Below are 144179 nucleotides of genomic sequence, written 5' to 3' on the forward strand. Positions count from 1 at the left end.
AATCTCATACTAACCCACTAATGACAATAAATGATTGTCAACAATCAACAACTACTAACAATGATAAACTGTCATTCTAAAGTTTATCGTGACGTGATATTATTGTCATCAATCGATTGAAAATAAGTTAGTTTTCGTAGCATTATGGTTATCGACGATAACTATAAAATGTCAAAAGATAATACATACTAACATTCTTTTCTTGTAAAAAGTATATGAATCGTCTTTTCAAACTTGTTATTATGCACATGGTTTTCATCATCAACGAATCCTATATTAACACAAGATTGGTATAAAAATAAACGTACGAACTTTTATATATAAGAGTAAGGTTGCCAACGTTTTTACAAAGAAACTAAATACAAGAAGATATTGTTCTAAATAATTACATTACAACAAGTTTTGTCACTAACCAAACGTCAATCACTTGCTTGATAGTTTCATCGCTTCAATGGAATAGTACAAGAACTCATAAAGACACAATATTCATTTTAAAATTCGTGCAAGACCTACTAATTATTTTAACACTAAAACAAAAAACAATAACTAAGTTATGACTACCGTAACTACAAGATAGTCAGAGCACTCAAATGCATATTCTAACACTCCATCACTTTATAATAAACTAAAGTTTTGAGAAGATGAATTAATTTTATCTTTTAAAAAGCATCTTATGAATCGAACTCCGTTTTGTGCTTCTAAAATATGGTGAAGTTTGGACTTGAACTCATTGATGTATGAGAACTCATTTGGCATAGAAGAAGAGATGAAAAATACTATAAACAACATTTGAACAATGAATAACATATACTTAAAAAAACATAAACAACCAAACTTGTCAAATTAACAACTAAACTAAACTCTTCAAAACTTTGCAATAACTACACTTCATGAACATATATATTAACCTCTTCAACCAATCTTTAAACATATGTAAAACCCACTCCAAGTTAATTTTTCCCCCTATTGGATTACAATGACGGAGCACGGAATTTAAAGAAAATCAATGTGCAAATCTAAGCTCACCAAATGCCATTTCACCCCTTAATTTCAATGCACATTACAAAGTTAACACAAAAGCACAAATAACATACACCAAATTAAATAAAATTCAATGCACATATAAGAACAAACTCAACACATTTATGTTATGAATAAACAAAAAACACCATGAACACGAATAATAATTTATCAACCCAAGTAACAAATGTGTAAACCCTAGTTATCTTTAGATTATCCAAGTGAGTTGTGGCTAAGTTAAGTTTGTGATTTCGAAGAGAGAAGTTTAAGAAGAAATTTGTTTTAAGTGTTAAAACATGAGGAGTCATGTTGGTGGCCAAAAGGAAAAAGAAAGAGGAAAAGAAAGTTAAAAGATTTGGATAAGTGCTAGACTAGGCACTTTGAACATGGGGCTAGGCGTTTTGTATAGTGCTAGGTGTCACAGTCATACTTGTCTAGAGTGTTGTTTGTCTATGATTGTATGTCTGAATACCCCCGATTTATCTTATCTATATTTCATATGTTTAGTTTAGCTAGTTGTTTTCCATTTCATGTAATAAATTTATAGTGTGACATTTCGGCTTTTTCATATACATGCCTACCAGAGCTGAAAAAGTCCAAAATATACTATAGGGGGAGGCATAGTAGTTGAATCCCTGCCCAAGCATTGTTGCACTCTTTTCAAGCAAACCATTTCCCTTGCAACTGACAATCTTCAAAGCATATTGTAACGTCGATTTCAATGTATTTCTTTTTTTTCCATATTTTATAAACAATTTTTTCAAGAACACGAAGGAAGGTTACATCATACGTCAACTTTGTCTGTGACTTTCACATTTTAATCGGCTGACTTGTCCATCGGGTTAGAACAAGTGTCGTACAATCGTATAAAATATGACAAAGTAATTTCACATATATTTGAGTAAAACCAACTGGACAAAGAATAAGCAAATAAATTATATACTCACAATTAATATGTGTCATAAAATAAAATATGACAAAGTAATTTCACATATATAGTGGCCTCTTTTACAAGATACCTAACACAACATTGATGTCCAACCTTTTGGTAGAGACATCAATTGTACTCTCAACGTAGTAATCAAAGTAATGACAGTAAACTTTGTCAAAAAACATTAACCTTTATTTGGACCGACTATTTTTTATATGAGCAATTCTGATAACTGTCACCTACTTATTACCACACGCATACTTATAATTTGGCCAAATAATTATCTTCCTTTGGACCGATAATTATTTGCATAAATCAATGAATATGCACATTCTATATTTTAGAATTAAACTAATCTAGATAACAGAGGCTACTTTGACAACATATTATTTTGACCAATTCAATCTAAAATATAAGACACAACAATAATAATTTTATTATCAGAAAATAATGATGGAGGAAGTGTTGGAATTTTTTGTCCTAAAACTCGTAGTTTGTAATCATATTATGTTCAATAAAGTTGTTGTTGAGAAATTAAATATTATAATCCTAAATCCAATAAATCAAGTTCCAATGCTATTTTTTTTTTAATAAACTTGAACTTTATGTGTAAACATAAAACGTTGATCAAGTTCGAGTATATATAGCCTAAATAGTCTATAGTATATGAATAAAGGTTGGGCGCCTTATTTAGAGAAACTATGGATGCGGCCCACTTTGTAGTACAAACGAGGTGATCCTGAATCGTTCATGTAGAGACATGAAAATGGGGGCATCCTATGTAAAGTGTTTACATAAGATTGAACCATGAATTAGTCTTGTTTTTACGTTATAACACCGTTTACTGTTTAAAACTGACTATCTCGATTATTGATGACCTAGGTAACTCAATTTTAATCCTGAGTTAACTATGAACTCCTGTTCACACGAGATTATCCTCAGATCTGCATAGGTGAGGGCAGCCCATCAGCGTTGGCCCAATAAGCCTCCCATTTCAGGGGTAAGATCGGGTGGATAGCTGGGAACATAGGGTACAAGATGGAATTCACTCCTACCCGCTTTAGGGTTAGTAGATAGGTTGTTCTCTTAAGCACTGAATCCAAGTCTTGAACAAGGGGCCCCACTCTCTCATTGGCCCGAGAGGGATTAAGTTTATAGGTTGAACCTTAAACCAATTGTTCATTAGTGGAGTAGTGGGACTTAAGGAGCAAGATGTAATCTTGGGGGTAAAACGGTATTTTGACCCAGCCAAGGTTACGAGCAACCTGTGAAGGATTAATTTACTGATTATGGCTTTATCAAATGGACACAAATATATCTATAGTGAGGGGAGTGCAACTACGAGACTTTAGTGGAATGACCCGTCAGTTAACGAATGTTGATTAACTCGGTCTAAAAGAGTTTAGCTAGTTAATCTTGAATCGTTGGAGCCCATGATCTATAGGTCCATTAGGTTCCCCTACTAGCTCATATGGATTAAACTTATAATAGTGTGATGAAATAAGTCGAATTGTTTGAATTGGGAGAAGAAAGAGAAATAGACAAATATAGTGATATAGTCGTCGGTCTTCTAATTAGAAATAGAGCTTTATGTTTTACATACTATAAGTATGAATGCAGCTTCTTGAAATTGGTCAAAAATAGTAAAAAGTGAAAATGTTGACTTTTGACTTTGAAAAGTCAAACTTTGACCGACCTTATATTCAAATGTGATTTAAATTTTGGAAAAATGAATGCAGATTCATGTTCGGGAGGTTGGAATTAGTCAAGACGGACAAAATGGTAAAAAGTCAAAATATTGACTTTTGATTAAAAAAGTCAAAGTTTGACTTTTGACTTAAAATATCTAATGACCATTTTACCCTTGGACTAAGTTAGTGGGAAAATCCAACATTTTGTTGAATAATCCCACTAACTCTTAGTGGGATATGTGGCTATATGAGATGTAGACACCTAGCCCACTAAGTTCCACTAATTGTTAGTGGAACATTAGGTGTTGAGATTTGGCAAATTAATTACATGCAAAAATGCATGTAATTAGGATATAAATAGGGGAGTTTTCAAATGGTTGAAAATTTTTGCCTTTTTTAATATACTCCAATATCTCAACCCAAAAAAAAAACTTCTACCTTCCAATTTCCTTTTATCTCCATTACTTTCTACATCAAATTGGATCTCACAACCCGGTTCTTTGTCCAGAGGATAGTAGTTGAGCACTAGTGGTGGTCTCGGTTTGAATTGCTAAGGAGGTATCAAAGTTTTTTGAAATCTTCAAAGGTAATATTTCCTAAAACCCTAATTTGATTAGTTTAGAGTTACTTGTTAATTGTGGCAATTATGGTAGAAATTCGATTCTTTTTTCGCTGTGCATGTCTTAGTTCTATTAGGAAGAACACCAAATAATCTCTATCAAAGTTCACGAAATAATTGACTACATTAAAATACAATTAATGCAACATAAACATGTGAATATCCCCAAAAGAAAATTATCATTCAAGTTTCATCCACAATCTATTAATCTTGAATGATCTATTAATCTCGATCAAATTAAACTTGAATTCACAACATGATTAATCAAATCTTGAATCAAGAACAATTAAACTTAAAATTGCGATATGATTAATCAATCTTTAATCTACAACATGATCAACTGAACTTGCATTCACAACTTGATTAATCAAATCTTGAATCTAGATCAATTAAACTTAAAACTTAAATATGATTAATCAAATCTTGAATCTAAATCAATTAAACTTCAAACCATAATATGATTAATCAAATCTTGAATCTAGAACAATTAAACTTTAAAACCACAATATATGATTAATCAAATCTTCAATCAAGAACCAATAAAATACAAACATATTCCAATAATTCAACATGAATTTCATGCTCTAATACCACTTGTTAAGATAAATACTTTAAATCTATATAATAGATTAATCCAAAATCATTTATGCCAAATTGTCAAGAATATGTTACATATCGAATTCCATCTCCAAGTAATTGATGATGGCTATAAAATTACTATTATCTTATGGCTATAAAATGACTATTGTCTTTCTCAACCAAAACCGTTGATACCTTTATTATGATTTTTCTCTTGATGGGATATAAGAAAAACCGAGTGCTTATTGTTTTGGTATATTGGGGACCATAGCCCTAATTCTCTCTTTATATACTAGTTCAATTAGGATCCCCATTAAATCCTAATCAATTTAGAAAGAGATAACCATGAAAATGGTAAAATATTAAATAACAAATTGAAAAATAGCAAATCTCCAAAATATTAAGATTTATAGCAAAGTCGTCAGGTAGAGACATTTTTTTTTACTTTTTATACCCGATTATACCCCTTTATATAGGACAATTTATTTATTAAAGATACACTGTATTTGTATAGTTAAAAGAATGAGACATAATATCACATGTTCACGGATACGGTCTATTTGTAAACAACATTCAGTTTGGAAAATCTTAACTAAATATGATATTTTCGGATTGGATAAGATTGCACAACATGCCTAAATATATGGCGTTAATTTATACCAGATTTTTGGATTATTAGGATTTAAATCAATTAATTAAAAATCTATTTATTAATTCATAATATATATGTTTAATAATAATTTGAATTCCAATTTTAGATAATAACCTTAAAATAATAGCAAAAATAAATTCAATAGGTTTGGATTCTTTATACTTTATACTATTTATCAAAATTTTGAATTCCAATTTTAGATAATAACCCTAAAATAATAGCAAAAATAAATTCAATAGGTTTGGATTCTTTATATTTTATACTATTTATCAAAAAATTTATTAAATACTATGTAATAAATAATTTTAATAATAAGTTGAATTTAGATTTTATATCATCTCGTCAACTTGAATTCAAATCTTACATAATATCCCTAAAATAATGACAAAGATGAATTTTTAATAACAATTTGAATTTAAAATTTAAAATTTAACAACTTATATTCCAAAATGTTTATAAAAAATTTGTCTATAATGCATATTTTTAATAACAATTTGAATTTTAATTTTTTTCATCCCCTGAAATCGTGCTAATTACGATTATCCACTTATTTTGGTTGATTTTTGTTTTAAAAAATTGTTTTTTACTTTTTTACCAATTGTATAGAATAATTATATTGAGACGTTAATATTCACGTTTGTTTTCATTAGACGTTTTCTTTTTTGTGTTACAATTTTTGTCGAAGGCTTAGTTTTCGACAAATCCTTTAGCATTATTTGTGATGGATTTACAACAAGTAAAGACTGTGTGGGATGGTAGATGGATTGAATTTTTCCGATATATTGATTATCGTGTCATTAATGTATATGTTCAGTTTGTCAATATCATAATTGAAATTCACAACAACAGGTTTAGTTTGTCAAATACATTATAATTTACATACACATTACTTATCTCATCAATAAAGTACTCAACCCATAGATTATATAGAATTCAAATACACAGTTACGTTATTATAAAGTACTAGTCACTAATGCTAATAAACAGATTCAATGTTTAAACAACAAAAATATATACATATCATTGATGATAACAAAATCTATTCCACGCAGTCAGATTTACAAATACCCCGTAATTGTAATCCTCAATTCTTAAAATCTAATATAGTCATTCATTATAACAAATATATTCAATAAAGTATTATATCATTTTCATCCGATCTTCTTCTTTTTTCTTCGTTTCATCATATATAACTTTTTCATTGATTGATCTTATCAACCTGTTTATTTCATCCTCGGTGTCCTTTGTGTCCTGTTACAATTATGTACACATGTTAATTCTCAAGATGTATTCTAAACATTTTGAACAAGTTGTAATCGATTTTTTTCTTTTACCTTGTACGGTGAGCGATCTCCATCTTGTCCTTGTACATACTATTTCTCAAGGATTAGTTACTAGTATTATAAGAACATTTGTTGATATTCACATCGTTATAAGAAATGGGTAGTCAAACTTCAAGTCCAACAAGCAAAATTATTCAATATCATAATGGAAATTCACATCAGTAGGTTCAGTACGTCATACAGTATAATTTACGTATGCATTACTTATCTCATTAAGAAAGTACTTAAACCATAAATTCTTTAGAATTCAAATACACGGTTCTTAGAAGTTTCGAGTCATTGATGATAATAAACAAATCCAATTTGTTCATAACAAAAATATATACGTCTCATTAATGACAACAAACCTGTTTCACATCGTTAGAGTTACAAATACCCTCTAATTGAAGGAATATTTAATTAATTATTACCTATTGCATGCTGTGTATGAATACAAATATACCATATTCATAAACAACATTAAACTTGGGTAAATCTTAACTAAATATGATATTTTTTATTGCTAGAGAAGATTGGACTGCACCCTAAAATATGGTTGTAATTTCTACCTGATTTTTGAATTTTTAGTATTTAAATCAATTAATTAATAATGTTCTATAATTCATAATAGATATGTTTAATAACGATTTAAATTCAAATTTTAGATAATAATCCTAAATAATAGCAAAGATAAATTCAATAGTTTTAGATTCTTTATATTTCATACTATTTATCAAAACTTTATTGAATAATACATAATACATATTTTTAATAACAACTTAAATTTAGATTTTATATCATCTCTAATATCGTCAATTTGAATTTAAATCTTACATAATGTCCGTGGAGTGAAAAGATAAATTCTTAATACCAACTTGAATTTAAAATTTAAAATTTAAATCTTTATAATTTAAAATTTAACTGCTTATATTCCAAAATATCTATAAGATATTTATTAAATAATACATGATATACCTATCTTGTAACATGTCATAATTTTTTAAAATAACAAAAGTAAATTTAAATATTTTATTTTATTTTTTTAATGTATAATTTTATTTGGAATCAAATATTTATTAGAAAAACAGTACCAAAAACGAATCTGTTTTTGACAAAAACTGAAAATTTGAAGGGAGATGGTTAAAACAACTTCAAATGTTGAGGAAAATTTAATAACAAAACGAAGGCACAATAATACATATATATTTAGTATTTCATCATGCTAAGCTTATTTTATTTCAATAATTACATGTTTAAACAAATTTTTAGAACACATGCTAGATAAATATTTAAGTCATTTATTATGTTGATTGTAAAATTGTAATTATGGTTCGATAGCGTTTTTGCAATTATTTGAATCTTCTTCTTTGAGGTATTATTTGAGAAAAGAAAAGAAGGAGATTGAGAGAGGAGGAGCAGCTGACGCAAGAAACAAACAAAGTGAGAGAGAGTTTTTCTTGCAAAAAGAGAGGAGAAAAGTGTGGTCGGTGAAGAGGAAAACGTTGGAGTTTCGACGTCGGCAGTGACAAACTTTTTCGAGCAGCATTTGACGGCGTCTGACATTGGTCGTGGGTTTGCAGTGAGTTCTAACATTCCAACGTTTTTGGAGTCGGGTTTAGTTGCGGACAGTAGGATAGAAGGGTCTAGTGGTGTTTTCGACGAGTTTAATATTGGTAAGTTTTTGTCGTGAGTGTTTTATTGTTCAGTCATAGTTCTTCTTGTAGTTTTCAGTGGGTTGTTCGACACATGAGTCTCCGGTCAGAGGAGCCGACAAGAAGAAAATCCAAGTATGAGGATTTTGAAGGGTTTGAAGGGGACAAAGCTAAAAGCTCCCATCGTTTCTGCAATTGATGGAAGAATTTGGTGTTAATTTTTGGATTTTGGGAGAAATTAGGATTTTGATAGGTGTTACTTGTGTGTTGGGAGTTGCAATTTTAATTATAGGGTCTTGTGGTTTATTGAATAATTGTATTTAGGATTCAATTTTTTCAGTTAAGTAGGGGCATTTAAGACATTGTTACCGTAATTATTTTTTCATATTTTTTATTTTGTTATTTTATCAATTTAAATAAAAATGTGTGGAAAATAAACATTTTATTTTGCTATTCTTCTTGTTTGCTCAATCTAGAAATAGACTTCTACCCATTTGATTCATATTCAATTAAAAATCTTGAACCTTAATTAAATAAATCACATAATAGACCTAATTTAAATTAGAATAACATAAGATGATAAATTATTAATTCACATACATAAATCATAGTTTAATTATACGTATTTTTAAATACGGCTAATGACTATTTCTTACCATAAGCTTCTAGCTAAAAGTTTATAAATACGGTTTGAGATTTGTAAATGATATTTTTTTGACTTATTTAATAAACGAATTGTCTCCACATTCACATTTAGGCCTTTTTATTTTTGGTATTGTTTTTTAACTTGCAATTATATCACAGCACCCAAACTTCAAATACATAATATTAAATCAATTTTATACTTTTCTAAAAGTACTTTAAGTTGGTTTTCGGCTTACAACTTCTAAATTTCAAATGTGTAATCTTAAATTAATTATAAACTTCTTTTAGGTAATTTAAGGTGATTTTGTCCAAGTTTGTACTTAAATTTTTTTGGTACGTTCTCTCGTTTTGTTGACATCTCGCAACGGTTTTGTAACTTTCATACATGAATGGTCTAATCTTAAAACAATTTCATAACTTGCTTGTAATTTCAAAACTTGAAACTTAACTTTAAATCTATTATCGACTTGTTTTAGGTGATTTATGATGATTTTAGGCATGTTATGAGATATTTCAAATTTGGACATTAAAAAATAGCTTTAGAAACTTTAAAAAAATGTTAAATCAATCTAAATGCGAGTTGTTTGGGTGAGATTAAAAAAAATAGCTAAATAAACTCCATCAAACATGTTAAATCACCAAAAACAAGCATATAATCAATTAATTTGGAGTTATGTATTTAAAATTTGAACATTGCTAGATGTTTGCAGGATTAAAATATCATTTTGATTTTGGTTTTTCTGTTATTAATTTTCCAATTTAGTGTTGTCCTTTTCATAAAGCTTGAAAGCAGTCCCTGTAATTAAATTAAAATTATTGTTTAAAGTAAAATTTGTTGACAAAGAAAATTAATAAAGAAATGCCAAGCAGGATGAAAATTGAAAAGTGAAAAGATTAGGTTAAAAAACCAATGGAATTCTTGGAAAATGAGATTGGATATAACTACCAAAAGTTATTCTAAGTTAAAGATCCGTTTCATCCGTTTTGATTGAATTAAGAACAAAATGTTTTACAATAATACATTTTCTTTTAAACACCTTTTTTTTTTTTAAATGTGTTTAAATTTAAATACTTAGGTGTGGGTGTTTGGGGAAGGGAAAAAATTATAGGGAAAAGGGTTATATAACTCTTTCCTTGTTTGGGGAAGGGTTATCAATCCCTTAAACCCTACTTCAATCCTTCATCCACATAAATATTATCATAATATTATCTATTATATTCATTTCTCCAAGCACATACTATCATAACACTATCATTCATAATTTTTCCTTCAAACACATATTATCATAATACTACCAATAATAAACCTTTCCCCAAACACATATTATCATAACATAGGATTATTATACACTACAACAAAATCTGTCTACTATGACAGTTGTGTATCTCACAAAATGAGAGGGAGAAGAAAAAACGGCCACAAATTGGAAAATTTCACGTTTTTGGCGGGAAAAGATAAAATTTTTCTGATAACACTTCCTACGACAGTTATTTGATGTCATAGAATGTTACCATTAAATAATTTATTATTTTATATTAAAAAAACAATAAATTAAAATTACAACTTTAAATTAAAAAATTGTAATGCCCCAAGAAGAGAGGAAGAAAAAGAGGAAAAGAAGGAAAGGTATATATATTATTTTTATTAATTTAAAAAATAAAAAATAATAATAATAATAATAATGAAATTTTTATTATTATTTTTTTCCTTTTTTCTTTATCTTTATCTTTTTCTTTTCTCTTCTCTTCTCCTCCCGTGCGCCCTTCCCCTTCTCCCGTTCGCAGCGCAGCAACCGCCATCCATTCCTCTTCTTCCGTTCGCAGCAGCCGTCGGCCGCCGCGTCTCCCCTACTGAAGCTGAGCGCCGCGACCTCCATTCCGTTCTTCATCTCCGTTCGCGAAGCAGTCTTGCAGCAGTCGCCGCGTAACCGTTCTTCATCTCCGTTCGCGAAGCAGCCGCCGCGTAACTGTCCGGTCCAGATCTGCGGCGCCGTTGCTCTTCCGCCGCTGCCCAGCCGTCTCAGCCGGTTCTGTCTCAGTCGAAGCCACGGTTCTGCAACCGTCTCCGCCGTTCTGTCTTCGTGAAGCCCTGCCGCGCAACCTCTGTTTCGAGCCGCCGCCCATTCCGTTCTCCTCTTGTTTTCTGCACTGCCGCGCGACTCTCCGACCGCGTCAGATCGTTGATCGATTTTGAGGCAGCCGCCACGTCTCCTTTGGCCGACAGCTGACCGACCCACACTTAGGATTTTTGCTGCGAGTCCGACAGTCGTGCGTTGAGGTGTGCTGCTGTCTCTGTTTTACAATTTTATCGAGGTTGCTTTGTTGGTAACAACTTAAGTATGAATGGTAATTGGTTTCAAAGTGGTTCAAGTGTTATGGTTGGAATGTTTAGCTAATTTGTTAATTGGTTCTTGAAGGTGTTGGGAGTAACGTTGGGCTCCCTTAAATTCACAACCAATTTGTGAATTGTTGAGGATTCAGTTCGCCAATATATCGGATTGTTTCGAGGACGTTAGTTGATTAAGGAGCTTCCCTAACTTTGAGGTAAGGGATTTTCTACTGGACTCACCTAAAGTTTTTGAGTTGTGTTGGACTGTATGGATGATGATTAAGATGTGCAATCAAATTGCAGACTAAATGTTTAGTGTATGTTGTGTTTGACTGGGAACATATATATATAAATTGATGTGTGAATTGATGTGGATTGTCGAAAGTAATCATGTGAATGACTGAAACTATGCCTATGTGTACATGATGATATTATTAGATTGTGCTGTATAAAGATTGGATGTGAACTAGTGAATTTGTTTCGGTTGGATGTGGATTATACTGAACTGTGGTTTGTGCTGGTAAACTGAGGGGTGTATTGACTTGACTATATAGTGGATTGACTGATGTATTAGCATTTTATTGACAGACATATGATTGTAGTAAAATAAGTTGACTGTTAGGATGTTGAAAGAAAGGACTTTGTGATTTGAAGTAACTGAAAGATGGGTTGAATGGAATGAGGGGATAAATTGTTAGGTTGTATTGGGATGTTTACCTTGTAGGTGTCCCACGGGATCACCAATTTATTTTGCACCTTCGGGAGCATTTGACTGATATGTGTTTCTGCAGAACACTTGACTGATATGTACGTCCCTCGGGGCGTCAGACTGATATGTACGTCCCTCGGGCGTTAGACTGAAATGTGTATCCTACGGGATCACAAGACTGCGACTGTACAGGGTGTCCCAATAGAACTTTAACAATTTATTTTCCCCTGACGAGACCAGTAGAGGGTCTCTTACTGAGTATTGTTATACTCACCTTTCTTATGTTTAATTTTCAGGCAAAGGAAATAAAGGTGGCAAACCGGCGAGGGGCAGGAAGGAAGCGTGATTGCCATAGGAAATGTGTTATTTTGCTTCCGCTTATGATTTCTTTTAAGGTTTAAGATGTACTAAAACTTAGTTTACAAACTTTTATTTGTAAATAGTGTTATTGTTAAGTTTTCTTGAATATTTGAAAATCAGGTCTGACATGTTTTGTTTTTAAATTGACTTATGTTTCAATTTGTATCAACCAAAGTCGTTACAAAAATACAATTTCCCCAAATTTAAACCCTTAATTTTCCCAATTCCTCATGTGCGCGTCTTCTCCCCAATCCGGCCATCTTCTGCCCCGTCACCACAACCTCCTCAGCCTTTTCAATTCGGGCTCTTCTCCAACCTTCCACAATCACTTCAAACTTCAAACTGTGGTTATCACCCCTTCGCCGGTAAGCTTCTCTTCCTTATCTCTTTTCCTCTCTCTATGAAGTTCTTCTCTCTAATTCGTTGAGCAACTCCATGGGATTGTTTTGTGAATTTGAGTTCTTCCCAATTTCTCTTTTCTAATTGTTGATTTTCTATTATATGGTCTCTAATTCGTTCCTGCGACTCCATGGAATTGTTTTGTGAGTTTGAATTCTTCCCATTTTCTCTTTTCTAATTGTTGATTTTCTATTATATGGGTAAATAAAATCCCTAAAGGAAACGGTGGATTTCTCTTGAAATTTAATTTATGGCAGTGTTGAGGAGCTTTAGATAGTATACATTGGATCATTAACTTAATTGTGTTTTGTCAAATGAAGGATAAAAGGTTCTTCCATACTCACTTCAAGGTGGGTCGTGATCTTCAATCTTCGGTGGTTTTATATGTTTTAACTGTTTAATCTCAATAACTTGTCATTTCTTTTCTCAATGAAGATTAGTTTTCAATAGATGATTTTTCTTTTTCTATCGACAAAATCTATGAGAATATTTAGTGGTTCCGAGTTGCACATTCCCATGCTACATAATAATATTTTTTATACAAATTAATTAATGTACTTTTAACCTTTTATAAGTCCCAAATGTTTCAAAACTATTCTGAATGTTTTGAAGAAAATCAAGAAGTGAAACGTGTCGCTGACTCGAAACAAATGTTGGAATTTGAACACTATAATGCTTCTCTAGGTTATTGCTATAATCATTTTATGTTGCAATTTTCATTTAAAGTTTAAAAAGGCTTCTACTGGGGTACTTTTAAGACTTCTATAGGTACTTATTAGACTCATCCTAGATGAGATGAGTCTTGTGATGCTTTTCAAAATGAAGCCTTAAAAGTATTTTGTAAAACATCAAAGTTCATGGTGTAATATGACTGACCATCATATTCCAAGAATTTCCATAATAATTCACAGTTTAAAAAAGTAATACTAATAGTTTGGTTTATACTAAGTTTATTAGTGTTTTACAAGTTGGATTCTCCATTCTGTTTGGCTTGGGAAAGTTCAAGCTAGGATTGGAGTTGGTTTATACTAGTTTGGATGTGAGTTTGAATCAGCTTACAAAATAGTGTCATGTATTGAGTAGTGCTAGTTAGGCTTAGACAAAAAAATGATGCAACCTAATTATACCAAGTTGATGACTATCGTTAAAAAAAGGGTCTTTAACTCATATAGCCTAAATTGCTATATGATATTACATGAAGGATCCAAATTACTAATAAATTTCACAAAAGTCCTAAGTGGGTTAGTATATTACATAAATGTAAGGCTCAAATTACTTTAATACTTATTTCTATTATTTAATTGATTTATAACAAATATATAAATGGAAAAAATCATGGGATATAGTTTTAAGAAGTGGACCCAAATTAATTTAATATCAATTTCTATTATTTAATTGATTTGTAACAAATATTTAATTGAAAAAAATCCTCGGATACGATTTTGGAAAGAAGTGGGCCCAAATTAGTTTAATACCAATTTCTATTATTTAATTGATTTATAACAAATATCTGAATGAAAAAAATCATGGGATATGGTTTTGAAAAGAACTGAAAAACCTTTCATGTTTACTCCTTCTAACGTGGATTACAGTTTTTCCTTCTAACGTGGATTACAGTTTTTACTTCGAAATTTTAGAGAGTTCGAAGGTGAAGAATAAGACATTCGATGGTCGACAAATACAAAACTTCTCGAACATAATCTAGTTAAAATTTCGAGATTAGTATTGTATATATTAACACATAGGAAACATTAGATATATTAGGTATATTTTAGATATTCAATTAAATAGGCAATCAAATGAAAATGTAGTTTTGAATGTGATACATTTTAGGATTTATTAAGATTTCAGCGGTGAAGAATAAAATTTTCGATGACCGACAAATACAAAACTTATCCAACAGAATCTAACTAGAAATTTCGTGCTTAATATTATATATATTCAAAACATATAACAAACGAAAATCTAGTTTTGAATGTGATACATTCTAGAGTTTATTAAGAATTCAACATTGAAGAAGAACAACATTTTGGCCATCCTATCAAAAAATAATAGAACTATATGTCAGTAGATAGTATTGTTGTATATAAAATGGGGTATACATATATTAAAACATAGAACATAACTATTATAGATTGCAGATATATTAAAGTATAATATAATCAAATACATTTATAAAGAAAAAATATGTATGTATGATCATGTCACTTACTACTGTTTTAGTAATATTTACTATATAAACAAAAAATTTAAACACAAATTCTATAGGAATTATGTATAAGATATTATTGTATATAATATGAGGTATATATACTAAATAATATATATAAATTCGATGTATATTGTATTAGTGAAAAGTTTTTATATCAATTTCTTTATGTATTTATATTCATATCTTACGTAGTAAACAATACGTTATGTTTGAAATTATATTGATTATGTATTAAAGTTGTTTATGTTTACAAGAACATGAATGAGAAATAATTATGATGATTATATGTAATATATGTAATTAAAACATTAGTTGTTTTCTAGTATATGTGTAACGACCAAACTCGTTAATTTTTTACAAAAGACCTTGATTGATACAAAATGAAATATAGAACATTTGCAAGCTCAATTCCATCACAATGTTTTAAACATAAAAAACATAAAGCGGAATAAAAAATAACATACTCCCTATGGCAATCACACTTCCTTCCTGCCCTCGTCGGTTTGCCATCCTTGTTACCTTTGCCTGAAAAAGTTAAACATAAAAGGGTGAGTATAAATATACTCAGTAAGAGACCTACTACTCGTTATGAGAAAAATGGAGTTACTTCTTATTGAGTATACCCGGATACACATAATCAGTCTAACACCCCGAGGGACGTACATATCAGTCTAGTATTCTGCAGAAACACATATCAGTCTAGTGCTCCCGAAGGATGCACAAATCAGTCGAGTGCTCCCGAAGGATGCACAAAAGGGTGGTGATCTCATAGGACACCGACAAGGTAACTACCCAATAGGAAAACTAATAATTTTCCCCTCATTCCATTCTAAACATCTTAACAGTCGTTCACAGTTCAGTTAAACATTCTCATCACATAAACTCCTCATTTAACCCCAAACAGTCTGTCTTACTCTAATTTAGCCCAAGGTCAGTCAAAAACATATCAGTACATCAGTTAACAAACTAAATAATCATAACCTCCTCCTCAGTCTACAAGGGCATAACCATGACGTCTCCTCCGTTCACAAGCACACAACCATAACAGTAGATCATACATTCAGTCTAAACAACAATCAACCTACTAGTTAAAATCCACACTTTATATAAGCAACATCTACGAGATTCAGTCGTTTCCATATCCTTATGTTTGTACATATACATAACCAGACAGTCACAACATACACTCAACCACAAGTCCACATCAATCCATGCACATATATATAAATTTCTCCCAGTCAAACACAATAAACATTAAACATTAAGTCCACATCCAAACCAACATCATAACCATCATCCCTACTCAGTTCAGATATAACATCCAAACCAACATCATAACCATCATCCCTACTCAGTTAAGATATAATATTATATGTCCATACAGTAATACATCTTAATTTTGTTTTGTTATTGACTCCAATAGAAAGTCTCTTACCTTAAGATTTTCTAAGTTTCTTGATCAACAAAATCCAACGCACCAATCCTAATTTAAATAGAGAATTTAACTCCAAACAAACTTGGGGAATTGACAAAAATAGGCTAAAAATGGAGTAGATAAAGACTTTTAGGATTGATTGTAAAAAAGTTGACATTTAGGACAAATTGAAGGTGAAATGACGAAAATACCCTTATTTCAGATTAAACATTTCAATTTAAGAACATGCGAGATGTCTGCGAGATGTTTGCAAGATGTCTACGAGATGTCTACCAGATGTTTGCGAGATAAAATAATAATAATAATAAATTGCTAACATCCTTTGAAACATCTCTAAAATAACCTTAAATCAACCATAAATCAACTTGATACATTTAAGATGCAAATATATATACATATAACACAATTCATATTAGGATTTTTTAAAAAAATAAAACAATTAAAACAATTTATTATTTTTATTATTTTATCTCGCAAACATCTGGTAGACATCTCGCAGGTTCTTAAATAGAAATGTTGAACATGAAATGAGGGTATTTTCGTCATTTTACCTCCAATTTGTCCTAAATGTCAACTTTTTTACAAATCAATCCTAAAATTCTTTATCTACCCCATTTTTGGCCTATTTTTGTCAATTACCCAACAAACTTGTAGCGATTTCATGAGGTCTAACTCCGCCTCAATTAACACCTTCAAAGAACAATATTAACCAAACGTTTAAATTTAACATTTCATCTCAACGAATCAATCATGCGGAATACATCAAATCCACAATTACGAACTTACACTAAAACCCAATAGTTCTTGTGGTCTGGCAGAAATTGCAACTTAGCACAGGTGAAATCGACCCACGCTAGAGAAAGATTTGGATGTGACCCATCCCGGTTGGAGAAGTGAAGCTGCGTTACACGAGCGATTTGGAAGACACGAACGCGCGCGACTTCAGATTTGCGAACGGAGGCAGACACAGCTTCACGACGCACCACTTCGCGAACGACTGACAACTTCACGAACAAAGTGGTTCGCGACGGTGAGATAGCGTGAACGGTCGGCGGCCTTGCGAATGGTGGATGATGTGGCTCGGTCAGTTTCAGCTTCAATGGAGATAGAGACAAAACGCTTGCGACGGAGAGACGGACTCTACAGATGGGGGCAAGCGAGATCGAACGGAGAGTCGCGTGACCGATGATTTCGCGGCCACTGCTTCGCAAACGACTGGCGATGGCGGCTACAACGGAGCTTCACAAATGGACACAGGCACGGATGGACGACACTCCGGCTTCAGCTCCGACGGAACGACGACGGCTCGGGACGAGTTTTGTTTGAGTAGTCGTTGGATGTAGAAAGACGTGCACGATGATGGCTTCACAAATGGTTAAACGACGCAGACCCACGGTGAACACCTCGGCTTGATTAATGGGCAACGACAACAAGTGGCGCACGAACTCGAACGACATCGATGAGGAGACGGTGGGCGGCGACTAGGGCACGTAGAGAAGAAGAGAAGAAGAAGAGTTGAGGAGGGGGAAACGCACGCGATTTCACTTTCTTTCCCTTTTTTTTTTTTTTTTTAAATAATACTAATACTAATAATACTAATAATATATTATTATACTTTTCCATTTCTTTTTTTTTTTTCCTCCTTCAATTCTTTTCTTTTTCATTAATTAAATCTTTTTCTTACCAATCTTAAATAAAAATAACACCAATTTTTTTTAAAAAAAAACTTAATAAAATTTGAAAATTTAAGTTAAGAGAAATGTCTAAGAGTTTGGGGTGTTACAATATGTAATGTTGAGGAAAGTTGAATATGATTGTAATGTAAGGACTTTGATGAAAAAATTGAAGATCTAGAAAAATTGTATGAAGAAAAAAAATGAATTATTCAGTAACATATATGTAAGAAATATAATTCATGTTAAATATAGTAAGAAAAAAAACACACAACTTAAAAAAATGTGTATGTATTATTGAATATATGCCGTGGTATATATATAAAAAATCACAAAACATAAATGAATTATTATGTAAGAAATATAAAAAATATAAGAAATGAATACATAATCTACGTATATATTGCAATATATACGCATTAAGAAAAATTACAGAATATGCAAATAATATAACAAATATAAGTTATTAAATAATATAATTGTGAATAAGATGTAGTGTATATATAATATAATAAGATGTAGTGTATATATAATATAACATCATATTGGAAAATTAAGCAACAATTATAATAGAAAGTTAGATGTGGTATATATGTAATAAATGAAATATATAACCTATTTCTATTTTGCAAGAATATTAAAAACTTAGTATAATTATAAATAAATATGTGGTATATATTTAATAATTCATGTCAAACAAAACAATGATACCTTACGGGTAAACAATGTTGTATTACAATAATGAAAATTTATAATAGACAAGTGTCAGAAAACATATTGTAATATATGTCTATATATGTGTTTTTGAAATATATGGAATAAAGAATAATGAAAATAATGGAGTTTATTTTTATTTTAAAAGATTTTTTTTATTCACCTTAAGAATATTAAGATATCAAAATTTGATATTTTAATCTCTATCATAGGTGTTTAATGAGAAATTTCATGTATCTAAGAATTAATAAATTCATGAAAAACACTACTCAGTCTCATTTAAAATATGAAATGTGTTTATTTAAAAACAATCTATTAATTAAATTTCAAACGGAAAAATTTTATGTATTCATGGAATTTAAATTATAAAATCCATAAAAAACAATATTTTTTCTCCCGATTAACATTTTTATATTTAAATTGAAAAATGAATAATAACAATGATAAATCATTATGAAATTTGAAAAATACTTGAAGGATAATATGGTGAGATAAAATAAATACATGGATAATATAAACAATATGCAAAATGGATGCAATATAATTAATTAATTTAAAATGATACAAAATAATTAATTAATGCAAAATGCGAAATAATTAATTAATGCAAAATGCGAAAATAATTAATTAATGCAGAATGCGAAATAATTAATTAATGCAGAATATGGAATAATTGACTAATGCATAAATATGCAAAATAATTAATTAATGCAGAAAGATGCAAAATAATTAATCAGACCAAGCCATGGATACAAGCAATTAACACATAATGTAAAATGAGTGCTTAAATAATTAAAAAGATAAATAATTAAATCAGCATGTCGATGTCAAATGAAGGTATTTTAACTTCTAAAGGTAGGACAGATTCCATACCATAAACCAAAGAAAATGGTGTTGCCCCTGTTGAAGTACGAACTGATGTGCGATATCCATGCAGTGCAAACGGTAAAATTTTATGCCAATCTTTGTATATTGTTGTCATCTTCTCAATGATTCTTTTGATATTTTTGTTGGCTGTCTCAACTGCCACATTCATCTTGGGTGATATGGAGTCAAATTTTTATGATTGATCTTGAATTTCTCACAAAGTTCGTCCATCATTTTGTTATTAAGGTTCTTGGTATTATCTGTAATAATAACCTCTGGGAGATCATAACGACATATCAATTATTTCTTGATAAACTTGAGCACCACCTCCTCTTGTAACATTGTAGTACGATGCTGCCTCTAATCATTTAGTGAAGTAATCAATAGCCATAAGAATAAAATGGTGATCATTTGAGGCTTTAGGATCAATGGGTCCAATAACATCCATTCCCCACAAAGAAAACGGCCAGGGTGCTGACAAGACATACAATGAAGATGCTGTTGCATAGATCTTATCCATATAAAATTGATATTTTTTACATTTATTTGCATATTTTATGCAATTTGATTTCATCGTTGTCCAATAATAACCAGATCTAAATATTTGTCTAGTCATCATATGTTCATTAGCATGTGTTCCACATATTCCTTCATGAATTTCTGTCATAATTTGTTTTGCTTCTTCCATATCAATACATCGAGGGAGCACCATAGCACGGTTTCTTTTATAAAGAACTTTACCACTTAAGAAAAAGTTCATGACCAACCTTCTTATTGTGTGCTTGTCATTCTCTAAAGCTCCATTTGGATATTCTCTACATTTTATGTATTGCTTGATGTCAAAATACCATGACTTATTATCAATACATGGTGGGCTCTGCAAATACTACTTAATTTTGTTGGCTTTTTGGCCCTTAATCTCAAATTAATTTATTTTAATTATTCAATTAATTTATGTTTTGATGATAACAAATTTGATTTTTTTATTGACAATTTTATTAATTTGAATAGACCATACCGTAGAGCTTGGAAAAATGATTCTAACGCCTCTTGAATCACCCAAATCGAAGTTCAAATGAAGAAAATATATGCTAAAAGAAGCTTAACGAAAAAATACCCGAGATGGTGACGTGGCGACCAAGCATTCAATTTGAACCAATTAGAGAAAGCCACTTGGAGCAATGAAGAAGTAACAAGTGTGGCTTTTTGTTATGTTTTATTGGCTTTTATAAAGAAAATGAATTTAAAAGGAAAATGATTTTAATATTATTATTTTTTCTTGTGGCTAACGACTAGTTTTTTTAAAAGATGGTGAAGTTGCTTTATTGATTTCTTTTTAAACAAAGTATTTTGAAAAGACATATTATTATATTATTATTTGTATTGTGTCTAACGGCTAATTAAGTTTAAATCTCAACCATTCATTTTTCTTTTACTTATATCTAATGACCCAAATGATTTTGAATTTATCTTTCCTCTCTTTTTAAATACTTCACATTTACACAAAATGACAACATCTTTACAATAATCCTCAAGCAAAAAGCCAACATTGTTATTCTCTCTAAAGCTTCCAATTTTTATTCTTTTCATCTTATTCTTGAGAGCTTCTTATTGTATTGTGAGGATTAAATTTGTGAGCTTCAAATTGTATACTCACTCTTTTAGAGAGTTTTCTTTTGTGTGATTTAAAAATTTCAACATATTGTAACGGTTGGATCCTAACCCGTGGAAAGGATCGGGTTTGCTCTTGAACCCGAAAAAGGAGCAAGAATCGGTTCGGCTCAAATCCGTGGAAAGAGTCCAAAGAAGATTTTCAATCAAAATCCCAAGGGGTGCTTGGGAAAGTGGATGTAGGTTGAGTTTAACCGAACCACTATAAAATTACGGTGTCTTCTTCTCTAACTCTTTTCTAATTATTTTTTAATTTAATTTTAGTTACATATTCTTATTGGTTGAGTTTGATTGCATACTTCCATTCATACATTTTTATCAATCTTGTTATTTAACAAAGTTTACAAAGTTCTTTATTTAAATTTTAGAAAATATCTAATTAGTTGATTTTACTTTTTATTTGTCAAAAAGTTTATTTAAACCCTATTCACCCCCCTCTAGGGTTGCCATACCGATCCAACAATTGGTATCAGAGCGAGGTTGCTCATCTTGAAATTTTAATTTCTTGATAAACTTTATTGTTAGAGCATTATGGCAAACCTATTGGCAAATGGTATTGTTGAAGGTCAATCTACTTCTAGACCTCCTTATTTTGATGGTTCAAATTATGCATATTGGAAAGCTAGAATGAAAATTTATTTGCAATCTATTGACTATAATTTGTGGTTAATTGTTGCTAAAGGTCCTTATGTACCCATGAAAAATGTTGATAATGTTGATACACCTAAATTAGAAGAAGAGTATGATGAAAATGAAATGAAAAAGTGTTCATTTAATGCTAAGGCTATTAACTGTTTGTATTGTGCCTTGAGTAAAGATGAATTTAATAGAATATCCATGTGTTCTTCCGCTCAAGAAATTTGGAATACTCTTGAAATTACTCATGAAGGAACAAATCAAGTTAAAGAGTCTAAAATTAGCATGTTTGTTCATAATTATGAATTGTTTAAGATGGATGCTAATGAGACTATTACCGATATGTTTACTAGATTTACTAACATCATAAATGCTTTGAAGGGTCTTGGTAAAGTTTATACAACTTCCGAAAATGTTAGAAAAATTCTAAGGTCTTTACCTAAGACTTGGGAAGCTAAGGTAACGGCGATTCAAGAAGCAAAGGATCTCACCAAACTTCCACTAGAGGAGCTTATTGGCTCACTCATGACTCATGAGATCATCATGAAGGAGCACTTGGAGGATGAGTCCAAAAAGAAGAAGAGCATTGCATTAAAGACTATCTCCTTGGAAGTTGATCCCGAAGATGAGGATGGCCTTGATGAAGATGACATTGCTTATTTCTCACGTAAGTACAAAAATTTCATAAAAAGAAAGAAATATTTCAAGAAACACCTATCAACCCAAAAAGAGTCAAAAGGTGAGAAAAGCAAAAAGGATGAGGTGATTTGTTATGAATGCAAAAGATCGGGTCATATAAGAACAGATTGTCCTCTCCTCAAATCATCTAAGAAATCCAAGAAGAAGGCAATGAAGGCTACATTGGATGATAGTAGTGAAAGTGAAAGTGAAGTTGAAGAAATGGCAAATCTTGGTCTCATGGCTCATAGTGACAAAGATGATGAACATGATGATAAGGTTTGTTTGAAAGCCTCCAAGAAAAACAAATGGTACTTGGATAGTGGTTGCTCAAGACACATGACGGGAGACCGATCCAAGCTTATCTCTTTCTCCAAAAAGAATGGAGGCATGGTAACCTTTGGTGACAACAAGAAAGGTAAAATAATTGGTAAGGGTAATATAGGAAATGATTCATCTACTTTGATTGAAAATGTTCATTTGGTTGATGGTTTAAAGCATGATTTGCTTAGTATTAGTCAATTGTGTGATAAAGGATTTAGAGTAATATTTGATAAAAGAAATTGCATAATTGAAAATGTTAGTGATAGAAAAGTTTTGTTTGTTGGAAATAGGGATGAAAATGTGTACACTCTTGATTTGAATGATTATCCTATTATTGATAAATGTCTTTCGGTTTTGCATAATGATTCTTGGTTATGGCATAGAAGACTAGGACATGCTAGCATGCACTTAATTTCAAATATTTCTAAAAATTGTTTGGTTAGAGGTCTTCCTAGTTTTAAATTTGAAAAAGACAAAGTTTGTGATGCTTGTCAAATGGGTAAGCAAACTAAGTCCTCTTTCAAATCTAAAAATGTGATCTCTACTACTAGACCCTTACAACTATTACACATGGACTTATTTGGCCCTTCTAGAATTGCTAGCTATGGAGGAAATTATTATGCTTTTGTGATAGTTGATGACTTTTCTAGATTTACTTGGGTTTTGATGATAAAACATAAGGATGATGCTTTGAAAAGTTTTATTAGTTTTGCAAAAAGAGTACAAAATGAAAAAGGATTTTTTATTTCCAAAATTAGGAGTGATCACGGAGGAGAATTTGATAATGATGCTTTTAAAGCTTTTTGTGAAGAAAATGGTTTTTCCCATAATTTTTCCTCTCCAAGAACTCCTCAACAAAATGGTGTAGTTGAAAGGAAAAATCGTACTTTGCAAGAATTTGCTAGATCAATGTTGAATGAGTATGGTTTACCTAAATATTTTTGGGCGGAATCCGTTAACACCGCTTGCTATGTTTCAAATAGAGTTTTAGTTAGACCATCTTTAGATAAAACTCCTTATGAACTTTGGCATGGAAAAATTCCAAATATTGGGTATTTCAAAGTTTTCGGTTGTAAATGTTTTATTTTGAATAACAAAGAAAAACTTGGAAAATTTGATTCTAAGACGGATGTTGGTATTTTTCTAGGATATTCCTCTACTAGTAAAGCTTATAGAGTTTTCAATAAGAAAACTTTAGTTATTGAGGAATCTATTCATGTTGTATTTGATGAATCTTGGAATAATGTTTCTAATGAGTCTATTTGTAGTGATGATTTAGAAAAAGATTTTGGAGATTTACTTGTTAATGACAAAGGCAAAGAAATTGTTCCAAGTATGCAAGATGTGAACATCATAGAGAAGAAAGAAGAGGGTTCTTCATCCTTGCCTAAAGAGTGGAGATATGCTCTATCCCATCCCAAGGATCTAATTCTTGGCAATCCCGAACAAGGTGTCAAAACTCGTTCTTCTCTTAATTTATTTAGTAATCTTGCTTTTGTGTCTCAAATTGAACCTAGAAGTTTTAAAGATGCCGAATGTGATGAGTTTTGGATTTTAGCTATGCAAGAAGAATTAAATCAATTTGAAAGAAACGAAGTTTGGAAATTAGTCCCTAGGCCTTCTAATGCATCTATAATCGGAACTAAATGGGTTTTTTAGAAATAAGATGGATGAAAATGGAAATATCATTAGAAATAAAGCTAGACTTGTAGCTCAAGGTTATTGTCAAGAAGAAGGTATAGATTATGAAGAAACTTTTGCACCGGTTGCTAGATTAGAAGCTATTAGAATGTTGCTTGCTTTTGCTTCTTATAAAAATTTCATTTTGTATCAAATGGATGTAAAAAGTGCTTTTTTAAACGGTTATATTGTGGAGGAAGTTTACGTAGAACAACCTCCGGGCTTTGAAAGTTTTGATTTACCTAATCATGTTTATAAGTTGAAAAAGGCTCTTTATGGCTTAAAACAAGCTCCAAGAGCTTGGTATGATAGACTTAGCAAGTTTTTACTTGAGAATGACTTTAAGATGGGAAAAATTGATAATACTCTATTTATTAAAGTTAAAAATAATGACATGCTTATAGTACAAATTTATGTGGATGATATTATATTTGGTTCTACTAATTCATCTTTGTGTGAAGAATTTTCCAAGTGTATGCATAATGAGTTTGAGATGAGTATGATGGGAGAACTTAGTTTCTTCCTTGGTCTTCAAATCAAACAACTCAAGGATGACATCTTCATAAGTCAAGAAAAATACACAAGGGATTTGCTCAAGAAATTCAAATTAAATGAAGGTAAAGTTGCAAAAACTCCTATGAGCACTACCACTAAGCTTGACAAAGATGAAAAAGGTAAGTGTGTGGATATAAAGACTTATCGAGGTATGATTGGATCTTTGCTTTATTTGACCGCTAGTAGACCCGATATCATGTTTAGTGTATGTCTTTGTGCTAGATTTCAATCTTGTCCTAAAGAATCACATTTCCATGCTGTTAAAAGGATACTTAAATATTTGCTTGGAACTATTGATGTTGGATTATGGTATCCTAGAAATGTTGAGTTTAATTTGGTAGGATATTCCGATGCGGACTTTGCCAGTAGTTTACTCGACCGTAAAAGTACTAGTGGGACTTGTCAATTTCTTGGTAGTTCCTTAGTATCTTGGTTTAGTAAAAAGCAAAATTCGGTTGCCTTATCCACTACCGAAGCGGAATATATTGCGGTTGCTAGTTGTTGTGCACAAATTCTTTGGATGAAACATGTTGATAATAGAATTACTTGTTGACCATGTGTGTTTCAAGTTATTTTTCTTCAATGATTTGTCATCATCAAAAAGGGGGAGATTGTTGGCTTTTTGGCCCTTAATCTCAAATTAATTTATTTTAATTATTCAATTAATTTATGTTTTGATGATAACAAATTTGATTTTTTTATTGACAATTTTATTAATTTGAATAGACCATACCGTAGAGCTTGGAAAAATGATTCTAACGCCTCTTGAATCACCCAAATCGAAGTTCAAATGAAGAAAATATTGCTAAAAGAAGCTTAACGAAAAAATACCCGAGATGGTGACGTGGCGACCAAGCATTCAATTTGAACCAATTAGAGAAAGCCACTTGGAGCAATGAAGAAGTAACAAGTGTGGCTTTTTGTTATGTTTTATTGGCTTTTATAAAGAAAATGAATTTAAAAGGAAAATGATTTTAATATTATTATTTTTTCTTGTGGCTAACGACTAGTTTTTTTAAAAGATGGTGAAGTTGCTTTATTGATTTCTTTTTAAACAAAGTATTTTGAAAAGACATATTATTATATTATTATTTGTATTGTGTCTAACGGCTAATTAAGTTTAAATCTCAACCATTCATTTTTCTTTTACTTATATCTAATGACCCAAATGATTTTGAATTTATCTTTCCTCTCTTTTTAAATACTTCACATTTACACAAAATGACAACATCTTTACAATAATCCTCAAGCAAAAAGCCAACATTGTTATTCTCTCTAAAGCTTCCAATTTTTATTCTTTTCATCTTATTCTTGAGAGCTTCTTATTGTATTGTGAGGATTAAATTTGTGAGCTTCAAATTGTATACTCACTCTTTTAGAGAGTTTTCTTTTGTGTGATTTAAAAATTTCAACATATTGTAACGGTTGGATCCTAACCCGTGGAAAGGATCGGGTTTGCTCTTGAACCCGAAAAAGGAGCAAGAATCGGTTCGGCTCAAATCCGTGGAAAGAGTCCAAAGAAGATTTTCAATCAAAATCCCAAGGGTGCTTGGGAAAGTGGATGTAGGTTGAGTTTAACCGAACCACTATAAAATTACGGTGTCTTCTTCTCTAACTCTTTTCTAATTATTTTTTAATTTAATTTTAGTTACATATTCTTATTGGTTGAGTTTGATTGCATACTTCCATTCATACATTTTTATCAATCTTGTTATTTAACAAAGTTTACAAAGTTCTTTATTTAAATTTTAGAAAATATCTAATTAGTTGATTTTACTTTTTATTTGTCAAAAAGTTTATTTAAACCCTATTCACCCCCCTCTAGGGTTGCCATACCGATCCAACAATTGGTATCAGAGCGAGGTTGCTCATCTTGAAATTTTAATTTCTTGATAAACTTTATTGTTAGAGCATTATGGCAAACCTATTGGCAAATGGTATTGTTGAAGGTCAATCTACTTCTAGACCTCCTTATTTTGATGGTTCAAATTATGCATATTGGAAAGCTAGAATGAAAATTTATTTGCAATCTATTGACTATAATTTGTGGTTAATTGTTGCTAAAGGTCCTTATGTACCCATGAAAAATGTTGATAATGTTGATACAGCCTAAATTAGAAGAAGAGTATGATGAAAATGAAATGAAAAAGTGTTCATTTAATGCTAAGGCTATTAACTGTTTGTATTGTGCCTTGAGTAAAGATGAATTTAATAGAATATCCATGTGTTCTTCCGCTCAAGAAATTTGGAATACTCTTGAAATTACTCATGAAGGAACAAATCAAGTTAAAGAGTCTAAAATTAGCATGTTTGTTCATAATTATGAATTGTTTAAGATGGATGCTAATGAGACTATTACCGATATGTTTACTAGATTTACTAACATCATAAATGCTTTGAAGGGTCTTGGTAAAGTTTATACAACTTCCGAAAATGTTAGAAAAATTCTAAGGTCTTTACCTAAGACTTGGGAAGCTAAGGTAACGGCGATTCAAGAAGCAAAGGATCTCACCAAACTTCCACTAGAGGAGCTTATTGGCTCACTCATGACTCATGAGATCATCATGAAGGAGCACTTGGAGGATGAGTCCAAAAAGAAGAAGAGCATTGCATTAAAGACTATCTCCTTGGAAGTTGATCCCGAAGATGAGGATGGCCTTGATGAAGATGACATTGCTTATTTCTCACGTAAGTACAAAAATTTCATAAAAAGAAAGAAATATTTCAAGAAACACCTATCAACCCAAAAAGAGTCAAAAGGTGAGAAAAGCAAAAAGGATGAGGTGATTTGTTATGAATGCAAAAGATCGGGTCATATAAGAACGGATTGTCCTCTCCTCAAATCATCTAAGAAATCCAAGAAGAAGGCAATGAAGGCTACATTGGATGATAGTAGTGAAAGTGAAAGTGAAGTTGAAGAAATGGCAAATCTTGGTCTCATGGCTCATAGTGACAAAGATGATGAACATGATGATAAGGTTTGTTTGAAAGCCTCCAAGAAAAACAAATGGTACTTGGATAGTGGTTGCTCAAGACACATGACGGGAGACCGATCCAAGCTTATCTCTTTCTCCAAAAAGAATGGAGGCATGGTAACCTTTGGTGACAACAAGAAAGGTAAAATAATTGGTAAGGGTAATATAGGAAATGATTCATCTACTTTGATTGAAAATGTTCATTTGGTTGATGGTTTAAAGCATGATTTGCTTAGTATTAGTCAATTGTGTGATAAAGGATTTAGAGTAATATTTGATAAAAGAAATTGCATAATTGAAAATGTTAGTGATAGAAAAGTTTTGTTTGTTGGAAATAGGGATGAAAATGTGTACACTCTTGATTTGAATGATTATCCTATTATTGATAAATGTCTTTCGGTTTTGCATAATGATTCTTGGTTATGGCATAGAAGACTAGGACATGCTAGCATGCACTTAATTTCAAATATTTCTAAAAATTGTTTGGTTAGAGGTCTTCCTAGTTTTAAATTTGAAAAAGACAAAGTTTGTGATGCTTGTCAAATGGGTAAGCAAACTAAGTCCTCTTTCAAATCTAAAAATGTGATCTCTACTACTAGACCCTTACAACTATTACACATGGACTTATTTGGCCCTTCTAGAATTGCTAGCTATGGAGGAAATTATTATGCTTTTGTGATAGTTGATGATTTTCTAGATTTACTTGGGTTTTGATGATAAAACATAAGGATGATGCTTTGAAAAGTTTTATTAGTTTTGCAAAAAGAGTACAAAATGAAAAAGGATTTTTTATTTCCAAAATTAGGAGTGATCACGGAGGAGAATTTGATAATGATGCTTTTAAAGCTTTTTGTGAAGAAAATGGTTTTTCCCATAATTTTTCCTCTCCAAGAACTCCTCAACAAAATGGTGTAGTTGAAAGGAAAAATCGTACTTTGCAAGAATTTGCTAGATCAATGTTGAATGAGTATGGTTTACCTAAATATTTTTGGGCGGAAGCCGTTAACACCGCTTGCTATGTTTCAAATAGAGTTTTAGTTAGACCATCTTTAGATAAAACTCCTTATGAACTTTGGCATGGAAAAATTCCAAATATTGGGTATTTCAAAGTTTTCGGTTGTAAATGTTTTATTTTGAATAACAAAGAAAAACTTGGAAAATTTGATTCTAAGACGGATGTTGGTATTTTTCTAGGATATTCCTCTACTAGTAAAGCTTATAGAGTTTTCAATAAGAAAACTTTAGTTATTGAGGAATCTATTCATGTTGTATTTGATGAATCTTGGAATAATGTTTCTAATGAGTCTATTTGTAGTGATGATTTAGAAAAAGATTTTGGAGATTTACTTGTTAATGACAAAGGCAAAGAAATTGTTCCAAGTATGCAAGATGTGAACATCATAGAGAAGAAAGAAGAGGGTTCTTCATCCTTGCCTAAAGAGTGGAGATATGCTCTATCCCATCCCAAGGATCTAATTCTTGGCAATCCCGAACAAGGTGTCAAAACTCGTTCTTCTCTTAATTTATTTAGTAATCTTGCTTTTGTGTCTCAAATTGAACCTAGAAGTTTTAAAGATGCCGAATGTGATGAGTTTTGGATTTTAGCTATGCAAGAAGAATTAAATCAATTTGAAAGAAACAAAGTTTGGAAATTAGTCCCTAGGCCTTCTAATGCATCTATAATCGGAACTAAATGGGTTTTTAGAAATAAGATGGATGAAAATGGAAATATCATTAGAAATAAAGCTAGACTTGTAGCTCAAGGTTATTGTCAAGAAGAAGGTATAGATTATGAAGAAACTTTTGCACCGGTTGCTAGATTAGAAGCTATTAGAATGTTGCTTGCTTTTGCTTCTTATAAAAATTTCATTTTGTATCAAATGGATGTAAAAAGTGCTTTTTTAAACGGTTATATTGTGGAGGAAGTTTACGTAGAACAACCTCCGGGCTTTGAAAGTTTTGATTTACCTAATCATGTTTATAAGTTGAAAAAGGCTCTTTATGGCTTAAAACAAGCTCCAAGAGCTTGGTATGATAGACTTAGCAAGTTTTTACTTGAGAATGACTTTAAGATGGGAAAAATTGATAATACTCTATTTATTAAAGTTAAAAATAATGACATGCTTATAGTACAAATTTATGTGGATGATATTATATTTGGTTCTACTAATTCATCTTTGTTGTGAAGAATTTTCCAAGTGTATGCATAATGAGTTTGAGATGAGTATGATGGGAGAACTTAGTTTCTTCCTTGGTCTTCAAATCAAACAACTCAAGGATGACATCTTCATAAGTCAAGAAAAAATACACAAGGGATTTGCTCAAGAAATTCAAATTAAATGAAGGTAAAGTTGCAAAAACTCCTATGAGCACTACCACTAAGCTTGACAAAGATGAAAAAGGTAAGTGTGTGGATATAAAGACTTATCGAGGTATGATTGGATCTTTGCTTTATTTGACCGCTAGTAGACCCGATATCATGTTTAGTGTATGTCTTTGTGCTAGATTTCAATCTTGTCCTAAAGAATCACATTTCCATGCTGTTAAAAGGATACTTAAATATTTGCTTGGAACTATTGATGTTGGATTATGGTATCCTAGAAATGTTGAGTTTAATTTGGTAGGATATTCCGATGCGGACTTTGCCAGTAGTTTACTCGACCGTAAAAGTACTAGTGGGACTTGTCAATTTCTTGGTAGTTCCTTAGTATCTTGGTTTAGTAAAAAGCAAAATTCGGTTGCCTTATCCACTACCGAAGCGGAATATATTGCGGCGGTTGCTAGTTGTTGTGCACAAAATTCTTTGGATGAAACATGTTGATAATAGAATTACTTGTTGACCATGTGTGTTTCAAGTTATTTTTCTTCAATGATTTGTCATCATCAAAAAGGGGGAGATTGTTGGCTTTTTGGCCCTTAATCTCAAATTAATTTATTTTAATTATTCAATTAATTTATGTTTTGATGATAACAAATTTGATTTTTTTATTGACAATTTTATTAATTTGAATAGACCATACCGTAGAGCTTGGAAAAATGATTCTAACGCCTCTTGAATCACCCAAATCGAAGTTCAAATGAAGAAAATATTGCTAAAAGAAGCTTAACGAAAAAATACCCGAGATGGTGACGTGGCGACCAAGCATTCAATTTGAACCAATTAGAGAAAGCCACTTGGAGCAATGAAGAAGTAACAAGTGTGGCTTTTTGTTATGTTTTATTGGCTTTTATAAAGAAAATGAATTTAAAAGGAAAATGATTTTAATATTATTATTTTTTCTTGTGGCTAACGACTAGTTTTTTTAAAAGATGGTGAAGTTGCTTTATTGATTTCTTTTTAAACAAAGTATTTTGAAAAGACATATTATTATATTATTATTTGTATTGTGTCTAACGGCTAATTAAGTTTAAATCTCAACCATTCATTTTTCTTTTACTTATATCTAATGACCCAAATGATTTTGAATTTATCTTTCCTCTCTTTTTAAATACTTCACATTTACACAAAATGACAACATCTTTACAATAATCCTCAAGCAAAAAGCCAACATTGTTATTCTCTCTAAAGCTTCCAATTTTTATTCTTTTCATCTTATTCTTGAGAGCTTCTTATTGTATTGTGAGGATTAAATTTGTGAGCTTCAAATTGTATACTCACTCTTTTAGAGAGTTTTCTTTTGTGTGATTTAAAAATTTCAACATATTGTAACGGTTGGATCCTAACCCGTGGAAAGGATCGGGTTTGCTCTTGAACCCGAAAAAGGAGCAAGAATCGGTTCGGCTCAAATCCGTGGAAAGAGTCCAAAGAAGATTTTCAATCAAAATCCCAAGGGGTGCTTGGGAAAGTGGATGTAGGTTGAGTTTAACCGAACCACTATAAAATTACGGTGTCTTCTTCTCTAACTCTTTTCTAATTATTTTTTAATTTAATTTTAGTTACATATTCTTATTGGTTGAGTTTGATTGCATACTTCCATTCATACATTTTTATCAATCTTGTTATTTAACAAAGTTTACAAAGTTCTTTATTTAAATTTTAGAAAATATCTAATTAGTTGATTTTACTTTTTATTTGTCAAAAAGTTTATTTAAACCCTATTCACCCCCCTCTAGGGTTGCCATACCGATCCAACAAATTTTGTTGAAAGCTTTCACACAATCCCCATTCTATTTTCCTGGATTGTTTTTACGTAAAAGCTTGAAGATTGGTTGACATGTTGGTGTCAATTGCGAGATAAATCTGGATATGTAGTTCAATCTTCCAATAAAACCTCAAACTTCTTTGTCTGTTTTAGGGGATGACATTTTCGTGATAGCCTTCAACTATATTTGGGTCTACTTTGATCCCTTCTTCACTGATAATGAATCCCAACAGCTTTCTCGAGGTTGCCCTAAATGTACATTTGGATGGATTTAATTTCAATTGATACTTTCTCAACCAATTAAATAATTTTTGGATTATAGTTGTATGATCTTCATTTTCCTTGGACTTTGCAATCATATCATCAACATACATCTCTATTTCCTTATGCATCATATCATGAAAAAGTGTAACTATTGCTTACTGATATGTTGCCCCAGCATTTTTTCAAACCAAAAGGCATTACTTTGTAGCAGAATGTTCTCCAAAGGTAATGAATGTTGTTTTTTTTTTTTATCTTCTTCAGTCATTTTAATTTGATTATATTCTGAAAAACCATCCATGAAGGAGAAAGTTGAGTATCCTGCAGTGTTATCCACCAACATGTCGATATGAGGTAAATGGAAGTTGTCTTTGGACTAGCTCGATTTAAATCTCTATCCATACACATTCTCACTTTTCTGTCTTTTTTTGTTTGTTTTTGGATACTGGAACAATGTTTTCCACTCGTTCAGGATATTTGGAGACTGTGAGGAACACTGTTTCGAATTGTTTAAGTACTTATCTTTTATTTTAAACAATATATCAAGCTTCATTTTACGTAGCTTTTGTCTTACTAGGTTGCATTCTGGCTTCAAAGGAACATGATGTACTACAATATCCGTATTTAACCCCGGCATATCCTGATAACTCCAAGCAAAATATCTGAGTACTCACGTAACAAATTGATTTTTTTTTTTCGAGTTTCACTGGTCATTGATGTGCCAATTTTTACCTCTTTTAATTCCTCCTGAGAACCCAAATTGATTACTTCAACTAGCTCTTGGTGAGGACCTAAGACCTTATCTTCTTCTTCTCTACTAATCTTAACAGTTTGAGGATATTCCTCTGCATCTTCATCGTTACGAAATTTGTGTATATTAAGGTATCAAGGGTAGAACTGGAATTACTAACATCTTCGTTCTTATGAATGTTGTCTATGAAAAAGTTTGGACTTTTGTGTTTAATTTGCAAGATGCAAGAAAGAAAGCAGAGAGAAGAAGTTGGAAAGAACGAAAGGAAAATGCGAAGATTTCATTAAATAACAAATAAAACAGTACATTCATATTGTAAAGCAAATAAAACATTGTGGCCTTGTGTAGAGCCACTATAAAATAAAAGGAATTTGACAAATAAAAGCTTAATCATTACTCTTGAAATTCTTTTGAAAATGTAGGTATATCTACAACATCCCAAGTATTAAGCTCGAAATCAGGTGGACATGCATAAACTGTTTCTCCTTCATTTTTGCACTTTTGAAACAAAGCAATCTACAATGTTCACTTTTGGATTTTCATGATTAGGCAGTGGATTGTTGTTGACATCCGGCTTCTCACCAACTTTTTTGAAGCTTAACCATCCATCATTAATCAAAGATTGCACATTCCTTTTTAAAGCCAAACAATTTTCAATTGAGTGTCCTGCTCCTTCGGCATAATAATCACATCGAGCATTTGAATCATATCATTTTGGATAAGGAGATTGTATAGGATTCATTGGGATAGGAGCTAACTGTCGATTTTGAATTAGATGAGGTAAAAGTTCTGTATATGTCATGGAAATTGGATCAAATTGTCATGTATCTGAGTTGGTCTCGCTACTTTGACCTTGTACAAATGGTTGAGAAGAGTTTGAATTAATAGGCTTTTGGGCTCTAGAGAAAGAGTGAGTTGGTACATAGTTGTTATGAGGGACATGAGAAACATTGCTTATATATGAAGGAAAACTTTGGTCATGTTTTCTTTGGCCAAAAGTTGATTTGTGGTTCCCTAAATTAGGAAAACCAAATGCATGAACCTCATCTTCTTTCTTCTTAGATGTTGTTCCTTTCTTTAATCCCTCATACTCAGCTGAAGCCTCTGCTAATCTCCCGTGCTTTATCGCATATTCAATTCTTTCACCAATAACAATAATGTCACAAAAATTGGTTGTAGCATTACCAATCATTCGATCATAGAATGGAGCCCGCAAAGTATTCATATACATAGACGTCATTTCTTTGTCTGTTAATGGTGGTTGAACCTCCGCGACCATATCTCTCCATCGTTGAGCATATTCTTTAAAGTTTTCTGAATTCTTCTTCTTCATACGTTGCAAGTCTAAACGATCTGGAGCCATATCAATATTATGTTTATATTGCTTTAGAAATGCATCAGCTAAATCCTTCCAAACATGAATATGTGTATTATCTAATTGAATATACCATCGAGTAGCTGGACCAGTCAAACTGTCCTGAAAGCAATGGATCAACAATTTATCATTACCAATATGCATTGTCATCTTTCTACCATACATTATAAGATGACTCCTTGGACACGATGATCCATCATATTTGTCAAATTCGGAACTTTAAACTTTGCTGGAATGATCAAGTCTGGCACTAAGCACAACTGTGTTGCTTCTATATTTCCATAAACATCCAATCCCTTCAATTGCTCGCAATCTTTCTTCCAAAACATCTAGTTTTTGCTTAGCCGAAGTGTTCTCATTTTGCCTATGTCTTGAATTTTAGCCTGAGCTTCTAATTGTTCTATATTTGGGACAGGAGGTGGAACATCAAAAATTGGATTCATAGCAACATAGTGTTGAGTTGTTTGGGACCGTGGAACATTCATGTGGCGTGACGTAAATCCCGAATGATAAATAGGACCATCGGTGTCTTGAACTGGATTGCTTGATTGTGTAGTTTCTACGACAACTTTCCCTTTTCCTGCTGAAAGCAATTCCAATATCAAGATTATTAATATTTTGTCTCATTTTATCCATGTTTTTATCTTGTTCTTCCATGATTTGACTTTTATGCCTCGCATTGTAAGGATGATGAATTGGAGTAGGGTGAGCTATGTTTTCCTTTGATTATTTTGAAAACTTGGAAGACTAAAGAGTAAGGGAAGAAAGAGAAAGAAAAATTAAAAATTAAAATTAAAAATTAAAAATTAAAAATTAAAAATTAAAAATCAAAAATCAAAAATAAAAATCAAAAAATCAAAATTAAAAAGAAAAAAAAAACAAGAAAAGAAAAGAAATAAGAATTTTATGACTTTAGCTTAATTGTTTTTTAATATTTAGTTAATTTTAGAAAATGTAAAGGTTTTCATGTACCTCTACAAGTAAATTACTTTCTTTAAAGTATGCATGAAGCCAAATGACTCAATTTCTAGGGAACTAAGATAAATAAAATTTAAATATCAAACTCAAAATAATAATAATATAGAAAATATTGTTATTGAAATTCTTTTTTATAAAAAAAAAAATGAAATATGTATTATTTAAAATTTTAGGAAAATGTGAAACTTTGTTAAAATAAATAAATAAAAATAATTTGAACGGTAGACTTTTGGATAAAATATGCTAAAAAGAAAATGACATGGTGTTGATATCATCTAAACTCTTAGAAGTTAAAGACCCTCATACTTATTCTAATGTTATTTAAGAAATAACAAAAGAATTAATCTGAGCGAGGATTTTTCATGTGCCTACACGGGAGTCGAAACCCCTCGAAGGTCAACACTACTTCATCCTCAATTCTAGTCCTATAAGGTTGTAGCCCGGGTAGAGGGCTTGTGAGTGTGTGTAAATGCATGCTGACATAAAAAAAAGTACCAATAACATAGTACAAAATATTACATATGAATCAATAAAAAAATAAATAATTAAATGAACCAACATATTATAATATAATAAGAATAAAAGATAAAAATGTACTGGCTTGACTCTCTTCCACATTACAATGTCCCTAGTGGAGTCGCCAAGCTGTCGTGACGTGATCGCTACGCGGAGCGGCCGACCTCCCCGTTTATTTAATTTTAATAAATAAATTTTTGGAGTCGCACCAACCATATTAGGGTGTGATTGGTCACCCAAAAAAAGAAAAAAAAATGGTTTGTGTAAATTCATGAGATTTAAGTTCGGGAGTCAGTTGTGTGTAGGGAAGGTGTTAGCACCCTACAACACCCTTAAAATGGTTACCCAATTTTATCTTTTAAACTAAATTATAGAGGTTCACATCAAAGAAAATAAAACCCAAACATGAATTGATAATATGGGCGGCATAGGAGCCATTAAAAAAATGGAGTTTATTTTTGTTTTAAAAGATTTTTTTTATTCACCTTAAGAATATTAAGATACCAAAATTTGATATTTTAATCTCTATCATAGGTGTTTAATGAGAAATTTCATGTATCTAAGAATTAATAAATTCATGAAAAGCACTACTCAGTTTCATTTAAAATATGAAATGTGTTTATTTAAAAACAATCTATTAATTAAATTTCAAACGGAAAAATTTTATGTATTCATGGAGTTTAAATTATAAAATCCATAAAAAAAACAATATTTTTTCTCCGTTTGACATTTTTATATTTAAATTGAAAAATGAATAATAACAATGATAAAACATTATGAAATTTGAAAAATATTTGAAGGATAATATGCTGAGATAAAATAAATACATGGATAATATAAGCAATATGCAAAATGTACAAGATGATTAATTAACGTAGGATGCAATATAATTAATTAACACAACACGTGCAAGATAATTAATTAATTTAAAATGATGCAAAATAATTAATTAATGCAGAATGCGAAATAATTAATTAATACAGAATGCGAAATAATTGACTAATGCATAAAGATGCAAAATAATTAATTAATGCAAAATAATGAATCAGACCAAGCCAGAGTAATGAATAATTAAAAGAGGATGCCAAATGGGTATCAAATAGAAATTAACAGTAGCCAAATGAATGTCAAATAATTAATTAATACATCATACAAATAATTAGAATGAGTGAGTGCCAAAATAATTAAAGATATGCACATAATTAGTTCAACTGAGAGTGCCAAAAATTAATGTGTTTTCAAATGCATAATTAACACATATGCCAAATAGATAATTATTAACGCAAGATACCACATGGATACAAGCAATTAACACAGAATGTAAAATGAGTGCTTAAATAATTAAATCAGCATGCCGATGTCAAATGGGTGCTAAATAATTAAGACAGCAACCAAATAATTAACACATCATTTAATTAATTAACCAAATGAAATAATTAACATAACACTCAAATGAGTGTCAAATAATTAATCCAAAACACACTAATTAATTAACCCAGTAGCCAAATAGATGTCAAATAATTAACTAGATGCAAAACACTAATTAATTACCGCAGCAATCAAATAGTCAAATGGGTGTCAAATTATTTAACCAGATGCAGAACTCAACAATCAAAATAGTCAAATGACCAAATGGATGTGCATAAATAAGTGTAAGTAGTTTACACACAATGAATGTGAGATGGGTGTCAAATAATTAAAAGGATTCAAATAATTAAAAGAGGTCAAATGGATGTCAAATGATTCAAATGATGCAAATAATTAAAAGAGGTCAATGGATGTCAAATGATTCAAATGATGCAAATAATTAAAAGATATGAAATGAGTGCCAAATGATTAACACAACAGCTAATTAATGAGTGATTTAAATGAATAATTAAGACAGCATCCAAATGGGTGCCAAATAATTAAGTCAGTATCATCAAAACATGAATAAAAAAAGAACTTACAGGTTTGCCTTAAATGCAAAATGTTATGGGTTGATCCTCTCTTCACCTCTTCCAAAAAAAAAAAATTTCTTTTACGTGTCCCCCTTCTCTATCAAATAATCCTTCTAGCAAAAAATCCCCTTTTTGAATCTTCTTCCTCTCTTTTTATAGGACAATGTCTCATTTTTTAGATAATGAAGTAGAGTAACATAGGTCTTATCCACACAAGGAACGGAGAACATACGAAAGCTTTGGAATATTATTTTCGAGCACTAGAACGAAACCCGTTCTTACCGTAGTTTTAGATAATGAAGTGGAATGGGAAGAAGGTGGAAGAGTTGGAGAATGTGAGAGATTGGGAGAAAGTGGGAATGTGGTGACTAAGAAAAACAAGAAAAACAGGGGATGGTTGACAAAAATAAAGAGAAGAAAAAAAAAACTTTTACTTTTAAATATTAGATATGTTTTTATTTTTGTTTTAAAACATAAATTTAAAATTTAATCTTGAATGTTAAATATTCTCACAAAATCCTAAACCTAAACTTTGTGCTCATTTCGGAGAACTTATTGAGTTTGGTCCCAAAATTTAAGTAATTTCTCTTATTCTTGCTCTGTGAAATTTGAAGAAGTCATTCTCGAACTTAAATATCTAAAGGTGAGTTACTTTGAATGATTCCATAGTTTAGAGTTTAGTTTTTAATTTAGTTTTAATTATTTTTTAGTTTGAAATTAGAGGCAAATGGGATTTTTAAGTTGGAGTTCTAATGTAGTACGATGTAAACTAAATTTTAAGTTAATATAGGTGGTTTCATTCGATAAATCTTGAAAATTTCATCCATTTAGGCTCGTACATATGAGAAATTTTGGTTCGGACCTATGAAATTGTTGCGAGATTCGTTGAAGGAGTCCCTAAATATATTGCGTTTCACATGCATTTTGTGGGGGTAATCTAAAAAATGAGTTCACTCGAGATTGGATTGAGATACATCACAAAATGCATATAAAATCCTTATCTCGTGGCATCTTGGTGCAATGTTGCTCGAGTTCAATTGAAAATTCATGTTGTTCTCGACTAGGATTGTCCCGAGATTTAATATAAAATATTGATTGTGCTTTGTTAAGTGTGTTTCTGTTTTACAGATGCCTCTTGTCACAAAAAATCAACTCTAAAGACTTTTTCTTATTCAATCTGACATGTCGTTCGGACTTATCGAAAATAGTGTCAAACATCAAAAGCAAGCTAACACCCAAACAAATGCACATTTTCAAGAAAACCCTATTCGATCATTTCCTAGATGTCAAACTGGTGTTTAATGGATTGCTTAGCCGTTACATCTTCTTGAGAGAAATGGATGACGAATGAGACTACGTGATCTCTTTTAAATTACTTAGTTGGAAGGTCTCTTTTGAACGAAAGGATTATAATACCATCAAGGGTTGAGGTTTAGGTCGAGATGTCGAGGATAAAGCCCTAAGGTTAAGACAGTTATACTTGAGCAATATCCAATATGAATGGGTTGAAGTTGAACAAAGAGTATCCAACCTTAAAATTCTAGAGCAAAGAGGATTATGTGAAGATGTTGCTTTTCTATTTCATTGAATTGACCATGATAGGGAGGAATAGAAGGCAACACATGGACTATGTTAGGCCTCATCAACGATTTGGAAGACTTCATCAACTACAACTGGGGTGAATTGATATGGATCAAGACCCTGGGTAGCTTGAAAGAGGCACTAAAAGGAAAGGTTGCCATGCACAAGAAAAAGTCCCCCAAGCAAAAAGTCTCCATAGTCATGTAACATTGCACCGAGATGTCATGAGATAAGGATTTTATGTGCATTTTGTATATACACTACAAGAAAGGAGGGCTCTTCTGACGCATAAAATCGTCGAGAGATATATGAAAAGTATCATAAAAGACTGACGCACAAACATATGTCGGGACACAAGTCAGAAAAATGTGTTGGGAGAGGAACTCCCGACGCACAATATGTATGCGTCGGAAGTTCCTAAACAATTCCTGATGTTGTGTGAATGTTGAAGATGCTATCAATATAGCGTCGAGAGATGTCTAGAAACTCCTGACGCACATGTTAGAAACTCCCAATGCACATGCATCGGGAGTTCCTCTATTTTTTTTATAAAAAAAACCTTCCATTAATTCCTAAATTCAAATTGAAATTGAAATTCAAACTTAACTTCAATCTCAACTTCAACACCTCAAATTCAACACTTTAACCTCAACTTCAACACTTCAATCTCAACATTCAACACTTCAATCTCAACTTCAACACTTCAAATTAAAATTCTTAAAACCTACAACTAATTCAAAATCTAAATTCTAAAACTAATTTGAAATCTAAATGCTAAAACTAATTAATTAAAACAACACGATAACTTAGCTAAACCACTTACCGACAACGACAGCAACGGCAACGCGGACGACAATGCCCTCTTCTTCTCGATCTCCCTCTCAGTCTCTCTCTCCCTCTCTCGGTTTTCTTTCTCTTTTCTGTTTCCATTCTGTAAATAATTGAGTTAAAAAGGACAGAGAATTCCCAATGCACAACGAACGTGTCGGGAATAACACCCCATTCCCGATGCGATTAGTGACACGTCAGGAATCTCTAAACCTATTCCTGACGTTGCTGACACCACGTTGGAGGAAGACGTAACGTACAATTCATGATTTGTCCTTCCTTCGACGCAACACTGTAGACGTCGAAAATAGGTACCCATTTTTTAACGCACCTAACACCAAGTCGGAGGAAGGCCAATTAATTGCCTGCCTCTTTTGACGCTACACTTTTCACATCGAGAATAGGTGTTCATTTCACGATGCACCTAACAACACATCAGAGGAACCCTAAACCATTCCAGCCAGTTCTAACGCTAATGTGTTTGTGTTGAGAGGAATGCCTTCCCCCGACATGCACCAAGATACGTCGGAAAACAACGGCTTCTATCGACGTCATGTTTTCTGACGATTTTTCCTGCATCGGGAAACTCCCGATTTCTTGTAGTGATGGGTTCCTTTTCTTCTTTCAGGTTAGTAACCCAATTCTAGCATATTATGTTTTTTTAGTTATGTGCTTTGTGCTTTATTGTTCTTTTGTTAACGTTGTTGTTACGTTTTTAGGTTTGGGCATACAAAATAGTATTGTCCATAAGTGGGCGAGTAATAAGTCACAGTTCTTCGGGTCCTAAATGGTATATTCTAGTTTTTCTTATTCTTCCACATTAGAGTTTAGGGTTTAATAACTAAACTTGTCGGTTGATGTTCCAAATTCAGGCATGTATACAAGCGATTGAATCGGCACATGAGGAGCTTGTACCTAGATCGGGTTCTTGATATCCCTTATATCAAAGGTTACAAGGATAACCCCGTTACTCCTCATCGAGATGATGATGCTCTTCCTTCCCATTCTCTTGGCTAATATGAACTTTCACTTTCCATCCATCCTCTTGAGGATTACCTTGACGCCTTTGCTCTGGACATTTGTGGCCCTTCATCATGTACGGAGCTTGAGGCAGAAGCTAGTGTAGACCGTTTGGACTCCAAACTGGATGATATTGAGTTCAAGTTGGCTCACAGTCTTAGTCATGGTATGTTATGTTTGCATTGTTTTCGTTTTCGTTTCAATTAATTAGTACATTAATGTTTAATTGATAGGTTAATAATCATTTACTTTTAACATAATTTTATGTTTCTTTTCAAAGTGTGTCTCATAATCCTCACTCAACATATCCGGAGACACCAACGATGAAAATGACCACAAAGAAGAAAGTGGTAAGGATAGGACTATACATGAGGACCCCAACATTAAAGTAGTTGATCTAGTTGTAGTCCCATCACTAGATGCCGACAACAACGATAATCAAGCTGACAAAGTCTCAGTTGATCCAACAGTAGACCCATCAATTGATTAGATTGAAGATGTCATGGTCCTTGCAATAGTGCCCATGTATTATAGTCCAATTGAAAATGTTGTGCTACTTCCTCCAATCGTTCCATACGAAGAACAACAATTCGAAGAACACCTTTTCAACATACAAACCTTCACAAAGGAATCCCTAATTGAACCATCAATAGATAAGGACGAGGTACGTATGACATGAAATTTTTTTTATTATGTTTTAGGGTCACTCAAGGTCAACTAGATTTTGTTGTATTGTAGGATAAAGAAGCACCTCCACCACGACGTAAAAGATAGAAGCCAATTAAATTGACACCAAGTGAGGGAAAGAAACAAAAAAAATTGGCTAATGAATCCTTACAGCTAGTTTCAGTTCCACAAGTCAAAGAGATGTGGATCTGGAAATACAATCCCTTTGATCGATTGATGGAAATTTGTGGAGAGCATACTTCTCTTGGAGATGAAATTTGAAGACAAACACGAAGAGCTAACTGTCGTCTACCGATTCCGAAAAAAAAGATTTCTTCCAAAACATTGGAGAAGACCACATGGAATACCATAGATGTAAGTATAGGGATATGATAGATATTTTCAATTTATAAGATATGTTGTTAATATTTGACTTTTTTTTTTAGATCGTGGATCTGATGATGATGCATGTGTAAAGGAAGATGTTCTTAAGGGTAGATCTGTGTAGATACTAGTTTACGGTATTAGACTCATTTTTCATGGTTAGTTCTCGCTACTTATAATAAGATTGTTCTAATTAAATTGATGAACGATATACTACTTACAATTTTTCTTTTTATGTTCTCTAATGATTCAATTTAGGTCAATGAGACAATTATTCAACATTTGGATGACGGAGGGGTTTTAATGGAAGATGACAACAAAGTCGTATGTGTTGGAATTTTTGTCCTAAAACTCGTAGTTTGCAAATCATATTCTATTCAATAAAGTAGTTATTGATACTACAATCTTAAAGCCAATAAACTAAGGACTCGAGACTATTACTGAGTAAACTTGAACTTTATGTAGCGACATAAACGTGGATTAAGTTCGAGTATATAGCCTAAATAGTCTACAGTATATGAATATGATAGGGCACATTATTTTGGAGACACTATGGATGCGGCTCGCTTTGTAGTTAGTACAAGTGATGTGATCCTAAATTGTTCATGTAGAGACATAGAAGTGAGGGCATCCTATGTAAAGAGTTTACATAAGACTGGAACCATGAAATAGTCACTTTTAGGTTATAACACTATTGACTTTAATAAAACCGACTATTTCATTTATAGATATTTAATGTAACTTGATCTTAATTTTCTAAGCTAACTATGAACTTTTGTTTACATGAAAGTATCTTTAGATCTTTATAGGTGAGGACAGTTCAATGACGCTGGTTCAATAAGCCTCCCATTTTAGAGGTAAGACCAGGTGGATAGCTAGGGACATAGATGCAAGACGAAATTCACTCCTACCCGCTCTATGAATAGTAGATAGGTTATTCCCTTAAGGACTGAATCCAAGTCTTGAACAAGGGGCCCCACTTTTGCATTGACCTGAGAGGGATTCAGATTAAGGAGCAAGATGTAGTCTCTGGGTAAAACGGTACTTAGACTCAGCCGAGATTACAAACAACCTATGAAGGATTAACTTACTTATCGTGGTTATATCACATGAACACACATATATCCATAGTGAGAGGAGTGCAACTATGAGACTTTAGTGGAATGACCCGTTAGTTAACGAAGGTTGATTAACTCGATCTAAAAGAGTTTAGCCAGTTAATCTTGGATCATTGGAGCTCAGGATCTATAGGTCCATTAGGTTTTCCCGCTAGCTCACAAGGAATCAACTTAGAACATTATAATGAAATAATTTGAAATGTTTGAATTAGTTAAAAAGAGATAAGCTAACGGATATATTTGATATAGTCATCGGTTATAATTTTAAGATAAAGCTTCATGTTTAAATGTGATTTAAATATAGAAAATATGAATATGGATTCATATTCAAAAGCTTGAAATTGATGGAAATAGTCAAAGTTGTGAAAAGTCAAAATGTTAACTTTTGATTTTGAAAAGTCAAACTTTGACCGACTTTATATTCAATTGTGATTTGAATTTTGGAGAAGTGAATGAGGATTCATGCTCGGAAGTTCGAAATTAGTCAAGACAGACAAAATGGTAAAAAGTCAAAATGTTGACTTTGGACTTGAAAAGGTCAAACTTTGAATTTGATTTAAATATTAAATTATCATATTGCCCTTTGATTAATTTAAATAATAACATTTATTGAGATTTGACAAACTTATCACTTGCATGTGATGTGCAAGTGACTTATTGCATGCAATACACGTACTCCACTAAGAATGTCAAATGGTGAGATAGGGAAGATCTTGCATGTAGTTTACTTGTAGAGAGTTTTTTTTAAAGATGAAAGGACTCTTGAATTTTAAATGATGAGAATTAATTTTGTAATTAAGAATTACAAAATAAAAATTGAGAAGTCTTTTTATTTTACTCTCAACAAAAATCTAAAAGTTAGGTTCCTCCAAAAGGTATCAGCTCTCTCGCGGGTCAACTCTAATGGTAGTCCCGACTTCAAATTTGTGAAGAGAATATAAGAGAAGAAAAGATTTAGAGGTAAGTTTTTCTATTAACCCCATCGGTTATTATGCATATTGATTACTAAATTTAGTTTAGTTGCAATTAGAGTAAAGTTTGTTCCTTTTTTTGTTGCACATGTCTACCATTTCCATCATGTGATATCAGAGCATGCTTAATTTTACTCCATTGCATATTGTGGGTTTGTCAATTTGCATGTTGTGGATTTATCAATTTATTACATAAACTGTGTGTTGAACTAAAATGGATATATTACGGTTTTGACAAATTAAATTAAGCTTATCGTTTGTAATAATTATTATAATTAGCTAGGTTTGTGACTTAATTTATTATTGCAAAGGGTCTGTAAATTTTAATGAAGCCATTAGAGTTTGAAATTAGGGTGTATTTTCATAAATCGGGTGAGAGAAAAAGCTTAAAATTGTAAAAAAAAAGAGAAGACAGACCCGAAATTCACTTCTAGACCCGGTTGGACGCATCAAACCCGACCCACGGCCCGCTCGCGATCCGCTTCCTCCAGCCCAATTCCGTCTCACGCGCGGTTTGTGCCTCACTTCCACCCGCTCGTTTTGCACGTCCGCCCACTGCCTCACGACTCCGCTTAATCTGCTTCGCGTGCGGCCCATCTCACTTGATGCTCATACCCGCATGACCCGTACCTGACCCGATTCAGTTGACCCGCTCGCCTGGTAGTGGACCAGTGTGTTTTTTCGGCCGGTTCAAGACCAATAGTTGGGTTCTTGGGCCGATTTAAGGGGATTTTGAGCCGGTTGTGTGGAATTTTGAAGGTTTTCAAGCCGACTGAGTTGTTCGGAGCTTTAACGTACTTCACCAAATTATTATTGTAATAATTTCGTTCTTAGCTTAATTGAAGAACCAAAACCATTTTATTTAAGGGTGTTTAATTAATTATGCATGTGATATATGTTGTACTTATTCTTTTAAATTGTATGTGCATAAAGTATGTCATATAGATTTAAAAACCTATCATAGGTTAATATGTTCATGCACTGAAAGTATGTTATATTTATTATAATGTATAGTATGCAAGTTGATTAATTAATATGGAATTTAATTAATTGTTTAACTAATTAAATGTGATTTAATGAAATTAATTAGTTAATTAATTATTGATTTATTTAACTTAATTAAATATGGTTTAATTAAAGTTAAATAAATTAAAATTCATATCAATTAATTTATTTATATAATGCTTGTTTGTTATAGTTTTCTAGTTCTTTTATAAGTGTTATAAATGAATTAAACTTTTAAAATCTATAACAAATATAACTTGCATGTCCACCTAAGTTAAACATATTTACCTTTTTTGTAGAATTAATTAGGTTGATATCTTGTAAAACTGGTTACAAGAGACTCACCTGATTAGATATTGTCAACAATAAGATGACTAAGGTTAGAGGTTCTTAAGTTGACAGTTTACGGAACACCTTCTACTCGGATATCGTAATCAGTTCTTGAGCCTAGTTAACCTAATTTTATGAGCATGTGTGAGAGATGTGAGGTAATAAAACTAGTTTATAACCTAGACATCATAGGTTAAATTCTGATATAATGGTTATGTTTGGATGTTTCACCTAGACTTAGGATTTGCTTAAGTTAGCCTAAATAAAATCCTAAAGTAGTAAAATACCCTTAAAACCATTACAGAACACGTCAACTAGAGAGTAGTGTACTTTTAAGCTCTAGCATCCCTAAGAGTTCACACCATGAGGTCCATGCAGCGCTTTGGGTCATGCATAGGAGCGGACTCCCTTTAGAGAGTGTTTGCATGGATCAATATCAAGGTGAATTGGGGAAGTAATTCATAGTAAATGGAGGGATATGTGACAACGCATCCCTTGGTCTTTTCCATTGGGTCACACCGTGAGATTCCTATAATGCGCCTGCTTGTCTGCCCTAGAGCGATGTTCTCTTCAGAGGGTTGTGTTATACGATTCGAAACATCGTGAACTCTAAGTATGGATATGGTCTCCTTGATTAGTTTTCATGTTGACTTCCCACTTTCGAAAGCATAATAATTCAAATCTCTAAGATTAAAAAATGGAGGGTTACACTTATAAGAATTACTAAGTTGTTAGTATATTCTCGTCTGAAATAGTGATAACTAAAAGCTATTGGAATATGAGATATTCAGGAGTTGCATTTGGTCAAGATTGTCTTGGCTCAAAGGAGGAATAATCGACTACCTTTTAGTGGGGGTTATTCTAAACCTTTGAAATATTGCTGCAAAACTTTATAATGATGAGGACATTATTAGTATTTGCTAAACTAGATTGGTTTCTTTAGTGATTGTAGTTTATAAATGAATATGTTTATTTTTTCAGCATGAATAGCTCTATAATTAAACTTTTAGCTTCCAAGAAACTTAATGAAGACAATTATGAGACATGAAAATCTCAATTGAACACAATACTAGTAATTAATGATATACGATTTGTCTTAACTGAGGATTGTCCTCAAACTTCGACTCCAAATGCTAATCAATCTGTTCAGAAAGCATATGATCGATGGGTCAAAGCTAATGAGAAAACTCGTGTCTACATTCTTGCCAGCATGATTGATGTTTTGGTAAAGAAACATGAGTCGTTAGCCACGGCTAAAGAAATCATGGACTCGTTGAGGAAAATGTTTGGACAACCATCGTACTCCCTAAGACATGAGGCAATTAAGCATATTTATACAAAGCGAATGAAGGAGGGGACCTCTATTAGAGAACATGTCCTAGACTTGATGATGCACGCAACATCGCTAGCTAGAAAATATACAAGTTGGTTACTTGTTTTTAAATAAGAAATATTTGGCCATGAAAGTTGTGGTGTTTGCCATCATGAAAAACTTTCAGTTTCATGTTTATAGATCGAACAAGAAGTTGTATGTCCTTAGATGCTCTAATTCTGCTTGTTTGTGGCACCTAAGGACTACCAAATTGAAATATTCTGGCCTATTTAATGTTTATAAGTATGATAGTACGCCCACGTGCTAGAAAGTTCTGAGAAAACAAGATCACAAGTATGAAAAGAGTTGGGTTATAGCCGAAATGATCCAGTCGAAATACCAAGATGTTATTCGTGGTTATAAGCCCAAAGAAATAATTCATAAATTTCAAAAGGAATTTGGCATCAACTTGTGGTACGGGAGGGTTTGGAGGGCTCAAGAGGCAGCATTGTCCATGGTAAGAAGGTCCGCTAAAGAATCTTACGCTTTAATAGCTCGATATGGAGAAAAGTTGAAGATTGCTAATCCAGAAACTCATTACGATTTGGAGGTGGATCCCAATGGTCATTTCAGGTACATGTATATGACACTTGGGGCATCCATCCAAGCGTTTTTTTATTGTATAAGGTTAGGTTTGGTGGTTGATTCTTCGTATTGCAATGGGAAGTATAAGAGTATTATGCTCGTAGTAATGTCAATTGGCGCTAATAAGCGAGTGTACCCAGTTTCATTTGAGTTGAGCGATAAGAAAAACAATGAATCATGAACCTGGTTTATGAACAACTATCAATGTTGTTAGTGTACTTGTGTTTTTATTTGATTGTCACTAGAGTATCACCAAATCCATTGTGCAAGTCTTCTTCGATAATTTCCATGCATTATGTATTCATCATTTGAGCTTAAACCTGAAGACAAAGTTCAATAATGATAACGTTTGTGAGAATTTTATGCTAGCTACCAAAGCATGGAATGAATCCATTTTTCAGTAGTATTATTGGAACAAGTTGGCACCATATCGAGGAGTTCAAAGGTATTTGACTAAATTAGGGTTATTGAGATGGGCCTGTGTATACCAGGGTGCATACCTATGACCAGATGATGACTAATATTGCGGAGTGCGTTAATGCAATTTTGAAGGACACACGAGCCCTACCAATCGCTACTTTCTTAGACCACATCAGAGCTATGCACCGGGCATGGTTTGTCGAACATAGGGAGATATCGTCAAGCAAAGAAATTGTATTATCTAACCACAGTGAGTCCCAACTAAAGTTGGCTGATGTAAAGTCCATAAGGTACGTAGTGCGTCCAGTAGACCATTATGAGTTAGAGATTGTAAACAATCATTTAAATCCTCGTGTTAATTTATACGAAAGAACGTGCATGTTCGAAGAATTTAATTACTATGAAATCCCATGTTCACATGCATCTACTGCTTGTAAGGTGAGGAACATCGACTTATAAACATTGTGCTTCACTGCCTACTATGTTACATCACGGTTAGCCAGTTACGTCCACCCTGTTTTCTCGGTATGTCATGTCTCTTAATGGAAAACTACATAGCATTTTGTCGATAAAGTCATCTTACTACCATGAATAGTTGGTGAAGTTGGTTGTCGTCAAACCGTTCAAATCCTATCAAGCGGTGAAATAGAGACAAAGATTCATCGGTGTTCTCATTGCAAAGTTGTAGGTCACAATCGAAAAACATGTAAAGCTAAACTTGTTAACCAATACTGCATTTTTGGAGTATTTTGAATTTGTACGTTTTTAGATTCAATAAATACAGTTTTATACTTTTCCTACTTTTCAATTCATTTTGATAGACAATAATGTAAAGAAAATCTTATTCAGTACGCTTTACATTTGTTTATGTTTAATCTCGGAGACAAACTTTTGTATGAAATCAACTGATATTTTAGACGAATCAACTTTAAACAATGCATCTAGATCAAACTCAGTACAGATTTAGCTCGATATCTAATAAATATTGCATTTTATTTTTCATCCTAGTGTATCCCGAGGCAACCATAGCCCAAGATTGAATAACTTAAATGTTTATGTTTTTTTATCCCAAGGCATCTCGAGCTAACTTTGGCTCGAGATCTTTTAACCAAAATGCTTATGTTTTTCATTATGAAGAATCTCAGGGCAACTTTGGCTAGAGATCATTTAACCTAAAGGCTTCTATTTTTCATCTCGGAGCAACCTTGGCCAGATATCTAATAACCTAAATGCTTCAGTTCTTCATCTCAAGGCATCTCGGGACAACTTTGGCTTGAGATTGTTTCAAGATCATTTAACCTAAATGGTTTTGTTTTACATCCCGAGACATCTCAAGGTAACTTTGGCCTAAGATCATTTAACCTAAATGCTTTTGTTTTTCACCCCATGGCATCTTGTAACAACTTTGGCTTGAGATCTAATAACCTAATGCTTCTATTTTCTTTTCAAGACATCCCGCGACAACATTGGACTGAGAACTAATAGATTTGATTCTCCATCTTATATTAATAAGTTTAAATTTGTTGATTTAAATGTATATATGACTAAGTTCCTCATTAATTACATATCTTCAATCTCCTTTCCACCATTTAACAAAGAAGAGTTTCTCAATCTCATTAGAAGTTCTTAAGCCCACCACAAAAATTGAGGCACACAATAAAAAAATCCATTAATTATGTTGTTAACTCAAGATTTAAAATTAAAACACTGCAAGAAGGCTTTATTAGCCCATAATTGTATTGTTAGTTGTCGACAAAACAGGGAGATGTTATGTAGGGTTAGGGTTTGAAAGGAGGAGCGGGTTACATCCTACTAGAAAAAGTTATAACAAAAAATCCCAAAATCACCCAAACCCAATTGTTGTGGTGCATCCCCGTACACAATATAGTGCTCACAATGTCTCAGGCAGATTGGGCTTCAACATGAAAACGCCACGTAGTGCAGTAGTTTCGGGACTACACACCTCATGTTATCAAGTTATTTTGCCAGATCCAGATTTGACATCAAATCAATCAACAAATCCCAAACGTTTGATCAAAATTCAGTGGCGTCCTTAGATGTTGTAAGGCACATGTAGTCAATGTCCATTCATGCTTTGTCATAGTCCGATAAATTACCCATTGCATATTTCAAGATGGTAGTGTCCTTAACCTAGGTGTACTTAACATCGACTGGATGAGTGCCTCTCTTAATACCCTCGTACAGACCTAGGTTAGGCCTTAGGACATTTTACAATGTAGGGTCAACCAAAACACACAATGTTACTAAGTTGTTACTGACAACTTAACTTGAAGTTATTTAAATTTATGAGGATGGTACAGTCGACTATATTGAAGCTTTTCTTAACTTGCAAGGCATCGATATTGACCTGTAATTTATTTTAGGTGAACAGAAACAATGTGTAGATCGTCTGCAAATGGTGAGAAGCAACTCAATAGTGTCAAAGATAATTGACATAATGGAAAACATACCAAATTTAAAGTACATACGTCATCGTCCGTGAATGTGGTCGGGTTAGGAGGTCTATGAACCATGGCAAGCGCCCTCTAACTTCTCACGGTCCTCCACAATTCCTTCGCTCTTCTTGGGTCCGAGAGGTATACGAAGAACTGTTTATCAAACTTGACAAGGATCTTGCTGACAAGATTGTACGAGCGTACCCTCTTCCTTTTTTTTTAGCCTCTTGTCCTTATTCAATAAATGGTGATTGCAATTTCTAGGGTATCCCTCTCTTCCTTATCGTCCTTTCCTTAGATACAACATTTGAAAAAATAGAAGGTGGGACAACCTCTAAGTCAAAATCGATGGATGGACAATTTGTAATTCAATGTAAATGTTAGTGTTATTACTAAAATTACCATATAAAGGAATACAATGTTTCAAAATATTTACCTCCTCTTTAAGCTCTAGCAGAGATTGGATAGAAGGTAGTGGGACATCCTCATTCCCCAAAGGTACGTCAATCGATACAATACCATCCCCAAGAACTTCACCGATGAATGTTCACATCTTATAATCAATGGTTTGGTCATTAATGATCGAAGCAGAAACATCTACGAATACATCGTCCACCGTAGTGTCAACCTTCGATGCATTGAACAACATACCTTCACCACTGCCATAGCATTGTTGGGAATGAACCACCTTACCCTATTAACGAAGAAGTAGAAACATAAGGATTAATTCTTAACTAAGACAAAAATAATGAACAAGTGCACTTGAAAACAATCATACCTTATAATGCCATCAGAAGCTCCCTTATGGCCGATAACTCGGTTGTTACATCGTCCACCATAGTGTCAACTTCATTGTAAGAAGTTGTCCATCTGATCTAATATGGCTTTCAAGTGACGTAGATGTTGACTGCAATCACACGTCGCTCGAGGTCTATCAGGCTCAATCGCTACTTCGTAGATGTGGTGGTGCAACATCATCGTCCAAGGGAGGAGAATAAGAGGGGATGCTCGACGTGAGTGCGTGGAGGGGCATTCTCGACATGCAGAGGAGAAAGGACATGTGAGCCTTCCTCATAACCTTCTGTTGTCCAAATTTCAGACTCCTATCAAGGTAAGCATGCTCGTCATTGAAGGAATGGAATTCTCATAACGTAAGTGTATTAATGTCGTGTAAATATAATTCAATTTGAAACATAAAAAGGAATTCAGAGGAAACAGTAGTAAACCCTAAACATGCTTCTAAGGAGGAAAAGAACAAAAATTATAACCTTTGTAGAATCTTAAAAACACCAAGAATCTCCCAAAAACTCCTCGAACCCCAAAAGAACACCATAAAGTCTTCCTTATTATTCTCAAGGTGAAAATCAACATAGAGTTTGTGGGCTTTTGTGATTTTGGTTTGGTGAAAAGGACAATATATATTTTAGAGAGAATTTTTTCTTCTTTTTTTGGAATAAAGAGATCGTCCAAATGCATAGAGGAGATATTAAGCAAACCTTATGTATCTTAACCATTTTAAAAAAATGATATAAAGGGAAAAGTTATCAAATAACTTCCTCCCTCTCCCTCACGTGTGAGTTATTTTATTAATTAAAATCATATTAATAAAATAAATTTAATTCATATTACATCCCATATAATATAAACTTTATATAATATAAACTTTATATATATATCATATATAATATAACCAATGGTTTAGATATCTCCTATGATCTATAGTTCTAATATAAATCGAATCCATATTAATTTCAACCTATAGTTTATTTATGAATCTTATTCATATTATTATTATTATTTGAATCATATTCAAAGAGTAACTTCTCTCATAAAAACTTTATATTATTATGTATCAAATATAGTATATTAATTGTATCATATACAATTTATTCCATTTAATCAATTTGAACAATTCAAATTAAACCAAAACAAATTTGATTCTCATTTATCCTTATTAAGCTACAAGGGAACCTTATAGACCTACAAATTGAAGCTCTAATGTTATGAGATTAATTAATTAAACTCTCTAATTAAATTAATCTACATTCATTAACTATCAGTCATTCCACAAAAGACTAATAATTTCACTCTTCTTACTATAGATATTTTTTTGTATCCATTAGATATAATCAATCAACAATGCAATGACCCTTCACAAATTGCTCGTAAGTACAGATAGGTAAAAAATTATCATTTTGCCCCTATAGTTACATCTAACTCCTTAAGTACAATTGATTCCTCTAATGAACAAAATTATAGTCCCATTATAAATGAACTCCTCTTGAGCCAAAAGAGGATGTGGCACCACATTATTCAAGTCCTGGAAGCAGCCCTTAAGAGAGCAATTCTCAACTTACTTTATCTATAGAGAAGAAGTGAGTTCCTTCTGTGTTCCCAACTCCCTAATAAGATGAATCCCCAAAATGGTAGGCCTGTTGAGTCGACAACATAGGTCACTCTCACCCCTGCAAATCAAAGGACCGCCTTCATAGCCAGAAGTTCACAACTCACTCAGGATTCAGGTCAAGTCACATATGGTCATCCTGATGAAATGTAGTCTCAACTAGTAATGGTGTTAATAAGAGAGACTATTCATTTCATGGTCCGGTCTTATACAAACTCTTTGTATAGAATACCCCCGCTCTAATGTCTCGACATGAATGATTAGGACCAAATCATTTTGTAGCACTTTAAAATAATTGTAACAACTAGAAAGCAAACCATATTCGTAGTGTCACCAGGATAAGGGATCCAACCTAGCTTATCCATCTACTACAGACCATTTAGGTCATCACTTAAACATAATCAACTTGATGTCTCTACATACATGTTTAGGTTATAGAAGATAACCTTGGATGTTAGTTTATTAGTTTTGTGGATTAATGCAACTAAATGTCAAATAAAATAAAATAAAATACTTTATTTTATTTTATTAGATAAATAAAAAGTTTGTATAACATATACAATTACGAACTACAAGACCACGAGATTTAGGGCATCAATCCCAACAATCTCCCACTTGTCCTAAAGCTAGTGGGGTGTACAACATAATAGTTAAAACATTATAATAGTACACAAAACAAGAAACTAGGGCATACAATATGCATCCAGTAAATCTCCCATTTGCCCTGCATTAAATGTGGCATGTCATGTAGACCCAAACTCTCTAGGTGACCCTCAATTACCTTAGTCGTGAGGGCTTTGTAAACAGATCAACAACGTTGTGCACCGAAGCTATTTGTGTGGCAATCACATCTCCTCGATGCACTAGGATCAAGTGATACTAACGTTCAATCTTTTTCCATGCTTATGGCTTCTAGGCTCTCTAGAATTAGCCACAACTCCACTGTTATCACAGCAAAGAGTAATTTTCTTTGACATGTTTGGAACAACCTTCAAATCAGTCAAGAATTTTCTAAGACAAACATCCTCTTTAGCAGCTTCACAAGCTACAACATATTCTGCCTCAATGGTGGAGTCAACAATACATTCTTGCTAGATACTTCTTTAAACTACAACTCCTCTGTTAAGAGTGAACACTGAACATGAAGTAGATTTCCTAGAATCTTTATCAGTTTGAAACTCAGAGTTTGTGTATCCTATAAGAATCAAATTCTTAGAACCATACACAAGCATGTAGTCCTCCGTTCTCCTAAGATACTTGAGGATAGTTTTAACGGTAGTCCAGTGAGCTAATGGTGAATTAGATTGAAATCTACCGACTATCCCTACCGCATAAAAGACAATGTCAGGTCTAGTACATAACATTGCATACATCAAGCTACCAACAGCTTATGCATAGGGGATATGTCTCATTTCCTCAACATCTTGAGGTGTCTTAGAACATTGTTCCATAGATAAAGTAACTCCATGCTTGAAAGGTAGTAAGCCTCTCTTGGAGTTTTGAATTGAGTATTTAACAACTATCTTGTCAATATACGATGCTTGACAAAAAGCTAGCATTTTGTTCTTACGATCACTAAAGATCTTAATACCCAAAATAAATTGTGCCTCTATCAAATCTTTCATTTGAAATTGGGCCACCAGCCATTATTTGATATCAGTTAGTACACCTACATCATTCTCAATGAGTAGGATATCATCTACGTACAAAACTAAGAAAGCTACTGAATTGTTGATAATTCTCTTGTAGACACAAGGTTCATCAACGATTTGATCAAAGCCATAGATTTTATTACGGTATCAAATCTTATGTTCCAAGATCGAGAAGCTTATTTCAATCCTTAAATGGAACGATTAAGCTTGCAAACCTTTTGCTCTTGACCTAGAGTTATGAATCCTTCTGGTTGTTGCATATAGATGGTCTCCTCAAGATTGTCATTCAAAAAAGAGTCTTAACATCCATTTCCCAAATCTCATTGTCATAATATGCAACAATCGACAAAAGTATTTGAATAGACTTTAACATGACAACAGATGAGAAAGTCTCCTCATAGTTAACTCTGTCTACTTGGGTATAACCCTTTGCCACTAGTCTAGCTTTAAAAGTTTGCACCTTACTATTTACACCTCTTTTCCTCTTGTAGATCCATTTACAACTTATAGGTTTTACTCCATCATTGATCTACAAGATCCCAGACTGAATTGAAGCACATAAACTCCAATTCAAGATCCATAGCTCTGATCCATTCATCTTTATCCACATCCTCCATTGCCTTCTTAAAAGTCAATGGATCCTCAATTTTGCCATCAGATATACAGTTAAGGTTTTAGTGAAACCCATATAACAAATAGGTAAGTTCGTAACCCTCCCACTTCATCAAGGTTTCCTCAATGATTGAGGTTGATGTGACCTAGTGGATGAACCGACATGAACATCTCTTGTTAATGCACTAGGCTCTTCAACAACTCTTATTGAAGGTTTAATAGTTTCATTAGAAAGTTCATTTAATACTATCTTACTATGCGGTTTATGCTCCCTTATGTGGTCCTCTTCTAAAAATGTAGCGTTTATCCATACAAACACTTCATTATCTTTAGGATTGTAGAAGTAACCACCTCTGGTTCCTTTAGAGTAGCCTACAAATAAACATAATTTTGAACAAGATTTCAATTTCTTAGGATTAGTCTTAAGCACGTGTTCTGGACAATCCCATATTCTGAAATGACATAAACTACGTTTACGACCATTCCATAATTCCAAAGGTGTTTTAGAAACACTTTTAGATGGAACACAATTCAAAATATAGACTGCAATTAACACTGCATAACCCCAAAATGAATTAGGTAAGTGAATGTAACTCATCATAGACTGAATCATGTCTAACAAGGTTCAATTTCTCCTTTCTAATACACCATTCTATTGAGGTGTACCAGGTGCTGAGAGTTGAGATACAATTTCACATTCCATCAAATAGTCTTGAAATTTCAAATCCATATACTCTCCACCTCGATTAGTTCAATTTTTTTTATTAGTTTTACTTAATACATTTTCAACTTTAACCTTGTATTCCTTGGACTTTTCAACGGCTTCAGGCTTATGTTGCATTGAATAAACATACCCATATCTTGAGTAAGCATTAGTAAAAGTGATGAAATATTCAAACTCTCCTCTTACTTTAACCTTCATAAGACTACATAGATCTGAATGTACAAGTTCCAAAAGTTCTTTAGCCCTATGACTTTTTCCAGTAAAAGGTTTTTCAATCATCTTACCTTCAAGGCATGACTCATATATAGGTAAAGAATTTTCTTCTAACTCACTTAGAAGTCCATTCTTTACTAATCTCTCAATCCTATTGAGATTTATGTGCCATAATCTTAGGTCCCAAAGATGAGCATTTTCTTTTGGAGAAAATTTAAGTCTTTTATTTTGAGTTACCACAGTTTTGAACATTTCAGTACTAAAGAGAGCTTTAGATATTAACGATTTTAACACATAAACATTATCTTCTAACTTTGCAGAACAAATCTCAACACCATTTTTGCAAATAAACACTTTATTTATATTAAAAGTTAAAGAGTACGATTGTTCTAGTAAGCATTTTACAGAAATCAAGTTCCTTTTTAAATTAGGAACAACATATACATTTTCTAATAAAAGAAAAGAATTTTGTAAACAAATTCAAAGCAAGATTTTTGTAAACAAAGTCGAAGCCCTCTCACTACAACCATGAGATGACATGCTCATTTCCAACCCACATTGTCATCTATCCAGTCTCCAACTGCCATTAGAAATTAATTTACTGAAATGAAGAAAAAACATGGTTAGTAGCACCTGAATCTATTATTCGGGCTGAATCATCATTTTCCACTAAACAAGTCTTTGACACTAAGAGGTTTTTCAAACCTGAAGAGAAATTTTTCTTTTTTTATCTATTCAGATCTCTTTCGTTTCATCGACTTTTTTCAGATCCTCCTTTTCTTTCAAAAGAATGGAAGGAGAAGTATCTTCTTAGGTGGATCCCTCTTATTCATGTTTAGTCCCCTTCGTTTCAAAAGTGGCCTTCTTCTTTTCTGCCAAGTACTTGGGATAATTTCTCTTCTAATGTCCCTCTTGGTTGCAATGGAAACATATTCCCTTTGCAGCCTTGACTTTCTTGCTCGTTTTAGCAATAGTGGAGTTAACTTTATTTCCTCGACCACCCATCTTCTCCTTCCATTTCTTAGTACCAAATGAAGAAGGCACACACTTAGTTCCAGAGGTCGAACCTCTATGGAATTTTCTTATGGAATTAGCAATATTTGCCTCTCCCTTCTATCCCTTGATTTTCATCAAAGAATCGAAAGTTTGTAGCTCATTTTCTAAACCCTGAACCCTAAGAAACTTGGATTTTCCAAAGAGTGGAGATGATGTTTTTCAATGATGTGAAGTTGGGAAAGTAGGCTTGAGAAGAGAAATTGAAAAGGTGTCATGGTAGGTAGAAGAAAGGAAAGTGATGGTGGAATGGTTTAAAAGTTAGAGAGAATTTAAGTTAAATTTGGCTAAGTCAATGGGTTTGGCATTTTGACCTTGGTAGGCGGCCAAAGGAAGAAGGACTAACCTCTAAAGAGGTTACTGTAGGCGAGAAAAATGCTTGTTAAGCGCGAAAGAAGAGAAGATGACCTCTAAAGAAGTTATCTTGGCGTTTAGACATAGGTAAGTAGCCAAATGTGTGTGGCCAAGAAGGTTAAGATAACCTCTAAGTGCTTGGCGAGTTGGCCTTGGGTTAGGCAAGAAAAGTGTCCTTGGAGGTTAGTTTGCTTGTCATTAAGAGTTTGAAAAAATATAATCTTAGAGGTTAGTTGGGTGTTTAGGCCATGCTAGGAAGCTTGCTTGAGAGGTTAGTGGCGTTGAAAGGTTAGTCGTGAAGGAATGCGAAATGAGGTTAGCAGCTTGACAAAAGAGGTTAGTTTGGCTTTAACTTGGTGTTTTGGCATGTGTTTGGACACTTTGGCATTTTGGCTAGGCAAGATAATAAAAGGTGGAGTCGATGAAGTTCTTTAGATGTGTTATGTGCTAGTTATATTTTGGCAAGTAGGAGGTGTCGAGAAAGATTCATGCATGACCCAATATAAATAGGTCACTTCGAATTGAATCTTCTCCTAAAGTACTTGTGCGTTTTTGCTGAAATTAGTCTCAAAAGTTCAAAAATTGAGTCTAATTTTCAAGTTGGGGCTACTGGACGAATTTGAGAGAGGTGAGGTTAAATTTGAATTGAAAGAAGAGAGAAAGGTCATTCTTGATAGAAACTGAGTAGTATTCACTTCCAGGAGGCTACATAACTGATTTCAAGGACTTTTTGGCTGCAATGTTGAGGTATGAAAGCTAAGACAATTTCCAACAATTTTGTAGAAGAAAGTATTTTTATTTGTATTAGAATTTATGTCCTAAAACTCATAGATTGTAAATATAATTCATTGACCGTTGTTAATAAATTGTTGTTATTGTAATAATTGTTATTGATAATATTATTTCTTAATAACTCAAATCCAATAAATTAATATCCTAAGCTTTTAATGAGTCTTGAACAGTACGTAGAGACATACAAGGATCAATGTTCAAGATCAGCTTAAAGGGTCTATATTATAGGGATAACGCTGGGAACTTATTTTGGTAATACTATGGATACGACTCACTTTGTATTTGATACAAACACAATGATCCAACGTGTTTGTGTAGGTGACATGTGAGTGATGGTATCTTATGTAGTGAGTTTGCATAAGACCATACCGTGAAATAGTAACCACTAGATGTAACTCCGTTAACTAGTTACGTTTCTATTTCATTAGGATGATCTAGATAACTTGTCTTAATCCTGAGTATATTATGAATTTCTGTTCGTGAGAGATTGTCTTTTGATTTGTACGAGTAAGAGTAACCAGATCACTGACTCAATAAGCTTATTATTTTGGGATAAGACCGAGTAGGAAGTTGAGAACATAATTACACAAGATGGAATTCATTCATTCCCGACTTTAGGGTAAGTAGATGAGTGTTCCCTTAAATGGTGTCTTCGGGACTTGAATAAAAAGTTCTACCCTCTCTATTGCATGAGAAGGGTTTATGTTTATTGGTTGGACCATAAACAAGTTGTTTATTAGCGGAACACTGGTATTTAAGGATTAGAGGCAACCCCGAGGTAAAATGGTAATTTGACCCAGCTGATGTTATGAACACTCACAAAGGACTGACTTACTGATATTGGTCTATATTCATGGACACAAAAATATATCTACAGTGAAAAGACTTCAGTTGTTAATCTTTAGTGGAGTGTACACATAGTTAACGAATATTGATTAATGTGATTAATGAGGTTAGCCAATTAATCTCATATGGTTGTAGCTTCTGATCTACATGTCCATTAGGTCTATTTCCTAGCTCGTAAAGAGTTATGTGATTCATTTATATTGGTTGTAATTTGAAATATTCATATTTACTTTGAGAATTATAATGTATAGTGATACATTATAATATAAAGTTTATCAAACTTTATTATATAAATTTAATTTTGGATATGATTCAAAATTAATTTAGGAAAGATAAAACATTTGAATGAAGTCAAATATTAATTTGATGTGAATTTGATTCATATTAAAATTATTGGTTATGAGAAAAACTTATATTTGAATATGATTCAAATTTAATTTAACTTAAATATAAGATATTTAATTTAACTATTAATTAATAGTTTTGTTTTATTTTATTTAATTAAATTAATATAAAACTATAAGATATTAGATATATATTCATTAAATAAGATTTAAATAAAATATTAATAAATTATTAACTAATTGATTAATGGTTAATTAATTAGTTGATTTGAAATTTCTATTAATTTAATATTTCTTAAATTAATAGAATCTTATTATTCTCTCTTACTTTCTTTTCTACTCGATGAAGGAAAAAAAGTTATAAATACGCAGAAGAAAATAGTTTTTCTTTAACCCATGATTTTACTTTTCTGCAAAATAGTTTATCTCTAAAAAAACTTTTCCCATCCCAATTGATTCCCACAAACCAATCTCATCTTAGATGATAGGAAGGTCTCCGACGGGTGGTGGTCCAAATTCGATGGATTGTAGATTCAGATACGTCAACAAGAGTAAGTTCTCTGTATCTTTTAATATAAAAGCATGCTTAGTTTTTATTTAGAATTTTGATTCTAAATATTGCCAATATACTAGTATTTTGGGATTCCCAAATTAAACTGAGGAATGGTTTTGTAAAATCTTTCACTACCAAGGGCTTTTATCTCTTCAATTTGAGCTATGGATTTTAAGATATAATGTTCTAAAGTTGAGGTAAGGTTATGGCCGAAAATGTGATTTTTGGGTGGTGTTGGTGGTTGATCGAATGTCATTGGCTTCTGGACAAGATGGGCATGAATTTTTTTTGAAAGAGGTTAGTGAGGGTAGTACTTGAGCATGGGTTGGACGCACAACCTACATGTAAGCAAGGCACACGCGTGGGCTCGCTGCTAGGAAAGTGCATGCAAAGGCCATGCGAGATGTGTTTAACGTGTGCAAGATGGCTAGAAGAGATGCGTGAGGTGCGTGTGGGCAAGGCCCCCTTGCAAGGTTAGCATGTAGTTGGCTTACCCTAGCCATGCGTGCGCGTGCAACCTCTGTCGCCAACCCCTGCGCGCCAGCCATGCCAAATGGGTGTTTTGTGTTGTTTTTTATATATTGAAAAATTTTAAGCAATATTTTGATATTTTTATGATTAAAGAAAAATTAAATGGAATTATTTCCCATTGTTTCAGGTCTAGAGGAGATCGTACAGATTTACAGACCATGGGTCTAAGCTACTATCTGTGAGTGACAAAACGAGTTTAAAGTTGATTTCTGAACATGATTTATTACCAAATGTTTTAAGCATGCTTTGATGTATGAATACTTAAGTTTACTAATTAAGCAAATATTTCCAAAGCATGAGATTTGATAAGTATTTGCTAAGCATGTGTTTCTAATGAAATTTTACAAGCAAGTATGTTTATTATAAATATTTAAGTTAAAGAATGATTTAATAGGTTTTAGATATACCGTAAGATATATATATATATATCAACCCTTTGGGGGTTATAGACTATGCACAAAGGTTCCTTTGATGAAGGTATTCAGTAGATACCTAGATTCCTAACACTGGCTAGATTAATGAGACGAGGGTTCTATAGATAGATATCTTAGTTTGCCTTCTCTCAAGATGAAGATCTATAGGTTACCCACCTCATTGAAGCGATAACGAGATGAGGCACTATTGATGCATGGATTCTACCTCATAAATATCGTACTTCATGTGGTATAGCAACGAAAAGATATAGAAAGAGGTTTTCTAAAGACTTTAGTATCAATATTATGTTTATGATTTATTCTTGCGAAGTATGAAGTATGAAGTTTAAAGTTAAATTGTTTTAAACACATGTTTTACAAAACCGTCACTCACTGGGCTATTTAGCTCACCATTTTTAAATGTTTTTCCACTTTCCATGTAGAGATCGTGATTTGAGAGCCTAACCGTTGTCTCCAATCTACTGTGCCAAGTTGTTTATACTTTTGTTGTTGAGGGTTAGTTCTAGATCTTTGTATGTAATGTACATAGTTCTGTGTAAGGTTAAGTTAGTTAAGTTAGTTAAGATATTTGTCTTTCTTTTCCTCAATATGATGTCTATCTAAAAAGAAATGACATTTAGCCTAAACTTACTTTGTGCTATTATAAGGAACTTTGTTAAGGTATGTTTCTCGTATTTTTCGCTGTGTAAGTTTTAAATTACTCAAGTTGTTTAGCTGGTAAAGGATCTGTAGTCGGGGGTCAATTGGTGTTGTTTAGAAGGAGAATGACATTTGTTGGCTTCACACCACATCTCGGGTTGAGCAAGAGGTGCTCGGGGTGAGATGTGGCACATTGAGAATGGTAGTAAGGGTATAAGCAATCTTGTTCATAATAGCATTGCTTTTAAACTACAGAAAACTCTTTGGCAGAGATTTCAAAATAAAGCTAACCTGACTGGCTTCATCGATGATAGCCCCATTCATTTCTGTCACATTGAAATGAACCATTATATTGAGAACATGTTCTCGCATTGAGGCTCTCTCGTTCATACGAGCATTATAAATGTATTTTAGAGCATCATGCTTGATATGATAAGAGGCTTGACCAAACATCTTTTGCAAGGAGTCCACGATCTCACGAGCAGTGAGCATTAATTCATGTTTCTTGGCCAATACTTCATATAAGCTTGCCAAGATGTATGCTTCGACTTTTTCATTTACATTGACCCAACGCTCATGTGCTTCTCGAATAGTTCGAGTTGCATTAGTAGTTGGGACTTGAGGACACTCCTCAACTAGGACAAATCACAGGTCATCGATGATTAGCACAATGTTGATAGTAATTTTCCAAGATGCATTATTGCCATTAAATTTATCACCAACCAACATGTTTAAAGTAGCACTCGTCATTATCAAATTGCTGAAAACATACAATTTATTTATATTACTTATACTAGCATTTTTCGTATAGAAAACCAATCAATTTAGCAAAATTTTAATATATCCTAAGTGATATCTATTTTGGAATGATGCTTTAGTGAGGTAGGATAAAAACCTCCGTAGGGTGATTAATTATCCCTTCATTGAATTGAGACAGTTTCAACTAAATATTACACCAGAAAAACTCTTATTCATATAATAATTAGTCATCATTGTTTAATCAAGAAATGATTAACTTACTTAAAAATTTATTGTAAGTGTAACCTTCATTTTAGACTGTAGAGTTTCGCTAATAAGTAATCCGTAGGGAAAAACCGATTGGAGCATCAACTAAAGAAATCCTATCCATTTATGGAGTTTGAGTAAAATCTTATGCAAACACCTTCCGTAGGGGGACACAAGCAAAGGTTCCTCGAGGCGCATAAGAATCTACTAGACTCTAATGAAAGAGACCGTGGGATGTGACACATCCCTCTTCCACTTACTATAAACACTATCTCTCATTCACCTTGTTATTGACTTATGCAAACACCACCCACAGGGGGACACAAGCAATGGTGCCTCGAGGCTGAGCATGAGAATTTACTAGAAACTAATGAAAGAGACTGCATGATGTGTTGACACAGATCCCTCTCCCACTTACTATAAACACTATCTTCATTCATCTTGTTATTGACTTACGCAAACATATATGAGGGCCTAAAATTGGAACATCAACATGTGCTAATTAAGACCAAAAACCCTAAAATACTATAGTGAATGTGGAGGAAGAAAATGAAGTGTAGCATACCATTTGCAATCTGAAGACCTTGGACCTTATATAATGTGTGGTATCGCAGATGATGAATCCCTATTGGCAACCTGTCCACTTATGGACAACAGTATCTTGTAGGCTCAAACCTACAAATACAATGATATCATTAACATAAGCATATAACTACTGGAAAAATAAACATAATGATCATAGAATTACGAACCTAAAAGGCAAAGGGGAAAGTCGTAGAGACTATACGACTTTAAGACTTGTTATTCGCAGATTTCCTTCTTGTTCAAGACGACATTTTTTCATTAAATGCCCTTTCAAACTAGCAAAGGTCTTGGACCATGTCAACTCACCCAGTCGTAGTTAATGAAGTACTCCTAATCATCAATCAGGCCCAACTTCGTCCAATCCATATGTTGTCTCCTCTCTCTGCCCATCATCGCAAGCTTGATGAAGTATAATACAAACAACTTCATTGTATCCTTGTCACTCTCAAACTGAAGAGTTGGGTAATCCTTGTCCAACTCAAACCCAATTGTCTTATCTCTCAAATATAATCTTTTTAATTGAAAGACCTTTTCCTATTCTAACTAAACCTCACGTCTGGGCTTATACCTCACCTTGTTATTATGTCAAAATCCTTTTGCCCGAAGGAGACATTATCACCCATTAATTTAAATCTAATTATGTTATCCCGTCTCTCCTCGACCTCTTTTAACAAAATGTAGTGGCTCATAAGTCCATTGAACACCAACTCTACATCCAAAAAGTGTCCAAAGACGGCTTTCCTAAACATATAAAGCTGTCTGAATGTTTAACTTACTTTTTATACTTGACACAGTCTTCAACAGATGCGAATAACACGTCAAGTTTGCAAGGAAGAAGTCAGAATTGTAGGTTTTGGTGACAAGAGGGATCTAGAAAACATTTTAAAACACATAACAGAAAAATAATAAGTCTTATGTCCTAAAACTCAAGGCACTATCAGAGCAATCTCAACCGAGAACAACATGAATTGCCAATTAAACTCGGACAACATTACACGGGATGCCACGAGATAAGGGTCTTACATGCATTCTTTGATGTATCTCGATCCGATCTTGGTGAAATCATCCTTGGGATTAACCCAAAATGCATGTGAAATGCAACAATTTTTGAACTCCTTCAACGAATCCTAGAACAATTGTATAGTTCTCGACCGAGATTCCTCATCAATAACGAACCCAAATTGATGAAATTGTTGAGATTCATCGAAGGAAATTACATGCATTAACTTAAAATAATGTTCTACATCCAACTACATTAGAACACCAACTACCAAATTTCCCTTTCACCTCAAATTTCATAGAAAACAATCTAACATAAACTAAAAACTAAACCCTAAACTACGAAATCCTTCAAGTAATTCACCTTCGGAGATTTAAGTTCGAGAACGACTTCTTGAAATTTTGCGAAAAAAAATGTGAGAAATTATTTTGATTTTGGGAGAAAATTTATTTAATTCTTAACCGAAATGGGCACAATGTTTAGGGTTTAGGGTTTTGTGAGAATATGTAAAGTTTGAGTTTCGATAGTTATTTTTTGTCATTGGATGAAACTCTTTATTATTTTCAAATTTTAAAAGGTATAACACAGGATCGCGGTGCCGACTTCAATCCTGATAGACCAAAAATTAGATTGAAAATAGTTTTTAAAAAAGTTGGGTAGAATCTGAATGTCTAGATGGGCGAAGAAAAAACAAAATTCATATTTATGCAAAACCAAAATGCTACTTCTCAAAATTTCCCCCTAAGAACCCCACCTCTCTCTCCTTCGCTCTCAGTTTCTCTTGCGTCGTTCACCGCCCCAAAGCTGGTAGCGACTTCCTCCCTTTCTCTCTCTCCCTCTCTCCTTTCTCCATCGTTGCTCTCTCTCTAAATTGACCCCCCTGTACGGTACCACGCCGGCGTCTCTGGTTGTGCCGTACACCGTTTCCGCCACTGGATGTTTGCTGTGCCAATTTGTATTCTTGATTTTTAGTGAGTTTTCTGCGTTTCGTAAGTTTTCCTTGAGTGATCTTGAATGTTCATAGAGAGTTTTGGCATTGAATTAAAATTATCCATAATACTTCGATGCTATATTGGATATTTAAAGGATTTGAAAATGCTGTCCAGTGGCACATCTGGGTGAATTTTGAGGAGCCAACGACCAGAAGTAATTGAAGGATTTTGATATTCTTTTGTAAGTTTTGAGGGTTTATCTGAAAGTCTCGAATACACATTGATGGTTGGCATAAATTTTTTGAAACTCATATTGTTTTGGTTTAAATTAGGGCTTAATTGACAGCTAAAAATGTCAAACAAAATAGATCTAAATACTACTTTTTTTTTGCCAAACTTTTTCTTTTTGAGATTTTTTAATCAATCAACGATGAACGCAAACGATTTTGAGAAAAGCTTACATGATATGTTTTTATTGTTGAATGTTAGTTTATGTGTGAGTGTATGAGATGTTATGTTATGAATTCATGAATTTTTGAGATGCCATGTTACGATTTCATATTATGGAACTTTTTATTGCATGTTTCATGTAGACTAGTTTGGTGACAATTGCCCTCCTACAAGGTCTATTCGCCATTAGTAAATTTCAACCATGGCAGCCGGAACTGCCAGCTTTAGCAGCAAAAACTTGGACTCGAACCCGATGGAAATGAGTAAGGGAATACAAATTGAAGGATACCCGATTAAGGGCTTGTCCATTGGAGGCCATGAAACTTGCATCATTTTCCCAACACTCAATTTGGCCTTTGATATTGGTCGCTGCCCTCAAAAGGCCATAAGTCAGGACTTCCTCTTCATCTCCCATGGTCACATGGATCACATTGTAAGTCCAGGCCCCTCAATCTGCTTCATTTTTCAACCATTTTATTATTGTCTCAGCTTGTTCCCATGGTGGGAGACCTCACGGCTGATATGTTTAGTTGATGCTAAAGTGGAATTTCATTGATTGAGGTTTTTTTTGCAGCTATCTTCAATCAATTCAAGTATCTATTTAATGTTTTGAATTTAGTTTTACCTTTCCAATTCAAACAGCTATTTGGATGTAAGCCTTTTCGCCATTTGTTCATCTGTAGCTCATCAGTAGCTTTTGTGCTTGATAGGGGGGACTTCCCTTGTACGTTGCTACCCGTGGATTATACAAAATGGGACCACCAACAATTATTGTACCAAAATCTATAAAGAATGATGTAGAAAACCTTTTAGAGGTGCACAGAAGATTGGATCAATCTGAGCTGAGATGTAATTTGATTGGCTTGGAAGTGGGTACCGTCTCTTATTGAATCATCTTATTTTGTCCAATGAATAGTTTGGTTCCCAATTTTCGTGCTTTGGTTTAATACATTCTTCCATTCATATATTTTGTTTGCAGGGGAAGAGTTGTCATTGAGAAGGGACCTCAAAGTGAGGGTGTTTAGGACATACCATGTCATTGACAGCCAGGTAGCCTACTTCTTGCACATAAACTTTGATTTTGTGATTATTCTTGGTTTATTATTATCTTTTTTAAGTTCTACAGTATGTTGGTAGGAGATTTGAACATCTCAGCTCTTGGTCTAAAGTATATACTTTTTGCAGGTTGCTATTTTTATGTTGGCATATTTGATGATTCTGTTCTAAGTCCAAAATTTATCTATAACTGTGGCAGGGTTATCTGCTTTACTCTGTAAAGCAAAAGCTTAAGAAAGATTACCTGGGACTATCTGGCAATGAGATCAAGAAACTCCGCTTATCTGGTGTAGAGGTTTGTCTTAACTGTTAGATTCATAGATTTCTTGGTAATGGAACACGTGGACTTTGAAAAACTTCTTTTTTATACATTCCATCATTGAAAAAGGGTTTGGTGGCTACCCTGGCGAACAATTCGATTAGGAATTTGTGAGAATTATGGCAGGTAGGTGACCTGAAGTGTTTGAAACAACAGTCATTTGGTTGAAATCAGGATCTTTTTCACTATATTTCCTTATTTTTTCTTAGTTAAAGTAAACAAAGCTTAATGCCTCTCTAATTATACTTTTTCTTTTACATTTCCCCATTCTTTAAAGTCCTCAAGTTCATAAACCATCTTTGGTTATTTTGCTTTGTGCCAGATTACTTACACAATTACCGAGCCTGAAGTGGCTTTTACAGGAGATACCACGTCGACTTTATAGTTGATGAAAATAATATTGACGTATTGAGGGCAAAGATCCTAGTTATGGAGGTCCGATACTAGAAGACTAGACACTATGTCTCAATCTTGTTTTTCCTCAAACGTTTGTTTGATTATTGTTACTTTTGGTTAACTTTTTGAATAGAAGTAGAGTTTTGCAGAGTGAGTTTGAATGATAAATACCCTATTTTAAGACAGCAGTAGGTATACTTATGAATGCATTGTAGCTTAATAAAATGAAAGTTAGCGTTAGAATGCAGATTTTTTTCCTGCATATGGGGCTCTACATGTTTACGGATTGGTATAATGTTTGCAAGTAAGTTTGACATGATTAAACTTATGTTAAAAATCACTTAGAAACATACATCTAATCAATAAAAAATAATTTGATGTTTGATTTTACACTTTTGAACATGCCCATAGGTTTAGATTGGAAAGAGAAAATGGTGTTGGTTATCTCTTTGGTAGGGTGGGTTCTACTTCTATGAAGGTTTAATCTTTTATGGTGCACAACCATTTTTTGCAGAGCACATTTCTTGAAAATAGAGTTAAAGTGGAGCATGCTAGAGAATATGGACACACTCACTTATTTGAGGTTCATTTACTCAACATTGTAATACCTGTTGTTCCTTTATTTCATTCAGCAACTTATATCTTACAATTTTACATCCTTGTGTGCTTTGTATGTTGATGATCCGACCCAGATAATAAATCATGCGAAAAAGTTTAAGAACAAAGCGATTCTTCTGATTCACTTTTCAGCACGCTACACTACAGAGGTACGTCTAATGCCAGTATATTGATCTCTCAAGTTCATGTTTTTATTGAGTTTTATTGTGCAATGCTTCTATTAGGTGACATCCTCTTCTTCCCACTTCCATCTCCTTTATAAAGAGGATTTATAAGACTGACATTTTATTTTCCAGTATGTACTGGTAAGTGTAAGGCTCCCAATTGTCCATACATATAGAAGAAGGGGCAAAATGGTAAATTTACAAGCATCTAAGGATGAGGGAATGATGGAAGAAGATCGTGCAAGTGGGACCCATAGGCAGGAATGAGAGAAAGTGGTAATAAATAGGTCTTTTTGGGATTGGGTAGCTAGGTTTTTTATTATCTTTTTGATAGGTATGGCTGCTGTGGCTTGAGGAATTATTCAACTAGCTTAAAAGAGGCTGGGTTCTCTTGTGTCTTTTCTTTGTTATGTTGCATATTGTGACAACTTTAATCACTCTTTTGGCTTATATATAAATAAAGTGTATCAAAGTACTGTCTCTGTTTTGCCATTGTGTGGGTATTTTAGTGTTTTATCGGTAGATTCTCTACAACTGGTATTAGAGCCTTAACACTGGGGTGGTAATGCGTCTAATGGCTCAAGGACAAATAGAAAAAGAGTGGATGGAACCGAAAAAGAAATCATGAGCTTGAAGGAAATGATCCTGGAGATGAAGAAGTCCATGGACAGGATGGCTGACGAAATGCGAGAAAATCACAGTTACAAAAGAAGAGAGAGTTGAAACGTCAGATGGATCGATTTTGAAACTCAAAGGGAATTAGAGGACACGGAGATGATAATGGAACCTAATATGAGTAACGTAGACCGAAGTTCAAAATACTTGAGATGCCAATATTTACCGGGGTGAATCCCGAATCCTGGGCATTCTGGGTAGAACATCTTTTTGAAACTAATAACTTACTGGAAGCAGAGAAGGTAAAAGTGGCCGTGGTTAGCTTTGGGCAGAAGGAGGTAGATTGGTACCAGTGGAGCCACTACCGAAAGAAGGTTGAGTCCTGGGAGAACCTAAAAGGAAGAATGTTCGAATTCTTCAATGACACTGGACATCAAAGTTTAGGCGCACGGCTTATTCGCATAACGCAAGATGGGTCCTATAGCAAACTATGTTAAGAAATTCGTCACTTACTCAACGCCATTGCCTAATATGGTTGAAAGCATGCTTAAGGACACATTTTTGACAGGTCTTGAACCTACACTCCAAGCTGAAGTGATCAGTAGACACCCTCAAACCTTAGAGGAGTGATGAAGGAGGCACAACTTGTGAAACAGGAACTTGACATTGAAACTAGCCAACGGCAGAGTGGGAAGAGTGGAGCATAAAGGAGGAGAGAGCGCAGGCAAGAATCAAGGCAGTAAGGAGAAAAATGCACCAAGGAAGATTGAATTTGCTATGAAACAGATAACCATCTCTATTAAGGAAAGTTATCAGAAAAATGAACCCCCAGTTAAGAGGTTGTCAGATACAAAATTTAGGGCAAGGTTAGACAATGGGCTGTGCTTTAAGTGTAATGAGAAATACTCACCGGCCATAGATGTAAAGTGAGGGAGAAAAGGGAGCCGATGCTTTTTATACTTAACGAGGAAGAGAGTAATGGAGATGATTCTTTTCAGAAGTGGGGGCAGAGGAAGTAATAGAACTAAATCAATTTAGATTTAGCTGAAACGACGGAGATTGAGCTAAGAACCATTCACGAATTTCACATCCAAGGGAACAATGAAATTGAAAGGCAAGGTGAAAGGGAAAAGAGGTAGTGGTCCTAATTGATAGTGGGCGACTAATAACTTCATAAATGTGGTGCTAGTTTTAGAGCAATGGTTAGACATTGAATTTAGGAACCCAATTTGTAGTGACTATTGGGGATGACACGCGTTGCAAGGGAAGAGGAGTATGTAAGAGAGTAGAATTGAGGCTGCAAGAGTTGACTATTATCGCCTGACTTTCTAGCTGTAGAGTTGGGAAATGTTGACCTTGTGTTGGGAATGCAATGGCTGGATACCATTGGAACAATGAAGGTGCACTGGCCCTCACTGACTATGACATTTTTGGCAAAGGATAAAAAAATAGTTTCTTAAGGGAGACCCATTGTTATTAAAGTCGAATGTTCATTGAAGACCCTAGAAAAAACATGGGAACCCAAAGACCAAGGATTCCTCTTGGAACTACAAAATTATGAGATCGAATGGGAGGATGATTATGGGGATGAAACAGAGAAAAAAAGGAGATGAAGAAGAATTTCCTATGGTTCAAAACTTACTCAAACAATATGTTGATTTATTCGAAACACCAAAGGGATTACCTCCAAAGAGAGCTATTGACCATCGCATAATAACCATGTCGGATCAAAAACCAATCAATGTTATACCTTATAAATATGACCATGTGCAAAAAGAAGAAATTGAAAAGTTGGTGGTGGAAATGCTACACTTGGGGGTGATTAGACCGAGCCATGACCCTTACTCCAACCCGGTGTTGTTGGTGGAGAAAGAAGGATGGAGGATGGAGATTCTGTGTTGATTATCGAAAGACTAAGTGACCATATCTGACAAGTTCCCTATCCCAGTTATCGAAGAATTACTAGATGAATTACATTGGGCAACAGTGTTCTCCAAATTAGACTTGAAATCGGGAGGGTACCACAAATAAGGATGAAGGAGGATGATGTGGAGAAGACAGTGTTTCGCACACACGAAGGCCACTATGAGTTCTTAGTCATGTCGTTCGGTCTCACCAATGCCCCGACTACCTTTCTATCTTTAATGAATCAGGTATTCAAACCTTTCCTTAGACGATGTGTTCTTGTATTCTTTTTTATGATATTCTAGTCTATAGTGCTGATATAGATGAGCATATGAAACATTTGGGAATGGTTTTGCGGTTTTGAGGGATAATCAATTGTTTGTCAACAAGGAAAAGTGTGTAATAGCCACACTCAAGTCCAATATTTGGGGCACCTAATATTCAAGAGAGGAGTAGAGCGGCCGATGTGGAAAAGTTCAGAAGTATGATCAATTGGCCACGACCAAAAGACATCACTGGATTGAGAGGGATTTTTAGGTTTAACCGGCTATTATAGAAGGTTTGTGTAGCGACTCTACAAATAAAACACTAAAAAATACCCAACAATGGCAGAAACAGAGGCAACACTCTGATATGTCTTTATTTATATATATGCCAAACAAAGATTACAGCCACAGTAGTAACAAGAAAGATAACACGACAATATGAAAAGCATACCAACTCTCCTATAGCAGCCTACGTAATTTCCCAGGCTTACAACCGCTTCTCCCTCAAAGGATATTCATCATAAAACCTAGCTATCCCATCCCCACTCTTACCTTCTTTTTCTATTATTCCCTGATCATTCCCTTTTGAACTTTTACCATTTTGCCCCTTCTTTTATACGTACGACCCCTCGTTCCAAGTTCACCTTGTCCTCAAGGTGAAAGTTAGGAAACTGCTGGCTCATCTGAAAGATTGATTCCCATGTCGCTTCATTGTCTAGCAGCCCCTTCCATTTAACTAACCATTCATTACCTTCCAGCTCTTGATTCCAGTGGATTCCTAGCACAGTGTCAGGCTATAACTGCAGCTCAAACTCTTCAGTGAGGACAGGTTGTTGTTGTTGGATGACTTGTTTCTGTCCGAGTTTCAACTTCAATTGCAATATATGAAAGACATTATGGATGATTGCTTCAGGTGGAGCAGCAATCTATAAGCAACTTTGCCATTCTCTTCTATAATCTTGTATGGTCCGTAGTACTTAGGAGCTAGTTTTTCACACTGTTTCCTAGCTAATGATTGTTACTGATAGGGTCTTAGTTTTAAATAGACTTCATCTCCTACTTTAAACTTTAGTTCCCTTTTGTTTCGTGTCAGCTAATTTCTTCATTCTATTATGTGCCAAACAGAGATTTTCCTTCAATGCATTCAAAGCTAGATCCCTTTCCTTTAACATGATTTCGACCTCGTTGTTAGGAGTTTGTTTGTGACCATAAGACAGCAGGGGGGGAGAAGGTCTGCCATAAACAGCCTGGAAAGGTGTAGTCTTGGTGGATGCGTGGAACGTGGTGTTATACCACAATTTTGCCCAAGGGATCCGTTTATCCCATTTCTTAGGTTTGTTGTAGAAACGCCTCAAGTATGTTTCAAGGCATCTGTTCACCCTCTCTGTCTGCCCATCAGTTTGTGGATGGAATGCTATACTCCTTTTCACAAATAGTCCCCATTGTTGCAAATAATTCTTTCCAGAAGTTACTAAGGAAAATTTTATCCCCATCCGTGATAATGGATTTAGGAATGCCATGCTTCCTTACGTCTCCATCAATGAATATGACAGCATGCTTAGCCGAAAACGGATGTCTCATCGATATAAAATAGGAGTATTTACTCAATCGATCCACTACCACCATAATAACATTCATTCCACCGGCTAGGGGTAACCCCTCAATGAAATCCATAGTATTCGATCCGGAACAGGAATTGGCTGAAGGACTCCAGCAGGTTTAGTTGCTTCATATTTGTTTCACTGGCACACATCACATTGCTCCACATAGTTTTTAACATCCGCTTTCATACCCTTCCAGTATAAGTCGCCACTGATTCTCTTATAAGTTTGTAGAAATCCGGAGTGACCTCCCAGAATAGAATCGTGGAAAGTGTAATATCTTTGTTACGAGAGAAGAAACTTTAGGGAGTATCATCCTTCCTTTATACAATAGCCTCCCGTTCACCCATTGGTATTTCTGTTCCTCATTCGTGTTTCTTTCCAGTCTTCTTGTAATCTTTTGAAGTTCCTCATCACTTTTAGCCTCCTCACAAATGAGTTCCACATCTACAATTTCAGTGGTTGTCATGCTGTTCAGTTCCACAGGCTGCTCCATTCTTGAAAGGGCATCTGCAGCTTTGTTTTGAAGTCCAGGCTGATATAATATCTCAAAATCATATCCAAGAAGTTTCGTTAACCACTTCTGAAATTGGGGTTGTACTTTCCTTTGCTCTAATAAGAATTTAAGAGCCTTTTGGTCAGAAATAATGGTAAACTTTTTCCCCAATAAATAGTGTCTCCATTTTTGGACTGAAAGAACTACCGCCATCAATTCCCTTTCATAAATAGATTTGGTTTGAGCTCTTGGGATAGTTTTTGGCTAAAGAAAACAATATGGTGGCCCTTCTGAGAGGTCACAACTCCTAGCCTTATTCCAGATGCATTCGTTTCAATGGTGAAGGGTAAATTCCAATCGGGTAAAGCTAATACTGAAAGAGTTGTCATCGCTAACTTTAAACTTTCGAAGGCCACAGTTGCTTCCACATTCCAATTGAAGCCATTTTTTTGTAATAACTTAGTTAGCAGGGCACATATCTCTCCATAACTCTTTACAAATCGTCTATAGTATCTCGTGAGACCTAAAAATCTCCTCAAGCTAGAAACGTCCTTCGGAATTGGCCAGTTTATCATATTCTTGATCTTCTCTTCGTCTGCCTCTACCCCTTTTTTTGATATCAAATGTCCCATGTATTGTATCTGCGAATGGGCTATAACACATTTCTTCTTATTAGCAAAGAGTTGATTATCCTTTAGTACGTCAAATACCATTCCCAAATGCTTAGCATGCTCATCAATATCAGCACTGTAGACTAGTATATCGTCAAAAAATACTAAGACACAATGTCTAAGGAAAGGTTTAAATACCTCGTTCATCAGTGATTGAAAAGGTAGCTGTGGGGCGTTTGTGAGGCCAAAAGGCATTATTGAAAGGAGAGACGAGTTCACACCAATTTACGTGGAAACCCGAGTACCGGGAGAAAAACCACGATTGTTTGTTGTTATTATTTTCTAATGAATAAAACAATAGGTACAAGGGAGAATAAATAGAGTATACAATGGAATAAAAAAGGAAAAGATTTAGGAAAATAAGGAAAACATTCCCATAATCTTTCCATAATTATTCTAGGATTCTAACATGATCATCAGAGTTTCCTAATTTACAGTTGAATTCAATAGGAGTGTCAGTGGGACGACATCCTAACATACCTGTCTCGGTTAACAAATCAAGGATGTATTTTCTTTGAGATACGGAGATACCTTCTTTAGATCTGGCCACCTCCATTCCAAGGAAATATTTCAAATTTCCCAAATCCTTGATTTCAAACTCATCGCCCATTCTCTGCTTTAGTTGACTGATTTCTGCCTGATCATCTCCAGTCAAAACAATGTCATCCACATAAACTATTAGAACAACAATCTTTCCTGTTTTGGAAACCTTTGTAAATAAAGTATGATCAGAGTGTCCCTGCCTGTACCCTTGGGACTTGACAAAGGTAGTGAATCTGTCAAACCATGCTCTGGGAGACTGTTTCAGACCATATATAGATTTCTGGAGTTTACACACATGCTGACCAAACTGGGCTTCAAATCCAGGCGGAGGGCTCATGTAGACTTCCTCTACGAGGTCTCCATTCAAAAAGGCATTCTTAACATCCAGCTGATATAAAGGCCAATCTTTGTTCACAGCAACAGATACAGAACTCTAATAGTATTCAACTTAGCAACTGGAGAAAAAGTTTCTGAATAGTCAATACCATAGGTTTGAGTAAATCCCTTCGCAACTAACCTTGCCTTGTGTCTGTCAAGAGTACCATCAGCTTTGTATTTGAGAGAGAACACCCATTTGCATCCCACAGTTTTGTGTCCCTTAGGTAGAGTACAAATGTCCCAAGTACTATTCTTTTCAAGAGCTTTCATCTCTTCCATGACAGCATTCTTCCATTCAGGATACTTTAAAGCAGTGTAGATATCTTTTGGTATTATGGTAGAGTCAAGGCTTGCTGTAAAAGCTCTGAACTGAGGAGAGAGATTATCGTAGGAAACATAATTGCAAATGGGGTGTTTAGTACAAGACCTGGTGCCTTTTCTCAGAGCAATGGGAATGTCAAGAGAGGAATCATACTCATCTGATTTTCCTGTATGACCCTGTTCCGCTTCATTATTACGGGTTTCTATTCTGACCTCAATCTCATCACCACTGTCCTTTTCTTCCACGTTTTCAAGAACAGCAACATTAGACCTGTCATTCTCACTTATCATATTCTTAGTACAGGGTTCAGTAGGGTTTTCCATACCTTGATCTCGAGGAGGTTCAGAGTCTTGGACTGGAGCCGGCGGCTGACTAGTAGGGGAACCGACTTCCTTTTTGTGATTCCTCCTGTAGTACGTTTTCCAGGGGACTTGGTTTGTGGGTAGGACTATGGAATGAGGAATGATGTTAGACACAACACTAGGAGTGGGTTCGATGAATTCAAAGGTGTTGTTAGACTCTTCACTCACACTCTCCCCCTGAAGATGGCTAACGGGAAAGTAGGGTCGATCCTCACAGAAAGTAACATCCATAGTGACAAAGTATTTTCTGGATGGTGGGTGAAAACATTTATAACCACGCTGGTGAGGGGGATACCCAACAAACACACATGCCTGAGCCCGAGGGGTAAATTTGGTTTGATTAGGGCCAAAATTATGGACATAAGCGGTACACCCAAACACACGAAGAGGAACCTCAGAAACATGACGAGTCGATGGGTAGGACTCCTTAAGACAATCTAAGGGAGTTTGAAGATGAAGAATACGAGAAGGCATTCTATTGATTAAATGAGCTGCTGTAAGAATAGCATCTCCCCACAAGTATGAAGGAAGGGAAGTAGAAAGCATAAGGGAACGGGCTACTTCCAGAAGGTGACGGTTTTTTCGCTCGGCCACTCCATTTTGTTGAGGAGTGTAGGCGCACGAGTTTTGATGAACAATCCCCTTGGAAGCAAGAAATTCACTAAGGTTATGGTTTTGGAATTCCCGACCATTATCACTCCGAAGAATAGCAATTTTTTGATGGAATTGTGTTTCAATGGTGTGATAGAAAATTTTGAAACATAGAGGAAACCTCAGATTTATCAGTGATTAAGGTAGACCCAGGTAAGACGGGTATGATCATCAATGAAGGTTACGAACCAACCGTTTTCCAGATGAGGTTGTTATCTTGGATGGTCCCCAGACATCACTATGAACAAGAGTGAAGGGTTGGGTTGGTTTGTATGGTTGTGAGGGAAAAGAGACTCGATGTTGTTTGGCCTGAATACACACATCACAAGATAAGGTAGTCATCTCAACTTTTAGAGAAGAGATGTGAAATAAATGTTTCATATATTGAAAATTAGGGTGGCCTAAACGAAAATGCCACAAACATACAATCTTGTTCAGAAGTAGTGAAATAGGAAGATAAGAGACTAGTCCTAGGAATGCTACTAGAAGAGGTATCGTCATCAAGGAGGTAGAGTCCCCTACTATGCCGGGCAGTGCCAATCATCCTCCCCGAGCTCAAGTCCTGAAAAAGAGACAGAATCAGGTAAGAATATTGCTTTGCAGTTTAACTCATGAGTGATCTTGCTTATCGAAAGCAAATTATAAGATAGTTTGGGCACATGCAAAAACATTATGTAAGGAGAGCCCTGCACAAGGAGAAATCTTCCCCTTTCCAGCAATGGGGGCCAAGGAGCCATCTGCAATTCTAATTGTCTCGTTCCCAGCACAAGGAATGTAAGATACAAAATGTTCAGAGGACCCAGTCAAATGATCTGTGGCACCAGAATCCAGAATCCAGGGGTTCTTCCCATCAATACTAACAAGACCGAAGGAATGAGGTATACCTGATTGGACAATGGCACCTAAAGTGGCAAGACTGAGATCAGTTTGGTTTTTGTGTGGATCGGATTGTTGAGGAGGTTCAGCAGACTCACTCACATACGCCCGCCCTGTGTTCTGTTTGTCGTTGGAAGGGCGTTTCTTACTTCCTGGGGGACGACCATGTAACTTCCAACATTGTTCTTTGGTATGCCATTGTTTTTTGCAATGCTCGCAGACAGGAATTTGGTTTTCCCTTATGTTTGTCACTGCTACTGTTAGAAGATCTTGCACTAAAAGCAGCAGAGTCAATAGTAGGGGTTGCGGAAATATTCATAGCACTTGTGCGATCTTCCTCGAGGCGGATTTCAGAGCAAACTTCCATCAGGGAGGGAATCGGTCTTTGACCTAGTATACGCCCTCGAACTACATCAAACTTAGGATTAAGACCAGCAAGAAAAGTCATAAATCCTGTCATTCTCTTCAATTCTCGAGTACTGTACACCATCAGTGGGATCACGCCAGACTAGTTCTCTGCATAGGTCCATTTCTTGCCATATAAGAGAAAGCTTATTGAAAAAGGATGTGACATCCATGGTTCCTTGCTTGCATTCATGAACTTGCTTTCTCAGCGTGTATAGACGAGAGGCATTCTGACGTTTTGAGTAAAGTGTCTGGGCTGTGTCCCAAATATCCTTGGCTGTTGCAGCAAACAATAACGGCTTGCCAATTTGAGGTTCCATACTATTGATCAATATGGATCGAAGAATAGAGTCTTCTGCCTTCCAATATCGTTCATGTGGGTCGCCCGGTAGGGGCGAGGTATTTCCCCTGTCAGAAAGCTAAATTTTTGTCGTCCTTCGAGGACCATCTTTACTGACTGAGACCATGAGAAATAGTTGTTGCCATTCAACTTTTCTCCTGAAAGATGATACATGGAAGACTGAGCCACCGTATTAGTCACATAAGGAGAGGATACATTAGGGAACGAGTTTACCGGATTCTCAGAATACATCGGTAGAGAAATATTGGATGTCGTCCCTAAGGTAGCCTCAAGTGCTGCTATCTGTTGTCGAAGCCCTTCCAATTGTTGATGAACTATTCCCGAGGAAGCTTGCACGTTACGGTTGGAATATGCCGAAGATTCACCAACCTCAAATGTTGAGTGAATTTGAGAGTTTTTAACATCGGGATGGTAGCTAGGATCATTGGGTGGCTGGCCATACAGATTTGACGGCAGAAGCGGTGTGGTAGCCGATTGGAATTAGATGGCAGAACATAAATCGGGGCGTGGGGAGCAATATAGGCCGCGGACGAAAGAAAAAGGGTTGGACAGATGGGATGGTCGGCGCCGTCTGAGGAAGAAAACCAGGCGCGTGGTGGTCGGGCGGGCGGCTCGGACGACTGTGGTAATGACGAAAAATTATTTTCGGACGTTTTCTGTAGCCGGCTTAATAATTCGTCCATGGCAGCACTCATCCGAGCATCGACGGCAGCAGCTACGGCAGCACTAAAATTGATGGCTGTCCCTTCTGTTTGATTTTCATAAGTGGTTTGGTTTTTTTGGGTTTCTAGAGTGTTTTCATTGTCCTGCTCTGATACCATATTGAAAGGAGAGACAACGAGTTCACACCAATTTACGTGGAAACCCGAGTACCGGGAGAAAAACCACGATTGTTTTGTTGTTATTATTTTCTAATGAATAAAGCAATAGGTACAAGGGAGAATAAATAGAGTACACAATGGAATAAAAAAGGAAAAGATTTAGGAAAATAAGGAATACATTCCCATAATCTTTCCATAATTATTCTAGGATTCTAACAAGGAAAAAGCCTATAAAAAAAGGAAAGAATTCCAACAGGCATAACAAGGAACTCATAATGGCCCTCATGTGTGCGAAAAGCTGTTTTTTCTATGTCCTCGTCTCTCATTCTTATCTGGTGATAACCAGATTTCAGATCCAGTTTTGGAAAAAACCGTCGCCCCCATTTAACTCATCCAACAGCTCTTCGATTACTAGAAATGGGAATTTATCGGACACTGTCACTTGGTTAAGTTTGCGGTAATCAACACATAACCTCCATCCTCCATCCTTCTTCTTTATTAATAGCACCGGGCTGGAGTAAGGACTGTGGCTCGGTCTAATTGCCCCTGCAGGAAGCATTTCAGTGACTAGCTTTTCGATCTCCTCCATCTGCACATGTCCATATTTGTAAGGCCTTACGTTGACCAGTCTATGGTCGGGTAGAATGAAATTTCATAGCTATTTGGGGTTTCAAAAATATCAGAATAGTACATGAGCAAGGATTGAATAATAGGCAATTCTTCCTCATCTCCTTTCTCCTATGTTTCAGTGTCATACTCATTCTCAATTTCCACCTTATAATTCTGGAATTCCAACAAGAACCCATGATCTTCAGCATCCCACGTTTTCTCCAATGTTCTTGTGGGAACATACCGCCTTAATCAGAGAGGGATCTCCTTTCAATACAATCTGTCTGCCTTTAACCCAGAAAGTCATGATTAGGGATGGCCAATGAACCTTCATTGTTCCGGTGGTATCTAACCACTGCATTCCCAATACTACATCAACATTTCCCAATTCCACAGCTAAGAAGTCTGCTACAATTGTTATTTCCTTCAATCTCAGTTCCACTCTTCTACAGACTCCCTTGCCTTTACAACGAGTTCCATCTCCAATGGTCACTCCAAACTGTGTCCCCGGTTCAATGTTTAGCCCTTGTTCCTCCACCACTGACTCATGTATGAAGTTATTTGTGGCTCCACTATCAATGAGGATCACTACTTCTTTTCCTTTTATGTTTCCCTTCAACTTCATCGTCCCTTTTGAGGTGAACCCCGTGATGCTTCTCAACTCAACTTCCGTCGTTTCCTCTACATTTATTTGAGTTAACTCCATCACTTCTTTCTTCCTCCCTTCTGGTTGTGCTAGTTCTCCATTACTCTCTTCCTCGTTGAGGATGAAACAACATTAGTTCCCTTTTTTCCTTCACTTTACATCAATGTCCAGGGGAATATTTCTCATTACATCTGAAACATAACCCCTTATCCAACCTTGCTCGGAATTCGGTGTCTGAGAGTCTTCTCACTAGTGGCTCACTTTTTGGATAGCTTCCCTTGATCGGTATGGTGATCTGTTTCATAGCGAATTCTGTCTTTCTGGGCATATTTTTCTCTGTACTGCCTTGATTCTTGTTGGAATAGTCACCTCCTTTAGTGATACTACTTGTCCATTCTGCTTTGGCTAATTTCAGTGCTAGGTTCCTGTCATTCACCAGCTGCGCCTCTTTCATACACTCCTCTAAGGATTGAGGGTGTCTACTAATGACTTCGGCTTGAAGGGACGATTCTAGTCCTGTCATGAATGCATCTAGGAGTACACTTTCGGCCATGTGTGGCAATGGAGCTGAATATTGGACGAATTTCTTAACATAGTCGTTATACGATTCATCCTGTTCTATTCGAATCAACCTGACGCTCAGACTCTTCTGTCCGGAGTCTCTAAAGAACTCAATCATTCTCTCCTTTAGATCTTCCCATGATTCGACCTTTTTCCGGTGGTTGCTCCAACGGTACCAATCAACTTCGTCTTGACTGAAACTGACAACAGCCACCTTAACCTTCTCATTCTCTGGCAAATTGTTAATGTCGAAGAAAGGCTCTGCTCTAAAACCCACAACTCAGGATTCTCTCCAGTGAACATCGACATTTCAGTTTTTGTATTTATTTCTGTCAACATACGTTGTTATGGCTTCCTCGAAGTTGTCATTAATCTTTCCATTTTCCTTTTAACTTCATAACCGACCCATCCGAAGTCCCGGATTCATCCTTCCTCTTGTAGCTATGGGTTTCTTTCATTTCATCTGCTTTACGTTCCATGGTTTTTTCATTTCCAACATCATCTCTTTCAAGCCCAGTATTCTTCTTTTCGGTCCCATCTAATCTTTCTTCCATTTGCCTTTTCGCCGTTAATTGTGTGACCACCCCTAGTGTAGAGGCTCTGATACCAATATATAGCAATTCTACAAATAAAACACTAAAAAATACCCAACAATGGCAGAAACAGAGGCATCACTCTGATATGTCTTTATTTATTATATATGCCAAAAATAGATTACAGCCACAGTAGTAATAAGAAAAGATAACAATACGACAATATGAAAAGCATACTATAGCACTACTTAAATTTCCAATATAGCAGCCTACTTAATTTACCAACTCTCCTATAGCAGCCTACGTAATTTCCCAGGCTTACAGCCGCCTCTCCCTCAAAGGATATTCATCATAAAACCTAGCTATCCCATCCCTACAGAGGTCTATTTATATCTCACCTCACAATCCTCTCCCGTGGGCCCCACTCTTACCTTCTTTTTCTATTATTTCCTGATCATTCCCTTTTTGAGCTTTTACCATTTTGCCCCTTCTTTTATATGTATGCACGATGGGGGGTCTTACAGTTTGTTAAAAGCTATGGGGAGATCGCGACACCATTAACTAAGCTACTACAGAAGAATGCATTTAAATGGGATGAGGAAGCAACAACAGCCTTTGAAAATTTGAAATTAGCAACGACGACAATACGGGTACTGGCCTTACCAGATTTGGTCCCTACCTTTTACTATTAGACATGCTTCGGGTGTGGGATTAGGGGCCGTGATATCTCAAGAAGGGCATCCTATCACTTTTTTCAGTCAGAAACTGTCTCCAAAAGCCCAATCCAAATCTATTTATGAATGGGAATTGATGGTTGTGGTACTTTCAGTGCAGAAATGGAGACACTACCTTCTTAGGAGGAAACTCACCATAATTTCAGACCAAAAAGCTCTCAAGTTCTTATTGGAACAAAGGGAGGTTCAAACCTCAATTTCAGAAATGGTTAACGAAACTTCTCGGTTATGATTTTGAGATACTATATCAGCTAAGATTGCAAAATAAGGCTGCAGATGCTCTTTCAAGGATGGAATAGCCGCTGGAATTGAACACCATGACTGGAATTGTTGATGTGGATTTGATCTAGAAGGAAGTTGAAAATGATGTAGAACTTCAGAAGATTATAAATGATCTGAAGAAGGATTCTGTTAGGATACTAACAATAATTTAGACCGAAAGGACTGTATAAATGGCTTAAACAGAGGCAGTACTCTGGTTTACTTTATTTATATATAAAGCCAAATGATCCAGATTCACAAGATGAAAAGAAATAACAAGAAACAACAAGGAAAAATGCAGAAAAGATCATACCAGCCTCTTGGTTTTAAGAGACCCTGGTGGCTGCTGTAGCCCTACCTCCTAAAAGATAAAAATACCCTAGCTACTCCAACCTAATAATCCTATTTATAGACTCACATATTCCTCAGCCCAGTGGGCCCTACCACTCAGAACGTCCTTCCAATCATTTCTCCATAATAATTCCCTGTGCAGTTACTTTTCTACCCTTCCTCCTATAAGTATGGATAATTGGGGGTCTTACAATACCCCTCGGTTCCAAGTTCACCTTGTCCTCAAGGTGGAAGGTGGGAAACTGTTGATTCATTTGGTACACTGCTTCCCAGGTAGCCTCGTTCTCCGGTAGTTCTTTCCATTTCACCAACCACTCGTTGGCCCCCAAGTCCTTATTCCATCGAATGCCCAGTACGGTTTCTGGTTGTAGCTGTAGTTCAAACTCTTCCGTTAGTACTGGTTGTTGGATTTGTACTACATGTGTTTTTCCCAATTTCAGTTTCAGTTGGGAAATATGGAAGACGTCATGAATGGAAGCTTCGGGCGGTAACTGCAGCCTATACGCCACTTCTCCAATTTCTTCAATTATGCGGTAAGGTCCATAGAATTTAGGGGCCAACTTCTCCGATCTCTTTCGTGCTAGAGAATGTTGCCTATAGGGTCGAAGCTTGAGATATACCTCATCTCCCACCTTGAACTTAAGTTCCCTCCTCTTAGAGTCTGCCATTTTCTTCATTCGGTTCTGCGCCACGTTCAGGTTCTCCTTTAGAGCAATCAGTGCTAAATCCCTCTCTTTCAGCATTAGTTCCACCTCATTGTGAGGAGTCTTGTGATTGCCGTATGATAGCAGCGGAGGAGGTAATCGTCCATATACAATCTGGAAGGGATTTGATCTTGAGGAGGCATGGAAAGTTGTATTATACCATAGTTCTGCCCAGGGAATGAACTTATTCCACTTTGTCGGCTGCTCATTACAAAAACACCTCAGATAAGTTTCTACACAACGGTTTACTCTTTCAGTTTGTCCGTCCGTTTGAGGGTGGAATGCCGTACTTCTTTTTAGAAGGGTTCCCATGCTAGCAAATATTTCTTTCCAAAAGTTGCTTATGAAAATTTTATCCCTATCGGAAATGATTGACTTAGGTATTCCATGTCTACTCACTACCCGGTCAATAAACACTTCAGCCACTTGCCTTGCATTGAAAGGATGCCTCATGGTGATAAAATAGGAGTATTTGCTCAGCCTGTCCACAATTACCATTATTACATTCATACCTCCTGCTTTAGGTAGCCCTTCAATGAAGTCCATGGACCAGTCTTCCAAGATTCTTTCTGGAATTGGAATTGGCTGCAGAACTCCAGCTGGTTTAGTTGCTTCCAACTTATTTCTCTGGCAAACCTCGCATTCTTGCACATATTTTTTTACATCCGCCTTCATACCCTTCCAATACAATTCCCCACACATCCTTTTATACGTCCTTAAGAACCCGGAATGGCCTCCCAAAATGGAGTCATGAAATGTATGTAGTAAGGTGGGGATCAGAGTGGATTCTTTTGACAACACAATCCGCTTCTTATACCGTAGGTTTCCATTCACCCATTGGAATTTACTAGGCTCATCAGGATTCTGTTTTAATTCTTCAATGATTGCCTTAAGCTCTTCATCTAACTCAACCTCTTTCTCTACCACCTCCATGTTGACAATACCCGTGGTGGACATACTCTTCATTTCCACTGGTTGTTCTATTCGGGAGAGGGCATCGGCTGCTTTGTTTTGTAGTCCGGGTTGGTAAAGTATTTCGAAGTCATACCCGAGGAGTTTAGTCAGCCACTTCTGGAATTGGGGTTGCACTTCCCTTTGCTCTAAAAGGAACTTGAGGGCCCTCTGATCTGAGATGATTGTAAACTTCCTTCCCAAGAGGTAATGTCTCCACTTCTGTACTGACAGAACCACAGCCATCAATTCCCTCTCATATATGGACTTGGTTTTTGCTCGGTTTGATAGTTTTTGACTGAAAAAAGCTATGGGATGGCCATTTTGAGATAGAACTGCCCCTAAAGCAATCCCCGACGCATCTGTTTCAATGATGAAAGGCAGGTTCCAATCCGGTAGAGCTAGTACGGGTAGGGTTGTCATGGCTAATTTCAGCTTATCAAACGCCTCTGTTGCTTCTTCCCCCCATAGGAATGAGTTCTTTTGTAATAATTTGGTCAGCGGTTCTGCCATCTCCCCATACCCTTTGACGAATCTTCTGTAGTAACCTGTCAACCCTAAGAACCCCCTCAATCCGGTTACATCTTTGGGTTGGGGCCAATTTACCATGTCCTTGATCTTGTCTTGTCTCCATCAGCTTCAACCCCTCTACTGGATATTAAATGCCCCAAATACTGAATCTGTGAATGGGCTATTACGCATTTTTTTTTGTTAGCAACTAACTGGTTATCCCGCATTACTGCAAAAACCATGGCCAAATGCTTTTCGTGTTCTGTGAGATTCGTGCTGTATATCAATATATCATCAAAAAATACCAGTACACATCTCCTGAGGAAGGGTTTAAAGACCAGATTCATTAAAGATTGGAAAGTAGCTGGTGCGTTAGTGAGGCCGAACGGCATGACCAGAAACTCGTAGTGTCCTTCATGGGTTCTGAATGCTGTCTTTTCCACATCCTCCTCCTTCATCCGTATCTGATGATATCCAGATTTGAGATCCAGTTTTGAAAAAACAGTGGCCCCATGCAGTTCGTCTAGCAATTCCTCTATCACGGGTATTGGAAATTTATCCGATATGGTTACTTGATTTAATTTTCTGTAATCAACACAGAATCTCCACCCTCCGTCTTTCTTTCTTACCAGCAACACAGGACTCGAGTAAGGGCTGTGACTGGGTCGTATTATCCCAACTTGGAGCATTTCAGATATTAACTTCTCGATTTCTTCTTTTTGTGTGTGGCCATATTTGTAAGGTCTCACATTGATAGGTTTCTGGCCGGTTACCAGCAAAATACGATGGTCACACTCCCTTTTTGGTGGTAATCCCTTCGGTTCTTCGAATAAATCCGTGTACTGCTGGAGTAAGACTTGAATCATTGGAGATTCTTCCTCATCCCCCTTTACTCTCTGTACTTCATCCAATTCCCCATCTTCCTCTGCCTCATAGTTCTGCATTTCGAGTAAGAAGCCTTGGTCGTCCTCTTCCCATGTTTTTTCAATAGTTTTCAGAGAGCACTCTGCCCTAATAAGTGAAGGATCTCCTTTTAAGATAAACTGTTTTTTTCCCATCCGAAATGTCATGGTCAAGGATGGCCAGTGTATCTTCATGGTTCCCGTTGTGTTTAACCATTGCATCCCTAGAATCACATCTACACTCCCCAGTTCAATTGCTAAAAAATCAGCCACGATTGTGATCTCTTTAAGTTTTAGTTCTAACCTGTTACACACGCCTCTTCCTTGGCATCTTGTACCATCTCCGATAGTGACTCCAAACGGAGTATGATTCTCTAACTCCAGTCCCACTTCCTCCACAATTTTGTTGTGTATGAAATTGTGGGTGGCCCCACTGTCAATCAGTATCAATACTTCTTTCCCTTTAATTTCGCCTTTGATCTTCATCGTTCCTTTACTTGTTAGGCCATGTATTGCCTTTAACTCAATTTCGGTTCCCTCCTCCAGTGTAAGCTGATTCAACTCTAATACTTCTTCATTAGTTTCCTCTGTTCTGTCTTCGTCTTCCAGACTTTCTTCTTCATTCATGATAAACAGCATCAGCTCTCTTTTGTCCTTCATTTTGCATCGATGTCCAGGGGAGTACCTTTCATTGCATTTAAAACACAGACCCTTGTCAAGTCGTGCTCTGAATTCCGCATCCGATAAGCGTTTCACTGGTGGTTCACTCTTCTGGTAGTTGCCTTTAATGGGAATTGTCACCTGTTTCAAAGGAAACTCTGTTTTCCTGGTGATTCCCTTCTCCCCACCTTCTGGACCCTTGTTCGTGCTTCCTTCGCCTTTTTTGTAATTCCGTCCTCCCCCTTCTGCCTTGGACCATTGCAGGGCTAAATTTCTGTCGTTGACCAGCTGTGCCTCTCTCATACACTCCTCCAATGTTAGTGGATTGCGGCTCACGACTTCAGCTTGCAGGTTCGGCTCTAGCCCAGTCAGGAATGCATCCCTTAACACACTCTCTGTCATGTGGGGCAGGGGTGCTGAATAATTAACAAATTTCTTTACATAATCATTGTAGGAACCGTCTTGTTCAATCCTGATCAGTCTCGCCACTAAACTCTTCTGCCCTGTGTCTTTAAAAAAATCAAACATCCTTTCTTTTAGATCCTCCCACGACTCCACCTTCCTCCGATTGTGTGACCATCTGTACCAGTCTACCTCATCTTGTCCAAAGCTGACTACTGCTACCTTGACCTTTTCGGTCTCGGGTAGATTATTGATCTCAAAAAAATGCTCTGCCCTGTAAACCCAAGATTCCGGGTTTTCTCCCAAGAACATTGGCATCTCTAATTTCTTATATTTACTACGGTCACCCATGGTCAAGTTCCCTTCGTTATGAACATCGGTTTCCTCAGCTTTTCCCTTCAGTTTCATTACTGAACCGTCGGAGGTCCCAGATTCCTCCCTTCTTTTGTAGCTATGGTTCTCTCTTAGATCCTCAGCCATTCGTTCCATTGCTTTTTTCATTTCTAACAGCATCTCTTTCAGACCCATTATTTCCTTCTCAGTTCCATCCACTCTGTCTTCTATTTGTCTCTGCGCCATTAGTCTAGTAACCACCCCCAGTTTTTTCGGGCTCTGATACCAATTGTTAGGATACTAACAATAATTTAGACTGAAAGGACTGTATAAATGGCTTAAACAGAGGCGGTACTCTGGTTTACTTTATTTATATATAAAGCCAAATGATCCAGATTCACAAGATGAAAAGAAATAACAAGAAACAACAAGGAAAAATGCAGAAAAGATCATACCAGCCTCTTGGTTTTAAGAGACCCTGGTGGCTGCTGTAGCCCTACCTCCTAAAAGTTAAAAATACCCTAGCTACTCCAACCTAATAATCCTATTTATAGACTCACATATTCCTCAGCCCAGTGGGCCCTACCACTCAGAACGTCCTTCCAATCATTTCTCCATAATAATTCCCTGTGCAGTTACTTTTCTACCCTTCCTCCTATAAGTATGGATAATTGGGGGTCTTACAGTTTCATCCTTGAGAGATAGGATAGCAGAAGTGTGCCCTAGTTTCCAAATTGAGAACTCCTCAATTCGTTCTTCTACTTTCTTGATATTGTAACAGTGTTACGATTCATCAACACTATCAATAATATACTAAAGTTGATATTCAATATCGATTCCCATCATATCTCTGAAGTTTTTCCGCTAATGTTTCTAACAAACTCCCACGGGGAGCTATTTGTAGTGGATAATCATGGGACTTAGCTCTCAATGTAAGTTATTTGCAGTTACGAGAAAGAATAGTTTAGTATCTCCCACCAGATGCTTTTGTAGTTATGGAAGAATAGGAAGAGTGTGATTATTTGTCTTGAAAATTAATCCAAGGAGACTTTGACCATCAGAAGCATCTAGGGCAGACTGAATCTCCAATTTGAAGTGTCCTTAATATATAATCGCTTAAGTTCCTATCAGTATCTCCCTAAAGTTTTTATAAAAAAGTTCCTTCTGTTTCTTATAAGGAAAAATAATGCATGTATCAGTATCTCCCTAAAGTCCTATTCTATCATGCATGAATGCAGAAACATATTCATTATTGCATTCTAATTTGTATGCTTGTATGCTTGTATGCATAGCTATGTGAACTGTCTAGTGTGTTTTGTGAACTACAATTTCAAAATGTTTAATTCTGTTTTACACATAAAACTATGCAGGAAAATGTATACCTGTTACTAGGGGTGCTGGAATTCATCAAGAATATATGGATGAAGCACTTGAGCATTTAAGGAATGGAGAATGGGTACTTATCCATAATTATGTCTTGATATCTACAAATAAATTCTTTCAACACTTTTGCACACCAAAAATAAGGATTCATAATCATTACCATTTGTGACTACGAACCTTCCTTTTCTAGCCTAAAAGACATTAGAAAAGAGGGGTAAATTTGACACAAATACCACATCGCAAACATAATTCCAAAAAGAAAGTACAGGTCAAATGTTCAACTAAAAGGCCAAAGAACTTGATTTGCCGAACAACCAAACTCAATTATAGAAACAAGCAAATGCTCAACGTTCTTGGAGACAATTGTTCCTTGATAACTATGAAATTATATTTCAGATTTTAGGAAATATTTAACAATTTAATTAGACTCTCAGAGTTATGTTTTTCCTGTTTACCCTTAGATTCCATAAATGAGTCCGTGTATGTGTGTGGGGTGGGGGGTAATCATTGGATTGCAACCACCTCTGAATGATCTTTTTTTCCTTTTATGTTTTGATCGTGAACATTGCCAGCTCCATACATTTCCAGAAGGTAAAGTGACTCAAGATGATGTGCCCATCCGACGATTAAAGTGGGGAACAGCTAGTCTTATTGTTCGTTCTCCTATAACACCAATAGTTCTGCCGATTGTCCATCGCGGCTTTGATGAGGTAGTTTTCTTTTTGCAAAATTATAGCAATAATTCTACTAATCCTGCTAATATTTCTGTCTAGATGAAACCATGGTGCTAAACTATGGGGTCAGTCATAGAGACCAGCTGTCTAAACTCTAAAGCATTAGTTGTAGAAAAGGTGCACCCATAAAATTTAATTTAGGTGGATAAATGTGAAGGATTGAATTTCTTTTTAGAACTGAAAACAAAATTGCATTCCTTGATAGAGGATAAAATTTAGCTTGTTCTGGGGCATTTGTTTGGATAGAGTTCATCTCGGCCATGGAATTGACATCTAGGTTCTCCGATTTTTATAGATAGGTACGTATTTGAAGATGTGTTGGGTTCCTCGATGGCCCCTTCCCATTATTTCCATTTTCCCCTCAATGCGAATCAGTTCCCATTTCCATCGACCACTTGTGGAATGTGATTATTATTGTCATTATTATTATTTAAGTTTCTTTTAAGTAAACACAACCTTTCATTGACATAATCTAAAGAGTCTGAAGTACAAAATCCAATAAAAAAAATATTTTAAAAAAATTACGAGGAATTTCTAACTTAAACAAAAGGGCACTGTTTAAGCACTCTCGTCTGTTAATGTCTATGTTTTTAGAGATATGATACAGCAAAGCCGAAAGGCATTACTTAATGGTGAATTAAGTGTCCTTGAATATTTGATGCATCGGTCGAAGTCATGTCATATGATTTGCTTGATGAATTTTTGTTTGTTTTAATTTTCTTCTCAAGGTTTAGTATCATCATTCAATGACAAGTTATTTTAAGATTTTCTTGTCTCCTCTTCCATATGTAAATAGCTCTCTTAAAAAATTCACCCTGGGCTTGAGTATACGAGTATTTGCTTGTTTCTTTTAGTAGAAACCCAATATTTATCTTTTCACCACCCCGTCTCACTTTATGATGATTACCTATGTGGATTCTCAGATAATGCCTGAAAACTCTCTCTTTGGTAGGAGGCCTCCGGTTCCCTTGTGCTGTAAGAAGATTGAGATTATTGTGGGTGAGCCGATTCAGTTTGACATACCTAGCATGAAGCAGATGGCAATTTCCATGTCGCGTAACTGGGCCTCTCCTCTACTAGGATGGCCTGCCACTGAGAACAAACTAGGCTGGATGAGCCTGCACAGAGATTCTTGTACGGTCATATCTCAGATCAAATTCGAAGTGTTATGGAGAAACTACGTGCACTGTCATTACAGAAGAGAAGCTGAAGATTTATTTTTGGCTGTTCATATATTTACAATAAGTCCACTGTATTTCTTAGATTAAATACTAATTCATATCAAATGGAATTTTTATTTCATTTCATAACTTAATTTGTACTTTAAGTTTATAACTAATTTCTTTCTCTTCAAGAAATTCGAATATTTCCTTATGCATAACATTATTTTCAAGGAATAATATTATTAAGATTAAGAATGTAAGACAGACCTGAAAACTAACATGTTACTATGGATGAAGGTTATTGATGCAAAATATGAAACTAGCATCTCAACAATAAACCTGGCAGCATCTTGCCTGGAACAGCAAAGAGCCCTTGGATCATACCGGTCTTTTAATTTGTAGTTTTCTTAATGAATAATGGATTAACGTCTAAATGTTTAAATGTTTAAATGTTTTAGAAATAAAATTAGTGTTTGTGAGTTTAATTTTTAAAAAAAGAAAAAGAAGGAACAAAAATTACCAAACCATATCTTAGATTTTGATGTTATGAGTGATGGGAATTAATCATTATGAATACTTAAAATTAATAATCCATTTAATTATGGATATGTTGTCTGTGCCCATATTAATTGCCAAACTCATCCAGGTTTAATTATGGATATTTTTGTTTCTTTTCGAAATTCAATTTTTTTGTTTTTCTTTTCACAATTTAATTTTTTTGGAAAGGAATACGTTGGATTGAAAATTGCAAAAAATTAGAAATTGAAATATTAGTACGTTGAAAAACTTCGAGCAGACATGTCCAAAAATATATACTATTACCGTCAAATTTAAGAAAAAACAATTTTTACCATTAATATTCTATTAGATATGTGACTTGTTTATATATATTGTTTGATTTTTTTATTATTGGTTTGATGCATAAAACATTTTCTTCTCACTTTAAAATGTGGTAGCCTGACATAAAAGAAGGTTTAGGAAACTGATGAGTTGGTCTAAAGTTCAAACTTGAAAGAGTTTAGAAAATACTTAAAAATATAAACTATAAAAGAAACTTATAAATTAGAAAACTTTAAACTTTAGTATGCTAACTCTTATTAAGTTCTCATTTTGTACATTCTAGAAGGAGATTGAGAAAGAAGTGTGAACGACCAAAAGGTTTGAGAGTGTTTTTGTAATTAGGGTAAAAAAAAGATAAATTGTTATTTACTATTATATCAATTTTTTATTATTAATTTTTCCTAATTCTCGATTATTTTTCTGCTTTTTTTTTTGGATAGAAATGAGAGGTTTTTTGCCAACAGTTATGGCACTCCGATTGGAAAAAAATAAAAGATAAAAATCGTCAGCAACGTTTTATTAGATGATGTGAACATAAAGATTGGTTTAAGAAAACATAAATGGACAAGATTATAGAGATGTAGATTTGAAAAAAAAAATATTCTACACCAAATAGAATGTAATAGTATAAGGTCTGTTTCTGCCAACCTTATATGAAGTTGTAGGTTTTATTGGAAAAATGGTATGTGGAAATATGAAAGGATGATATTTAAAGTCGAGGGATTTTGTAAATTTCCCCCTCCCCGGTTTGAAGGAGTAGTAGATTTGCAGCAATGATAATGTAAATGCCAGATTGTCGAAGATATTGTCAGGCCGGCAACTCAAGTCGACTAGCTACCAATATTTTTTTTTTTTTGTTGGCTTAGTCTTTTGCTTGCTTGCCATTTAAAACACTCTCGTGACTCCCACCACTGCTGCTCCGCTCTCTCTCTCTCTTTCTTTGCCCCTCTCTTCCTATAATCTATACCAACCAGCGACTCAATGCCTGGCTGACTTTCAAGTTTCACCTCAGATCTCTCCGCCTCCTCTCGTTTGCTTCCGAAAAGGTAACTCCTTTACAACATCTCCACCATTTTGCTTCAACCTCCAATTAATCCATTCATTCTTTCAAGCTCGGCCAATTCTGCTTCTATGCATTCAACTTTTTTTTTTCCCCTTCTGTTTTGTCAAGGGCTGGCTTCTTACATTGCTGTCTAATTTTAGTGGATCTATTTTCTTTCTTGTACTCATTATGGGTTTATACATATATCTTTTACTCCTTAAATAATTGCTAGCGCGTTTCAATGTCTCACTATCTAGCGGCGGCCATTGATAATGGTTCTATTGTTCGAGAACACATTCCATTATGGACTAGTTCAATTTTTTTTTTTTTTTTTTTTTTTTTGTCTCCCTTGCACTTCTCATTCTATTTATTGTTATGAGTATTTAGTGGTATTTAAAATTAATTGTACGTTTGTTCGGATGCTAATCGTATAGTACAGAAAATTAACCTTTTCAACCACGCACCCTTTTTGCAGTTTTTAGTTATAGGGAATCCCCAGAAGTTAAATCCATTTCTGCCACTGTCAAATGACCTTTGACATGGCTCAGAGTGCTAGGACAATCGGATCTTCCTTTAACTCCAGCAGTGGCAATGATGATACTCTCCTTCAAAGCTTTGCTGCTGCTCCAAAATGGGGATGATTATGATAGTGATGGCTCCAATTTTGCACCCCGTGAGTGTAAACCGAATACCTGTAGCAACTAAGCTCTTAACTTTATTTATTACATGTTGAATTTCATGAATGCATATTTTCTCTAAAACTTTATTTACTATATTGAATTTCATGAATGCATATTTTCTTTCTCCCTTGAAGCAATGTTATTGTAATATTGTACGTTATTGGTTTCAGTCTTCAGAAAAAAGATTATACTGAAGTCATTAGGTCATAGCCAGGCTTGCCAGCTACACCATTCCCGTGATTAAACGTAGTTTATAAATTAGAGAAGCTAGCGTCACATTATTAGTTTAATTGGTCTAATATTCAGGTATTTAGTGAAGCAACGAAGATCAGAAAGCATTGTAATTAGAGGAACTATTCTATGCATGCAACTAACGGATTACAACTAGTGTCATGAAAAGCATCTCACTTGTAGTTGTTTTACCGGGCATTATGATCTCCTTCTTCGAGGACTTCAATCCACACGTGCATTAAAAAAGTTGTTAGTGTTACTTCTATCAATAGTAAATTAATTATTGACGATTTTATTCTAGCATTTTTCTCAAGCTTGAAAGCTTGGTTTCTCATCCAGAAAAAATAATCAATAATGATAATACTTACAATTCCTTCTTCTTTCTTTTTTTTGTCTGTTTTTCTTTTTGGGTGTAAAAGTGATAATACTAACAAATGCAAACTCACTGACTTCTTATATTCTCTCAGTGGCTCCTTAGCTCATATTATAGTTTGATGTTTTCTTGAGTAGATTTTTCAGTCCCTCAAAATTAACTTTCTCCTTGGTTGTTTCTGTAGTACTCCTACAACCATATCCACAGCAATTCCTGCAGAACTTGCTGGTGTCATACCTTTGATTGATAGATTTCAGGTGGATAATATTTATGATGCCTGCAAGTGTGAAAGGGATTGCGAGTTGTTTCTGAAGTATGACAATTTTAGTTTTCATTATAATCCCTGAAAAGTAACGTCTCTATATTGTATTATTTTCCAAGGTTGAAGGATTCTTAAGGATGATGCACAAACAAATCCATTCTTCTGGAAAGCGTGGATTTTTCCAAAAGATCTGTAGGTCCTCAAGTTCGGGAAAAATTCACATTGAAGATATGTTGTGTTTCCAAAAGGTGAAAACATCTTGTTTGTCATGAAATTTAAGTACTCACCAAACTTTTACAAGTGTAAGTTGTAAATTTTTACAGGATCCTATACCAACTTCGTTGCTTAAAATCAACTCTGACTTGGTGACGAGGCCATAAAACTATTCCAAATAATCTTGAAGTACATGGGTGTTGACTCTTCTGATCGAGTTAGTGCAACAAGCTTAGATGAACGAATTGAACTTGTTGGAAAACTGTACAAGCACACTTTGAAACGTTCAGAGCTACGAGATGAACTTTTTATCCAAATCTCTAAGCAAACTAGAAATTCTCCTGATAGGTTTGCTCTAAACTATTATTTACCTTGTTGATCCTTGGCGTTGATGATTAAATTCTATTATGAATTGCTGATATTTTAATTCAAATGCAATACCATATTATTTGGACTGATCTATATTCATATTCATATGAATATTACAGGCAATATTTAATCAAAGCATGGGAGCTGATGTATTTATGTGCATCAGCTATGCCTCCTAGCAAGGATATTGGTGGATATTTATCAGAGTATGTTCATAATGTTGCTCAAGGCGTAAGTACTGATCCGGAGGTTCGAGTTCTTGCATTAAATACACTGAATGCTTTAAAGCGTTGCATGAAGGCTGGTCCCAGGCATATAATACCTGGTCGTGAGGAAATCGAAGCTCTTTTGACAGGCCGAAAACTTACAACTATTGTATTTTTTTTGGATGAAACTTTTGAAAGAAATTACATATGATATGAAACAACGGTCGCTGATTCTGTTGAGGTAATGATAATTTTGAATCTTGATGGAATGATATTATTTTTGTATTTCAATGATTTAAAGATTAAAAAGTATATCTCTCATATATAGGAGAAAGGACCATATAAGATAGAAAAGTGGAATCGGAATCAGAATTAAATTTAAGCTATTTAGTTAGTGCTTACTAATAATAGAGTCATAGACCAACACTTATCTTTCATTGCCGATTATTCTTGAAAAGGAAACAAACTTCTTCATTAATGATAAAATCTCAAAGCACAAGAGGTATATACAATGAGAATAATAAAAAGCATAAAAGCAAAAAGCCCTAGAGGATCAGGAGGTGCACCCAGACATCTCAACTAGGTTTGGCACCCTTTAGCACCAAAAAATCATATCCCATATTTAAGCATGAACAAAGCAAAGAAAATAAAAATAGAAAGTACAAACTATGAAAGACCAGCAAAATAACATAGGCCGAGACTAGGAAAGAAGATTAAAAAGATGATGTAAAGACAAGAATTAAAAACTACAGCTGCTGAGTAATAGAAAAAAAAGGCTGGAACCAATGCTGGACGAAAAAATTAAGAGGCTGGTTGGGTGAGGAAAGCTGCCCAGTTGAGATAAATATCTTGAATAGAATAAGCCTCGAACTCCTTGTTTAAGGAAACCCAAGCTGCTGCACTTCTTTCTGCAGAGAGTTCTGAACATGGCTTTTCTTTGTCATGGAATATCCTCTGATTTCTTTCAAACCACAGTTTAGAGAGGATAGCTTTTAGCAAATTTAACCATAATTGTCTTGGCTTCTTGGATAGCTGAGGAGAACTCGTGATGATTATTAACAGTTGGTATACTTTTCTTTGCTAATTTTGTTGAGGGATATTCTCAACCCCCTGCCTTTGTTTTTCCTTTTTGTTTCTTTTGACATACATATGTTTATTATCAAGGAAAGAAAGAGAATAAATAGTTTTGTTTTTGCTATAAATGCATGAATTTTAGTCTACTTAAGTGAATGTTTCCCCGTGTCTACCACACTCATTAATGTGATTAATTAGTGGATATTTAATGTCAAAATTCATATTACCCTCGGAACACTTCATATTTTTTTTCAGGAACTTTCAGGTGTTATAAAACTATCAGCACACTCTAGCTTCAGTCTTTTTGAATGCCGTAAGTTCGTTAGTGGAGCTAAAGCACTTGATCTAGGGAATGGTACAGTTTAACTTATTGTTTTTTGGTTCGAATTTGAACGAACAAATGTACATCTTAATCTTACATGGAATTCTTCTCAACAGAGGAGTATGTTGGGCTTGATGATAACAAATATATTGGAGATCTGCTAGCAGAATTCAAGGCAACAAAAGATCGAAGCAAAGGAGAAATTCTGCACTTCAAGTTGACATTTAAAAAGAAGCTGTTTAGGGAGTCTGATGAAGCTGTTGTGGACCCAATGTTTATACAACTATCATATGTTCAGGTAGGAGTGTTTTATCTTGATTACATTACAAGGTGGATTTTAGAACTTCGAATGTTCTGTCTAATAGATTTATGAACTTTGAAGAGTGCTCCTAATTTTCACTTTTGTCATTTTGTGTCGAGTAGGCCCCCAGCCCCAATCTTTGAACTATCAATTTTGTATCTAATAAGTTAGCGGACTTTAAAATGTATCTAGTAGGTCAGGATTGAATGGAGATAACATCGAAAGATTAAGAACCCATTAGATACATTTTGAAGTTCAAAACCTACTGATGATTAAATTATAATTTAGGCCTAATTTGATAACCATTTGGTTTATAATAGTTAAACTTGCAAACATTACTTCGACCAAATCCACAACAAAATACGAAATGGTTACCAATGGGGCCTTTAACTTTTATATTTAACATTTATGTGAGAGTCAGTCTATATCTACAGCTGCAGCATGACTATCTGTTGGGGAATTATCCTGTTGGAAGGGATGATGCTGCACAGCTTTCAGCATTACAAATCCTTGTTGAAATTGGATTTATTACCAGTCCAGAATCTTGCACGTAGGTGTTTTTCTTGCTCTCCTTTATTGCAAATTTGTAATTTATCATTTTGCTTTGTTTTCACATTTTAAATTAGTATGTTAAACTTTCATTTCCTTCATTTTCTACAACAAGCATCTTCTTCGCCCCCAATTATGTAGGAAAAGTGTTACTTTTTTTAGTATAGTTTTGTACACTCCATTTTAATCGCACTTTTAACTGCTTGATGGGTACTAGTGATTGGAATTCGCTTCTAGAAAGATTTGTACCGAGACAAATTGCCATAACAAGACCAAAGCGAGAGTGGGAGTTGGATATTCTCTCGCGTTTTCGTTCAATGGTAAGATTTGGTATTTGGAACATTCTGTTGCAGACAATTACTATCTTGAAGAGTCTATTTAGATTACTAAATGTTCTTTTCAATTGATTATTGAGGCAATTTTACTCTCAATTTTATGAATATTTTCTTAACACTGATAAGCATTGTTGTTTCTAGAGATATGGTATTCAACATGATCTATATGTGAGTGGTTTAATATATTCCTTGGAGCACACATTCAACTCTTGAGCGTCTCTTTTTGTTTGAGTCAGGCCTTTGTTTCTGATTGATGTACCTAGTTCTGTACGAATTAGTGAAAAATATGTATCAAAGTTTATGCTCAGTTTTCCATGCTATTTTTTCGTAGGCATATATGTCTCTGTCTTCTCCATCGCCCCTAGGTTGCTCTTTCCTGCCTTTTTGTGAAATATACTCACTATTTCTTATCCCCAAAGAAAAGTCACCAAGTCAATCTTGACCAAGAACAAAGAGTTTGCTGATTTTTTTCTTACTAATTTCCCAGGAACATCTGACAAAGGATGACGCAAGACAACAATTTCTTCGAATATTGAGAACACTTCCTTATGGGAATTCAGTTTTCTTTGGCGTCCGGAAGATTGATGATCCCATTGGACTTCTACCTGGACGAATCATTTTGGGTATCAACAAGAGAGGGGTAATATAGGTTTCTAACATGCACAGCTACTTTGTTTTGGAGTTAAAGAGAATTCCAATTCAATTATTAATATACACAAAACGCATAGAAATATTGCCAGTTTTCATATGTTTCAAAGCCATTCTTCCCTCAAAAGTTAGAATTCAAAGAATCACTCACTTCCTCATCTACCCAACTACTTATAATGGCTTAATATTCAAACGCTTGCATATTGGCATTCATGTGTCAAATATAATGAGATACCTGTCTGGTGATTTAAATTTTTCTAGATGGTTGCAGTTGGTTTAATTGCTCAACTTTCTATAGGTTCATTTCTTCCGTCCAGTTCCAAAGGAGTATTTACATTCTGCTGAATTAAGAGATATAATGCAGTTCGGTAGCAGTAACACTGCAGTCTTTTTTAAGATGAGAGTTGCGGGTGTCCTACACATTTTCCAGTTTGAGACCAAGCAGGTTACCGTCATTGCTTTCTTCTCCGTACATCCATCATTGCATTTTGGGAATTTCAACCCTTCATGTGCCCTGTCACGGTGGTTTTTTGACTAGGTGCTCTAACTTTTTAGGGAGAAGAAATTTGCATTGCTCTCCAGACACACATAAATGATGTCATGTTGCGTCGTTACTCTAAAGCTCGATCTGCTGCTGTTGGCTCCATGCTTGGAGACTCTTCCTGCAACTTGAAGACTCAAAGTGTGGAAGCATATGAGAAACGAGTTCAAGATTTGAGTAAGGGCATTGAAGAGTCTAAGAGAAATGCTGAACAAGTAAACCTTGAAAGAGCTTATTCTTCCTTTTGTATCGCTCCTTGTGAATTGAAAGTTATGATTCTGATCCCACCAAAAAAAAAAAAGGAAAAAGAAAAAAGAAAGGGCTTATTCTTTGCCTTGAAATGTTAATATGTGGAAATGCAGATGAATATGTGCTACTTCACGATACCATCCATTAATACAATTTTGTAATTATAGCTTGTCTACTCACGAAATCATCCATTAATTTTAGCTTGTTTACTCGCATTACAAGTGGAAGTGTTTTTTTGCAATTGCTTTTTATAGGATTTGCATATATTTTACCACATTTATCATATATAAAGCATTTTCATTTCGATAATGGAAACCGTTCTTAATGTAGTTGCTGAAGGAATTGCATGAAAAGAATAAGCAAGAAGTGGTAATGCAAGAAGAATTGGAAGCTCTAAAAGAATCTTTGAGATTTGAAAAGCAGAACTTAGCTGAGGCAACACATAATCTTGAGAGGTTGAGATCGCAATATGATGAAAAAGACAATGAACATCAGGTCAGTACAGCTATCTTTGCATCAAACTTATTTTGAGCCTTTATTTCTATTTATTTGGTCTATTCTATTTTCAGATCATGTTAACCGAGAGAAGGAGTCTGGAAGCAAAAATTGCAAAATTGAGCACTATGATGTTGGAAAATAATGGGAAAAAAGATACGGTTGGAATTGATGAACAGGTATGACTTTAAGCTATTTGTTTGATGAAAAACAACATTATGTTTTTGTTTGAAAATTATTTTAAGAATTATAGCTCCAAATTTTAAAACCGTGATTTATAACTTGAAAAGATAAAAGAGATTGAAATGGGAATGGAAGGGGGGGAATTGACTTGGGACTACAATTTACAAGTTGGATGAAGGAATGAAGAGATGAATGATGAGGGGAAAAAAGCTGGGGTACTTGAGGGCCTCATTTTTATTTATTTATTAATTATTATTTTTTTGGGGGAGGGGTCATATTTTAAGGTAGGGGCGAGCAATAAGACCCGAAAAAGCGAACTGACCAACCAAAACCAACTGAATTGAAGTTGGAGGGTTAGTTTATGGTTGGAGTTGGTTTTGTGGTCAGTTTGTGAAAAATGGCTCTGCCCGACTATATACTTTAAAAGAAACAAAAGAAGGAAGAACAAAAATAGTATAAAAAGAAAAAGAAACAAAAGAGAGAATGATGGAAAAATGAAATGATGGTGGATAGTAATAAGAGGGTGGTGAAAATGATGGAAGAAAGGTTTAAGAAAAATAGTTGTGGCAAGATCTTGGAAATGGAGAGGGTTTTGAAGTTCGGGAGAGGGGTTTATGAGAAGATGATGAAGAAACAGGTTTTGAGTTCTCTTCTTGAACTTGTCAACCATGAATATGGCCACTAGAGCATCTGTTAGATATTATATTAAATTTACCCTCACCCACAAGCTTAAACTTTTGGGTTGAATTGGTGATTTAAGATGGTATCAGAGCAGATGGTCTAGGAAGATCCTGTGTTTAAGTGCTTGTCCTCCTCATTTAATATTGATTTTCACTTGTTGGGTCTTTTTTTATAAGTTAAACCCACAAATGAGGGAGAATGTTAGATATTATATTAAATTTACACTCACTCACAAACTTAAGCTTTTGGATTGAATCGTTGATTTAAAAGCTTCTGTAGCTATCACCCTACATTTTTTCTGTTTTGTTCTTTCCATCTGCTTGTGTTTCGTGAAGTCGATAAGCCGGGTTTTTTATTGTCTAAATTGCTTCCAAAAAGAAAAACAGAATTGATTTCTCAAATTAGAGAGGAACATGTTCAATAATGATTCAAACAACTTGTTATATTTCCAAAAAAGAAAAAAAAACCGTCTTAAACAAGACCATTAATTTCAAAGGAAAAGCTAATTGGAGGGAAACTTTGAAAAGATAATTGAAGCATATTTATCTTTTTACTGGATTTCTGTTCCAATAAGCAGAAAAACTCTTCAAAGCAAAATCCCAACTTTCAATTTTTTTTTTCTGGTATCCTTTTTGTAATTAAACATTATGATTGATATAACTATTTAATATAAAATATATCGCAAATTGCATTGAGTTTAATGTTTTTCTTTATAGCTTCTACAAAAACTTCAAGATGAGTTGAGGCTTCGAAATGATGAGTTGCAAGCGTCTGAAGAAATTAGAAAGAAACTGGTAAATGAAAAGCTGTTCTTGGAACAAAGAATTTTTGGACTTGAGAAGAAGACTAGCAATGAGGTACATTATACAGGTTCTTAATATGATATCATCTTTGCTACTTCTTAACAGAGTAATGTGTATTAAGTTTTTTACTTGCAGATGGAACATCTCCAGATAAGCTTTGAACATGAACGCAAAGTCTTGAAGCTGAGAGTGGCAGAACTTGAAAAAAACTTGAAGAAGTAACTCAAGAACTAGCTGTCATGGAGTCAACTCTCACGACCAGGAACTCTGATTTGGCGGCCCTGCAAAATAATTTGAAGGAACTAGAGGAACTACGAGAGATGAAAGAGGTTCTAGTCTGATTTTTTCTATTTAGTTTTGCAGAAGCGGATTGAGCGACAGTATCTCTTACATCTATTTAACACCTGGTGTATTCTTTCGATCTTATTTTTCACTTTTCTTTTGCTCTTTTTGTTATCATTCTTTTTTTATTTTAGGACATTGACCGAAAGAATGAGCAAACAGCCAACATTTTGAAGATGCAAGGGGCTCAGCTAGCTGAGATGGAAGCGCTTTATAAGGAAGAGCAAGTTCTGAGGAAACGATATTTCAACATGATAGAAGGTTTGTTTACCATAACGTCCATATTGAATGAGTTCTTTTGTATCCATATAGAAAGTTTTGAGAATTTCTGTGCTAAAGTACCATGGGTTGGCTTAGTGATTGATACGACATGTGAGAGGTAAAAGAAAAGAAATAAAGACTTTTGGGGGATAACTTTGTTGAGAAAATGAATTTGATAAAAAAAATTACGTTGTGGAAGCAATGATAGAAATGTTTATGTTAGAAAATGAACTTTGGAAAATGAGAGTGAAATCCAATAGATAAATAAAGTTCTAATTGAAGGAGAACAAATTGTGATACCAACTTTTCATGGAAGCTCACTTTTATGTATGGTTCATTAATAGTTTAATACCATTAACTTACAAATCAAAACTGTGTTTTTCTTTTTCTTTTTCTTTTTAATGGAAACAAACCTCTTCATTGATACAATGAGTGGGACTGATGCTCATATTACAAAGTAGTGAAACAAGGAAATAAACATGTTAAAAATAGAAACTCACTTAACTTAGAGAAAACTAAAAAGAACGAAAAAACTGAAAATCTTATATCTAAGAATTAAATCGACTTAAAGATACTAAACTGAAAATTAAATCTAACAACAAAATAAGAAACTTAAAAAACAAAAAACTGAAATTTGATTAGGAAAAATAACGTACTTTTTTTAAAAACGGAAACTAGCTTCTTTATTAATGATAATAAATGAGACTAAAGCTTAAAGTACAAGGGTATTATACTAAGAGCAAAAAAGAATAAGAGAAAATGCAGGCTAAATCTGAAATAAAGACTATACTCGGAAAACAAAATATGATGGCAACCTAGAACGAACCCAAACAGAAAACAACGACCTAATCAAAGCCACTAAAAGACAATACAAAGTAAAATTTAAATGCCCACTCAAATCTAAATTTTTCCACACGCAATTCTTCAAGATGAAAAAAGAAAAAACACTAAGAAGATGCAACCAGCTGCTTCAAAACTATCTTTCCAATGCCCAGAAGAACTTGAAAATATCTTCCAACCCACAGATTTGACAATCATGCTTTGGCATCAATGTTTCAGTGAAGAAATAGGACCCAATAAACAGCAAAAATTAATTGCCTGTTCCAAAAGGTATCCCAGCGGTTGTTCTCCATTGGCAAGCAAGAAATCGAAGATCAACATAATAACCATTATTAAGCTAGCAACAACAATCAGTGAGACTTTACTTGCTCGCCCACGTGAAGAAAAATCATGGAAAGACAAGTTGTTCCAACAGGTGGGGGGCAACTACATTCAGCGGCTGAAGAATCAAACTAGAATAAGTCCACAATCAGCGACTATTGACTTTAGATGATCTGGGATTTCACAATAATGAGGATGAGAGCGAGTAGCAGAGGGAAGTTTTTCAACTTTCGGTTCTTCCTCGCATTGAAACAGGGTATTAAGATCCGTCTCTGATGGCTCAAAATGTCTCTACCTCTAAAGCTCAGCTGATTTATCAATATGCATCCCTTCCTCACTACTTGCTACTTCCATTGCACTGGGAATAAGCTGAAGAAATCACCAGAAAAGTCTGAAGGTGATGCTAGAGACTGAACGTAGAAAGTGAGTATGCCAGAGCAATCACCGGAGAAGGTGCAAAGGATCAATGGAGAAGACGACTGTAGAAGGAGTGAGTAGAGTATTAAACCACCAATTCATCCCAAAGCTTAAGCTAGTGGTTGAAGACAAATTTAATTATGTATCTCTAACACTCCCCTCAATTGTGGGCTTGAAATATTTGAAAGGCCCAACAAGTGGAAATCAATTTTAATTGGAGAGGAAATGACAATGCAGAGCTTGAACATAGGATCTCCTGGACCACCTGCTCTGATACCATATTAAATCACCAATACATCCGAAAGCTTAAGCTAGTAGTTGAAGGAAAATTTAATTATGTATCTCTAATAGAGAGAGAGAATACTTTACCTTGTTCTGCTGAAAATTGGAAAATCAACAAGATCCTTTTCAGTATTTGAAAAAAATAACGTACGTTAAATCCAATGCTGGCCATCTACAAAGGATTTTATTTTATTTTCATGAGTTTTCTGATAACCAAAATTTGAGGTTCACGTAATAATGCAAATCTAAAATAACTTTTTATTCAAACCGTCAAATTAGCCCAAACAGCTCGTAGATACAAGTATGTGTAGGTGGGGCAGCAGCCTCCAAAGAGGAGAAGATTAATTAATTGGCTGAAACAATAAGCCCAAGGTAAAAAACCTGAAACTTACCTAGGTAAAAACAACATTTATCTAACATTAAAGAACGGCCAAGGATGGGTATAACTTAGGAAATATCAAGAAATACAAAACTACTCAAGAAACACACTAGATAATGTAAGCTGGCCCAAACACTCACGCTATGAAATAAAATCATCCTTAGTGCCTCTCAACCTTATCTAAAGATGCCTATTTTCTTAATTTAATTACTAGTATATTTATTACATAAATATGTCATAATGGTTTTTATTTTTAGAAAAATAATTGAACAGAAGCCTTGTGTGAAACATGGTTGTTTTGTTGGTTCTTTTTATTAGGATTCTGTTGGTTGTAAATATGTTAATTAGCTATAAAACCATTAATGGTTTTATTTTATGATTATTTCCTTCTATGTATCAAGTATTTCTCTATGTATCTTACATTAAAATCATTGGAATACAAACATCTTATTTTATTCAACTCAAGATGGTATCAAAGTACATGAAGCCTAAATGGGCATTCAGTCCAAAAAAGAAAAAGATTTTTTTTTTGTGATATGATCCAAGAATAATGAACTCAAAATAGGCAGCCTTAAGGAGGCATGTTGAGGATCTCATATAGGGAAAATCAATGAACCTCATACTCTTTAGAAAATAGATGGATTACATCTCTCATATTGTGATTGGTTTTGAGATGGAACCTAATAGATTCCTTCTTCTATCTCTGAAGAAGGTGATGGGGTCGTGGATGTTGAAACTCCTTGGTATGTCTCCTCTATGATTTTTGAGGAGTTGGTTGGTAGTGGTTCTAATTTTTTTCAATGAAGCTATCTTAAAAAAAAAAAAGGGAAAAAAAAGAGAGAATAGAAAACTTATGCATTGAATTTATGAAATTTGGACGAATATATTATAGAATACCTCAATGACAAAATAAAATTATATGTTATTTAATTATTATACTAGTGAGATCTTCCAAAAACATGAAAGTTCCCTTTGTTTCTTTTACTTTCTATGTCTCATTGTATTTCGAGCAGTAACTTCCTTTCATTCATCAATGAAAAATATTCTTTCCTTTTCAAAGAGAAAAAGACTAAAATTGTTACAACCAAATTAGCAAACTAAACTCGGAAGGTGAATATATGTACTGATATAATTTTTATTAATAGACTTGAGTTGAGGCTGAAAACTATATGGTCTATGTGAGTGGTGGTTTGACTGTTTGAGTGAAATTATACAACTATTTATGTAGCCTAAGTAACCTCATGGAGAAATCCTCCAAGAACCAAGGTTGTGGATTTTTTATTAGAATGAATAATGTGTTTTATACAAGAGGAAAGTTTCCTATTTATAGAGTTCTATTACAATTGGGTAAAAAGGGAATTAACCTAGAATATTACCTAATTACTCAATTAACCCTTAGTCTTCTTACATCAACTGTTATGGAAAAGGAAGGAAAGAGAGAGAAAAATTATTATTTTTAAGATGGAACCTTATATTATTTAATTATTGTATGTATCAGAATCCATAAAGTCCAAACGAGTGTTTGGTCTCCAATATGATGAACCTAAAAGAGGTACCACCTTGAATGGGGTGTACATGAGTTGGGTTGTCGAGTTATTTATTAAACAAAAAGTAAGGAAAGGGGGGAGTTATGGCTGACAAAATGCTTCGTTTCTATGTTGTATTCTCTAACTAAACCTTTTTAAATTAGTTGTTGAGTGTAACTTATATTTCTTGGAGTTGTATGTTTTAACTTGAGTAGGGTTCTATTCTGCTTACTTTTCTATTTTTCATCAAATCAATGAAATTTCTGAGGTGTACATTAAAAAGAATTAAATAATATCCATATATTATATAATTACTACAAATTGATTTTTTTAAAAAAAAACTTATGAAAAGTTCAATTAAATTTGCATTTGATTTCATTGCAGATATGAAAGGAAAGATTAGAGTTTATTGTCGGCTTCGACCTCTTAATGATAAAGAAATTATGGAAAAAGAGAAAAATGTGCTTACTAGTCTAGATGAGTTCACAGTTGAACATCTATGGAAGGATGATAAGCTGAGGCAACATATGTACGATCATGTATTTGATGGCACTGCCTCCCAGGAAGATGTTTTTGAAGATACACGGGCAAGTTCAATAGAACTCAAGAGCTTCATTTATTTATTTTGATAAATAGAACTTTGTTGTTCTTTTAGCTGTCATGAAAATAGAAAACATTAATTGATACTCTTTTGTACAATCTTAATGCAGTATCTTGTCCAGTCTGCTGTAGATGGTTATAACGTATGCATCTTTGCTTATGGTCAAACTGGTTCTGGGAAGACATTTACAATATATGGATCTGAGGACCACCCTGGATTAACACCTCGTGCAATTGGAGAACTTTTTAGGATTTTGAAGCGGGATAGTAACAAGTTCTCATTTTCTTTGAAGGTAATGATTTACATTCGCCAATATTAAGTTATGTCTTACTCAGTACCTTTCTTGAGTTTGTAGATCACTGTATACTGTGTATAAATTATATATCACGGAAATAGATGGCTCGGTACTCTCTCTAGAGTTCAATGATCAGAATGCGCAATGTTTTATACACTGGCTTTCATACAAAATGCCTTGTTGGTTCTAGTTTTTTCCACGTGTGAATAAATTTGATTACAATGCGTATTTGAAGATTGTTAAAATGCATAAATGGATTCTGTCTTTCTCACTCATACTCTGCTTTGATTTAGGCTTACATGGTAGAATTATATCAAGATACGTTGGTAGATCTTCTTCTGCAAGGAATGCAAAACGATCGAGATTAGAGATAAAAAAGGATACAAAGGTTAATATTTTAACATTTGATCGTTTGTGATTTTTGCAATTTACCCGGATTTCAATTATTTGAGTTATTATGTTTCTAACTTTAGTGGGATGATTATTTGCTGAGGTTAGGAATGGTATCCATTGAAAACGTTACAATAGCTTCTATCTCAACATTTGAAGAATTAAAAAGTATTATTTATAGAGGATCGGAGCAACGGCATACTTCAGAGACTCAAATGAACGAAGAAAGTTCAAGATCACATTTGATACTTTCAATTGTTATTGAAAGTACCAACCTTCAGACGCAATCTGTTTCTAAAGGGAAGGTATGGCAATAACTTTAGTAGTTTCAATATTTTTATTTATAGTGAAGGATGTCTGAGAGGTCGTATGATTTAAATATGAAAATACACTATTTGTCCTGGTATGTTTGCATTTTCTTCATTCATAAGAGACAATTACTTTACAAATGGTAGATATGATTTAAAAATTTAACGAGCTTTTCATGGAATAAACAAATGAATGTTGCTTCTTACCATGTAACAACTTGATTATCTTTTATGCAGCTTAGTTTTGTTGACCTTGCGGGATCAGAGAGAGTGAAGAAATCAGGCTCTTCTGGTAGCCAACTTAAGGAAGCTCAAAGCATAAATAAATCACTTTCGGCACTTGGAGATGTCATCAGTGCTTTGTCTTCAGGGGGTCAACACATACCTTACAGAAATCACAAGCTCACTATGTTGATGAGTGATTCACTCGGTGGTAATGCCAAAACGCTCATGTTTGTCAATGTCTCTCCAGCCGAATCCAACCTGGATGAGACATACAATTCACTCATGTATGGTATCCTTTTCTTTACCATATACACTTTAAAGAATTTACTAAATTATATATTATTTTATAAACCAATTGGGAATTTTTGTTAAAATATCTTCTATGATTTATGTATATTTGAAATTGTCATGAAGTATGTTTTTGACATGCAGATTTATCTAGAAGTTGGTAAATGTGGTCATGAGTATTTCTAGACTCATCAACTATTCATTAAACATAAAACTTCATTTACTTATTCATTTAGCTCAGAAGAAAAACGATGAGAATAATATATTAAAAGTATTTAAACGAATTGAAAGAAGTTTTACCATCAAATATGGATGGAAAATGCGGACTTTGTAGAAAAAAATTGTATCTTTACATTGAAGCTTCTTTTTATGAATTTGTTTTGTATTTCAGGTATGCATCAAGAGTTCGATCAATTGTTAATGATCCAAGCAAAATGTATCTTCTAAGGAGGTTGCTCGACTGAAAAAAATGGTTGCTTATTGGAAAGAACAAGCAGGTAGAAGGGAGAGGATGAGGAGCTGGAAGAAATCCAAAACGAGCGACATACTAAAGAAAAAGGAGACGTTAGATATTCCATGTAGAACCTTTAGTACGTTGCAATTATCAAGTATATAGCTTGGTAGGTAGGGTTGGACGATGAGAAGTGAATTGACTAAATGCCATTTGTTACCATTCTTACGTCTGATTGAATATTGCCCATTGGAAATTTGGTTTGTAACTAGCTTAGCTTTTTTAGGATGTCTTCCATTGTATAGTTCGAGTAGTTTTGTATTGTATATATGGACAAATGTGTTGTCTTATCTATAGGCTACTTCTGTAATTAATGAATACTTCAGCCCCCCGGGTACTTCTGTTTTGATTTGAATGAACTTTCAATTCCATCCAGCTACACACCCTTGCAATATATTATATATATATATGTATCATCGTGAACAAATTGTCTAATGTAATTGAAAAAATTGCATTGTCATTGCGAATGGTAGTAGTAGATGTTTAAGTAAAATTTCTAATTCTTTATTAGACCGTCAATAATGTAATATTGTATCAGTTTTCATCACTAGACATTGACCAAAACAAATAAAAGAAACTTCTGAAAGACTAGTCTGGATTCAAAATAAAAGTGCCTTCAAACCAATTTTAATGGGTATTAAAACTCATAACCAAACCACCAAAAAATCACTCAAAAACAACCGGATAGCAGCGGAAACGAGTAGATCCGGCGGCGGAGATGTGTGAGTGGTGGCCGTCGACGGTGGAGGTGGACGAGCAGCCGGTAAAACAGAAGTGCAAACGGGCCGCGGTGGTGACCCTTGGGGTAAAGAAGATTTGAAAATATTTTCTTCTCTTTTTCTTGTTACCTTTCACGTTTCCCAACCAAACCCTAACATAAATAACCCAAAGAGAATAATAACCATATTATTATTTATTTCCTTTTTCCTAAATAATATAAAATAATTATATGTATTTACTTTATCTTTCCTAATTAATTTTATTTTGCCCCATATAATCAATAAATACAAACCCACTCTCCTTATTAAATATATTTTCATTTTTTGAAAATAAATACATACATCATCCCTCTCACTCACAATCATTTTCTTTTTCTCTTTTTTTTTTTTGGCACAAAACTTCACCATTTCTCGAACGAGACCCATTACCATTACTAGCTGGATGTGAGTTTTCAACGTTATTTTGAAACCAACCTAAATTGGGTCAATTTTTTGAGATATAACATTGACCATTTTTCGAATGTTTTGGATGTCACCTTAATTAGTGCACCACAAAGTAGCACCAATTGCCATCCTTTCAATTTTTTGTGCAATAAACCATGTCCAAGATACGATCTCATACTTATGAGTCTAGAATCCTTAAACTAAAAAGGTACAAGATCAAAACAAATAAAAGAAACACTAGAAAGATTAGTTTGGACTTCAAAATAAAACTTAGTCTAAGACTTCACTAATAATCTTTTTTTGGAAAAAAAACTTCTAACATTTCTCTAACCAAGACCAACTACTAGACACACTTTGGGAATTTTCAACATTTTCTTAAGCTTGTCAAAATTGAATCATTTTTCATATGCTATATCATTGACCATTTTTCGAATGTTTTGGGTGCCACTTTAGTGCAAAACAAAAAAGCACCATTCGCGACTCTTAGCTTAATTTTCTGTGTTATAGACCATGCAAAAGATACGATCCTATAATTGTTGATCTAGAATTCCTTAACCAAAGAGGTGCATGACCAAACGAAATTAAAAAAAAACCATAGAAAGACTAATTTGGACCCCTAAATAAAAATTGTGTATGAGATTTCATTGATCAATTTTTTGAGAAAAAACTTCAGCATTTCTCTAATGAGAACAATTACCAACTCGATGTAAATTTTAAGCACTTCTTAAAACTAACCAAAAGGGGGTCATTTTTCATAGGTGTTAATTGGCTATTTATCGAACATTTTGGGTGCACCTTAGTCCACCACAAAGAAGCATCAATTGCGACCATAGTTCAATATCATGTGCTATAGAACATGCAAAAGATACGATCTTACACTTATAAGCCTAAAATCCTTGAACTAAAGAGGTGCATGACCAAAACAAATAAAAGAATCCATAAAAATACTAGTTTAGACCCCAAAATAAAAATTGTGTATGAGGCTTTACTAATCAATTTTTTGGGAACAAACTTCAACTTTCTCGTACACATACTATTTACTAGTTTGTTCTGAATTTTCAGCAGTTTTTTGAACTTGCCAAAATTGGGTCATTTTTCATAGGTGTGCAAGCCATTTTTCGAACATTTGGGTGCCACCTTAGTGCACCACCAAGGAGCAACAAACGTGACCCTTAGCTCAATTTTCTTTGTCATAGACCATAACAAACATACAATCTCACACTTATCATCAGTCTAGAATGCCTGAAATAAAGAGGCACATGACCAAAAAAAAAAAAAAATGAAAGAAATTGTAGAAAGACTAGTTTAGACCCTAAAATAAAAAGTGAGTGTGGGACTTCAGTGATAAATTTTTTTTTGTTAAAAAGCTTAAACATTTCTCTAAATGAGATCAATTACAAGATGGATGTGAATTTTCAACTGGTTTTCTGGACGTTTTGAGTGCTCCCTAAGTCCACCATTAAGGAGCACCAATTGTGACCCTTAGCTCATTTTCTATGTCATAAAACATCCCAAATATATGATCCCACACTTATTCGTCTAGAATCCCTAAACTAAAGAGGTGCATTACCAAAACAAATAAAAGAAACTCTTGAAAGACTAGTTTGAACCCAAAAATAAAAACTAAGCATGTGGCTTGAGTTATCATTTAAAAAAAAAAAAAAACTTACATTCATTTAAATGAGACCAATTGCTAGTTTGGTGTGAATTTTCAACATTTGTGAATATGCCAATTTTCAACACTCATTCCTCTAAATGAGCGGCGGGGAACGACGACGACAAATCTCTTCTTCTTCTTCTCTCTCTCATGCTCCTTCTTCTCTTTTGATTTTTTAATTTAACATAATGAAATGAGTTTATTAAAAGGGGAACTCCCGATGTATCTTGAAAACGTCGGGAAATCCACCCCATTCCCGATGCATAACTAATGGTGTTGGGCATGGTGATCATTTTTTCCAACGTTCTGACGTCGCGCAAAGTAAAGTTAACGATATAATTAATTCTTCAGCCTTGTCCGACACGACACTATAGACGTCAAAAGTACCAAAGGCAGTCCCGACATGCTCAATATAAACGTCGAGGCTTGGCCACATTTTCCCAGCGTGCATGGACACATGGACAATATGTCTATAACAATAACAATACTACTTATGGTTATTTACATATTAGTTATGGTCATTCAAGTGATTGTGGTTCCTATGGTTATATTGACAGTTGTAACATATCGGTTTGCATAAGGAGACCACAACTTCCTCATGAAAGTGATGGAAATTCATACTCAAAGTCTCTATATTATCTAGATTCTTCAAAGTCATCCTCATTAGGGTGGAATATGGTTTGATCCAAGGTATTGTCCTATTGGTAGCATTGAGGTTGATAATGAGATTCATGGATGACATACTTTCAATTATGTTGGAAACTTTTAGTATACTAAAAAATATTATCATTTGAAATCGAACATGATTATTTCTTTTTCTCCTCCTTCGAGATTTGATGTTCCAACTTACTCCTTCACCGGGTTTTCCTATTGCTCTAATTCTTGGTTCACCAGCTCTATGGTCATGTTGCATGCGTGAATTGAGATTCTCAAGTGTGGGGGCTAAGTTCTTTATTTTGTTGACTCTTCCCACATTGTCATAAGCTTGGCCACCCCCATTGAAAAATGTTGGTTTTTGAAAAATTTTAATTAGAAATTTGAGTTGGAAAATGTTGTATTTTAAAAAGAATGAAAAATAGATACTTTTAGATATATCAGTTGAAAATATGGAGAATATCCACGACATTCATTTGATAGTTCCACAATATTTGTCGATGCATTCACATTTACCAATTTTTGTATGGATAATATTCACAAAATGGATATTATCTATGTATGGAAAATTTTGATCGGTTTGTCATTGGGGACAACCATTTTTCAACCCTCGTAATAGTATCATGAGGTTTAGTGTATGCTCTTTTCCATAAACTAGTCTATCTATTCAATGAAAAAAAAAAGAAACTTTCCTGGTGATCATTATCTCCCTTATTTGAATACATTTAACATTAGACCTAAAAAGTTGAGATCTATGAAGAATGTTTAAGTGCCTATTACAACTCCAACCATACCTTACACATTGAAGAAAAAGAAAGAGAGAAGAAAAATGAAGCATGGGCGTAAAAACAAAACTTCACTGAAATGGTAGTGGAAATTGGAAGTAACAAGTACGACGTGACTTTCACTCAAGCTTCCACAACTGCTTCAGCAAATTAGTAAAAAGGGCTGGCAACTAGAAAGTCCTGTGCTCGGTTCTTTCTGGATATATTGCGAATTGCGATAACTTCTCCATTTCTGGGGGAAACGGAGTAGTAGGATGGGGATGGGGATGGGATGGGGGTGGCGAGGGATGAGATAGATAAAATCTCAGAACCTTCCGTCACAGTTTTCAAGGGAGGCGGTGGGTCGGCGACCAAATGGCGGATGATGCACATAATAGTAGCCCTGGGAATTTGGCTTGGCGGTATTCATCTCAATTTTGCTCTAGGCCTCATATCCCTCTTCTACCTCTCCCTGTCCAAAGCCCTCTTGTGAGTTTTGTTTTTCTCATTCTCTCATCCCTTTTTTACCTTTTCCTTTGGGTGCGTCTCTTTCTAATCTCTCTCTCTCTCTTTTTAAGGGTTTTCGCTTTACTTTTGATATTAGTGTTAATTCCTGTCGACCATAAAAGCAAATACGGCCGCGTATTGGCTAGGTATGTTTTGCACCTCTTTTCGTTGGCCCCCCTCTCCTTCTTCTTCTTTCATCAATCTGTTGTCCCCCCTCTCTCTGCTTATAATCTGCTGTTTGCTTTCAGATATATATGTCAAAATGCTTGCAGCTATTTTCCAGTTACTCTACATGTTGAGGATATACATGCGTTTGATACCAATCGTGCTTATGGTTAGTGACTGCTGTTTTTATTTGTTACTTTATTTTTTCATCCCCTTCTACAATTGTTCGGTCTCTCTCTCACCATCGTAGAAGAAATTATTTATTTATTTTTTTAAAAAAACCATAAAAGAAATATGAGAAACGAGATGTTTGGTTATAGGAAACTTGGCTCCTCGTATCTTGTCTTAATACCTTGTTTATGGCACAAGGTTATAATGAGCAAACATGCATGATATCCTATTGGGTGCATTTTGGTTTTTAGTGCCTCTAAGATTACTGAATGAGGCTACACTTCCCAAATTGTTGTGTGGTCGGATTTTTGTGGCTGAGCATGAACCACCACTCTTTTGAGTCGTTTCCAAGTAGTGGAAGGGCTTGAGCAAGAGCTTTGGATTTTATACAACATCTTACGTACTCCACTTTTTTTTTTCAAGTGTTATTGTGTTCTTTCATTGTTTCTCAAGGAAAGCAATTGTTTCTAAAAACAGAAAAAGAAGTGTACTCCTCATAACGTCTCTGGGGCTTATGCCTCAAGGATGTCTTGAAGCCTTTCAAAACATGGATAATCATTTTGTATTTGCGTTTAGTGGTTTCCTTTTTGTTTTCTGCTTCCATTTTGGTTTAGGTGATAAAAAACTTATGTTCTTTCTTTATTTTGTATTACCTAAAGTTTTGTTTCCCAAATAAAAAAAACAAACAAACAAATAAGTTGGTAATAAATTACAATAGTAGGAAACGACAATACAGTAGTCTTCTATCATTGTCCTTGTTTGATAGAGGAATCAACTGAATCCAAAGGAGAAATCTTCACTTTCTTCCTTGGGGGACTGTGCATCTTTTTCCTTATTTTTTATGGATATTTCTTTTATTTAAGAAATCCTTTATTTTCAGAGAAAATATTTGGAAAATACATTTTTTTGAGCAATTTTATTTTCCAATGTTGTAGTTTTTGGTTATGAGCCACATTCAGTTTTACCTATTGGTGTTGTTGCGTTGGCCGACCTTACTGGTTTCATGCCTCTCAAAAAATTGAAAGTCCTTGCAAGTTCTGCTGTAAGACTTCTTTCTTTTCATTCTAGGCATTTACTAGCTTTCTTTGTAACTTCTAATCGTTTCATCATGTGCGGGTATTCTACCAGGTGTTTTATACTCCGTTTTTGAGGCACATATGGACATGGATGGGCCTAACGCCAGCGACAAGGAAAAATTTTATCTCCCTCTTGGCAGCTGGCTATAGTTGCATCATTGTGCCTGGTGGAGTACAAGAGACATTTCATATGGAGCATAATTCGGAGGTCTTTATCCATCCTTTCTTTACCTGTAAATTTTGACATTGATTCTTCTATCTTTATTTGATTTATTTACACTTTCCTCCATTTTATTAGAAGGTTAAGGCTTATCCACTTGCACAATGGAGCCAAGATAGATAAAACTCTAGTCCCTTCTTGTTTGTCTATTTTGAACTTAGCCAGAGCATTGCTAAATTTTCTCTCTTTTTCTTCTACATTCTCCTATTTTCTAGTATCAAAAGGTAGATATAACTGCTGGATTTTGCTGCTTCAAGCATTCTGGAGTTACTTTTCCTTTGTGATCAGTGCTAGATGAGTTTGTTTTTTGTAATTTTTTGGGGTCTTAATCTAGTTGAGATGTCTGAGATGCTCCTGATCCTTGATCCTTGGTTTCTTTGCTCATTGTATGTTCCTCTTGTACTTTGAGCTTTTGTCTCCTTATTAATATATTAATGAAAGAGGTTGTTTCCTTTTCAAAAAATAATGGTGCTTAGTATGGAGCATGTAAGCCTTAAATTAATTAATAACATTTTACAAATCCTCAATTGGTATGAACAAGTATTGTTGAACATAATAGTTATATAAAAATTAAAAAGTAACAAATTCCCACACTAAACAAAAAATCTACTTCACTACTATTATTAATAGGATGGACTTATAAACATTTTTATCAATAAAGTCATAGTAGTAGTAAGAGTCAATGTTTTCGAGGCAACCCATGGTTCACTCCTAAGGCGAGATGTGAGGCAAACCAAAGCCATTGATGGTGAGGCAACAAGGCTACAGCAAAAGAATATCCTTTCAGAAAGATCCTTGGATTGACAATTAGTCTTATGTTCATGTCTTCCTCGTCTTTTCAGGATAGCATTGTTGCCCGATGGGTATGTATTTGACCCTTAGGATGGTGAAACTTTATCATGAGTAGTTTTCTTTAGAAGACTGTTGAAAGAAGTTGAAATTCAAGATTTTGAGCCATTACTACAAATCGGCATTGGTGGTTCACAAATAAAAACCAAATATGTCTAATTCTAACTCCTTCTTGTGCTAGTTGCTTCACAACATTCATGAAAATGGCCCTAACCATTAGCACTTCTGGAAACAGATCTTTTGAAGTATGGTGGCAGATGAACCATCATGGGTTGGCCTAATGTGTAAAAAGGTCATTACTTAACTAAGAGGTCATGGGTTCGATCCATGGTGGCCATCTACCTAGGAAATAATTTTCTATGAGTTTCCTTGACAGCCAAATGTTGTAGGGTTAGGCGGGTTGTTCCGTGAGATTAGTTGAGGTTCGCGTAAGCTGGCCCGAACACTCATGGATATAAAAAGAAATATATGGTGGCAGACGAATACATTTTTGGTTAGACACTTGGATTGTTGATTCTTCTCTAAAAGTTGATATTCCTTTTCTATTCAACATAGGTTCTCCCTCCAATTGTTTGGTTTATGATAATTGGGATGGTAATTTTCGTTCATGGAACATTATCTTTCGATCATCGCTCATAGATGAAGATCGTTCAAAGATGAGATTCTTGTTTCTCGGATCTTTACAGGTAAAAAAGTGAAATTTGGAAGTCTGGGACTCTTAAAAGAATCAACATTCTTATTTGGATAATGAGTTCTGGATTGCAGAATTGTTTTGAGCTTTCTTGAAAGAAATCTTCCTTTGCATTGCCATCACCTTTTATTTGCTTTCTTTGCATGAAGTATAGGGACACCTTGCAACATTTATTTTTTGATTCTATTTATTGAAGGCAATGTTGGTGGAAACCCTCCACGCATCCCACTATTGTTCCTTTATTAGTTGGTCTCAGATGTGGCATTAGCGTCCAAACTTTTGTGGTCTAATGTGGTCTAATGGGCTGAAAGAGTGCAACTAGAGAGTTCAAGTCTCTTCCTTAGGATGACCGTTTTGGTTCAGCTTGTCTGAAAGCCTCCCCTCATGATGTTCTTTCTCTAAAAGCTTGGCAAACTACTCTATTTGGGATATTTGTCTTAATTGGAATGCTTTAATGGAAGTGTCTGTTTCCTTTTAAAAAAAACTTTTGATTATAAGAACAATATCTATCGACATTCTGTTACGGGAAAAAATGTTGAGGTGGTCGCAACACTAAAAGAAAGATGATTTTTTTCTTCAAAAAAAGAAGGAAACAGAAGAAAAGAGAAAATAAGAAGTCCGTATTTCTCTTACCACCACAAAATTAGGAAACAAAAGAGGAGAAAGCCTGCAGCTACCATTCAGGTCGGTATTTCTCTTGTCCCATTGATGATAAAATTAAGTTTGTTCTAGTGTGTCACTTCTTGCTTTTAAAGTGTAAACTTGTCAAATTCTGAGGTTTTAGCTTCAGAATAATTTGTCAGATCATTTTAATGTCCTAAGCAATGCCTTTTGGTCTTTTTGTACTCTAACCCCCCCCCCCCGGCACACACACACCAAATAAGGAAAATAATTGTCCAAAAATGGGTCCAGTTAGAGGTAGGACGGTGGTCTGGCTTGGCGGGAGTTCTTAGTTAGAGTAGATTATGGATTATGTAAGGAATCATTATGGATGCAGTAGGTCGATTAATATAAAATAAAATAACACTAACAGCAACAATAGTCACGAGCCTCCTTTTGTTTGGTTGAGGCATAAATCCTGAGACACCTCAAAGCCCTCTTGCTAAAGGCTTATGGTTAACATTCAGGGAGAGGAAAAGGAAATGTAATTAGTAGAACTTCTTGCTTTTCTGTAAAGTTGGGTTGCAGTAATCATTCTCATTCCATGAGAAGCTTGGCAGGATTGACAATTCTGAAATTCACTTTGTAGACTGTCTTCCTCAAGACAAGACGAGGATTTGTTCGTATAGCGATGGAGATGGGTACACCACTGGTCCCAGTTTTCTGCTTTGGTCAGGTATTTTTCTAATGTTTTCGTAGTGTTATATTTCTCGTGCTATAATTTGTATTTTAAAATTTGATTTTGATCAGTTTCCTCCAAATTCATGTAGTCAAGTGTCTATCAATGGTGGAAACCTGGTGGTAAGTTTTTCTCCAATTTTCAAGAGCAATCAAGTTCACACCAATTGTCTTCTGGGGAGTTTTTGGGTATGTGTATATTTTCTCGCCGAGTCTTCACAAATATCATGCTCTTCTCTTATCTTACCATGCTGTTCTTGTCCATCTTGCTAAAAAAGAAAGAGCACGTCTTGTTAAATGGTTGCGTGGTTGCATTGTTGTATGATTGTATCTAGATTATTGCTTTTAGGAGTCTACTTTAAATATATGTATTTTTAGTCATTATATCATCAATTGTGCACAAAACTTCTAGCTTCGGAGTCGAAGCTCTATTATGTGCTCATAACACAAACACTCCATTTTAGTTAGTGTCTAGTGTCGGACACAGACAAACACCTGTCCAACATGAAAATTTACATGTCCTATTCTTATTTGTTGTTTTCAATTTTAAACATGCGGGCCATGTTTGGGATACTTCCTGGACACGTCTAAACAATTCTTTTAAAGAATAAAGACAAAACAGCCCAACCTTTCTTGTTGCGAATTTAAAGCCCAAATCAATTATATGTTGAAAGATGGGGGAAGCCCCTTTTTAAAACCAGATTTTCTTTAAAAAACTGAAGTTAGGAACCTTGGGTTTCATCTCTTATAATTGTTAATTAACTTCATTCTTAAATCATCCATTGACCTAAAAGTTTAAGTTGACGATGGAAGACAAATTTAATATTATGTCATCTAACACTCACCCTCACTTGTGGGTCTGTAATTTGTAGAAGACCCATTCTTGCCCTTCACTTCATAGGGATACTCTCCTGCAATCAGGGATGCCTATTGTAGGCTTTTGTTGAACCTTCTAGGAGTTGCATAGACTGCAACTTGAGGCAAGCTGAGTTTGGGTGTCATTAACAACCATGTAATTGCTCAACTGTTCAGGATTTATGATTATTGTTATTATTTTCTTTTGTGTATTTCCCTTTCGCAGGTTTTTTGAAATCTATTTATTTTTCTACCTAAAAGGTCATTATGTACTCTGAATTATTATATTTAATAAATATAAAATTAACAGGTGCCATTAACAACCTCGTAATTGCTCAACAATTCAGGATGTCAGTGTTGACACTGCACAGTCAATATTGAATTATATATTTAGTTATTTTTTTGGGAAATTGGACCGGGCAAAACTAACTTCGCGCCAGCCTTGGGCTTTAGTTTGGTAAAAATGTTGTATACATGCAATTTATTTTGAGAAATTTGCCTCAAGAGGAGGAGGAACAAGATGATCCATGAAAAAGTTCAATAGTATGTTATAACATTGGGATCAAGTGTGTTGGTTGGTGATCTTTGGTTTTGTTCGTAAGTTAATCTATCTAGTTCTAATTTCATCGTTACCTGCCTATCATTGAATATTGTTGTGTTTTCAGATCGCCTCTTCCTTATAGGCGGCAGATGCATGTGGTGGTGGGAAGACCCATTGAGGTGAAGAAAAATCCAAATCCAACGAGTGATGAGGTAGGTGTCTCAAAGGTCCATTAACAATTTAACATATATGCTAGAATGATTGCAATTCTTTACGAACGTTTAAGCATACATAATATTGACGTCAAAGAATCTCTCTTTTTGGTCCTCTATGGAACTCCACCGCCCAACTTTGTTTGGCTAGATGAGTGCTGAGAAAGAGAGGTAGTGGGGGAGCTGAGGGGTCAAAACTAGTTGCCTTACTTTTTGAATTTAACAATCATAAGTAGGATTCAAACCGATTGTTTGAGTAAGTTCTTTAGAATTATCTGCTTAGGGGGATCATTTACCAAGTCCTGTATTTCATTATTCTTACAACTATCATGGTAAGTCCCATATCTCTTACATGGTTTTTATCAGGTGCTTGATTTACACGGTCGGTTTGTTGAAGCACTCGAAAGTATGTTTGAAAGGTATAAAGGACAGCTTGGCTATGATGATCTGCAGTTAAATGTCCTTTGATTAAAGGTTGAGAGATTTATTTGGTCCAACTTCAATCAATCCTGTACTCATCTCTTGTATTCAAGAATATCTGTAGCAATGATCGGAGTGCCCATTATTATACATTCGAGATCTTTTGGCAAATGATGTGGGGTCCAGCAGAATAGAAAACCAGGGTTTTAAATCTTTGAGAATAATACACTTAAATGGAATTCGAATTCAGTTATGAAATGTTGTAGGATAAACCAACCCTTGTTGAATTAGAAATGATGATCATAAGATGGTTCGATTAATAATTTAATCTTTAATATTTTGTAGTCGGATGCTATAATGGTTTACAAATTGAAGGTTTTAACTCAAACCATGCTCGAAAACTTCGAGGATGGTGATTTTAGAAAAATAATAAATCACTAACAGTTGAATTTTGAAGCATTGTAGGATGAAATATATGTTTCGAATTTTCTTTTATTTTCAATATGTGCATTCTTACCTCAATATCAATCTGCATGTTATTGATCTAACAATAAAATAAATTAATAAAAATATATATTTACTATAATTATTTTTTAAAAAATAAACTTTCAAATATAAATACCACTTTAGCAATACAATGGTTCTAAAATCGCTTTTTGTATTAAATTGAAAATTAATTTTAAGAGTTTGTTATCAATTATAGATTTGATTTTTGAGAAAGGGTAGTTTAGATATGATTTTAAAAAAATTGATCGAATTTTAAACAGGTAGTAAGCTTTTTAAATTAATCTTCATAATTTAGAATTGATCTTTATAACCCTTATGTTTGATTCAAGGTTAATTTAAAGTTGTCTAGTTATTCATTTATTTTCTATTTGAGAAACAATTATTTAATTAATTAATTACAGTATAAATGTACTTCTATTTATTTTATTTTATAACTCATATACCTTTATATATATATATATATATATATAAAAGAATTTACGAAAACCATCTAACTCGGATATAATAATAGAAGCATTGCATTTTAACAGAAGAATGGTATGCGGTAATATTGAGGCCATCGATGTTTCGCAACCACTTGTGGAGGTCCAAGTTCTGATGGCGATCGCTCTCCTTCAAGGCGTGCACCTCCTGCGCGAGATAAACTAGAAATAGACAACCTCCAATTCAAATTTCTGAAGAATCACGTTATTGAAACGGACAATCGGATTGGAAACGGTATCATATAGGTGTGATTTTTAGGGTTTCTTTCTGGGTTGCATGTTCGTAAAATTACAACCACACATCAAATCAGCAATTTCAGGTTTGAATCCCCAAGCATGCAGCTCCTTCTCTTTTCCAGATTAACCCATTAGCATCTGCATCTCATACCGTTTCCCCGTCTTCTCCCCCTCAAAATGCATATCATATAATACTACCTTGTCTCTCTTTTTCGTCAATTTTAGGAAAATGTGTGCATGCTGTTCCGTTTATTTGATTCGATTGATGCAGGGAGGGCACGAGAAGCGAATCTTAGGGTTAGGTTTTTCCATAAAAGTTAAGATGAGGATCATGGGTTGAGCGTTTTGTATAGGAAGTTGCTGTCATCTACCGAGTATTGATACTTTCATGTCTTATTTCTCATAGACGCCAACTCCTTTTTACGGATTTCTGGGTTGGGTTTCCCTTTTATTAAGTGCAGCATTTTTTTCCCCTTATCTGTCTTCTGAAAATTACGTGTTGCATTCTTTCCTTCATTTCTTAAACTTTCTTCTGGAAACCTAACTTCCATTAGTATTTACTTGTAGGATTCTGATTCTTCCGTTGGAACTGAAGATGTGTGACGCGAAGGAGAAACAGGAATCTGTACAAGATGTGTCAACTGCTTTAAGTGAAGGAAACCAAGTTAATGCAAAAGAAGATGAGCTCCATGATTCTCTCTCTGTGCCAGCTGAGGCAACTCCAAACTCTTGCGAAAAAGAGATTGATTCACCTGGAACTTGTGTACAGGAAATTGTACCTCTTGAGGATAATTTAGAAAAACCTACAATTCTTCAGCAATCCAATCAAATTTCTGGGCATTCACTTCCCATGGATTATGACCAAGAGTTGGATAAGTCTGTTGCAGAACCTGCTTCCGATGTCAAGTCTGGCCCTGTTGAGTTACCCTCGAGGGATCTAGATGCTGCTGTTTCCAGCTCTCCCCTAGAAACTGTTCAGTCCTCCATAGATGCCAAATCTGAGGCCTCTAAGATGCCTGAAATTAAAACCTGTTCTCTTGATGATGCTTCAACAGTGAGTCACGATGAACCTGTAACTCCCCATCCAGTGTCATCTTGTGTAAAAGCTGAAACAGAAAATGCCATAGAATTGAAGGTCAATGAAGACATTGTTACTACACCACATAATGGGGATTCAAACATGAATCACTCGTTTCTTTTGGATGAAAATCATATTGCTGAAGGTAGTGAATCAGGAACAGAAGAAGAGCAATCTGCTTTCATGAAGGAGCTTGAGAACTTCTTCAGAGAAAGAAGCTTGGAATTCAAACCTCCTAAGTTCTATGGAGAGGGTCTGAATTGCCTCAAGTAATATTTTTATTCTTCTTTACTGTAGCATGATTTACATCATCCAATAGGAAATGGAGTTCTCAGCTCACATTTTGAACTTTTTATTATAAGGTTGTGGAGGGCTGTGACTAGATTGGGAGGCTATGACAAGGTATTTTTTGTTCTTTCTGTAATGACCACAATGTTTCTTGCTTCAATGATGACATGTTTGGATCGTGTGAAATCTAATATAAATATTTCAAAGATGCTTTTAGTTCCCATGTGACTTTTTGTTTAGGGCTTAAGCTGCCTCGTACACATTGAGGCTATAAAATGCATTTGAGTTAGCACGGACACTTTAGTTTGGATAGTGTGTTCGTGTCGGACACTTGGACACTTTGACACTTGGTGGACACCTTTTGTACCTTTTTAGTGCAGCAAATGTATTAGATTTGCATAGAACATTCATTGATTAGACTAAAAAGGCGTATATATGACAATGATAATAACTTTTGGGCATGGAATACATCAAGCTCAGTTTTTTAAGCATATAAATGCATCAATTCATTTACTATGAATTTTCTTTTACTATAAATATGATATATATACTTTAAATATGAATATTTTAATAAATGTGTCCTTGCCTTGTCGTGTCCTAGATTTTTAAAATATGGTGTGTCGTCGTGTCCGCGTCATGTCGTATTCATGTCTCGTATCTGTCTTCGTGCTTCTTTGGCTACTGTGCCTAAATTTAATGGTCGAGAAAATGAACATGGTATTTATATCTTCATGCAAAGTGTTTTAACTGCTCCCCTTCATCAACCTTAGGGCATAGGTAGTTAGGGGAGAAAATTGCGGGTGTATGATTTACTTTTTTATTTTGCTTTCTTCTCATGATATTTCTTGTTTCATTTGATTCAATTGTTTTTTTGGCTCTGAAATCTTATTTTTGACACATCCATCACTGGCATCCTTTCTGGACAGGTGACTTCATGCAAGTTGTGGCGTCAAGTAGGAGAGTCTTTCAAGCCTCCAAAGTAAGGACACAATTGGTAGTCTAATATCAAAATTTTCCTACGTGTGACACTGAGGGAGACAAGTTGCTGCTTTTCCCAATCATATTTTTCGAATTGTTAATTTAGCTTATGTTCTTTCACCTGTCTTTCTTATTGAGTAAAATTAGTTATAGTGCCTGAAATCTTGAACAGCATAGCCTAATGCCCAACCTAATTCCGGTTTACATTTATACTAAATCATTGTTGACAAATTCTTCAGGTAGTTTGAAGAATAAATGGTATCATGGTATCTGAGTTGTAACATCTCCATTTTAGGAGGATTTTTCTTTATCTTTTACATTACCTCATCTTTCAGCCTATATATGATAAGCATTCTTTTTTTTTTGGTTCTACAGGACATGCACAACAGTTTCATGGACATTTCGAGGATTTTATGAGAAGGTGATGGCGAAAAGATATTTTCTTTGAATATTTGTGTATTTCCATTGATGTATTTATATCCATCTTTTGTATGTGCATCCTATGGGATTTTCATAGTCACAGGTTTCTTACAAATAAAAGGTTAGGGGATTATTAATACTTCTTGTGGGTCATTTGAAGTTTTGTAATGTAAATATAATCCATTGCACTTGTTTCAAATGGATGAAGTTTTAAATCCATGTTTTCTTTCTTACCATAGCAAGTATTTTTTCAATTTATTATCTGAGTTTTGTTGCACTCGTTTTACCCTTAGCTTTGTATCAAGGTGTCTCCAATCTCTATCTACTGCTTAGAAGCTCATGGAAAGAGAAACGTATATAGTTGCATAAGTTATCTAACACAATACTTTTGGTTGTAACTTCTCAATTTTTTTTAGGCTCTTCTTGATTATGAGAGGCATAAAACCAATGGTGGTGAACTTAGTGTACCTATTGCTTCCAACTCAGAACCGATGAGTATTGAAAACCAGGTATTGCAGAATTTCAAGCTCTGGACTTATATTATTTTATTTCTTCATGACGAATAGCTAATATTTTTTGGGCAAATTTATTTCTGTTATATTTTATATATGATAGCTATTATGGTGTTTTTTGCTCGTAAGAGGTAAGAGAGTTGAAGGTTACATACAACGCATTTCATTTCATAGATTCAGGGCTAGTGACTGGTTTCAACTATTATTTAGTTTTTTTCACACTTTTATATGACTTGTGTTTAGCGATACTTGGTTATACCAAATTTGGATTTGAAAAAGGTTTTTAATTCACTATCAGAGGCTTACTCCCCATTTTCCTTGTTGAGCTTTTGCCTTACCTCTCCGTGAGGAAAAGGTCTTCTTTAGTCTTTTAAGACATTGGTCAGAGACTCCCAAATTTTGGTGGGAAATTGTGTCAGGCTTTGATAGATGATTGATATCTCTAGAAGCTTACTTATTCCGTAAAAGTACAACATTCCATCAAAGAAAATTTTCAATAGACAAATAGTGTTCAATAAAATCATTGGTATTAGTCCTGCCAATAGCCACTGGCTAACCAAAAAGTGTATTTTCTTTGAATTTTTTAACGTCCATAGCTTAGATACGAACAAAAAGAAGCTGAATCATGAGGATGGGTTTGAGGAGCTAACCAAAGATCTGGAATAAGAGAAGACATCCAGTCCGAGGTCATCTTAAATGTTGCATATGTTAGATCATAAAAAATAGTGGGGGCTAGTTTTAGGAAGTATAGGTGTTATTTGTTAATAATGCTGGTGTTATTGATCCTGCTCATGTTTGTGTTATATTGCCCCGAGGAAATAGCATCCTGCTAATAATTGTTTGCCTCAAGGATATACCTAAGAGTCTAACTAGTACACGATTGAACAAATTAATGTACATACAGTCAAATTTCTTCAGTAATTTTATACATCCTGATTTTCTCTCACACAACTTTAATCAGGGATCCGGATCAGGTAGAGCACGAAGAGATGCTGCTGCACGTGCCATGCAAGGTTGGCACTCACAACGTCTTCTGGGAAATGGTGAAGTTAGTGACCCTATTATCAAGGTCTGGTGAATGCTGTGTTTCATGGATTGTTTTCTCTTGTGCATCCTCAATTTATTCCCTTACCATCCTTTTCCAATGGAGTATCATGTTTAATAATCTCTGTAGGACAAGAACTCACTCTCAATGCAGAAAAGGGAAAAACAACTAAAAAGCATTGGTAAGCTTCTTTTGTGTTCTTCACAGCTAGGATGGCTGCATATCTGTAATTCTTTCTTCCTCTGGTTACAACTATTATTAATAATTTTTGGTTGATGTAGGTCTTCTTAAACGTAAGAAACCATCTTACATGGAGCACTCCATGAAATCAGCACGTACAAAATCACCAAAACCACAGTTAGTAAACTCTTTATATGGATTTTTATTTGTGCATGTAAGAAAACATTGGATGGAATGTTGGTAAAAAAATTCCTGTTTGTGGCTTAGGTTGGACGTAGCAGTAGTTGATATTGGACAACCAGCCGACTGGGTCAAGGTCAATGTGCAGAAAACTGTAAGTTGCGGAAGTATGTTTTAATGAAAAACACCAGTAATAATGATCATAGAGCCAACTCACGTAGTTCCGTTCTTGTGGCAGAAAGATTGTTATGAGGTCTATGCATTAGTTCCTGGACTACTCCGCGAGGAGGTACATCATTTCTGTTTTATGCCTTTTCATCATTTGCAATGTGTACAGTTGTCATGGAGAAACCATTTAATTTGTTTTTCTATTTTATTTAATCAATAAAAACTTCTAAGAAGTTCAATGGACAACGTATTTGCTTGGGTTTTTTTTTTTTCTTGCAATGGTTAAGAGAGATGAGCATCTTCTATCTGTTTGCTGTTCTAGCAGCCTTTGGCTTGTGAGGCCTTGTGCTATGAGCTCAAGGCATCTTTACTTTTAACCTTTTTTTATTGTTTTGGTCTGAATTAGTACATATGTTTCAGTGTTGTCCGAGCAGTGTGTAAATCTTTTCCAAATTCTGTTTCTGCAGGTGCGTGTTCAGTCTGATCCGGCAGGACGCTTGGTCATTAGTGGTGACCCTGAACATCCTGATAATCCATGGGGTGTCACACCCTTCAAAAAGGTCCTTACTGACCGTAACTTTATTAAGAAGCAGTTTATTTTAGTAACCAGGATTACCCTCAACAATTTACATTATCGTTGAAATTTACAAGACTTCCTACGTTTTCTCACTCTAATCTGCTTTATTTCCCTAATTTCCTCACCTCGGACCTTCAAATTCTTTGCCTGGAAAGAGGCTGAAGAAATATTCAATGCGTGTTTTTCAACGATTAAAATTAATCTTGTGAATTTAGAAAAAATATTCAATGCTTATTTTTTATTGCAGGTGGTCAGCCTACCGTCAAGGATTGATCCACACCAGACTTCTGCCGTTGTCACCTTACATGGACAGTTGTTTGTTCGTGTTCCATTTGAACAGTTGGAATGAATGCATTACATAACCACTCAACTGAAGCTCGATGTTCAAACCAATCTTGTAGTTTGACGTGTTAGTCTGTTTTATAATGTTAATACAGTTTGACAGTGGCAAAAGACCGTTTAGATAGGCAGGAAACATGATTTTGTTTTGTTTTGTAAGATCTTTGATAGTGGTTAGCTAGTATCGAAAAGCTATTAATGTATCTTATGTGAACTCCTAATCTAAGTATCCTTTACGGCGTATTTATAGTAGCAAGGATACTACTGCTCATTTTTTCTTGTTGACGGTTGCATCATTTTAGCCCTAGGAAAAAGGAGTACACCAATTGGGAGTATACTGTAACAAATCTTGTAGATGACAGCATTGAAATAGGAAAGCAGATTGATCAGCGTCAATATTAAGCATGAACGTGATGATATTTTCATTTTCAAACAAACTAAGGTATGTAGTTCATATAAATTTAAAATAGAAATGTAAATATTTTATAACACTTAAAAGAAATCAACCAGAAAAGGATACTCTTGCAACGTGATGTAACAATCAATATCCATTTAAAAAAATTAGAAGTTTACACATTCATTGTTCAGTTGCCATTGAGGCCAAGTCTAATTCTTCGTCGGAATCAATTACATCCTCAAAATCATAATATGCTTTGACCTGCATGTGAAGTAATAACGGTTAGCTCCATTTACAAGACCTCGATAAGCATAACAGTACGATACATCTATTCTATCATCATACAAGATAAGAAAAAGGGCTACAATTGAGAGGTGGAATGTGATTAATCACCTTTACCAACAACTGAGGCATTCTGAGCCTCTTTAAAGGGAAACCAAGAGGGTGTTGCGTTAAAGAAAGATCTGATTGGCCATCAAGCAAAAGGACAAGATGGTTTACGTCTTCATTTTTTATGCAGTGCAGATACGATCGTGGATTAGCCATTCCTCTCTTTTCTTTCATCGCTCTTCTCTACTTGACCCGGTGCCTGGAGCTAAAACAATCGGGGTGCATAAAAGACTCGTTTTCACTCTTTCTTTGTTGAGTGCATCATTGGAACGTCAAATTACAAACAGTACTTGTCCAGATATCTCTAGTTGGACTCCAAATACAGTTTTCTAGAGATCTTTAGAGAACTTGGGACTCAGAAGGCATTTCATTCAAGTTAATATTGAAGCTCAAACTCTTCATTCATTCCAAACTTTTTATATTATACATAACATTCATATCCATCTCACCTTTTAGCAAGAAGCGCTAGGTTAAAAGGCTATTTCCACCCAAAAGCTCTGAGCAAATTCTTTATAGATGGTAATGCAGATGGCAAATTAAGCCATTTGGCTTGTTCACAATTTGCTTCTCAATCGCTTGAAGCTGGCTGGCTTGCTATCCGAGGCTTGAAAAAGAAGCTAAATGGTACTAAAAGGAAAATGGGATTGGAGGCTTTTTCATGAATTATCTGCTTTGTGGAGAAAAGTGATGACTAATATTTAGTTGAAAGGAGGGAGATCTCCTTGTCTAGTTACCCTTAAAACCCAAAATTCATCTCTAAGTCTTCCATTTATAGTATAATTGGAAATTGGAAAGGCAACCATTTATTTCATCATGAAAATAAACAATTGTTGGATATATGAAATAACAAAAAAGGGAAAGGATAATTTAAGGCTATGTTTAAGTAAATTTGTGTAATGGCAATTTCGTATAACTACAAAAGGATCTTCCACCTTCGTAGGGCTTTAACGTGAAAGGTGTTTTAAGCCATAAGAGGAAATTAAATTTGTCATTGAAGATACAGCTATTTCTTCGGGCATTCAATTGCTTATCGGCTCGTTTTGAGATAATTTTGGGGAAATTTTGCTCCAAGTTCCATGAATCTATTGGCAACTTGGTTGGATTTTATAGCCTGTTGAGCTTAGTGAAAGATTTTGGTAATCTTTAGATTTTGATTTTGATGTTTTGAAGAGGGTCATGGATTGGTTGATAGTTAAGCCTCAAGAAGCTGGTTTTTTATTTCTTCAAAATTCAATCAATCATAGAAGTCTCATTTCATGTGAATCTTTTATTTTCTCTTCTTTTATTTGATATCTTGGTCTGGTTTTGATTTACCATTCTTACACTGACAAGTCTTTTATAGCTTTATGTTCCGTATATTCTTTCGTAAATTTGCGCATTAGTCTCAGTTCATTATTTCAATGGAAAGCTTTGTTTCCCTTTTTTATTAAAGAAAAAAATGTCTACTGCATTCGATCTAAACGAACCACACAAAAAGGCTCTCATGAGGTGCAACCATAAGGTCCTGCTTATTTACAGATTTAACCCAAGGTTCTAAAAAACAACAATTCCATGACTAATTTAACTCCCTGTGCTGTGTGCACCACGACTAAACAACTCTACTCCAGGCTACAAATGTCATAAGAGTCTCCTCCATTGAATGGATAATCCTCTAGAATAAGATAAATTAGATATATCGATAGAAAGAACCACGACCCAATTGAAAATAGAGATCATGGCGCTCTAAAATCTGTTAGAATAAGGCAGAGGATAAAGAGGTGGCTTTGAGACTCATGGACTGTATACTCTATAGCATAGGGACAGTGCACCACACTAATGGTCTAGGTCCTTTCATTGATAATGCCATGTTTGAAAAACTCTTGGAACACTCTAATTTTGTTCTTTCTTGGTGTCCCCATCCTTTCTAAAAAATTCACATTTGAAGGAATCAGGACCTGATGATTTTTAGTTTCCATTTGCCAAAGTTGATTAATAGAAAGATTTCTGTTTCTTCAAACGGACTCTCTAACCATTATACTAAGCCACTGCTAATAGGCTGGCATGAACTTCCCTCTAGAACAAACCGTTGCTTCCATCATATTCATTTAGAGGAGAAAATCCATAATTTCATTCTACATAAACTGGAAATGGAGTTTTTACCCACTCTATGAGAAGTCCATCTATGAAAGAGTTTTGAAATAAGGTAGCTCTTTCAGCTATTTTAGCTTAGCTTCTAACACAGCCGTTACTCTTTCAGAATCAACTTCAATATGTTTTGTCTTGTCGTGAAGGACTGTATTGTGGACAATGGAAATTGCTGCCTTATTATCACAGTAAATGTGCATGCACATTGTCTGAGTGAACTTCAATTCTTCCAACAGTCTTCTTATCCATATAGCCTCACAAACACCATGAGGTAAAGCTCTAAATTCTGCTTCTCTACTACTTCTTGCAAACACTCTGTTTTTTACTTCGCCAAGTAACATCCTCCACCAAAGGAGCAGTAACCAAAAGTGGATCTTCTATCCATCGTGCTACCTGCCCAATCAGCATCAATGTGAACTTCACCTTTGAGATGGCCATTCCTTTTTCTGAAGTACCTATCAAACATCTTAGGGTTCTATAAACTGCATCAAAGTCAGTTAACTTAGGACCATGCATGAACTAACTTACCATACTGACTGCAAAAGCGATGTCAGAATGTGTGTGGAAAGATATACGAGTCTCTTCACAAGTCTCTGGTACTTTTCTCTTTCTTTTATCTCATTTTTTATTGCAACTTCCAATTTCAGATTCTGCTCAATCGCAGTTTCTGCCACCTTGAAACCAAAGAAATCTTCTCTTCTAGCATATTAAGAATATACTTCCTTTGGTGGACAAGAATGCCACTTTTGGACCTGACGAACTCCATGCCTAAGAAGTACCTTAAAGTTCCTAGGTCTTTGATCTGAAAATCATCGACTAACTTTTTCTTCGCCAGTCTTGTCTCATCATTGACGTAGAATGATATCATCAGTATACTCTACAGCCTTATCATTTTCTGTATGTTTATAAAACATCATATGATTGACTTGACTTTAATTGAATCTATGAGTGATATATAATTAAATTTTCCTTCAACCACCAGCTTAAGCTTTTGGGTGAATTGGTGATTTAATAGAATCCATAGCTTGTGCCTGCTTTTTCAAAGGGTTCAAACCATGCTCTAAGAGATTGTTCGAGAGTGTAGAATGATCTCTTTAACTTGCACAATTTGTTAATTTCGAGATCTACCTCAAACCCGGGTGGAACATCCATACATACCTCTTCTTCAAGTTCCCAATTGAGAAAGATATTTTTAACATCCATTTAATAAAGGGGTCAATCAAAGTTAACTGCAACAGACAACAAAATTTTGATAGAATTGATTTTAGCAACTAGAGCAAATGTTTTTTGATAATCAACTCCCTAGGTCTAAGTAAACACCTTAGCAACCAATTTGGCCTTGTACCTTTCAACACCACCAACTTTACATTTCACCGTGAACACCCACTTGCATTCAATTGTTTTCTTTTTTTTTTAGTTCAACTATGTCCCATGTGCAATGTTGTTTCAGAGCATTCATCTCTTCCATCACTGCTAATTTCCAATTCAAATTACTTAAGGCCTCCTGTATATTCCTTGGAACAAACAGGTTGGTTATTTTGGATGTGAAGGCTTTGTGACTGTCAGACAATCTAAGATAAGAAAGACAATTTGCAATGGGATATTTGACAAAATTAAAAGTACCTTTCCTATGGGCAACTGGAAATATCAAGATCAGAGACATCAGATAAGGGATTATGAGAAAAACTGAGAGAATTAGAAGAAGGAGAATGTATTTTACCTGGATCTTTAGAATCATTTATCGAGGTATTAGATTGATTTTGTGATAGATCAACCATCTGTTCTCAATTCTTTTGAGTTAAGTTTCTTCTAGTGTAAACCCGTAGTTTTTTTACTTGTCAAGTCAGTCGGTACTGTTTCTCTGCCTACAAGAAGAACTCTCCACACTTGGCATCAAAGAATTAGAACTCATAATTTCATAATCAATGATGTTTGGGATAAGTGAAGTGTTCCAAAAATTATCTTTCAAGATTAGGTCTCCCCCTAAAGAGAATTTTGGCCAAAAAAAAGGGTTGATTCTCCAAAAAAGACACATGCATACTCTCAAAGTACTTTCTGGTCGGAGGGTCAAAACATTTGTAAGCCTTCTTATGGGAGAACAACCAAACCTTGAATGATTGGCATCTCCACCAAAGGAGTGTCTGTTCTCCTTATTTTAAAGAAACTATAATGCTATGGCGTCAGAAGGCTTACAAATCTAGACATATACACCAAATACAAGAAAGGTTTGGTTGTTCATCAGCCTTCAGACACCAAAGCATTATAGTTTCTTTAACTTAAGGAGAACAGACACTACTTTGGTGTATATCTCCTAATTTGACATTTCAACTCGATTTCTACTCGTATGAATCAAAGAGATCTAGGTCTCGCCAAATCTTTTCGAAGGAGTGAAAGTATTGTGTCACTGAGTTACTTTTTTGGCTTATATCTTCCTAGTTTGAGATTCAACTCAAAAACTTGTGATTGATTGCCTAAATAAGAGTACATTTGTGTCACACTGTCCCACGATTCCTTGGTCGTAGAGTAGCACATGTAATTACAGTTGATGTCTTCAACCATGGAGTTTACAAGCCAAGTCATAACCATGGGAGTTTTCAACATCCAATGCAGCAAACAATGGGTTGTTTGGTTTTGAGGCAGTTTTCTCTCTGATAATGAAGCCAAGTTTCCCTTGTTCACGAATATAAAGTCTAACACCTTGTGACCAACGAAGAAAGTTGACTCCATTAAGTCGCATTGTGGTGATTTGGATAGTGGGGCTATTGGAATGGATACAATTATCGACTTTAGCCATAGGTAACTTAGTATTTGACATGGTTGAAGCAACAAAGGTAAAAAAAACGGAGGAACAGATCTGAAAACACAAACCAATCTTGTCATTGGCAGCGGACGACTCAGAAAGGGGTAACCGGCAAGGACCACAACAAACAACGGCAAACAAAAAAAAACCAACTTACAAACAAAAATCGCAAGAAAATGCAGGTACTAGAGACGTCCGACAAGTTGTGGTCGGCAAGGCGATCAGTCAAAGTAGAACTACTGGCAACGACAAACCTTGAGGGGCAGAACACATGGCTAGCGCTGGCAAAGGGCTATAAGAGTTTTAGGGTTTTTTAGGGTTTCAAAAACCTTCTCTGATACCATGCCAAAGAATGTAATTTTTAGTATACCTCACAAAGAGAAAAGGGTTTTCTTAAATAGAAGAACAACACATCTACAAAGAAGCAAAAAAAATTGGCAAATATAATACAACTAGTACAATAAAATATAATACAAAAAAGAAAATAATCATCATATAGTTCTATATCAAAGTAGGAAATATCCACCAACTTGAGAATAATTTTCCAAACAAGGCAATAACTTGCTACCTTCGGTCGTGGAGTAATGGCTTCAAAACTATGAATGATTGGAACATCAAAATTCGGAGGTTCTAGAACAATATATGCACCTTTGTTTTTGTATCTTTCCTCAGTGGCCTACAAGGGAAAAACAATAAGAAAACTAGTTCTCATTTCAAGTGAAATAAAAGGTAATATAAAGTTTACTCATTTATCAAAAAGGTTCCCAACTGGAACTTAGGGAAGGCTGAAAGATAGACAGATTGGCCCATGTAGAATAATTGCTAAATATGAGCCAAATGCCTACAAGATTGAGTTGTCTGAAGGGTTCAACATCAGCCCAATTTTTAATATTACTAGTTTACTGTTTTAGCTTACTGTTATAGTTTATTAAAACTACTTAGTTAGTTACAAAGTAACCAACTTGTATTACTTTTCCTCAATAAATAAACACCTCTCGTATTGAGAGGCAAGATATTCATTCATTCAAAAAATAGTCTTTGATATTACACCATATTATATCACTGACACTGATTTTTTTATTGCCAAGTTGATGGATAGAAAACTTATCCCTTCAAGCTGAGTTTAAATAGACAAAAGGGAAGAACTCAAAAGAAATACAAAAATTAAAAACAATCTATGTCATCCATCTACAAAGAGATAAAGATCCGGTCAATACCTGAAATTGTGGATAGTCTGGAGCACTAAACAAAGTAATCAGCTTCCTGAATCTACAACATGATCTATCGTGTAACCCTGATCATTCCTGCAAGACCGGGTCTCTTTCTAGCATCAGGACCTTCATGGGATCTGATAATTAGCTAGACAACCGAAAGGAAAAGGTTACAAACTGATTGTTCAGACAATTTGCTTTATGTTATAAAATACGTCTAGAGTAATGTTGGAGCGTCCAACAGTATATGCTACGTTAGTTGACAGATGGAAAGTTAGGAAGTTGGACAAGTTTTTACTTGTTAGTTAGTGAGTTCGGTGTACCGTGTACAACATGACCTGTATCAGTCCTTGTTTTCTCTATTTCTGTCGACTTTAGAATTAAAGCACCAAATTCACCATGTCAAAGAGATGGAACATGAAAGGGAATCTATGAAGGATAGAGTAAAGTCAGCTGCAGAAGAGATTAAGAAGACAAAATACAGAAGAAAAAAAAAGAATGGAAATGGAGAGGGGATTGCAATACTCTTGAACGATGGAGAAGGAAACCAGCAAGCAACCAAAAAACCCTAGAAGGCTAGAAGAACCATATCATGAGGCTTGATCTATACGTTAAGCTTCTATATCTATAAGAACAGTTAAAAGGAGAAGAAAGCAAAACATACTTATCCTAAAAGATATATAGAAATGGAGAAGAAAAAAACTTTTTGTTAAGAAAAAACAAAAGAATACACAGACATTAAAAAACTATCGGGCCTATACAGAAGGGGCTCTAAGCAAGAGAAATAAGTCAGCGAATAATTAAAAAGGCCTAGAAACAAAGAGCCAAAGATAAGCATAGAATCTAACAAACCAAACATCATCAAAAAACTATTGAGCCCACATTGGTTCACCTAATGCCACAAAGCAAACCCTTCATCACAGAAGGGCAATGAAGGAAAAGCTCTTCAAATGCCTCCTACACTATCATGGAGAAGCCTTCGTATCAAGGGTCATGCCACTAATCTCCTTTCCGGAAGTAGCATCTCCCATATTGTTTTAGGATATCACAAGTCAAGGAGGTTCTAATGATTGAAATATAGGAGGGATGGAATGCCAGATGGAATATTATTAAAAGAATCAACCTTAACAATAATGAGTTGGATTAATTCCAATCTCCATGGAAGAGAAGGTAGAAGTTAGTTGGTGTTCGGTATTCCATCTAACAAGCTCATCCACATTCTATGAGATCTTCGTCTTTGGATTAACACACAAGATTAATTTTGAAACCCAAAAGGAAATAGTGAATGTAATACGGAAAGGCAACCAGAAAGGTGAAATCTTTTACTTGAAGTATTTGCATGAAGTCTTAACATAGCTAAAGGTTCCAATAAGAAGATGAAGCGTGAATCTTGGTCCATCTCAGAGTGTCTTTTGCTAGAGGGAAGGAATAGAGGAAGAAATTAATGTGTTTCTTCCAATGCAACTGGGAAAGATTGATGTAAATAAGAACAAGAGAATCGTTATAAATCGTCTAGAAACAAGGATGAAAAACAAAGAATCTATTAAGGGTCCAAACATCAAAATAAGAACTCACGCCCTCTAAAAATTTTGATGTTTCTCGGTCTCTGAAGGCCCACAAAGTAGCTCATAATCCGTATTAATACAGATGGCTTAGTTGTTGATGTCACATATAATCAGCTTGGATCAGACAACACTCATGCTTTTATGCAAATAAAGATGGCTAACATAAACCTGGGCGCAGTCCAAGCAACAAAACTTAAATAGTCGAGTGACTATATACTTCTATTTAATATTTCAAACAAGTTTTGGACCCACTGACTGCCACCGGTAAAACTTAATTCATTAGCTAAGAATTGCATTAAAAATGTATCTCTGACAAGAAACGCTTTTATAGATGACAAGAAATAACCAAAAAGGAGGAAAAAACTCAAGCCCCAAACCAGGGGAGGGTTGTATTAAAATATATCTTTTAAAGAAACAATATAGATGTCCTGATTCAAACACACACACGCGTTTTAACATCTAAAATAAACTAAGGAAGTGTTTGTTATAGTTACCTTCAGATCGAATTTTTTCAAGAATTCTTCAGTGCAATCAGGACCCCACAAGAGACCAATGCCCCTCTCTCTATTTGGGGAGAGACCAGGATTCATAGAAGGATCAGACCACAACACATCGCCCGGAATTAAATTCAAGCCTTCCCATGGGGGATCAAGAACAGATCTTCTGGCTTTGGATAGCTCCTCCAAAGAACCAAGAGATAACCCGTTGGCTTCCGGATTTAAGATTATCCTACGATTTTTTTTTCCTTTCGATCTTTTAGACGAAGGAACTGATATACTGCGGAAAAGTCCTCCATGAGCCGTATATACACATCCAGCAATAATGGAGGCTAAAGGCAGCCCTTCGAAACACCCCAAACACTTCCGATAGACGTGCTTACCTCTGTCTCCATACTTGGCTAGCACCTCCTTCTCAAAACCATAAACGGATGTGCAGTACTTGGATTCGTGTTTCCACGAAGAAGAAATACACGATGTGGCATAAACACCTTTAGACATTATGGAGCAGAATTTAATCAAAGGAAAACCACCTGTTCAAGGCAAAGAAAGACTAGAAAGTAGCAAGGATAAATGTGATGCAATGTTTTTCTTTTACAGAAGGGCAACTACTTCTAGGCTGAGATAATAGAGATTGGACAGAGACTAGATAGAGAAGATTAAACAGCAGGCCACATGCTACTGTACGCATAACATAAAAATCCCGACGATGCAGGGAACATGGTTACATGAATGATTAAAAGTAAAACTGATGTTCAAAAATACCTTCCAAGCCAATAAGAGCAAAAAAGTTTCAAGACCCCAAGCCCCTCTGTCGACGTAGTCCCCATTGAAGACAAAGAAACGGTTTTCAGAAGGAAAACCAGCATCCTGCAGAAGAAAGAGGAGATCATGAAATTGACCGTGGATGTCTCCGACGACGACTACAGTGGAGTCGCTGCTGGGGGTGAATCTTGGAGGATTTTGAGGCAATTGGGTTCTTTGTGGAGGATTTTAGAAGCGGTGAGGATTAGAGTGTCGAAAACAGAGACGGGAAGGACGGAAGGAAAGTGGGATGGAGGTAAATTTTTGGAAGACCAGTCGAAGGCGGCGATTAGATGGTGTATCCACTGGAGGGAAAGGGTGGCATCGGGAGGCCAAGAGAGAGGTAAGTGAATCGGAGGTGGAGTGGAAGAAGGTGAAGATGATGTGCAGGGATTTTCGTCAGATTCAGAGAGGGTGGAGGAGGTGGTGGTGGAGGGTAGATGATCGAAAGGAGCCGGAGTAACATCCGTGGGAATCGGATTGGGCGACGCTGAAGAATCCAAATCCGGAAAATGCTTCGACGACATTGTTATTTTCTTCGTCGTTGAATGATGAGAGATGTAGCAAGCCCTAGCAATGGCAGCGCCTCCATTTCTATACTATTTTATTTTTTTACACTTAACTACTGCCATGCCACCCGCGCGCCAGCTCCTTTTGCACTCCACTGTCCCATTAATTAGGCATCACCATTGCCATAATATGCTGGCCGAAAAGTTTTCATTAAACCGAGCCCATCTATCGAACCCACCACTCGCAATGACCCTATTCAAAATTAAACTCTAATTTAAATCAGTGAGTTTTTATAAATTAAAATAAAAATGACCAACTATTTACCAATATAAAAAATATATAAAATTATTTAACTATTATTTTTTAATGTAAATATTTTATAAATTTATTATTTTTATAATTTATTAAGAAACATTTTTAAAAACAATAAAATAAATTAAAATGTCTACCCGCTGTACCAAAATAAACAAATAAATTTAGAAGAGTGTCAATGAGAGCAGATCACCAAAATAAAATATATTCTCCACATATAAATATATATATATTCCATTTGCACATATAAATAACGATATCCTGCGTGAAGTTGGGTTAAACTTTTCAAAGCATTTCTTTTCAGACGAGACAGACAACCGGCGGAAGCCACCAAAAAAGAAGATTATATTCCGGATCGATTTTTCAATATGGACCCTATCACATATGAGAGGATTACGCGGCGGCAGAGGCGGTCCTGCAGAGGCTTCCGGCTCACCTCCAGAAGACTGTCGGTGTCAAAGCTGCGGTCCAAATTCGGGTGGCTGTTGCGTATCTTAAATCGGTGGCGGCGCTCCATTGTTGAGATTAAGAAGAGCGGAACATCATCAAAAGGTTCTTCTAATTCAGCTGCGCAAGCTGCGAAGCTCAGGTCCTTCCGCCGCTCCAACTCCTTCTACGCCGAAGCCATTGCCGATTGCTTGGATTTCATCAAGACCACCTCCTCCTTCTCAACGCCTCCTTCCACTATACCTACACATACCTTCTAATTTTCTAGCTTTTTTTCTTCTTTTCTTTATCGCATCCCATATGGTATATTATATTATTACTGGCGATGGTTTAATCCTTTCCTACACAATCAATTGAACATACTTCTTCACCTTACTCCTAATACTATCTATCAATTATCATCATAATACATCATTTATTTTATTTCAGCTTCTAAACTATAAACATTTCAACTAAATTTGAAATACCCAATTTAATTATCAAATTATTTATGCATCCATGTTTTCACTTATCATTATCCCAATTAAAAATCTCTCGTTTGCTCGTCCCCAGGCCCAGATTGTTGTTCTACGCTCTTCTACTTTTAATTATCTGCCATTGAATTTTAATTTTATTTGCATCACTTGCAATGAGTATAGTATTTTAAAATTAATAATTAAATATATATCTAAACTCCTATAACGATTTAATCTCTTGTATATTTACGAAGTGAGATGATATTAATTTAAAATAATATGGTGGGGGTAGAAAATTGTGGTTGAGTATTTAACGAAGAACAAATTTAATTAGTTGAGTTTGAGTAGGTGAAAAAGAAAAATTGGAAATGGAAATTGTGAGAAAGATCCGTGATTACGCCACCTACTTCATTTCTATCTTTTGACTAATGCGTTGCGTTCCATCATTGAAAACAAGGAACCAACGCAGCACTTTCTTCACCTGCTCTTCTTTCAATCTTTTTTTTTATAAACATTTCTTGATTTCAATGCTAAATTGTAATCACGGCTCTTTTGGTCCAAACTTTATTTTAAAATTTTTAATCATTTTCAATCATTTTTTTTTTACCTACACATTAACATACCCCCAATTTAAATATTTTGATGTAGCTAAGGGTGTGGTATATGCTTTATCGCTACAATAATACTTTCGTGCATTTAATTTTAAATATCTAAAAAGTTAAAAAAAAAAATTGACATGTGATTGAACAACATGTTATGTGATTTACATGTGTACTCAACACAACAACGATTTTGTTTAATAATGGAATATACTACCTTGCAAAGTAAAAAAGTTCACTAATGAATTATTATGGAGTTGTAATGATGGACGGTGAATATATATATATATGTATATTGGGTAGATAATTTATGATTTAATTTCTAATCTTCCTCTTCAAATTTGGGCTTCTCAAGTTCTCAATTTTTTCTCTCAGTTACTACGAGGTTGAAGAGGACCCAACTTGTACTTCTACTGGTGATTCATTTGCCCAAATCTATCAGTGATATATTATTAAAATTTTGGAATAGATTGGTTAGGATAGTGTTAAGGAGAGTATGTCAAATAAAATAAGAAAGTTAGATTGGAATTTCACGTGGATCGTTATGCTTTCAATCTTTAAAACCCGTTTTTGAATAATGATATACTATTGATAGGTGAAGCCCAACCAACACCTAAGAAGTCAGCTTAAGAAAGTCATTTCAAATGAGGTTCATTAATTAGTTAAACAACTTAACTTGAACTCAAAAGGGACAACAAAGACAAGTATGTAATCCATATTAATTGCTCATTGATTTATTGGAGTCTATATATTGATGGATTTTAATTTGTATTTGTATTATACAAAATAATTAATATATAGAGACACAAATGAATTTTCTTCTCATGGACATACACATACACACATATGAACAAGGACCAATATAACACCAACCAACTAGAGAGAAAAATGAATTCTCTATCATAAACAAATTTTAAACCACATATATCGATCAATTTATCAACCACATGTTCATTATTTGACTATTGAAAATAACTATCATCTTAACTTTAGAAGATTACTCGATGGATATTAATTATTGTAAAACGATCGAGGAATTAATATTCAAAATTATTGCTTGAGAACCATCTTTTTGTGACATGTCAAAATATTGTAACCATTAGCAAAACAAGGACGAGGAAAAACACATACTAAAGTTTGGTTGAAATTAAAACATTAATTAAGAAGGAAAAAGGAGATGATGTTTTGAATAAAAACAGTGATATCCTAATTATCCAAACAATTGTATAGTGTGGCATAGAGAAAAGATAAAAGAGAAGCGTATATGAAGTCTAATATCCAAAAGATTTTAACCCTAAACCCAAAGTTAGGTCATTTGACAAAGAAAAAAGATTAAGAAACCGGATGAATCAAATTCACTCTTATAAAATTACCATACATATCATGATGAAAATACCATGCGACGTTTGGGGCAAGTTACGGAGTTGGTTATCAAAGCTCAAAATTATTATAGTAGGGTTATAAGATTTTTTATTGTTTGAAGTTATATATTATTTAAGTTCAAGTTAGTATGTGTTTGAGGTTGTAAGGTATTTTAGTTTGATAAAAAAAAATACATATTTTTTCATTTTCCACTTCTTCTATTTTGTATGTTGTCTTCCTTCTTCTCTGGCGCTTTTCTTCTTATTTGTTTTTCAAATTTTTATTTGTTAGGCAGTTTTTCCCCATTTTTTTGTGTTTCTACTATAGAACAAAACGAAGGAGCGAGAAGCGGGAGATCGAAGTGAAAGGAATCATATGAACAAAGTAAAAATCAAAGAGAAAAAATTATTGTTGCGTTTGATAAGAAACTGGAAACAGAAAACTAAAATAATAAGTTATAACAAAAATCTAGTAAGAGAAACTGAATCACAAAATTATCAAAGAAAATAATATTTGCCAAGGAACTAGAAAAAGGAGCTAAAAACTAAAAATATAAAATATAAAGGAAGAAATGTTCAATGAGGAACTAGAAAGAGAAGTGTCAACTCGAGGCCTTCACCACGGTTTGAGGACAAGATGATACTTTCACACGTGACTGACATAAACAAAATGTCATTTTCAAGCAAATTTAAATCTTGGATTAACTTTCATTTGGGCTCATTCGAACAAACTTTATTCTTTCGGAGGATGAAGTGTAATCAAGATTATTGAGAATCTAAAAGATGTTAGGATGAGTGATTTATCAATGGCAAAACAAAAATGATGAAATAAAGAGTTGAATCGAGGATTGTCGGAATGAAATAAGTTTGATATTACAAATGGGGTCCAAAATGCTTAATCAAACACATGAATCTTGGAATATATGACATTACAAACGCATCCCACTTTAGTCCACAAACAACTCTTATTAGAACTTGCACACTTAAAAGAGTAACTTCATCTTTCCATTTTTTATACCTTTCACACCTACCAAGAAAACTCAATCTTACTCTCTATCTCTACTTTAGCATTTGCCAAGTAAATTTATCTTACTTTCTCAATCTATTTTTCACAACTATTATTAAATTTAATATTTAAACTCTACACCCTAAACACAAATTTACCAATTTCAACGTATTAACCCCTCAATTACTAACTCAATTAGCGGCCAAATGCCCCACAAGGACGTATAGGTCTTATTTGGTTATTGGTTGTGTTGAAAGGTTTAAGGAAACGATAACTAGAACAATTATCAAAAGAGCTTTTTTAAAAAAAGAAAAAATTTCAAAACGTGCTAGTTATAAACTTTAAGCTTGAGAATGATTGCTTGAAAAACACAAAAAAAAAAAAAAAAAAGCTTTATTCAGTCTTAAAATTTGTTGGTTTATGCTTAATTTATGATATTTGATGTTTTTATTCATGTTTAATTTTAAGAAATCCAATGCTTGGACCAACACAAGCAATTTCCAGAGTAAAATGATCAAAGTACCCTTTAGAAAGTCAAAATTCGACTTGGAGCCAAAAAAAAGGTGAGGAATGCGGGTACGACATGCTGCATCATAGTTAGGTCATAACTTTTGATTCAAGGCGACTGTTTTGGACGAATGATCCATCGTTTTCTTTATTTTTCAACCTCTATCTAGACCTTGCATTAGTTTTGAGCTTTGATTACCGATTTTGGAAAGACTTATGAAAGTTTGATTAGGGCCTCCATCGAGAGTCGATTTTTGGACCTAGATGACAATTTGGAACTTCAAATGAGTGGAGATATATACGAAGGAAACACAAGAGTATAAGTATGATTCATATTTGAGGACGATAGTCAAGAGCCCAACTTGTATCTCCTTTCCTCTTTATTTTGTTAATTTTATATGTACTTAGAAACATCGTGAATAGTTTACGCTTGTTATGTATCCATGAATAAAAATAGTGGATATGTCTTAGGAGGGATGATTTAGCACGTTGTTTGGGTTGCAAGAACCTTTTTACTTTTGTTTGTTTGATATTTTTTTTTATTTGCTTTTATTAGTTTGGGGATGACTATAATTCTTTTGCAGTCATTTTGGTTTTCATGTAAGTTTGAAAGGATGTAAGTCTTTGTTGGATAAAAAGATAAGCATGCCTTGTTTCACACTATAGGCATAATTCACAGAGTATTAGGAAGGGTTATGAAATGGAATAATGGTGATGGCTTGAACAACTTGGAATAATGTGAAATCAAAGGATAAGCATACCTTTTTTGACACTATAGGCATATTTTTAAGCTATATGTTTGAATTAATAACATAAAGCATTGGGATTTAAACCTAAAAAGAAAAAGGGTAAAAAGAAAAATAATTAAAGAAATCAGAATGAGCAGAGGGCTTGGCTGTGGAGGGAATGAGAATAATAATAACGATAATAAAAGAGGGTTGAATACCATTCCAAGCTTACTGCGAAAAGCGCTCTATTCTATTTGCCGCGCCTCTGCCCCTCCTTCTCCAATATCTTCCGCTCCCATCTCCTCCAAGTCAACGACCTCAACATCAATGGCGGATGCTACCGAGACTCTTAAAACCAAGGTTTGCGTTATTGGGAGTGGCCCTGCTGCCCACACTGCTGCCATATATGCCGCCCGTGCCGAGCTCAAGCCTATTCTCTTCGAAGGATGGATGGCCAACAACATCGCTCCCGGCGGCCAGCTCACTACAACAACCGACGTTGAAAACTTCCCTGGATTCCCCGAAGGCATTCTTGGCATCGAACTCATGGACCATTGTCGCAACCAGTCGCTTCGCTTTGGCACTCAGATCTACACCGAGACCGTAACCAAGGTCGATTTCTCATCCAAGCCATTTAAGGTCTTTGCCGATTCGAAAACCGTCCTCGCCGATTCTGTGATTGTCGCCACTGGTGCGGTTGCCAAGCGATTGACATTTCCTGGCTCCGGTGAAGGGAATGGGTTCTGGAATCGGGGTATTTCGGCTTGCGCTGTCTGTGATGGAGCTGCGCCTATTTTCAGAAACAAGCCCTTGGCGGTCATTGGGGGCGGAGATTCTGCCATGGAAGAAGCCAATTTCCTCACCAAGTATGGCTCCAAAGTGTATATTATCCACCGAAGAGACACTTTCAGAGCTTCCAAGATCATGCAACAGCGCGTCTCCAGCAACCCTAAAATCGAGGTGATCTGGAATTCGGTGGTTAAGGAAGCTTATAGCGACGCTAATGGGCGAGTCCTGGGAGGTCTGAAGGTCCATGATCTGATCTCCGGAAAGGTTTCTGATTTGGCAGTTTCCGGATTGTTCTTCGCTATTGGTCACGAACCAGCCACCAAATTCTTAGATGGACAACTGCAACTCGATTCTGATGGGTATGTGTTGACGAAGCCAGGGACGACGCATACCAGTATCCCGGGAGTCTTTGCTGCTGGCGATGTTCAGGACAAGAAGTACAGACAAGCTATCACTGCCGCTGGTACAGGTCAGTAAAAATGTTTCTGCTTTCCATAATTATTTTCCTTCTTCCTTGTGCCTGTTTGTCACCAGACATGGCCATAAGTGAGGTAAAAACTTCAAGAAAAATACATATTAGATTTGAAGATGAATGTGTATTAGATTATGCAACAAAAAGTTTACTCCGAACTGTCTATATCCAAGTCTATTGCAAATGTTGCATTTAGTTTCTAATATATCTGATAAAATATAGAAAAATGAAATGATTGAGGTCCACGAGAACGAACTTCCAAACACTTGGTGCCTGTGTCTTGAGGCGTTAGGGACACCGCCAGGCTAAAGCTTTTCCTCATAAAAACATTGCTTGAGTGAAACAATGTTTTGCTATTTTATTTGTAAAAACGGATACACACGTTCAAATATTTAGTGTACTTGAATACATAACCTAAATTGTGAAGGACAGGGAGCACATAACATCAATTTTACCTCCTAGGAACTGTTTAACAAGACATGCATACTAGTTGATCTAAATAGGAGAAGATAAAGAATTCTCTCCCTAATTTAATCAGGATATGAGGTCCGATTAGCCCAAATAATGGTTAGCAAGTAATTTAAGGAGGCTGCATGTGTTGTGCACCATGAAGCCTTAGAATAGGTGGTAATTTCCCGATCAGTCTCGAAATTTGTCTCTAACCGTTGGAGAGCTGCTTCTATCCCTTTTAATCCAAATTATCCAGAAAATACAAGTCACTCACGTACTTCCTCGACTTCATCGTGTGTGAATGTGTATGGAAGAGGGAAATTCATAAAATAATTAATTTTAAAGTTATTTTAGAAACAACTTTTATCATTGAAAAAAAAGTGAAAGAATACAAAGGCAAATTAAAAAAACAAGCCCAACAAAAACAGTCCCGCCAAAGGAAGGGGATGAAACTAAGATTAATGTTTTCTAGCGAATAGTTAAAAAAGAGGAAAAACTTCGAAACCGTGTGGTGAAAGGGGTGAAAAGCACAGACCGTCCTTTTTTGTTGTACCGGTGTGTGCCTTTAATTCCAAAGAACCCACTAAGATTAATTTTGAGGTTGTTTCATTGTTATAACATTTAAGTCCATATCAAAAGAAATCCTCCACTAACATTTTAAGTCCAGATCAAAAGAAATTCTCCA

The 144179-nt window shown here is 34.8% G+C and overlaps 6 protein-coding genes, 3 long non-coding RNA genes and 2 pseudogenes across 9 annotated transcripts in view; 8 read left to right on the plus strand and 3 right to left on the minus strand.

Annotated features, from left to right (window-relative positions):
* The first annotated feature begins 11248 nt into the window (after positions 1–11248).
* LOC116405932 lies at positions 11249–12510 on the plus strand. The gene is made up of 3 exons (XR_004219012.1): positions 11249–11389; positions 11529–11655; positions 12446–12510. It is a non-coding gene; the product is annotated as an uncharacterized LOC116405932 (long non-coding RNA).
* A 2872-nt stretch (positions 12511–15382) lies between these two features.
* LOC116405920 lies at positions 15383–18133 on the minus strand. The gene is made up of 2 exons (XR_004219008.1): positions 16556–18133; positions 15383–15645 (listed from the first exon to the last, which is right to left on the minus strand). It is a non-coding gene; the product is annotated as an uncharacterized LOC116405920 (long non-coding RNA).
* Positions 18134–65460: 47327 nt separating this feature from the next.
* On the plus strand, positions 65461–69237 carry LOC116405917 (nuclear ribonuclease Z-like). The gene is given in 10 exon segments (XM_031889669.1): positions 65461–65739; positions 65855–65941; positions 66325–66583; positions 66861–67023; positions 67130–67200; positions 67406–67501; positions 67848–67896; positions 67899–67960; positions 68436–68504; positions 68614–69237. Coding segments are annotated over 8 exon segments (840 nt in total). The 5' UTR covers positions 65461–65739; positions 65855–65941; positions 66325–66352; the 3' UTR covers positions 68713–69237.
* A 15554-nt stretch (positions 69238–84791) lies between these two features.
* LOC116405915 lies at positions 84792–87814 on the minus strand. Its single transcript, XM_031889668.1, has one exon. It carries the CDS (start codon positions 87377–87379, stop codon positions 84929–84931), a length of 2451 nt encoding a protein of 816 aa, XP_031745528.1. The 5' UTR covers positions 87380–87814; the 3' UTR covers positions 84792–84928.
* On the plus strand, positions 87797–90477 carry LOC116405928 (annotated as a pseudogene).
* Positions 89226–89758, plus strand: LOC116405916. Its single transcript, XR_004218998.1, has 2 exons — positions 89226–89367; positions 89456–89758. It is a non-coding gene; the product is annotated as an uncharacterized LOC116405916 (long non-coding RNA).
* A 2315-nt stretch (positions 90478–92792) lies between the features above and the next one.
* LOC116405930 lies at positions 92793–108175 on the plus strand (annotated as a pseudogene).
* A 4154-nt stretch (positions 108176–112329) lies between these two features.
* On the plus strand, positions 112330–119423 carry LOC116405931 (diacylglycerol O-acyltransferase 2D-like). The gene is given in 10 exon segments (XM_031889676.1): positions 112330–112523; positions 112613–112687; positions 112790–112875; positions 113813–113919; positions 114006–114161; positions 116963–117049; positions 117144–117174; positions 117177–117240; positions 118572–118659; positions 119026–119423. Coding segments are annotated over 10 exon segments (903 nt in total). The 5' UTR covers positions 112330–112416; the 3' UTR covers positions 119128–119423.
* A 670-nt stretch (positions 119424–120093) lies between these two features.
* On the plus strand, positions 120094–126349 carry LOC101205984 (AT-rich interactive domain-containing protein 3). Its single transcript, XM_004146135.3, has 13 exons — positions 120094–120388; positions 120873–121652; positions 121746–121785; positions 122598–122650; positions 123025–123070; positions 123486–123578; positions 124543–124650; positions 124756–124807; positions 124908–124983; positions 125074–125140; positions 125225–125275; positions 125622–125714; positions 125979–126349. The coding sequence occupies exons 2-13, from the start codon at positions 120901–120903 to the stop codon at positions 126078–126080; spliced, it is 1533 nt and encodes a 510-aa protein (XP_004146183.1). The 5' UTR covers positions 120094–120388; positions 120873–120900; the 3' UTR covers positions 126081–126349.
* A 166-nt stretch (positions 126350–126515) lies between these two features.
* On the minus strand, positions 126516–136555 carry LOC101206228 (serine/threonine-protein phosphatase 7). Its single transcript, XM_004146136.2, is given in 9 exon segments — positions 126516–126728; positions 132350–132457; positions 132999–133042; positions 133045–133083; positions 133086–133140; positions 135052–135509; positions 135512–135545; positions 135820–135996; positions 135999–136555. Coding segments are annotated over 9 exon segments (1383 nt in total). The 5' UTR covers positions 136386–136555; the 3' UTR covers positions 126516–126647.
* A 5334-nt stretch (positions 136556–141889) lies between these two features.
* Positions 141890–144179, plus strand: part of LOC116405933 (thioredoxin reductase NTRB-like) — a 3350-nt gene continuing 1060 nt past the window's right edge. The window contains exon 1 of the mRNA XM_031889677.1: positions 141890–143041. Within this exon, the coding sequence (XP_031745537.1) occupies positions 141934–143041 (1108 nt within the window). The 5' untranslated portion in view covers positions 141890–141933. The remainder of the gene's footprint in view (positions 143042–144179) is intronic.

Source organism: Cucumis sativus, unplaced genomic scaffold (assembly GCF_000004075.3).
Source record: "Cucumis sativus cultivar 9930 unplaced genomic scaffold, Cucumber_9930_V3 scaffold46, whole genome shotgun sequence".
Taxonomy (NCBI): Eukaryota; Viridiplantae; Streptophyta; class Magnoliopsida; order Cucurbitales; family Cucurbitaceae; genus Cucumis; species Cucumis sativus.

Bases quoted from the DNA above. Each gene is read 5' to 3' on its own strand.
- LOC116405915 (XM_031889668.1), bottom strand. From the start codon at position 87,379: ATGGCGCAGAGACAAATAGAAGACAGAGTGGATGGAACTGAGAAGGAA.
- LOC101205984 (XM_004146135.3), top strand. From the start codon at position 120,901: ATGTGTGACGCGAAGGAGAAACAGGAATCTGTACAAGATGTGTCAACT. The intron at 122,651-123,024 runs GTAAGGACACAA...TTGGTTCTACAG, and splicing joins GAGTCTTTCAAGCCTCCAAA to GACATGCACAACAGTTTCAT. The intron at 124,651-124,755 runs GTCTGGTGAATG...TAATCTCTGTAG, and splicing joins TTAGTGACCCTATTATCAAG to GACAAGAACTCACTCTCAAT.